This window comes from Anabas testudineus, chromosome 4 (assembly GCF_900324465.2).
Source record: "Anabas testudineus chromosome 4, fAnaTes1.2, whole genome shotgun sequence".
Lineage (NCBI taxonomy): Eukaryota > Metazoa > Chordata > Actinopteri > Anabantiformes > Anabantidae > Anabas > Anabas testudineus.
The window spans coordinates 1,893,915-2,018,895 of record NC_046613.1 but is presented as its reverse complement, the minus strand read 5'-3'; the positions used below and the strand labels follow the sequence as shown (position 1 = coordinate 2,018,895).

The window sequence follows — 124,981 nt, the reverse complement described above, 5'->3', positions numbered from 1 at the left end:
TACTACTACTTTACATTATACAAACTAAGAAGACACATCATCAGACATCACATTCGTGGTTACCGATGCCACTGTTGAATGAATACGGACAGGATTTGAGTCTCTTTTCTCTTTTCCATCAGAACACACTACATCCTGCGAACCTGCACAGGATTAGAGTATAGTATAGAAGTGGGTCGCAGCTAATGGTGCAGTGACCCAGGCCAGCAGCAATTATTAATCCAGCTCGTGTGACTGTGAATATGGGGGCGAGGGCGGCCTGGGTCTGTTTGTGTTTGGTTTTTCTTTGTATTCAGTATTTTAAAGCAGACAGAAAATATTTTTAAAAAGATCGGGATGTTATTTACTATTACAACAAATGCTTTAAAAAGCTCATGACTTCATTTACACCTTTTACAGATGTGCCAAGTGGATTGCAGGTGATAATTGCTTCATAAGGAGTGCAACATACAGTATTTTAATGGGAGGTTGTGAATAAAGTACTATTACTGTAATGTGATTTAACTGGTGTTAACACTAAGAAGTTGTTCAGTTCTGCTGTGACAAGGAGCAACAGCAAAACAACAGTCCCTTTGTACAATGAGCTTCCAGTGACGGAGGAGACAGCTCCTCTCAGACAGTGTAGTGCAGCGAGTCAGTGAGTCATAGTCCAACAAACCCCACACTCACCAACACACTGATTCCAAAGTCCAGAGTCGTGCAAATGGAGGAAACGTGTTAAAGTTCTATGTTGGATTCATGTGGACCTCAGTATTCAAAGAATGATGACGTGAAAACTTCGACCAAAGTCAGTGACTCTCATGTAATGATGATGATCTACAGTATATCCATACCACAAGTGAGGACACGCAGCTCAACTGATGACGAGATATTTCTGTCTGGACTAACGTGGTGGACGCAGCAGCCAGAACTCAGCTCTTGTCTGTTTGAAATAATGTTATCTAGAAACATGCAGAATGCTAATTTCCTTTTGTGTAATTCAATCCCGTGTTTTCAGTATTAATTGACTTGTACTAACCAAACAAAGAATTCTTTGAAATGAGTTTATTTGATATTATTTTAAGACGTCTGAACATCTTGACCTATTTTAAGATATTGTATTAGATGAAAATCACAGCGCTGAAAAACAAATTATCTAAAATGTTTTCACTTCAGGATCGCAGGGGGTGGTGAGAGGCTGGTGAGGGACTCCGCACAAATTGTCAGTCTCTCACAGGGCGGACACAGAGACAGACAGCCATTAACAATTCATTTTCATTTCTTTGACTGGGGGGATACAGAGAAGACATGTCCCATTTGGACGACCTGTCTGCAGGTTCAAACCCAAATCCTTCTTGCTATGAGGCGACCAAGCTAACCTCTGCCCCACAATGCCAAACAATTTAGAGCTGTTTCTAAAACAAATAAAAGGTCAGTCACATGATTGCACGTATCTCCATCTGCACCGCGCACTGCTGCCACACTTACTGTGGTCGTTCCTTAAGACTCTCACATTAGGCAGTGGAAACGGTTGAATCCACTGCAGACGCTGATGTTATTTTTACCTTCTTCGGGAGTGTCAGAGTCTTATGTAACGTCTCTACAGCGCTGTGTGGAATACATTTATGATAACCCCACCATCTCCAGCCTAATTAAGCATTGCGCACCGAATCTTAGCGAGCTTTTAGAATGTGGGAAGAAGGAAACCAGACGTGCGCTTCATTACAGTCCATGACCTTCTCACGTTAAAGAGATGACATTTTCCATCTAGCTTGTTGGGCAGCAGCTTTTTCTGTGGTGCTTGTGTGACATCTTCCAATCTCTGACTCTGACACAGTAACATTTACAGCTGCAGAGCTGCAGAGATCCAGTTTGTGACAACATCTAAGCTGAACAAAAGAAATCAAATTCATAGTTGATCATGAATCGTTTTAGTAATGTGTCAAAAGTTAAAGTTAAAAATGAGCTTGGATAGTCATAGGATGTTACCAACCAGGAGACGTGGTCCCCACTGCCTCTGTCCTCTTCTCATAACAGCATCAAGGTTAAACTCTGAATCTCTTCCTCTCTGTCTCCGGTTAAGTGTAACATCTTCAATCAGCCTCTCCAGGATTACATCATCAATAACATTAGCGTCCTCATGTTTCATCTCTCTCTCTCTCTCTTTGTCACATACACACACAGGCACCTGGATACCTTTTGATTAGACACAATTAGTAAATGAGTGGAAATCATCTGTATTAACATTCTACCTGAACACGAGGTGGAGGGCAAACTGCTACAGCAGTAAAGGACAGATGAGAACAGGTATGGAGAAGGGTTTCTTGTTCCCTGCTCCAGCACAAACGCTGGAGGGTTTGACTGTAAAGACCTACAGTACCTACAAGAATCCTTTAGGTTTTGATTTTTAAAAGTGTTTGAAATTTAGCATTGAACTGGACAATAAGACGATTATTCAGTAGCGTCCTAAAGTTCGACTTTTAGTCTGAGGAAAGCTGGTTGAGGACCTCAAATCATTTTTTAAATGTAGACCTTGTAAGGTTAGGTGAACAATCGAAGGGGAGGGTGTGAATAGATGTACTGGTCACACCTCCTTTAATCTATCCCCAGATTAATCAAGACCACTTTACACATCCACCAGGAAGGCCACAGTTAAGAACCAACCAACCTCATCTCTGATGAGCTTTGAAATGTTTCGACCTAGCATGAAGGAAGTCCAGCTTCCATGACATCAGATTGAGGAGCAGGCTTTGTTCAGGTATTCCATCTAAATTCTTTTGTTTATGTTTGCAAATCAATTCATTCATTTCATGTTAAATTCAATGTGTTGCAAATATTTGGAGTTCAGACATAAACTGGTTTTAGTGACATAGAAAAATCCCTTATAATGCATGTTCACTGCTGGAATCAAACCACTTTTGAGACAAAAAGATGAAGCTGTTTTTTTTTTAGCTTTTAGCTTTACATTTAACCCCTTTATTAATAATATCTTAGTTACTGTATTAGTATTAGTATTAGTATTAGTATTAGTATTAGTATTAGTATTAGTATTAGTATTAGTATTAGTATTAGTATTAGTATTGGTATTGGTATTAGTATTAGTATTAGTATTGGTATTAGTATTAGTATTAGTATTAGTATTAGTATTAGTATTAGTATTAGTATTTGGTATTGGTATTAGTATTAGTATTGGTATTAGTATTAGTATTAGTATTGGTATTAGTATTAGTATTAGTATTAGTATTAGTATTAGTATTGGTATTAGTATTAGTATTAGTATTAGTATTAGTATTAGTATTAGTATTAGTATTAGTATTAGTATTAGTATTGGTATTAGTATTAGTATTGGTATTAGTATTAGTATTAGTATTAGTATTAGTATTAGTATTAGTATTGGTATTAGTATTAGTATTGGTATTAGTATTAGTATTAGTATTAGTATTTGTATTTGTATTGGTATTAGTATTAGTATTAGTATTGTATTGGTCTTCTAGTCTTCGTATGGTCTTTTCGTCTTGGTCTTCGTCTTAGTCTTCGTCTTCGTCTTCGTCGTAGTCTAGTCTTGGTCTTCGCACACTGTCTCAGCGTAGCTTGGTTTTTGACCCTCAGTCCTTCTTCAAATGCTACTTTTAAATATCCAGTTTCAATAGAGATTCACATTTACATTCAGGGCTTTACAGCATGAAAGAGAACAGAATAAAACTGGCAAAACTCCCCCAGGAAACATGTATCTTTATAGCAAACAGTGAAATTAGAAGCCCATAACCCATCCGTTAGAGCTCATCAGGAGCTGAAGCACTGAGCCAAAGAGAGGTCAATTCTTCTGCTGCCTCTTCACTTTCATCAACAGCAGCACCACTTCCTGAGAGCGCTGACCTTTACGCACTTCACCACTAGAGCTGCAAAAAGAATGTATGTATGTGCGTGTGCCGAAGAGAGGCGCGTGCTGAGCAAGTGGGAAAAAAAAAAATAAAAAAAAAAAAAGTTGTTGGTGTGTGTTGAAAGAAAATGTGCAGAAAAACAGATGGAGAGTTGAGTTCACAGACTCAAAACAGTAATAGCACTTTTCCCCTCGTCGAAGCCGTTCATAACAGGGATGTCACGAGGTTTCTCAATGTCAGCACGCACTCTCGTCTGCAGCGATGTTTGAATTTCACCACTGATAAGTCTGACAATAACACAGAATAATTTACCAGGCAATAGTTGGGTTTCAGTTTTCACCCATCTATTGATTTCCCTGCACCATGCGTTTGCACATTTACAACATGGTTCAGACTCAAACAAAGTTGAGTGGGTCAAGTACGACATGATCATACACGATTGTAATCACACGTGGTTTCCTGCGAGTACCATGTTCACCTGTTACTTGAGACTTGAGGGCCGCTCCAATGTGTAGCTGAGGGACTGGGCAACTGGTTGAGGTAGGAGAAAAAATGCTTACACCTTATAGCAGTTTCTCCTCCAGCGTCATGTTATGTGTGATCACTCAAACACTGCTCGAATCAATAAGAACCCCTAGTAAATAGCAAGAAATCAAAAGTACTCAAAACGTCACATGACTACTGTCACTGAAGTGGAACTCAATGTTACTACATCTCATGGTGGAATGATAGAAGGGCCCAGACACTCCCTCATAAGACCACCAAATGAAATAACCCCCCTGTGTGAGCTTCCCAAACAAACACAGACAGGAAATAAGCCGATCCCCCACTGAAACTACATCACCTTACCTGCTGTGACATGAAATTACAACACACACAAGCCATGGCAGAGGCTTTATGGCCACCAGGCTTCTTTCTTTCAGGGGCCTATTAAATGACATTCAATATCCACATCATTCCTTCTCTGTTCCTGGTAGCAATGTCAGTCTACCACTGCAGGTGCACCAAAGGCAACGTCCAACCCATGTTTCAACCCAGGTGGAGAGGAGTGCCAGCTGAAGCAGGCTGACCCATACAGAAAGACCTCCAACATGGACTTGACCCGCATCACTGTGTCGGTCTGGAGGGAGCGTGAAGCACTTAATGTGTGTAGAGAGGGAGAAAAAAATGAAACCTTGCACTGAATTCTAATGAGTGACTCATCTTGAACGCAAACACGCAGAGATTCTACCAGTCCAGGGTTGACAGCACAAAGCATCCCACATGCACACATTAAACACACACACACACACACACACACACGCTCACTCTGTGTCGCTCTAGTCTTCTTTTAACCTTGTCTGGAGTCTCGGTGCACTTGATCAGGTTGACGGTCCTGTCTTCAGATGCTGCAGCCCGCACCTCTTGCATCAGCTTGGTACTTCTAACAAGAACAAGAGAAGAGCTGCGCGCTGGGATGGATGTCAAAGGGTGTAACCTTGGAAAAGCTGCATTTGATGACTGTTTTGGGCTAGCAGCAAGTCGAATTCAAAAAATGGTTACAGTTACAAATATCAGTTAGGGAACATTGACTGCAGGACGCTGTGAATGGCGGACAAAGAGCCAACTTCCCAAGACACACAAGCTGAAGTTCAAGGTCAAAGGAAATCAGTGATTGATAACCTCTTCTGGAGAAGGTGTCGAAGCTCCTCCCAATCACAAGATCCTACTGTGCTACTTCTTACCTCTGTTGCATTTGCACCAGCAACCCAATACAAAACCCCATTCAGCATTTCTTAGCACGTTGCTTGAAATTGTTTTCCATATTCCAAGACAACGCACCAACAAAGTTTGTAGCATCTGAAAAACTACAGTTGCCATGAAATAAAAACTACAGTTGCCATGAAATAAAAACTACAGTTCAACAGGATTTTGAATGCGTTTTTTTTTTTAGCTTCATTCCAGTGTTAGAGGAGTGATCATGCTGATTATGTCTCCGGATAGTATGTCTTCCTATCTGCTCCACCCAAAGCAATCTGAGCGGAGAAATGTTTCATTATGTTTGTCAGTTTCAGGTCATTTCAGACAAGAGCTCACGGTTTTGTCTGAACTGAGCCAACAAATGTGTGCATATGTGGGGATGAATTCCATTTATTCTTCTAGTTAACCCTAGCTAAGCTGTTTGTCTCCTTCAAGCAGAGATATTCAGTGAATTGAAATCACACAATGAGCAGCTTGAAGTCCTACAACTTGCAGTAAACACCCAGACACCTGCTGCATTTACCTGGCACAGTCAGCTTATGTAAATAGACATCTGGTTGCCACTACGTTCTCAGTGTCATCTCAAGGGGAAAGCGTCCATTTCTTCATCCCGTCCTGCCAATTTATCGCACTTGACAACTATGTTTGTGCCAAAATATGCACCCCATAAATACAAATGATGACTGCTCAGCACCCTCTCAAAACAGAGCTGCAACATGCCGACATTTGTTGGTAATTTGTTTTGGCCTGTTTGCAGCCAGCTTGTAAGTGGTATTCTTTCTTTCCATTGATGGACAGACAGGGATGGGCTGTGTTTTCCAAGCTCCTTGTAGCGTCAAGCTTATCATGAAAAACATACCTAGAATACAGTATGTACCTGCACAATCACAGTATAAAAACCAAATGTAAAGAGAACTGGAGGGAGAACTGAAAACCTCCATCGTACGATTACTATGGTAAAACATGTAAATACCCTTAGCATCTCTTTGTCTTTGTCCTCTGCAGAACTACAGTCTTGATGAGATGTCAACTGCTTGTCACCTGTTTAAAGCCTCGTAAGTGGATAAGTGACCTTTAGCCACTTTTCTTCATTTGTGACATCCACCCACATCTCTCCATCTCCAGCCAGTACCCAGGTCCTGTTTCATCTTTGTCAACCTGTCACTTCAGCCAGAGGATTAATGTAAAGCAATGATGAAACTGCAAAAGAACGAGAAGCCTGGCAAGGGAGACGAGAAGTAGAATTAAGTACCACTAGAAAGAATGGCAGCGGCAGGGAAAAATAGGAGTGTGTCCTAATTAAGTTCTTATCCACGTTAATTCATCTGGGCCTCATTAGAGGGACCCATGCAGACAATACCCCCCTTAGTCCTGGGAGAAACCTGGCAGCTGCTACCACAGGAAATCCATTAATTGATTTAGAAGCCACAGCTTTGTTGTGACAATGCATCACCATTTCAGGAGAATTTACTGTGCAGTTGCCGCACAACCCGACTGACAGGTGTGCTGATGGGTTATTGTTGGTATCCCCCTAATGAAGCACCAATTAAACCCAAAAGAAGGATCAACACAAGCTGGAAATTAAATCTGCTCCAGTATAAGCAGGTGTGTAGGGCTTGCCTGCATTTGGTGGATTCAAATTGGACTGAGGATAAACTGGATAAAGAAAATAACAACTCAGGTTTGAAAATGAGGGTATTCAGGGTGTACCTGCAGGCTAACAGGCTATATCCAGTAACAGGTCAGTCTGACAAAATAAGAGGTAATCCTCACATTCCTGCTTTTATCAAATCCCTTCCACTTTCTTTAGCACTGACAGTGGACTGTGTACCGTTTTTATTCAGCCACCGTGAATGAGGGTAAAATGGCAGATGAGATTGACGGGATGATTGGTGCACTGTACCAGAGCATTGTGGTGAACAGGGTGCAGAGTCAGGAAGGCACGACGTTTGATTTACCCTGTCAGTCTACACTATGTTCCAACGCTCCCATGGTCTTCAGCTCTCGATAGTTCCTGAAAGGACAATGTCACACACAGAAGTGAGCAAAAAGATTTTCTTTCACACAGTGATTGGCTCAGCCTTATCACGGAATTACTGTGCTGGTTGTGCAGTATTTACCCTTCCAAAAAAGAAACATGTCATCATGTCCCCTATCTATTCTTCCTCAGTCATCTTCGAAAAAGAGATGAGACAAGTGATGAACACAGCTATGAGCACGTCTAGATCAGGTCAAACTATGAGGTAAGGCTTTTCTAGAAGGGGTTAATACCCTAAATCACACATATATCTTCATCCATTCAAGCAATGGTCAATGGTCACAGAGATCTGCGTAGTGAACACAATATCACAGGCGGGCGCAAAACATTCTGTGATAAAGTTAACAAGCCGTTAGAGATAGTGTGGCATCCCTCCATCACACTGCCACCACATGCTTGGTGGTAGGTATGATGCCCTTTCTTGGGTATCTTAGCAGGATGCATGACGTGCCGGGCTAGACCCAGAAAACATCGGAAGGGTTATACACAGTATCTCATCTGGGCTGAGACTCTGCTTGGTGCCCCCAGAAGGTGCTAAACATGTTGCTTGGGAGTCTTGACTGTCCTGATTAGTCTGCTACCACTGCGATGTGACTGTAGGTCAACAACAGATAATAGACAGATGGATTCAACCTCAATCAGAATGAACCTGTTAGAGTCCTGCATGGCTGGTAGAGGGAGGAAGAAGACAGCGACTGGCCTGTCAGTCCCAGCTTTGACAGTAAAGAGTCTTACTCTGTGTAAGTTGATGTTCTTATGTACTGATTGTCATTATAGAGTGAGTATTCAGCTTGTGTTACTGTTGGAACAGTCTAGTGACCTACTCAGACAGAACTTAGAGTCATGTCCTAACCATACATACCATGTTGATGCTCCTAAACCAAAGTACTGCTATTTAGATCGTGATTCTTATTTGTAATTGTAACAACACCATTATGAACTGTTTCTGTTTGACTGATGCAGCAGAACCACAGATATGGTTGTTTTTAGTCTGGATATATTTCCAGCCTCTACCTGGGAACTGCATTGCCTACATTTATTGTCTGGTTACACAAAGCATATCAAATAACCCTTTTCATATACAATCTAAATTGACTAGTAGCGTATGTATATAATATGTGAAGTAATTTGTGCAGTAATGTCTTTTTTCTGTGGCATTGACCTTTTAAGGTTTTACTTATTTTAACTAATTCACTGTAGATAATGTGGGCCGGTTTAATCTGCAGCAATGTTTCATATTCTGTAAGATCTGATTGTTTGCAGTGTCGCTGTCCTGCAGGAAACATGTCCTCTCTAAAACCTTTTCATGGCGTCTGACAAACCGATGCACTGCAGTGTACTGTACAAGGGGTGGACTTTAGTTTAAAAGTTTGATAAAAGGTGAAGCAGCGTTCAAAAACTAAGTTATATTCCACCATTGGCAAGTGACCTGTGCTGCATGTCATGCCACTTTTTCTCAAAATGAAAGATAAAATGACGTGAATAATTTGTACACACCACAGCTTTAAAATGACCAGAACATCTAAAAGCATAGTTTTTAAGATCTCTTCTGGGTGAAAACACCTCCACACGTTACAAACTCTAAAAATCCATTTTTACCTCCAGATCGTAAAGTTTCCTGATAATGAAAACTCCACTGCAGAGAACTCATTTGCACAAGACAGGTCCAATCTTCACATTCTCACTTTCTGCTGAGGGATTTCAATGTCAAACCGCTCTTTCTCGCCATGTCGGACTCCTCTGTGTAATCCGTCGAGCATTTCCCTCGTATTCTCACACATGGAGACATCTTCTCTAAATGACGGCATTTAGTGAGGCGCATGCCGTATAATAATGGTAATTATTACCTCGCTTGAATATTTGGCGGTTTTGTGTCCCAGCAGACCCCTACCACTCAAGCTGCAGCCCCCCTACTTCCTCCTTTTTAGCCTCCCTATTCGTTTCACACCCACAGTCAGTCAAAGGCACTTTGAAGTAAAGGCAAAGGCAAATATAAAAAGAGCGAGTGTCCTCCGTGAAGAGCTGCCTTTTCATTGTGGCTATTCCCCAGTTTTGCCTTGCCTCAGGCCTGCATGGCACTGTACCTCCAGCTGGCAGCCTGGTATGTCCCATGCTTTATCCAGGAGACACAGATTATGTTATAATGCTTTGAAGAGGTGGCGTGTCAAAAGGACAAAACAGGAGCACTTCTCTTCCCAGCCTGCCGCCATGACATAAATACTAATGTGCTTAAAATGAAAGGACAAAACACACCTTCCCTTGGTGTAGGAAGTCAGCAGTTTGTCTGTCTGTGCACTGCTGAATATCAATCTTACAGATTTCTTTAACTCAAAGTAGTTCCAATCCAAACCTTTGGCCTGTTCACCTAGAGGACCCTCACACCTTCTGGGAGAATGTTATATGGATTTGTGCTTGAGCTTCAGCTCACAGACTGATGACCTGACACTCTTGAGGAGCAGGATATGTTTCCCTCAGTTATGACGAGTTGTCTTAGTCATGAAGCAGCAGAACATCCCTGCAACATCACACGCTTAAAAGTCCATCTTGTTTGGAGGGCGAGCTAAGTATTATATTCTGCAGTGATTATTAAGAGATCACAGCACTAAAGAAAACGGTGCGGTACCTTTGTGCGACACCCTGGACCGTTTGTTACAAGACTATACAAATGTTTTTTCATCTTACAAACACGAACATTAACGAGAAAACCTGCTGGTTACCCTGTTTTGCTCATTTGCCAGTATTTCGGGACTGGGTTTACTTTTTTCAAAGACCCAACTAACGGTTAGTTTGAAAATGAATTTAAAAAACAGCATCTCTGATTTATGAAGGGAAGGAAAACTTTTCCTTTTTTTTTTGTCTAGGGGGACCCAGAAACTTCTAAAGTAACTCTGACATCAAATCAGTAAGAAGTACTGAGGAGCATTCATGAGCTCCCTTCAAAGTACAGTATAAATCACTAACAGACCTTCAAAGATCTTAAACTCCAAGAATATGTTGCAAATACAACATTTGAAGGCGTTCTGAGGCAGTTTATTGGTTAATGATAGATATCCAAGAGATCAAATGAGAGCATTGAATTCTGATCAGCTTGTACAAGATGGAAATTAACATTTCCTTATGACAAAATTAACCTTTTTAGACTTTCGGTTTAACTTTGCAGTTCCCCACAACAACACACAATAGAAGATCTGACTCCATAAAAAGGGAATAAAATAATTTATTTTCACACAAAAGACTTGATATATTTAGTCAGCTCCCCCTACAAGTAAAACTATGGAACAGAATTACTTTTTTAAACGTTCAGATGAAAGATACACACACACACAAGTGAAAAAGCTTACATCTTTAGGTACATGTTTAAGTGCATTTAATACAGACATGAATCAACCAAAGACGATTGAAGCTCAATGAAAACAGGATTAAAGAAACAACAGATACACAAGTAGGGAAAAAAAACAAACAGCTTAAGGAGGGAAAAATACTGGTATAAAACCTATTTATCAAGAATAAATATATACACTGATGCAGCATCCCTTCTTGAATACAGACACAGACGCAACGAAGTCACACTATAAACACAGCTATTAAAACATGAATGGGTGAGACAGGGAAAAAGACGATATGTGCTTTTATTCTTCTCAAATAAATCTCTTGAATGTTCAGATAGAAGCTTTATAAAAGCTGGACGCTATCGTACGTTCATATTAAGAAGGTGGGTTAGTCACAATAAGGAATATTATATCAGGTGAAATTAAGTCTATCACACTACAATAACATATTGAATGTCAGTTTATATCATTAAAAAAGGCATGACACAGTTAAGGGCAAGAGTTGTTACCTTGTAACTTTAGTGCACAAAACCCACAACGAGCTCAGCAACCTGCATTTGTTGCCCTGTTATTACTTTTAACCTGTATGGGACTACCTCAACTAGTTGAATGAAACTAGCATCCAGGGACATCATGAAGTTTGACTGGAGGATGAGATGAGTTTGGTCTTTAGATCATATTAAGATTTCTGGACAATAGTGAAAAAATTAAAAATCGAACACAAAACCTGTTTATAGAAGATGTAACAAAGTATATGAAGAAAAACAATCAAGACCATGAGGCCAGATAATCAATAATCAATTGCAGCAAAAAGCAGTTTCCTTCATTTTTTAAGGTGAACCTTAGCAGAACCAGTGGTAATTGCACACCTGTAGCTTCTGAGCATGCTGTAGTACCATTCCAGTTAGCTCCTTAACTCAAGTTTTAGAAGATGCAACAAACTGCACAACTGTCAGACCAGGGGTGATGAGATCTTTTTTCTTCCTAGTTCTCAGTAACGGAGACCAAATGCTGCTGAATGCATGCTGAAGACATGCAAGACAGTTGGTGTAACCCCACTTGGCCCACGTTTCAGCTCCGGGAAGCAAAATGCCATTTTCCTGTGTTTGGAAAGTCTGTAACGAGCTCCAGTATGGACAAATACTAGTTTGCCATACTTTACTTGCAGCTTAGACCGTGTACACAGACCTTTCCAGTCACATCTCGCTGTTTGCATCAGTCATAGAGGTGAAGACTATGGAGGTGAAAAGACAGGTCAGCCCAGTATCTCAGAAGAGGTGGGTGGTCGAACGACTGAATGTGTGGTACTTCCTCTCAAACATGGAAGGCAGATTGACCATGGAGGGGGAATGGCGTGCCTGCCAATAGAAAAGAGAGGAATGAATGAAAAGAGACAACAAATATGGAAGAAGTGAAGTGAGAAAAAGTCAGCATATACCTTTATGATCCCACTTTATTGTTAAAGGATCATTTTAGTTTATTACAACTCTTGTTTCTTCTTATTGGTGGTAAGAGCATTGTACTACATCACTAACAGGTTAGCCTGTCCACAGACCTAATCACAGCCAACATTCCTAATTCCTTTGGCATGTTTAAGTAAAACTAAATCACAGTCTAGTTATCATCAGGCTACAATAAGGTTATTTCAGAATAACTGCGGCAATGTAACTGCACAAGCCTTAGATAATCTGCCTAAAGCAGATTGTCTGGCCAAAAAAAGACATTGTAATAAACTAAAAATATCCTTTAAACTTTCCACCACACCCAATTAGTTAGAAGGAGAAGATGTTATTATTTGGGACAAGATAGCCTGAGTCCATATGTGAATGTACAGTATGACGACATTTATAGTCACTGACCAGCTAATGCAAGTTATCAGGAAGAAGTAAATCCATGAACACATGCAGCAGATGAGTACTGTGATTTTTCCTCTACCCCCCCCACTTATTTTGTAAGCGTGACTCACTGATTTTACCTGTGAGTCATGCTTTTTTGTTTCCTGTTTTGATGTTTATAATGACAATGGGGAAAAAAATGCAGACACAATGGAGCTCCTCACCGCGTGACAACAAAACAAAAGAGTGGTGGAACGTGACAACTTCTTGTAATGATCACGTGTGATCTGTGATCATGCTGAGGCTGCTTTTTGATCCTATAATACCATCACTGTGAAGCACAATTCACCAACCAAGCATTGGTTAAATGTTGTGTGGTCACTCGCTTTAGAACTCGTCAAGACTGTAGGCTATTTCTTAGCAGAACATGTGAATGAAGCTGTCTGACGATACTGCTCTAGTCAGACACAACACACTGTGACAGTGACTTGGGGAAAACCAATTTTGCCCTAATCATCTGTTCACATTTCCAAACTCACAGGTGCTGTCAGTCAACTATTATTAGATGTTATAAAATTGCATTAGCTTTATTAAAATAAAAAAAAAAATTATTTGAATGTTTTTTTTCTGTTTTCCTTTTCGTGCTTCACAAGATCCCCATCCCTGTGGAATACTGATATAATTTCCATCACAGAATAAACATGTTGTTAAAATTATACATAACAATACAACTCCTCCATGAAATGCTGATGGTAATTACCTTGCGTTGTGTTCTCTCTTTGACCCTTGCTATTTTCTCTCTTCTCAATAGCATGTTAAGTTTTTTGCATCAAGGATTTTTGGTTCTAGCTCGATCAGTGATGCGGTGTAGTTGAGAACTCAGCTAAAAAGAGAACATTGACTGTATCCAGATTACGTAAGTGTAGTGTATGTTAAGTAGGTATTGACTGAGCCATTCAACTTAATACCAGCATCCCAAAACAACGTGCACTTTTAAAAGCTTGTCCAACAAGACAGGCTGTGATGTGAGCCATGTAGTTTGCAATCGAAATGAGTGTGTGCGTGAAGAACAAGCTTGATTTATGAGCTCCAGCCTCATCTTAATTACTGAATGCAAAAGACAAATGTTACTAAAGCCTCTCTGCATTCCAAGCCAAACCTTGGCACTGAACTAATTGAGACGGGCAACCTTTGCCAACATCACATTTCAGTAGATTTCCACCTGGCAGAAAGTCATGCAGAAACAGTCTTTCTCCTTTCTTTCTATTTGTGTCAGCAGGCAACAGTAGCTGGTGAATGGCAACCTTGATTACATGTTAGTAAGTGGTGCTAGAGGATTTCAGAAACACAAAGCATGATTAGGGCTGAATGAAGAGATTAACAGGCTGCTTTCACTGGAGAGGAAGGCCAGGTCAAGGACACCACTGGTCACAAAGCACACATATCCGGCCCTCATTATACACCTGCTACCCTGCTAATTTACATTTATTTTTATGCACAGTTTCACAAAACATCTCCATTTGAGATTCTGTCAGACATCAAAAGACTGTCCCTATTTCCAGAATATATTGACAGTGTCATGCAGAGGTATTCTCACGATTAACATCAAAGTTTGTTTGAATGTGGCCTTTCACTGGATTGCACTGCACTTTAGTACAGAATTCTGACTGCAAGCAAGAAGTACAGCAACCACTAGGTTTAGAATAAATGCCAAGAAACACAGATGAATGTCCAGTAAAAACTTTGTCTTTCAACTGATGTATTATGAGTAATGAAGAATTTACAAAAAAATAAACAAAAAACTAATAATTAATGCTTTGTGTTAGTTAATTAAAATGTATTCTCCAATATAAATATATGGAAACAACTTCAATCATTTTTTCTGACAATGATATGCATTTCAGCATATCATGTCGAGGCATTTGGAGATAATACATCGTGTAGGTCATTTGTGTTTTGGACATTTCCCATCAAAGGCACAAATGGTCTTAAAATGTCAAAAAGATCTGTCTATTGCAATTATATTATCCACCAAAAGTAAGTATCATGACAGGCCTATTCAGAGGTGTTTGCAGGTAACGCTATCATTCTGTTACATCAAACCCCATTTGTTAAGCATGACTTCTGCTCAGACAGGTAGAGCAGTACTCAAACAAGTGAGAAGTGGACACAATGTGCTCAGTTACTCAGCCGTCACAAACTTAAATATACGACAGTTGACCTGCCACCAATCATTAATGCTCAGATAAGAAGTCAGCCTCAGCTCCCATGAATACATTGACATTTTAATTTTAGCAAGCAATTTTTTTCTAACCTAGCCAAAACACATCCACCCAGTAAAGCATCCAAAACTAAAGACATGCCTTAGTATTTTTTACACTTCAAATATTTCTCAACCGGTACTTTTATTAGTCAAATTAGTTCCATGAGAACTGCTTGAAACAAAGCCGACTAAAAGTTAACCTCAGCCTAGGAACACATGTTAATTTGGGTGATTGTTCATTCAAGCTACTTTGTAATGACCATATTCAACAGTAATATGGTAAAAACCGGAAAAACCGGCATGTCTTTAAATGAGCCTTTCATCCTGAGAGATTGCAGGCTTCCAACTGGATGAAAAACCTATGTCCCAGCCTTTGAACGTGGCCTACTATTAATAACAGACACCTAGTGCATATTCCCAGCCACCACCAATTAGTAACCCGGGTGATTCATAGTAACAAAGGTTTTCCAAATCAACCCTTAGAATCTCTGCCCAAGCCAATAACGTCAATCTAAACTGGGGAGAAGAATTACACTCATGCTATTCCAATGTTTCTAACCCCCTCATATCTACTCACTATAGTTTAGAGGTCAGCTGTGAAGCAGACCCTTATTACACTCCTACATTGTTGTTCCAGGATCTCAGCTTCTAAGAAGTTGATTTGGCAACTATAAAAGCACCAGTGGTGTATGGATGTTAAAAGCAAGAATTCATTTCAAATTAAAAAGGGCACTTGTGCACCACCACTTCAGACTACACAACAATGATTGCTCACATGAGTCTCCAGAAGTGATCTTAGCAGTGGATTACAGCAGTGTCTCCCTGCGAGGACTGGTCAAGACAGCTTTGCATGGGTCCAAGGGGATCTGGGGATCTCTACATGATTCAGAGAAGGTCCTCTCTTTGGTATTACAATGCAGAGGAGTCACTAACTTTGGCTGGAATCCTGCAGAGGGTAGGTGTCTGGACATATGCTGGCTAGATTTTGGCTGGGGGTCTTTGGAGTTGAGCTGAGTGGACTTTTGGATAGCTGGAATGGAAATGGAGGTGGACTGTTGGGGGGTGCTGAGGCCTAAATTAGATTGTGCTGGTTGGGTCAGCAATGAATCATTATGAGTGGACTTGGATTCTCTAGGGCTAGGATAATAGTTGGGTCCAAGTCTGTGGCTGGATTCAGGGGCAGCACAGGGACTAGGGCTACAGACAGGCTTTTGGGCTGGGCTGCAAGGAGTACGCATACAGACAGGGACTCTTGCTCTGACAGGAGGGTGGTCCAGAGAGTTAGAGCGCTGCACCACGGCACTGCTCTTGCCAGAATCACTCAGACTGAACGTGGAGGCAGAGCGCGACATCTAGAGTACATAATACAGGAGAGACACATAATAAAAGGATTTACATATCTAAAAAAAGAAGGCTGAGAGAGAAAGAACATAAACGCTAAAACAAAATACAAGGAGAGAGGAACTCCTCAGAAGAGGGAACAAAATACTAACATTTGTTCTCAAATGAAAGAGTACAGAAGGAAAGGCAGAAAGTTAGACAGAAAGGTCAGTAGGTTTTCAAGCACAGTGAGGGAGAGCCATCTGCAGGGACACATATGGACAGATCAATATTGGAGTTTTAAAAAGACAATGTACAAATAATAACCTATAACCTTAAAGGGACACTAAACACCAACATATCTTTAAAAATGCATTGACGGGGGCATAGCGAAAGCTGTGTGCGTCCCTCTGAGGGTTTGGTATGGTGAAGAGCCACTGTTGTTTTGTGACAGCCAGACACAAACACATCAACAGCATGCAAAATATCAGGAAACATTAGAAAGCTAGTGAGGTTTTTAACATCATGACGTCGGGTCACAGCACATCAAAGTATCCTCCTGGGTATTCAGAGATTAAGATATACAAATTGTATGAAATCGTATGACCTCTTAATATTCATATACCTTTACTTTAAAGAAAAATGGTTATCAGGGCATGAAATTCTGTTTTCATAATGGGGAGGTAATTTCTATACAATTTACTTTTGGCTTCATCTACAGATCTTATCTAGTAAGTAAATTACACTTATGTTTTAGTCAGTGGTCGAAGTTTGCATCCTGTCACGTTTGTATCACTGAGACCGAACTTTACCTTTCTAACAACAGACTAACAAAAGATGATTCTCCGAGCCTTGTGGAGAGAGGGCAAGTCAAGTGTGTCCCGTACTGAAATTCAGGCCCTGATTTGACAATTCGGGTTTATCTGTCACATTACATTTCAGAATGTTTTTACACATGTCAGGAGAGAAAATATAGGTCATCTATACAAATTGTGTGAGCTTGTTCACACATGTTGACCCTGCTTTCATCATTTAGCTGAGTGATAAGATGAGTGAGGGTGAAAAAACATCTATTACTAGTACTGCTAGCAATCAGGAGCAGTGGTCCCCAACCCAGGTCCTCATGGCCCGCTGTCCTTTTATATTTATAATGTAATGCCCCTTTAAACAAAGGTGTATAAGACTCTTTATCAACTGTAACAATTAAAGGGTGTTTTAAATCAGCAAGATACAGCTGACTAAACCTCTTAACCAAATAGTAATTTTCGAGTCCCTTCCAGGGGAAGTACGGACTACATTATTTTTCATGTAACATTTATTACTGCTTTATTATAACATAACATTTACTTTTTTGTGAGGTCACAGGTCAGAGAGAAAAAAACTACTCGTTTACAAATAACATTAACCAAGTCTGGGAGTTTACTTTTTTTTTTTTCGGTTTTCATTAGCCAAGTTTGTTTTAGCAGTTCCACTGAAGTGCCTTTTCTTCAGATGCAATGTGACTCACCTGCTCTACTGTTATTAAAAGCAGCGCCAGAGGCAAAAAAGAAAAAAAAAAAAAAAGGATGAATTCCTTTGAAACAAAGCACACATTGCTTCCACTGTTGAGTGTTGTGAGAATTACCTTAAGCCTTTAATGTACAGCCTTTAACATTAAAGGGACATTAATTTGAGAAAAATAAATTGGCCTGGGATGATGATGTTTATAGTTCTGGTTTCTGTGCTTGGCCAGTTTATTGTGTCTTTGCTGTTCTGAAAGTTGTAAAAGTAGACTTTTCCCCTTGTCTTCTTCACCCCAAATTATTTAGTGAAAGTTAACCACTGAAAAATTGGCTATAGAACAGAGTATGAAAATATGGTAAGTAAACCAACTGCTAAACTAACAGTACTACAAAAGGGAAGAAAAAAGTCTCAGCACAATGTCAGTCTTAAACAATGATTTCTTTAGACAGGCAAATAAACAATGACTTACAGCCAGTGTGGAGCTGCTGCCGATGTGGTTTTCACAACTCTGGCCTTTCTCATCTGGAGTGTTGTTAGCCAAGAACGCCCTCTGGATCACACGCTTCGGGGTCTTTGTGAAAGAAAAAGCCCTTGTCACCTAGCAAATGCACATACACACAGAGAGAATTTAAGTTATTGTTATGCTATAATGATCTTATGTGTTAGCAGAGTTTAGTTTGAGGTTAGAGCTGATGATGTGGATATTCTACTTCATAGAAACTGCATGAAAAAAAATTAAGAAAAAAAGAAAAAAAGAGGTTGGTGTGGAGTTTCATGTTTTCTGCATTCATTTGTCTTAAAATGTGATCTGATCCTTATCCAAGTCAAGAGTATTAACAAATATAATGTGCCTAAAATAATAGTAACACAAAAGAAATTCTGATTTTTCTTGTCTTTATTGAGAACAACTATAAAAACCTCACTGTGCAAATAGAAAAAGTACTCAGGTTTTAGCACACCTTATTTTGAGGGTGTTGACTAGAGCTACTTTGACAAAAAACACTGAAACTTTTTGAGTTTGCTCTGTACATGAAAGAATACGCTTATATGAGCTATGCCTCGACAAAAGGAGTTTCAGAGAATGTATAATAAAGAATTGTTAATTTACATGAAGCTGAAAAGCATTACAAAGTGATGTCAAGGACTTTAGAAACTGATCAGTATAAAGTTAGGCAAACAATCTACAAATGGAGACACTTTGGGACTGTGACCAAGAAGTGGCCAGTCAAAATGAACCAAAGAGAACAATAAACACATAATCAGGTTTAAAAAAACAAAAAAAAACAAAACTAAAAACAACCCCTGTGTTCATGAGTCTACAGTAGGCAAAACATTGAACTAAGTATCTATGCCAGCACACTACAAAGAAAGCTGCTGCTTACTAAAAAGAACATTGATGCACACTTGAAATTTGCAAAAGAGCAAACTGACACTCCACAGTGGTATTGGGAGTACCATAAGTATTTTATGAACTGACAAATCAAAACTGAACTATTTGGAAAGAACACACAGTACTACATTAGACGTGAAAGGAGCACTGCATATAACCATGAAAACAACATCCCACAAGTGCTTCAGGATAATGTCAGAAAGTCTGAAACGAAATTGGGTGATGCAACAGGACAATGACCCAAAAATGCACAACCGAATGGCTTCAGAAAAACAAAATCCGGAGCCCAGGCCTCAACCAATTAATTCTAAAGGTTCACATACTTTTTCCACTATCATTATGGATGTTGTTATGAATGTTTTTTTGTGCTATTATTTTAGGTATCTTATATTGGTCAATACTCTTGACTCAGATAAAAATTAGATCAGATTTTGTGACAAAACATGCTAACAAATCCAGCCTACTTATTATTTTTAGTAAAATACTTCAAATGTTTTCACAAATTGAATTAACTAATATTACCTAAGGTAGATAATGATATAGCTAGTTTAGTATAACAGTTTTAAATTATGTCTACAAACACAGCACATAAACTGGAGATAAAAACTTAGAATACAACATACAATTTACTAAATATCAAGGTCACTGCTCAGTCCTAATTAAAGTGATATAAACAGGAGTAAAATAGCAGTATTTTACGCATATTTCCATAGTTACATATATTCCGAAGCACAGTATAAAAAACTTAAAATGATATATTTAAAAAAGAACTCTGATCAAAGTGAGAGAACTCTTTGAGATACCTCCTAGTTATTGGTTTTAATTTAGCACTTGCTAAACTGGTGCTAATTTCATCAATTATCAAAAAACCCTATTTAACTGGCAGCCAACCTTTCCAGTTTCCACTGACTTTGTTAAATTGGGAGTTATTCTTAAGTGACTGAAACCCTCTGGCAGTACTTGTAGTTGGACTGAAAGCCTACTCTGCAGTCACCAAACCTCTCATTAGCAGAAAGAATCAAAAGGCTTGATTAACCTTTGCTGAGGACCATGTTGTGTGGACAGGGGAGAATTATATCAAGTAAAGTTCACTTTAGTAAAAATTAATTTAAATTAATACTATTTTTTTAAATGTGTGGATGGTATTGATTATACTGCATGTTTTAGAAAGTTTCATTAGGAGGCTAGTGTTACGTTTTGGGTATGTAAATATGTCTTGAAAGGTAACAGCTGTTGACCTCAGGTTGTCTTTTTTTTAAGTATTTAATCTTTGAATGAAGGAAAAGCATCAAGAAAACACAAAGTAGAAGTAATACTGGATCAAAAGGTCTGAACTGACGAAAACACTTAACTGTTCCTCTCAAATGTTTCCTTTTTTTTCAAATGTCATTTGACACTTCAGTATTTTTATCTGCTTGTTTCTAGCATTCTTTCACAAAATAAGTATAAATTTGGCTGGGTAATGAAGTAACATCACTTCCCTCCAAGCGAAAGACCGGAGTTCGAATCCCAGCTATGGACTACCTCCAGTAGTGGTCTTTAGGCAAGACCACATTACGCTTACCCTGCTTTTACATTGTACCTTACTTGAAAGTCGCTTTGGATAAAAGTGTCTAAGTACAGGAAGTCCCTCAATTTAAGTTAAAATGTGCAGTTTTTGAGCAGTTAAATTTGGACCCCAGCTGAAGATTTTATGATGAGAACTAGATACTTCATGTCGCACTTGGTTTCTGTGTAAGTCATCATGAAGTAGTAGTTTAGAAATCTCACAATCTGGACTACAATGTATTAAGTCACTCTGTGTTAAGGTTGGATAGATTTTTTTAAAAAGCAGCTGTGTTTTGTCTTTGCACAGCTGCAAAGTGCTGTTAGCTGAATAGTCAGTCATAAAAGATGACAGTAGTGCAGTTCTAACACTGTCTGGTTTGAAAGTAGGACTGTGGCAGCAGTGAATGAAACAAGAAACTAGTTGCTCTTTGTTTCAATCACCCTCCCTATTCCATCATAGACAGTTTTCTAAGTAGGTAATTTGACAAAAAAAACTGGGAACATCGATCATCAATCTACATTAAGAGTTCGGCCCTATACCCTGGAAAAAGATCCTGTTGGAAAGGTTAATCATGGAACTTATTCTCCTGCCTTTACCTTCTTTGAAGTCTTCTTAATGGCCCTTGAAGCTTTGCTCAGAGTGCTGTCCATATCCTTGGTGGTGACCTGGAGTGAGTCTGGATCTGTACACTGAATCATGTCCTCCTGGTTACAAAACAGACACAGCCTCAAACTCAACATGATAAATCGTGACCTGAAGTGAGCACTTCACGTTTCAGTGCCAACACATACATTATACTTTCCTGTCAAAACAGTTACAAAAGAAGATGTGCAGTGGGATTCACACACGGTCTTTATTTCTCTTCCCCTGCAGTGGGCTGTTTTACAAGCAGGGTTCTATCTCATTGATATTCACACTGCAGCGCTGACCCAGTGAAAACAGCATTAGGAATGCTGAATGTGAGACAGGAGGTAGACCAGAGGCATACAACGCCCTCTGCTGCTTGCTCTGCCAAATACAGTCAGTCTCACCTCCATAACCTGCTATAGGCTTAATCATGAAGGATAATGAGCCCATAACAAGTTGGTTTTCCATAATGTCCCCTAAACTGTTAATAAATAAGATTGATACTAGGTTATTTATGATTTTAAAAAAAAAGCGAGCAGATAGTGGCAAAATGTTGACACACGTGAAAAGTTTGGGTTCTCCTTGTTGCTAAAAGTGACACTTATGTACTCATGTACATAGACATACATATTTATTTAATTAAATTCTCACCGCATCAGCCCGGCAGATGGTGTTAGCCACATGGCGGCAAAGCGTCCGCAGCCAGGCACTTTTAACGGTTTCCTCTCCAGCCAGTTGGAAGCTGAACAACAAGTTCTCATGTTCAGTCGGAGGGCGGACGACCAAAGCAAAGGCATTGACACAATCTGAAGTGAGGAGGTGAAAGAGTTAGAGGAAAATAGTTAGAGGGTGTGGGAGAAGATAAGACAGAGAGAATGAGAGAGAAATGTATGAGGATGATCGAGGGGTGTTGGACAAGGAGAAGTGAAACAGATAGAAAGAACAAAAAACATTGAAGGCAAATCAGCTGTATTGCTTTGAAGTTCCCTGTGTAAAGACCCCATTTGTCTCTGAACAGTGTGTTCTCACATCAAACTGCAGGGAAGCTAAAAATCAAGGGAACGCCAAACTAATAGGCACCGAAAAAGGAAACGAGAATACTGTCAAGCCCTGTAGGTACAAAATGCCTCACAGTTCAGGTTTTCACTTCTCATTGAGTTCAGCTCATTGTGATTCATTATAGTCTTCATTTGGGTGTATAATGCTTAGGAAAAAATCAGGCATCATTTAGGCCACTACCAATTTGGTTGCCATGGCAAACTGGAAGGGGTTTAAATAATAGCTGGTTTAAGGCATTTTAATCTTGTTTGTTTTGTAAGCAACTGACTTCACTTCAACAACAAAAATGAACTTACAAAGACATTTTTTACCAGTGTGAGCTATTTAAACAGAACGTTTCACTGTGACTTAAATCAACAGGTGCCCACTGACCACTAAATATTTTTACCTTCCTACGTAGTACCTTCCTACCTTCTGTGTCTTGCAGGTCGAGCACTCTTCGAATCTGGGACAGCGGCATCAGTGCAATGTGTTTGAGCGGTGGAGGCGGTCTTGTCTGTCCCAGTGGACTCTTAAATGTGTTGATAACCTTGTGTCTCTTCCTTGCGATCTGCCCAGATCCACACAAACACCAAAACATGCAGAAAATAAAGCAGCAACTTTAGAGGTGAAAAAGGCAGCTTCCAAAAAACACCCTGTATGTGTAGAAAGAGATGAAGCTGAAAAAGGTTTTAAGGATGTTCAAAACATACTGTTACACATTCATCTGTGGTGGTTAATTATCATTATTGTAATTTTTTTCTAATAATATTAACTTACATGCACATCTAAAATGTAAATATTGGGTATTACACACCTTTTAAGCAGTGCACGTCATGAATAACATGAGACAGCGTCAAGTGGACATAATTATCCTCCTTAAATTTAAGCTGCCAGCTACACAAAGCTGAAAATGTATGAAATCAATGATTCTCACTAACTTTATTTGACAACTGTGTATTTTTACAGTAAAATATAAAATCAACCAACTTGTATGTATTTTGTGCTGACAGTAACTGAAACAAAGAAGCAATAAAAGTATTTTAATAAAAACACAGAATAAACATTAACTATAACAGTTCCTTAAAATGTGAAACTTTAATGCCAACTGCCGGAAATTATTATTATTACCACGTTTTTCAGCTAAACTGGTAACCGTTTTATCTGTACATTTAGGTTTTTCAATCGTGTATTGATTGTCTGTTCTGTTCTAATGAACAAAAGATTCAACTAATTCACAATGGTTTGCTTTTTGTCAAGAGCAATGTAACCAATGTTTAATTTGCAATGAGATGTCTGTTAGACATTTACTTTATTCCCGTGAGTAGTTCCACTAATCATTTTACTTGATTTGGCTGCAGAATTTAGTGTGAGTAACTCTTAAGAAAAAATAAATATATAGCACTTTAGCATTTTAGCAATAATATAAAAGGTGGCAAAAACTCAGGATGTGCTTAAATATCAAAAGGTGAATTAGATGTAATTGTGTTCTATGTAAGATGGTTATAGGTTTATTAGTGTGATTTCTTACCTCAAGGCAGTCATTGAAGAGAAACAGTGTGACATGTTCTCCACGGTCACATGGCTGATCTCCCAGGGCAATTGTTTCTACTCGGTAAACCAGGCTGCGATGGGAGGACAGCAAATTGGCCTGCAGAGAAGACAAAATGCTAGTAAGTGTGGGGAATGGTGGCCAAAACACAAAATGAGACATTAGATTAGAAAGATGAGACAATAATATGTAAGACAAATGATAAATTATAAAAAGGGTGGGCATGGAATAAAGGCAAAACATGGCTGATGAAGCAGAGTGACAGTTTGTTGTGTTTCTTCCAAAATGAATTCTAGACATTAGACACTTACCTAGCACTTACCTGAGACTACACACCCGATTCTAATCACTAAGTAAGGTTAGGTATGTTTTATATTATAATTTTGTAACATGATGTAAATGAGTAATGCATACAATACAATCAAAAATACTGGAAATAGATTCTGCAGGTACAGTTTGTCATGTGCATTGAATCTTTAATAACTATTCAAAAAAGCAATAATGATATTATTAAATCATGTTCACCTTAGTTAAAAGAGAATCCATCTTCTCATATCAGACTACTGTATTACTATAGTAACAGATGTCTGTAGGAAAACATTGTGTCACTATGTAAGGATGTATAATACACAACACACACTTGTTGTGACTTTACTGATCTGTGCAGTCTGTAATAGGTCTGATATTAGGGGCAACATAAAGAACCATAAAGTTTCAAGTAGTTTTATCAGGTGTGGTCAATTTAAATAATTACACCACTCGGTATACATTCGTTTCTCCCTCAGCCAAAAAAGTCACGTCTCCACCACTTTTCTTAAAAATAGGCCATTGCAGAGTTAAGTTTCTTTGAATAAAAGCATCAACCAAATGACTAAATGTGAACAACAGCAATACTCCAACTTACAGGACAGCCATCAACTTCATACACCACATCAAAAATTTGCTTCTGGCCTTCAGTCTTCCTCTTGTCCTCGTTGATGTGACTGGTGGGGAGCAAAAGAGGGGGGAAGTTACAGAGTTGACGAAAAACTTTCGACATTAATTTGTCATAAAATGTGGTGTACAACAAATACAATGCGCCTAATATGATAACAAAAAAAGAAAATTCAGATCTTTCATGTCTTATTAAGAACAACCATAACAATCTCACAGTGAAAGATATCTGAATCCTTGAAATAATGACCTCAAAAAAGCTAATTGAGTCAGGTGTCAACATAAGTTAAATAACTTAATTTGGAAGTGTGGACTAGAGCTGTTGATTTACATAAAGCTGGAAAGGGTGACAAAGTGATGTTAAAGATTTAAGAAATACACCAGTCCACAGTTAGAAAAACAATCTACAGACACTTTGGGGCTGTGGCTAAACAACCAAGAAGTGGGCGGCCAGTCAAAATGACCCCAGGAGCATACAGAACATTAATGGGATAAAGAAACAACCCTTAATGACAGCCAAAGATTTGAATGCATCATTAGAAATGGCTAACATCTGCGTTAATGAGTCTACAGTAGGTCAAACATCGAACTACCAGGGTGTCTATAGCAGGACACCACAAAGGAAACTGCTGTCGTAAAGTATGGTGGAGGAAACATGATCATTTGGGCCTGCTTTGCTGCATCAGGGTCTGGCCACCTTGCGGTAATTGAGGAGAAGATGAATTACCAAATTTATAAAGAGTGGGGCAGTAATTCCAAGGGTTCAGAAAACCATAAAATTCGAAAAGGTTCACGTTTCTTGTCATTGTAGATCAGCTCTTAAAGTTCTTTTTGTAAGTTGAACCTACGTAATGGTCAAAATGAAGTTTGATGAGAGTGAGTGAGAGAGAGTGTGCTGGTATTATCAACACACTGGCTGCATGATCATCACAAAAGAAAGGTTAAGCTCACGTGTACTCACGTCATGACTTCTTTCAGAGACTCTATTGCTTTCTCCAGTGTTATCTTGTCTGGGTTGTCATCTGATGTATGTTTCTTTATGTCTGCAAAAATAGAAGAAAAAGGTTTAGTAAGACGTAGGCAAGAAGAAATAGATGAAAATCATGTGGAGAAAGCTGAGCAGAAAAGAACGGAGAAATTATAGACAGGCATCAACAGGAGATAATAGAGAAAAAGAAGCGGTACGGAAGGAGAAAGATAAGAAGAAAAAGAAAAGGTGGACGATAATTAGTGCAGGAAACGATTTTTTAAAATATTTTTTAAATAAATGTTTTTAACAAAAGGAGCCTGTATGTGTGCGTTACCGTTAAGAAGAAGGGCCACACTAGGCAGTCTCTGTACAGGCCTGATTAGCAGCTCCACCAGTGTCTGTCTGCCACACTCTGGTTTGGCCTGGTTGATCTGCAGAAGGAAAATTTAAACGTCATGCAAAATAGGCTTGTGTAAACCTATGTTACACACTAAATTGAAAAACAAGAGTTTGCACTGCTTGATAAACACCAGCTTGAGTCAATTTACTCAAGTCTCTTTCCTACAGGCCATGTGTGTACATACCAGACAGGTGTTTCTAAACACTGCTTGACACAAAGTGTCACTACTTTGTTCCCTTTTATGTGAAAAATGCACAGAAAATGAAACTGAAAACAGAATAAAATAACTTAAATGTAACATATGTAGTCCATATTGCTGCAACATATTTTCTACAATGTTTTCCCGTACCCAATAAACAGGGTTACTAATCCAAGTAAACTTTTACATTCAGTGTAATAACCAGGTAAAGAAACACAGTAATCAAATTTCTGCCCTAAAATAACAAAGAAGAAAAAGAAGCCAAGAATGAGTCAAAATGTCATGTGAAAAGGTAGAAATGTCAAGTTAAACTTAGATTGAACTAAGTTAAACTTAAATTTAGAACAAAAATCTAAATAATAAAGTCAAATGCTGAGAATAGACTTGACATTTCAAAATTAAAGTGGAACATTTGAGAATAAACCAACTACCATCTTCTTGCTGGCCCCAACATTCCTTTTGTAACGCAGCAATATGCATTAATATGAACCCCACCAGCCTTGCAAACTCAAACATACAGTAGAAATATAAACATCATACCTTGAGAAACGCATGGAAGCGTGGTTTTTGTTTCTCACACCGAACAATAGTCTCCTTGCTCATTTCAAAAAAGTTGACAAAGGGTGGGTAGGTCTTCACCAGCTCTTTAGACTGCAAAGTGAGACGATGAGGACAGCACCAAGAAGAAGAGCGACAGTTCAATCCATTTAAGAATGTAATGGTTTACTGTAGAGAGGCACTGATACAATCCATCTGTATCGAAACTAAGTCACATCAGTGCATCACTAGTTTACAGGTACATGCACAGGTAGAGCAAGTCATAAAGTACCTGATCAATGGATGTGGTCTTTGCCATGTGTTGTACACAACTTCTGAAATAATTTATACTAATTCGACTACATTTTGACACCACCTGAATTAAAAACTGCACAATGGTGATATTCTTGAGTCTTCTACACTAGTATGCAAAAACAGCATCAGTGGCGTGAGTAATGTACTTTTTATGAAAATGAAAGTATGCATAAGTTAAAAACAGATAAAACAAAACAACATCTGCATACTAGCAGAGACTTGTTTCAACTCACATATTTAAGAATGATGTCTCCTACACTCCTCTCCTCTAACCAGTCAGTCAGGAGTTCCTCCAGGTCATTCTAATAAATTAATCATCACACATAGAAAACTTCAGGTCAACAACAGCTCAAAACTGACACCATCACAACAATCTGGTCATTTAGAAACACTACCTTAATTCTGGTGTGAACTTCATAGATGTCTGGAATACTGCCAAATATCGTCTTGATCTCTTCTTGGGCCAGGATGGGTCCGCCTACCTGCTCCTCTTTTTCCAGTGGAAATTTGAAAAGCTACAAATAAAAACAGATATCAGAGAACACGCTTAAAGAAATGGACAATAACGTCAACGTTTTTAAACCATCAGCAGAAGTAAAGCAATGTTCAGTCAGTTCAGAGAGTAAGAAATAAGCATCTAACTACAAACTGTCTTTTCTCACATACATAACCCTGAAAGATACTGAAAGGGCTAGCAGTGAAAAGGATTGACAGTCTCATCGTTTTATGTTGGCTTAATCTGGGCCAAAAAGTTGAACATGCTGCAAAGACCACAGCTAACTTTCCACTTCTACACCTAAATGAGAAACAATGGCTGTCCATACATCAGGTGGGGGTAGTCTGTATACATCATTCGACAAGAAAAGTGAAAATCCTTGATTATTATATTATAGATTAAAACTGTCTCAGCTAATAATATCCTCGTTATCTCCTCTCAAACCTGGAACAGGGCATTAGACAGCTTCTGGATGTCTGTGGTGGTCCTAGGTAGCATTGGATCTACCCATACATAATGTCCCCTGAGGGCAAGGAATTATCCAGGAACTGCCTACACACTCTGGCCACATGAGGAGAAACCAGCAGGAACACAGGATCCACTACACAAGTGTAAGGTTTGACTGTCACTCAGGGGATTTTGTCGCAGTACCTCATGTAGTCAGGGTACTGTTGTATATGACCATCACTGACCCACCACCAAACCAGTCGCACTTAATGATGTTACAGTCAGCATAATGTTCACCACAATGTATCCATACTCCTTCACGTGGGCTGTGAGAACCTGCTCTCATCTGGCGCTAATAGCAAACCAGCCAATTCTGGTGTTGATTACCAATGTCTATCAAGCTGCACAGAGCTGGACTGCAAGCACAGCTAATAATGAAGCATTTTCATTGGCATGGCTGATATCTTTAACTAAAAAGTTAAAGTTTGAAAGTGATGATTAAACGTTCCCTTTTTTTTTAATTAGCGTTTTAGCATTTAATATTGGCTATACGTGTTTGGAGTATATGAAAGTAAACGCATAACTATATCATCAAGTAAAACTCAAGGAGTAAACCCTAAGGGAATGATCTTATTTATGTAATTTATTGGACAATTTTGGTGACTATTCCCTCCAATCTAATCAAATTCAATATACTAACAGCACGTCAGGCAGTTTTTTATTATTTTATTGCTCCTGAAGAAATAACTGATTGTTGAAGTTAAAACTGCAACAATAGTTCACATCAAAACTAGACTAATTGGCTTTTCCTGAAGGAAGTGTGAGAGTGAACTCCTGTGCATCACAGTTCATGTGTTATTTCTACATTTGATCCATGTTCTGTCCCAACATTTACTTAAAGTACTGAAAATGGGTAAGAACAGAAACTTGTGTTTTACTGTAATTATTACATAGAGAAGAAACTGGGACCCTTTGCTGCTTCACTAAGTGGTTGTGATGAAGATGAAAAGGAAAAGGGCTGCTTTCAGAGAAAGGACATATGTCCATTCTGTCTAATTGTGAAGTAAAAACAGGAAGAAGGAGTTTGGATTGTCAGTGAAGGAAGTATAATCATCTGCACTATGACTCATAGCTAAGATACAGTCATTTCTGAATATTTACACAAACACAGCTGAGGCTGTGTTTTTGTTTTGATAAAATTAACAGTAGTAAACTTATCAACATTATGGAATTGATTACGGAATTTAAACAGCTTTTGATTAACTAGTTTTTATGTACAGAGTAATGAAGTTCACAACACCAAGGAGCTGACCTTATATTCTTAGATGTGGTCAAGGATCAGTTCAACCCAGAAGATACAACCCACAGCACAGAGTACAAGAGAGGCAGATTGCAAAAGGAATCAAGAAAAGATGCCGAGTGAAAAGAGAAGAAAAGTAAGAGTGAATGAAAGAGAAACAACAAAATAGTCAAAGAAAATCCAGACAAGAAAAGAAGCAAAATGTGTGAAAGATTTTGAAGGGGAGGACAGAAAGAAATGGTCAGGCAGGTCATTTTCTCCCTCACTGGTCAGCTGCCTGACTCTGCTGGGACACACTGATAAGACAGGCCAAGTGAGAACAACACAGTCACATGCACACGCACACACACACACACACACACACACTTAGAGATTGTAGCTTTGGCTGAAACTGTTGTCAGGGGCAACTGACTGTCTGACCTGTGAGGGAGTGCTAGACCTCTGCACACTGTGCCAACACACAGACAACAGCAGCTACCTGTAGGATGGTGTTTAAGATGTCTACATAGTTGCTCTCAGTCTGGTAGAGTTCCTTGGAGACCTGCCACCTGGCTGACTGCTTGGAGAGAACTGGAGTCGAACTCTTGGATGGCTTTGAACTCTCTGGAGGAACAAGAGCAGTAAAGAGGAAGACAAAGGCATTAATACAGTGTTGACTGTAATGCCTGCATCCATTATCTTTTAGCAATCACAATGGCATTAAGGCTGAATGAAAACAGTAAAAAGGCACTCAATTTTCTATCAATTTTAGCTTCTTAAGAGATCTGTTAGCATCTGTAGTACACTTTTTCAGAAGCTAGTAAAAGCGCATACTAGCACACCCTGTCTACTGGATCAAAAATTGAGGTTGTCCCATGATTGTTAAACAAAGCTAAGGTTTGATCAGTTATCTGCCATTTACTTTCAAAACCCCACTTAGACTTTCCTCATTTTGTCATCAGACTTATGCAGGCTCCATTATTTCCTTTGCTTTTGCTGTTACTCTTGTGTTAAGCATCACAAACTAAATCATGCCAGCAGCAATGTTAATTCTGCTGTCTTATTGACATCCTGAAAAAGACAATGCAAAATGTACAGCCTAACTTAATGTAGGGCAAAAGTATTTTGTATTTACAGTAGATGAGGATTTATCTCTTACTGGAGGGAGAATGATCACACTTGCAGTACACTGGTGTTATCATGACAGGTGATATTCAACCTTTGCTCGGCAAACAACCTTTTCAGTTCCACTTGCAACATTAGGCTTGAACTACCTGATGTCTGAATCTCCGAATAATCTTACTCCTGTGAAGCAAAGCCTGACCTGCAGAAGTTCTTGGCTGAGGCCACTCATCTGGTTGTTGACGGGTATTCAGGTTAGACCTTTTCCTCCACTCTTCTCTCTCTGTCCTAACCCTCCTTTCCCTGCTTTTCCTCCTCCTTGTCCTATTCCTGGTCACAGTATGGTCTCCATTGCTCACTGTATTCTTTCCTACTCTGTTTTCTGTAATGGAGAAGGGCTTTTCTTGTAATAATTTGCCACTGAAGGCGAGAACCAAATATCTGAAATGATAATACTCAAACCCAACAATAAAATGGAAGTTTAGGGTTGGATAAAGCAGGTGTTCTTCAGTCTCCCATCATACTCTTCTTACCAGTCAAGGCCTTGCATGTCTCAGGCGTGTTGGAGATGTCCAGCAGAGAACCTATGGACAGGCAGTGCTCTGCTGACTGTCTTTTGCGTGGTGGAGGGAAGGGGGAGATCTCGGTCTCCTTGGTAAGCTGAGCCAGTGTGTCCCTCAGACGCCGACGCTTACGGTTACTGTTAGGAGTGGTGAGGGACAAGAGAGACACTGCCTTCTTCATGGCCGGGCTGTCATTCTGAAGTACAGTGGAACAAAAAGAAAAAATTAATAAGCAAAAGGAAAAAAATACTATTACATTATTACAAATGAAAATACATGAGCAGAGTGGGGGCCTGGTGGCTCAGTGGTAGAGCACTGGATTGGGATACAGAAGGCCGGGTTTTACAGCTCTTCGCCTAGCCACCAAGGGCGACCATGGTGCCAGTCCCAGAAAAAAATGGGAGGGTTACGTAAAAAACATATCAAATCAATGTGTGGAACAGGTTCCGCTGTGGAGACCCCTGAAGGGGCAAGCCCAAAGCTGTTGACTTTGACAAGGGCAAAGTGAAATTGAAAGAGGGGAGTCAGTCATAGTGAAGCATCAGCAGCATGTTATGTTCTGGTTGCATTAGGAGAAACTTAACAACACACAAGTGAGTAATAAGTAATATATGAAAATAACAATAATGTAAAAAGGAACTGTATGATTTTCTATGTGACACTCGAGAGGTGAACAAAGGGGCAACAGTGCTTTCTCTCAAGTCATCAATACAACCATGCTAATCATTTTAGCAGAAGAGTTTTGAGCAAGGAGACGTGACAGGTTAAGGCGTCACTATGCTTCAAATGAAGTGGTGAGCATAATACCAGACATCCACTCCACACCTCTTCAACTTTGGGACTGGGGAGGACCAACAGTTTTTGAAACTGAAAATCCTACAAGAACGCTTCAAACAGACTGGCCAGGTGTGAAGAGGTCAGAAACTAGGGAGGGTGTGAACCTTTCTCTCAAATGGAACACTGATAATGCCTTCAAGGAAAGACTGTCCAAAAGTGTGCCCCTTTACCCCCATTTGTATGATTGTTCATGTCTCTTCTCTCTGATGGCAACCTTTTCACCCCGCCTTTGAAAGTGGCCACTTGCAAAAGCTAAAAGCACTTTTAACTTTAAACACAATTGGACGACACTCCATAAAAAGTAGTTTGTTGCAGGCACAGCTTGGCCTTTAACACGAGTTACCAAGTAGGAACACAGGAGTTCAGGTCATCACAGTTATTCTTGCTGGGAGGCTGCAGTTGAAAAGTGAGTGACCATGGCTGAGGAAAAAGGCCACAAGTGAAGCAGTAGAAAATGCTTAGAAAGTCCACAGAGGAAGCACTTCCAGCTTTCCTGAGAATCTCAGGCTTATAAATCAGAGGGTTGCAGCACAGTTTTTTGGTTTCCATGTGTTGCTAGGATGTTAAACATCTAGAAAGTAAAATTTTTAAGCTACAATATACAACTTAGCTAGTGGTAGCATTGGACCTTCATGCTTGAAGGCAAAGGTTATTAGCGTTTCCTCACCTTCTCGTAGAGGTACATAGACTCTCCGGCCCGAGCATCCATCTGAATGCTTCCCCAGAACCACTGGAGAGAGAGGAAAAAAAAGAAAGAAAGAGGAAAGGGTTTTTAGTGACCTCTGAGTTTGGACAAAAGTAGGTAGGAAACCAAGATCTCTGATACAGTACATCTCCCAGTGAAAACTTTTAAAGACTAAAGAAAAAGCTGTGTTAATTGTGGGATTATCCAGTGACAAGAAAAATTATGTAAACCTTTTGTAGTTTCATGGTTTTCTGTATCAATTTCCCATAAAATGTCATATGCCTAAAATAATAGCAAAAGATTCAGATTTTGTTTTTCTGAAGCCATTCTATTGTGGGTACTGGTCATTGGTCATGGTCCTGTAGCATCACCCAACCAAGTACTGACATACAGACATTTTCACATTATTCAGAAGAACTTTATTTTTCACTTGGGAATTCATCTTCCCCTCAATCACTGTAAGCTGACCAGGCCCTGATGCAGCACAACAGGCCCAAATCATGATGTTTTCTCTACAATACTTTACGGATGGGATGATGTTTTAATGGTGATATGCAGTGACTTTTTATGCCAGATGTAGTGTTGTGTGTTCTTTCCAAATAGTTCAATCTAAATTTCATCTGTCCACAAACATTTTGCCAATACCACTGTGAAAAATATGCTTGTTTGCAAACTTTAGGCGTGCAACCTAAAGCTTGCACCCTGCTAGTTCAATGTTTTACCTACTGTGAAGTTGTACTGGTTTTCTGTATTAATTTCTCATAAAATGCGATCTGATCTTTATCCAAGTCAAAAGTAGCAACTAAAAAATGCTCACCTGTGTGACTCTCTTAAAGCAGTTCCAAAGCATTTCTTTTGGACTGAGGTGTACTTTTTCTTGCCACTGTAACTACTGCTAGACCACCGCTCTACCTCAGTAGAATTCAAATTATTTATCTGCTGGAAGAGGAAATCTATTATTGATCCCTTAGCAGCACAACCAGAGGGAGAGCAGAGACTTTATAAAACTAAAAGAAATCCTGATCAGATGATTGTTTGCTATTCTGCTAAAAAGGATTTATTATTTCCCTCTCATGCCCGCTGTATTGTCCTGTAGTAAAACCTCAGAGAGCCACAGTTATTTAGTTATGTCGAGCACAAGTACTTAACCACTGTTGAAAAGGTCTCAAACATGTCTTTTGTAGCAGCAGCAGAACGACTCTTACTCTCTGCATTTTACATGAGATTTTGTCTTCTCAGCCTTTTGCAGTGCATCTTTAAAATGTTCATTCTTAATTTAGAAGGCATTAACTTCAATAAAAACTGTATGAATATCTAAAGGTTTCACCATAAGATGTCATGTCAGTGTTGATGTGAAAAACTAAAGGCCTACCTCCTGTTTGACCACAAAAAGTTTCTTGGAGGGAGAAAATGGCAGCTCCTTCACAGAATTCTCCTCCACCACCATGTGTGTACACCTGTCATGTCCAACCTCAAGATAACTGCCACCTTAGACAAAGAGAAACAAAGGTAAGTTTTCAAAAAGGTTTTAAATATATGTGCACAAATAGACCAACCTACAGCAAAGTATGTTTCAATTTGAAACAGCATAACGAATACACCTCTAAATTCATCCTGTTGTTTCTGTCAAGAGTAAAATCATCAGCACCACTACGGACCCAGTGCTATGTGCTGTTCCTTTGTTGTTTTAAATTATTTTTTAACCTCCTCCACACTTTCCTTGTTTTTCTAATATTGAATAAGGTTGATTTTAGTTTTATCAGCCCATACATGTTTGTTGCACCTCCACCAGTGCCATCTAGCAGTAAGCAGTGCCATAAATCTTTACAAAGAAATTCATTAAAATTCGATAGTGTTTTTCTAAATAGATACAGTATCCTTCAACACAATATTGTGATATTCAACTGTACTGTATGTATTCCTACACCCATATCCAGAAGTCAAAAAAGCTACTCTGTTGCAAACAAGTTTCTAGCATTCCACAAGACTTGTGCTCTTTAGTCTAGCAGGTCATTTCTTATTTTACAAATTTTCTGTGCAGCTGCTACAAAAGATATTTGACAGTTATTTTTCCTCGCCTAATTACTATAGTTATTGTTTTACTTGCCCATTTTCTTATCATATTTATTACTAACTCCATCTATTTCTAATTGGCAATTTTGGAATCCTAACCAACTATGAGCCATGTGTGAGCTCCTTGCATGGAACATGGAATTAACACTGAAATGACACATAGCTGTCCGTCATTTTAATAAGCTGTTAATGTTAGCATGTGTGGCTAACTAGGCGCATAGAACCACAATCAAAAAAGGCAGCAGGGCTACTACGACAGATCTCTGTGAAGTGCAGCACTGACCATGTTTAAGTGTCCGCTCCTCCATGTTGGCCTTCTCCTCTGCAGAGAACCCCAAAAAACTGAGGATGCAGTCCTGGAAGGGGGGCACTTTGAACTCTGTTCTAAACTCCTCCTCTCCTGCATGAAACAAGCTTAAGACAAGTGGAAGAAATAATGTTAACAAAACCCAATTTTGTTTTTATAACTACTAGACTGAGACTATTTAGCAACTTACAAAAATGTAATAATGTGCTATTTATTAACTAATTTAGACGCACCATACAGTGGCAAGAAGAAGTATGTGAACCCTTTGGGATTACATGGAGTTTTGCATGAATTGGTCATAAAATGTGCTCCGATCTTCATCTAACTCACAACAATACAAAAACACAGTCTGCTGAAATAATAGTACACAAACATTACATGTTTTCATGTTTTTATTGAACATAACATGTAAACATTCACAGTGCAGGGTGGAAAAAGTATGTGAACCTTTGGACTTAATAACTGGTTGACCCGTCTTTGGCAGCAATAACCTAATAGCCTGATGATTTCTCCAAGAGCTAATTGGAGCCAGGAGTGAGCCAACCTTGAGTCCAATCAGTGTCATGATATTGGATGTGTTGCTGAAAGCTGTCCTGCCCTTTAAAAACTCACACCAGTTTTGGGTTTACTGTTGCAGCACTGTTGCTACTCTCCCTAGGCGTGGTCGTCCTGTAAAGATGACTGCAAGAGCACAGCACAGAATGCTGAATGAGGTAAAGAAGAATCCTTGAGTGTCAGCTAAAGACTTACAGAAATCTCTGGCACATGCTAACATTTTTCTTGACACATGTACAACAAGGAAAACATCAAACAAGAATGGAATACATGGGAGGACACCATGGAGGAAGCCATTGCTGTGCAAAAAAAAATTAAATTGCAGCACGTTTGAAGTTTGCAAAAGAGCACCTGGACGTTCCACAGCACTACTCGCAAAATATTCTGTGGACAGATGAAACCAAAATTGAGTTGTTTGGAAAAAACAAACAACACTATGTGTGGAGAAAAAAAGGCACAGCACACCAACATCAAAACCTCATCCCAACTGTAAAACATGGCGGAGGGAGCATCATGGTTTTGGGCTGCTTTGCTGTCTCAGGGCCTGGACGGATTGTTGTCATTGATGGAAAAATGAATTCCAGAGTTTATCAAGACAATTTGCAGGAAAACGTAAGACAGTCTGTGCGCCAACTGAAGCTCCAAAGAGGATGGGTGATGCAACAGGATAATGAGCCAAAGCATACAAGTAATTCAACAAAAGAATAGCTTCAACAGAACAAACTACACCTTCTGGAGTGGCCCAGTCAGAGTCCTGACCTCAACCCGATTGAAATGCTGTGGAATGAGCTTAAGAGAGCGATTCACACCAGACATCCCAAGAATATGGCTACACTGAAACAGTTTTGTGAAGAGGAGTGGTCTAAAATTACTCCAGATCGTTGTGCAGGTCTGATCTGCAACTACAGGAAACGTTTGGTTGAGGTTATTGCTGCCAAAGACGAGTCAACCAGTTATTAAGTCCAAAGGTTCACATACTTTTTCCACCCTGCACTGTGAATGTTCACGTTGTGTTCAATAAAAACATGAAAACATATAATGTTTGTGTACTATTATTTTCAGCAGACGGTGTTTTTGTATTGTTGTGAATTAGATGAAGATCGGAGCACATTTTATGACCAATTCATGCAAAACTCCACGTGATCCCAAAGGGTTCCCATACTTTTTCTTGCCATTGTAGAGACAAATTCTAACCACTTAATAATCATCTCCGCACATATAATACAAAAAGGGGCAGAGGTCTCACTCTGCTGGGATCACAGTTGTTTTCACACCTTAGTGTGTTTGCTTTGGTCCAAATCGGTGGATACGTTTTTAAACTTGGAGCGTGTTCCTCTTAGTTCGGTTTCTTTTCACACTGACAGTCTGTGTCTGCTCTACCAAACTTTCTACTTATGACAGGAGGTACAAGCTCTTTTTTTTAGCTCTTTTTTTTTTGTCTTGACGTGTTGTGTATTAAAAAAAAAAAAAAATACTGCTGTAAACAGTGATAATAAATAGAATAAAATAATATTAAATGATAGACATATTTCTGTTCTCACACAACACACATATGTATATATATTGTTCAAATGCACGAACCTACTTTGAGGTCTGTGCATTGAAACATCAAGGTCTGAGATTTTCAACTTACGCCTCATCTCTTCTCTCCCAGGCCTTGTGAATCCATGACGGAGTAAGGATGGGCGTCCCCATGCACACTGCCAGCTGAGAGATGAAGGAAGAGTGAGACACGATAAAGAGAGAAAAAGAAGACATGATGACACAAAGAGTATTTTTTGCAACATTTTATAACAATAAGATCTTAAAGAAGTTTAACTGTCAATGCTCACAATATCTTCCTAGTTTCTATCTTACTCCAAATCTTCATGTCATTCAGAATCATCATCTAATAACAACACTGTATTCACTGTTTCTACTCATACATCTATACATAGGTCAGATTGATTCAATTGAGCAATTTGACAAAACCCCTCAAATTGAAGCTGATATCCTTTTGACTTCACTCACTTTTTGAGTGTTTCATTTTAAATTTAGTGCGGTTGTGTAAAACGTCAAAAAGAAATCATCATTCCAATTATTTATGTATCCTTATACTTTTAACTTAAAATGTATAATTTTGTCAGACATACAATAGCTCAAAACTTATTTTATTTCAATGTTACACTGTACATTTGATTATGCATTTTTACATTTATAGTATTGCTTAATTTTTAGGGTTTTTAACATTTCAAAAATACATATCTACTGATATTCTTTAAAAAACTACACTACTACAGCTCAGTTATAATCATGTCAGAAAAAAGACAAACGCCAGTCCTGCAAGATCAGTGCAAACCAGCAACAACAGAAGTAAACACAGTAAACATACCCTATATTTCTCCCCATGTGTAGAGTGGGCGATGAGATGAGTAACCTTGGTGCTGAAATCCTTACGGATGGTTCCACCCATATGATGAACCAGATTCACCAAGTTCTTCTACATGAAAAAAAGTTATACGTTACACTATAACTGATCATATAAGCCTGCCAACGTTTAACGTTTCACCTTTCACTAAGTGAAGTTACTTATCATCCTCTGTGCAAAAACATCCAAATGTTATGAGACCTGGACATTTCCTTGTCCTGGCTCTCCTACTCAGAACATTCGCCATGTGTCCCAACTTGAAAACTAACACGAGGAATAATTCACAACTATAATAATATACAAACATAATAATTTACACCTCACTAGCTCACTAGGTGTGCACTCATGTGATCCTTTTCAGTTCATTATAAATATTATAATCTTGATATAGGTATAATTTATTGCAAGCTGTTGTATAAGACTGGATCCGTTTTAACTGATGAACCAAAGCTTTTGTTGCGGATAAATATTGGAAAGCACATCTTTAACAGGAAATTATCTGATGGCAGCAGTTCCAGAAATTAAAAAGAGATATATTTGGCAACAACTCGGTCAGCAAATTAGTTTTCTAAATTGCAGGAAGCAATAGTACAAAAGGAAACAGCTACATTGAGATGTTGAATGAAGAGCTGCAGGCAACCAACTTTTACTGCTTTTTTACCCTAAATAACACACTAACAACCTGTCATCACAGTAAACGGCTCTGGTCTAGAAAACACATGCACCTATTGGTAAGTGTTCTACTAAAATAAGCACTAAACTAGAATGTTGTTCTCCAAAAAACTAGTCTGTTGTTTAGAAAAGCAGTCTTTTTGAAAGGAAGGTTTAAGAACAAATACCTGTATAATCACCACTCTGTAAAAAAGTTCACTTTTTATAAACTTACCATTTCCTCTTTGTTTCTGAAGCCAGTGAAACACAGCGAAAGGTTAAGCATAGTGGTGGAGTAGAGAGGACGACATGAAAATTGTAGAGGCTGTGAGAAAGGAAAAGCAAAAATTTGAGCTATGAAGATGTTGAAGGAGGTACAGAATTACTTTACAGTAACACTTTTGCATTTTCAAGTATCATTTCCTCATCATTATAGTGACACAAATGAAAAACGCAACTGCTATATAGCCCATACCATGTTATCAAAAGGCATTAGTGTGTACTTTTGCTTAGAAAAAATATGTGGTGAATACATGACTTACCTCTTCCTTTGCAGCACAGTACAGCACAACAGGAGGCCCAACGATGCGGTTGTCATGTTTGTAGAGGTAGTTGTAGTCTGAAGAATCAAAGTCTGCAAGGACGAACACCGTCTCAAAATCAGTGTTCTCCCCATCTGCAAACTCCTGGACATTGTCGGTCGTTATGAAAGGCGTGTTGATGTCCTGGTGAAGAATTGTAAAATTAGGAGGGACATAGTTAGCATATTGCATGTCAATATGTCGACAGGACTATTAATGAGACTTGGAGGACATTAATTTATTGATTAATTGAATGATGAATTCATAATTAAGTAGACTAACTAGCAACAAATGCTATGACAAAACCAAAATCAACAATGTACTAAATATTTTGGCCTTACTGAGCTTCTAGGAATTGGTGAATGCAAAACTAAGATTGTCCTTTTAGATCAGTTTTAAACATAAACAAAACATTTGCTTTAGCTGCGAAACACTTGACTATGTCTACCAGTTGGTGAGCTAAAAGACATTCAAATGTTCAACCAATGACCTAAAAGACATTCAAATGTTTAATACACAGTTGTTTAATAAACAGTTATTTGAAACACTATTCAAATGTGGAGACGTGAAGTAACTATTCTATGAACAAATATTTGGTTTGTTGTAACTATCTGGATCCACACTGAAATTTAAGCAAAAAACATTTATAAAACTGTGAATCATTCATATAAGAACTTTCAGTGTCAGTAAGCGGTTTTTAAAGCATTCCTTAGGAGGGTTTCCATTGTCATTTTCGTGAAATATTTACCAACGTTGGGATGCTTTTTAATATCACTGCAGATCAATGCATCAAGAAGAAAAAAGGGGTACAAAAGGCACTTGTACACACAGTAGACAATCATGCTGCATAAAAACTATTTGTTCTACTCTATCAGATGAAAATGTATTTTACTTTCAATCAGCACAGCAGTCTGAAATCAATGGTTTTGATACCAGAGAACAAAAGCTGATCACAGACTAATTAACAACTGCTTATGGGCTATGCTGGCAGTAATGGAGCAGTTAAATTACTCATGTGTAAACAAGTCCATCAAAATCTATTACATCGAAGGACAAAGTCAGAAGAAGTGAAGAGGGGTCAGCAGAATGGCATAAACACAGTCAGAATCACATTTGTTATTACACTATTAAGATCTACGTTGTGTATTTTAAAGGAAAAGTCTTACATTATGAGAAAAAAGTTCTTTCAAAAAAAGAATAGGTTCATATAACACTGTGATTCAGAAATGAAGTCAGGAAGTATAAATGTTACCTCAGTGTGGAAACCTGAGAAAAAACTTAAAACTGCTAATTTTGTTCTTGAACAATGTGCATACCAACATTTCAACAGACTACTGAAAATTGTGTAACAGTTAAAAAAATATATATACATTTGTGCTAATTCATGAGTGCTAGCCTTGACTGATTACCTCAGAGCAGTGATCAGGAAAGACACTGACTTCATCAATACAATCTGGCTGAGTTTTACAGTGAGTGCTCTTTATGGTCAGCATTTTAGTATAACATACTGCTAAATGCTAACATTAGCCAATTAGCACTAAACAAGGTGCAACAAAAGTTCTTTCTTTTTTTTTTTATTAGCATAAATCTAAATATTTTGTTTGTAAGAACAAGAGAATGTTAACCTTTTTCTACCTTTCTTAGAAAAAAAGCTAATTTACATTTAACATTTTCTTTAGGAGGAAATGACACTCAAATATCAAAGTTTGTTAGGTGAAATACTATTGATTAGACTTCAGGGCCTGTCTACTGATTTGTGTGCAAATAGGTTTTCTTAAAAGTGCATGCAACTCTAATCTACATGTTAATTAGCTGGAAACTGACCATTTTAAGTCATTAAGATGAATAGAGGTTTATTTAGCTTATAGCACTCATCAAACTAGAAATTAGTTTTGACATTTGATTTCAAATCTCCTAAAAAAAATTGATGCAGATACCAAGAAGCACATTGATTATATTAAAGTATTCACCCACATTAATTCACCATCAGTGAGTTAGCCATGCACTGTAATTCAATCAGTACCCCGTGTGAATTAAAACTCATGCAGTACTTTCAAGTTCCCATCAGTTTGTCAGATAGTCATACAAAGAGGTAGACGCTGTACTGTACCATATTGACTATAGATTTTATCATTGTTTTCTCCTCTGCACCCGCCTCGCCGTCTCTTATCTTTACCACCGGTACCTCCATTACACTGATGGCCTGTAAAAACCAACCAGCAGGAAGTGGATGTCAAACACTGGTATTTGAAAGAATGAGGAAAAAATAATGGAGGACAGACAGAAAGAAAACAAAGAAAGAGTGAAGGAGAACACCAGAGACAAATGCATACAAATGATTCTATATGAGGATGGGTGGGTTTAGGGATGAAGGAAGGAGAAGAAATGGAAGAGAAGGGGTGGTGACTGTGTCCTTGGAAAGTATACATACAGTGGCTTCAAACATATCAGGCATCGCAGGGGGTAGGCTGGGGAGAAAAATTTCTGTTAAAAATTAATATAAAAGTTCAAAGCTCTCAAGTAGGAGGAGGGAAGGAGGAAAAGGACAGAAAAGGAGGGAGACATAAAAAAAAATGGTGGGAAGGCCTCTTTTTCTGTCAATTGACTGAGTGATGGCGGCAGGTGGTCAGGCAGGCAATCGGGAGCGCATTGATGGGAGTTGTAGGCAGATATCTTTGAACGTGGCTGCACTGCAGGTTGGCAGGGAGAAATAGATGATTTAAGCAGGAAACCTTCAGAAGTGAAAGGGCTCAAGAGACCTGAGAAGGAAGTCTCCTGCTACGCCTCCAAATCACCTTCACATGGCGCTTCTCAAAGACAACACTACACTTAATGGAATGGGAAAACAGAGATGTACATTAATATATATAAAATGGTGCATCTAGATCTAACTAATGGAAACCATCAAAAAGATCTGATAGTATCAGATATTTATGATTAAAACCATACAATGATACCCATAGCCTAACTAGTGCTTCTCGGTCACATGGTACCAGCTCAAGACTTCTTTGCCTTTTTAATTTTCCATTAGGTAAAGATTGTGAATAGTGCCTGGTACTTTATTTGGTATTATTTACATCATGGCTTCAAGCAAACGGAGGCAATACCAACAGGTAATATGCTAACACTGCAGATTACTGATTGGTCAGTCAAGATTTTTAGACTTTAGACTTTTTTTTTTTTTCTTCTAGACTATCTGAAAGCAATCTCAGTAATCTTTCTTTTTGAAGTTGTGACAACCACAATTATTGTAGTAAAATTACTTAAAAAAAAAAAAAATATATATATATATATATATATAAAAAAAAAATTAAAAACACACCCACAAGAAAATGTCTGGAAACACCAGAAAACAAGTTCCTTATTAATCTGTAAGTAACAAGCAGGTATATCATCAAGATGAGATTACTTTTTACAAAGCAACTAGTATTTGCTAATTAATCAGTGTTAAACGTAAAGACTTTACAATTTTCTGTTTCCATAAATTCAAGTGTGGGTGGTCTTAAATTTATTTTTGCATGGCATAGGTGTTCAAACATCTTAAAATGATCAGAAATTATTTTGGGCTTTTCCTCCATACAAAGACTGACCTGTCATTTTGAGTGTAAATTAAGAATAAAAATCAATCTTAATTACATGGTCCATAAGGTTGGTACATTAGAGGAAAATGTTTCAGTGAGCAAAGATGCACAAACAGTGGACTTTAGTGTTTAGATCTACCAAGACCAGCAGTACAGAGTTCAGAAGCAAAGCACATGACAAGATTGCAGATTCCTGCCTAAAAACATCAGTGAGGCATGGAGGTGGAAAAGTAAGAATATTCTCTTCCACACCAAAGTGGTGTGGAAGAAGCTAGACTGAAAAGTGGAAACACTGCCTAACCAGCATACATTTGCAAAATGCTGCAGAAAGCCTGTAAGAAATCACACATGATAATCTGCAAAAAAATGATCAGAAGAAAGTAAATTATTTTCCAGGCAGTTATGGCTGCAAAGGGTGTTGTTTTTTTTAATAAGGTAAAGTTTAACGTTTTATTTGACCATTATTCTGGCTCAAAAATGCCTAAAATAACATTTTTTGTGTGTTTTGTGATCCATTCACAATCATTTGACTGAATGAAAACGAAACATTATAAAAATATGTATAAGTATAAGTGTAGGTGTTTCCAAACTTTTTTCCTGATTAAAAGTCTATAATCACAGAATAGAGATCAGCCTGAAAAAATGGTTTAAAAAAAGAAGAAAAAAAAAAAAAAAAAAGTCACCATGGGTGACACCCATGGGTCATGGGTCATGATTTTCTTGTGGTAAAAAAGTGTCCATGTGTTCAATCACAACATTGTGAGAAGTGCAAATCAGTTTCTTCCCACATTCACAGAGGTTTGACTTGCATGGTAGTTAGCAGCATGTATGACTGCTACACTTGGTGAAACTTAGGTGGCACTATTATCACTTGTCAAATTTGAAGAAAAGTTGCAGTGTTTAGACAAAATTGCAACATCACGTGGAACTCACAGGGATTGGTAGAGTATGAACTGTTGCGACCAGAACATTAAGAATCCTGAAGGAACTGAAAATACTAATGATGCATTCAGGCAGTCCTCAACTTATTTTTATTCCTTATGTTTTGTGTAATGAGCAAATATTTACTATTTAGTTGTTATAATTGTCAGTTGGGGGAAAAGACGTGAGATGTAAAACATACCAGCCACAGCCAGCAGCCATTTAAAATCTCAAGTCACTCATCTTGACATGAAAGCTCTGTAAATTGCCAATAAAACACCTAGACCGCTGTCTTAGCAGCACATATTACACAGAGCAGTGTTGGCTAAATGCTACCATAATCAGGCAGTGTAAAAACAAACAAACAAACAAACAAACAAACAAACAAAAGATACCTGCAGTGCCTTGACCAGCGCCTCATTTCTGCCCGCTTCTCCTACCAGAACAACCCTTGTCTCCACTTTTGGCAGCATGTCTGAGAGAGAAGACCAAATGGAGTTAACAATGGGGATATACACTCATAAAGCCACTTCAAATGTAGGTCAGAACAGCATTTAAAACAGCAAACTTGCTTAATTAAGAAAATTACAATGGAATCACAGTGATTAGTAGATTCACACGAGAAAATTAAATCCATATAAATTGCCTGCATGTTGATTGACACTGACTTGCAAACTTACTCCACTGAGCAAACACAAAACTTGATAACAATGCTGAATTTTGATCTAACTGGTAGAGTATCTGGAGAACATACAAATTGACTGAGTTGCACCATTCACTGCTATTTAACCTCACCATAAATAAAAGATTCCTGGAGAAGTGACCTGAATGTAACTCCAGTTACACAAGCTGTACATGGGCAGCATGGTTAACTTTGTACCTACTACATGGGTAGTAAATACAAAGACAAAAAAGTATATACGCTACAGCACTACATCCATGTAAGATTGTGGTGGTCATATAAATATGAATCAAACATGTTAACTCGAGGTATCAAGTACAGTTCTAGTTTATACAGTACCTGACAGATCCATTACATTTACATTTACTCATCTGGCAGATGCTTTTATCCAAAGTGACTTACAAGTGAGGTACAAGGCAAAGGCAGGGTAAGCGTAAGGTGGATGAGAGGTGAAGCAAACTTCAGAAACTGGTTAAAACTACTGTTTTGTGCAGTGGACTGGTTTATTTGTGAACCTAGATTGAAAGGCCTACAAAGATGCAGGAAATACATTCAGAAATCAGGTCAGTGTTGTCAGGCTGACCGGGCTTGTAAAAGGTCATCAGCATTTGTGTTAAAGGGCCATGCACAAGATACCCCTACAGCTCAAAAGTGAATAATACACTATATTAGCAGATGGGCATATGTCTCCACTACCAGACTAATATCAAAGAGTGTAATTACGGCCACCTAACCAAAAATAATGCAGTCTCAAAGCTCTTTTGTGTTCTCTACTTGTTGTTTTGGGTATTCAGATATAGTTAGAGACAGGTGGAGGAAGGTGAGAGCAAAACTGGTGATCACTGGACACTAACCTTCCCCATCTTCACCAGCCATGCCAAGAAAAACATGATCCTTGGTGGTCTCAGCAATCCTTGAATCGTAGACGGAAGAATCCACCAACAGACTCCGAGCTGTCCCTAAAGTCACTATGCTGCTGTCAGCCATGGCAGGAACCTAAAAAGGCACCAAAGTGTCCAAAACTGTCAGAAGTTACAGGGATTGAACAAAGAGAGACACCGAGGGAGAACACGGTAAGGCAGGGAGGAGCGAGAAAGAATAGGACAAAAATGACATGTGTCATAATAAAGGCAAGAGACGGCAAAGTGGGACAATTCAGCTGGAGAAACAGAAGCCCACCTCTGAGCTATAATAACTTTAGTAAAACTAGGTAAGATGGATTAAAAGTTTGTACTGAAACTTTCAGTTAGCTTGGCTGTTTACTTACCAGCCTCTGGTTGCTTTTACGATAAAGATGTACTAATCCAGATTAGTTGCGTTAGTACAATAAAGCCTAATGTAATGCTACGGTTAAATGCAAAGAACAAATCATTATAGTTAATGTTAACAGCGACTAACACGCAATGACCTCCTTATTGATTTATTCTGACGCCCTTGATATTTCTTGTTAGTTAACGCTAAACGTTCTTTGTATAAATGTAAAAGACTAAACAATGTCAACTACTAATAGATCAACAGAGTTCATATCAAGGGGTTAACGTTAGCGTAGCTTTCCAACTTTTATCGCAAGCTGCATCAAATCGCTACTGCTCCACGTCAATACAGGTTAGCTAACATCAGGTGCTCAGGGTGGTGCATTCCCAACTGCACCATAAAAACGAACTTCATGTTGATCAAACTTACCGACTCGCTAGCTGGCTGGTAGCCTGGATAAACGAATAACAGAAAAGGGAGCTACGGGAGATAAACTGGCTGTTGAACCAGTTCAATTCGATTAGCTCTTTGGCTAACTTAGCTAGCTTCTCAGCTAGTAAGCCAACAGTTCAATGAAGAACTCCCTCTTTGGTTAAAAAAAAAAAAAACAGTCTTCAAAAAGTACGTAACATCTCGCCGTTGAACCTCAAGTCTGGTATCTATCCATGTTATTAGTTATGCATAAAAGTAGTCCAAATGTGTCGAAATGTGACTTCGTTCGTTTGTTGACAGCAAGTTCCTTCGACAAGGTGTCTGCCTGCTGTGTGAGCTCAATTCAAAAAGCAAGGCAAACAACGGAGCCGCGCGCTGATTGGCCAACGTTGACGGGGAACCGGCGGCGTCCGTCATCGGAGCGCGCTGATTGGTCCGTTCGTTCAAATCTCGACGCAGGCGAGACCTGTGACTTTCAGGCGCTGTCGGAAATATTTAATGACTTGCCGAGACAGAACAACACACAGTCAGTCTGAAAATATACAGCTCACACAAATGATTGATTTTTCAGCTCAATCACTTCGTTTTGAAGACAACTTAGGGGGTTTTTGTTATTCTGTTTCTAAATATGTATGTGTAGGCCTTTAGAGTTTCCTAAATCTAAAAAAAACAAATTAATTACAATGTTTGCAATTAATTACAAAATTGTGACAACGACGATCTGAGCAACAGTTACTACAATGATTCTGTTTATGGATCTATCTTTAAAAAAAAAACAAAAAAAGCCTTGCCAAGTGGTGTTAATGAATATTAAAGTCAGATGGTGTGGTTCACAAGGTGTACTTGAAGACAACACAATGTATGAGGCGTGGGAATTGACTTGTTGAACTTTTTATATTAGTTCAAAAAGTAAATTTCAACTTTAATTTTTATTGAAACACCTGTATAACTCACTGCATGAAAGCTTGCATCTCACCATGACTAAATAGATGCTAGAAATAATTAAGTTTTATAAAGACACTGTCAAAGAAATTTCATTTAATGTGGTGAAGTCATGTTATGTCAGGTACCCATACTAACACACCCACGCACCCAAAACAGTATTTGGACTGTATGCACACATAAAGTAGATGCAGGTATGCATGCATGCATGCCATATTTTGTTTCTCATGGATGAAAGTGCAATGTAGAAACAGCACGGCATGCTGTTTCCTGTCCACTTCAACATTTGGTTCCACTGTGACACCACCGTGTCAGACAGCATTTCTCTTGCAGTTTCTTCAACTGCATTGTAGAAGTGTAAGAAAAACAGTGCATTACTTTGAAAAACCCTAAATGGACCATTGCATAGTACATGACAGGGTCACGTGACTGATAAGGCTTCCATGCAAGTATTCCACCTAACAAGTTTCTCCACTGACTCTAATGATCTTTAGTGGTAAAAGTCACTTTAACCTAGTTAGCAAGGCTTCCAAAAATATAGCTTACATCTGTCTTTGTGTGCTACATGACCAGTGGACTTCGATCGACTCAATAGAGTCTAATCTGAATCTTAAATCAGACATGTGATGATGCAACACATAGCGGGAGTTTGCAGAATGTACCTTCTCTTTCTGACGTTGTGAAGGCATTTGCTTCAATAAAACACTACACCATGCACTGTATCACAACACACACATAATGCATGTAGTTACTGTACATACATAATGATGACAACTACATACATACACAACAGCCCTCTGGGTAGCAGGAGGACAGTGAAGACATTCACTTCTAGCAATTCTTTTTCCTTTTCTACTGTGGGTTTTGTGAGATCTTTAGTATGCTTGTCACATTCTTCGGGCTGTTGGACGACTCCTCTAGTCTTCTTACTGACACACGCACACACAATCTCTGTCTGTCTTTCTGTATTCAGCCCTCAGGAGGTTCACTGTGCAGAACAAAGCTTTGTCAAGACCTTATCTTCCTTCTATCCAGCTTTGTCCTCTACACTTCCACAAACCTTTTCATTCCTAGCTCAGTCAGTTGCTCTTTGACGCCAAGCCTCCAAACAAACATAGAAAAACAAGTATGTAAATATGTGAAAGGGTCTAGGGAGACCAGCTATTTTTGAGAAGTCACCATGCAGATATACAACTTTATATTATACACAAAAATAAGAAACCTAATGTAACATAAATTAAAAGAAATCTACCAATAACGTCTGAAATAGTAATCTCTCCTAATGTCAGCTTCACGAGAAGCTAGAATCTGAGGCTGAATCAGACAGTGAAGCTGGAGTTTACGTGCATTTCTGTCCTGTCTGACTCTTATTCCAATCAGTTCATCTATGAGTACAAGTAGATGTTAGGATCCTTGACCTTTGGCTACCAAATCCCATCAGTTGATCCTCAAGTTCAATTGGATTTCTGTAATTTTTGAATAAATTCTTTCAAGGGGCTCCTGAGAGAGACTGGAATGGACACAGTAGTGGTTTCATGTATACAAGGTCAGAGCTGTCGCACTGACTGGTTTGTGATATACTTGCTTTAAATACCGAGGTTGGTAATTTCCTGCTTTAACAGAGCGTCAGATGTAATCATAAGCTCCACCTCTTTCAGGAGGTTGACATGGTTGGCTTAAGCAAGCCTGCAGACCGATTTTGGGCCATATTCTTTTCTCAGCTGGGAACTGGATTAGTGTCACTAGTCCTTTCAGTAGATCATGCCACCTCTATCCAGAGCCATGTCCTGACTGTCTGTTTTTTGGCATGTTTCAAGGTGAACCTCCAGCTCAGCTGATGTTTTGGGCTGCTTTCATCTGATCTCAAAATTCAACTAAATTGGAGGTAGCTGTGAGGTCCAGTAGCTATGACTCATCTTCCAGATTTGTTTCTCATAGCGTTTTCCTTGCATCTCTCTGTGCACTTTTAGTGGGAGGGACTAACGAGAAAAAGTGAGGGAAACACGGATCCAGTTAAGAGAACAGAGGGCTGGGACATGACGAGAAAGCCAGACCAGCCACAGTGTGTTCAAGTGTGTGAATGTGTATGTGTATGTGTGTGTAGCAGTTAAACGAGAGCAAAACATGAGGGGAGTGGCCGGGTGATGTGTGTGTGTGTGTGTGTGTGTGTGTGTGTGTGCGCGCGCACAGAGGGGCAGAGGCAAGAGGAAACTAAAGACATGGATTTTGAGATGGGACTGCAATGTTTCATCTAATGTAGCCAGCCTGGACACTTCAGATCAACCTGCAGTGATAAAAGACGTTAGATAAAGGTGTCCTGGTGAGCTCAATCAATTCCATTTATTCCTCTTCCAAAAGCACCTCTTTATCTTTCAATTTAAGCAGGAAGAATCGGCTGCAGTCTCTGCATGCTCTCATTATCTCTGTTCAGATGAATGCCTTGTACATTAATCCCAGGTGTGAGGTCTTAGGATCTCTGATCCTCCCCTCTAGACACCACTTGTGGGGCGTGCTGCGAATGGACAGCTTACACACACTTAGACCATGCATAGACACGGCAGGGCTGAAGCAGATCGCGGTTGTAAACTGCTATCCTCTGCCACCAGCGTTTTCCATGACAGACATGCACAAGGCTTATCTAATGTGGTATGAATTCAGCAGGGTCTCTCCAATGCTCCTGCAGTCTTTCGGGCCATTGTTAATGATGTGCTAGGAAACATGCTGACACACACATCTCTTGTTGACATTCTCATTTTCTCCAAGTCTCCAAGGAGCATATCCTTCATGCCTGACAAGTGCTTAAGCAAAAAAATAAAAAATAAAAAAAAAAATAGAATAAAATAAAAAATAAACCTTTACCAATCTCCACTTTTTTCTTTCCTCTAGTGCTCTTATGTCTTCACCAGCGATGTGAAGGACTAGCAGGCCTAGGACGAGAGGGACTCATTGTTCTTTGTAATAATTTAGCAGCAGACCTCTAGAAGAGCAGACACCATATGTAGGAGATTTATTCACAACAAGGTGAATGATGGAATGAAGACCTGGGGGGGTTGAGCATTCCGGTGGACTGCAACATGTGAAAGTATTGTTCCTTCACAACGAAGCCTAGTGCTTGCACAAGTGGGGTTGTTGGGTTTTCAATATAATTCTGTATAGTATATTTAAACCTTAAACACTGGAAAGTGCCTTTAGATGACTTCTGTTGTGATGAACACAACATTAGTACTCAGTCACCAGATGAGCAGGTAAGGTGGGACTTTACGTGAGCGGAGACACGATGGCAGAGTCACAGCCTGGTGTCAGCTTCACTGAAAGAAACACACTCAGACAGAGACACAAGAAGTGACAAATATGCACAAGCACTGAGACTGTACCAACACAAACTAGGTGCTAGTTCTGGTTCAAAGTCGGCTCAACTTGGGAACCATCTGAGAATCGACTCATGAACACAGATACTTCTTAAAAAGTATATGCTTATAAAACTCTAAATGTTTAAGTGTTTACATACTTTTACCACTAGCACTGTGAGGTTTTCATGGTTGTTCTCAATAAACATCTTGCCACTACATCTGCATGTGCATGTTTCCATGTATACCGCACTACACTCAGATTATTACGTCTGTCTTGTACATCTATCAAAAACTGTGCCAGTTAATACAAAATAAAGTAAATCCTTCCTCGATAAAATGATAATGCTCAGTTTCCATTTGAATTGATTCACCTTCTTGTTTGTAAGTGACAAACTAGAACATATTTGAATTAGAATGTAAGGACGTATCTGTATATGTATCCAGTGTCAGCACAGCTGACATCATTAACTCCCACGTGTACATGAAATCTAAGCTATATATGTACAACAACAACAAAAGCTCACACAGCCATACACAATTAAATAATCTTGTACTGACCAAACTCCAGTTGTAACTTCAATGTTAATTTGTCTGATAGATTATATTTAATTTGCAGTCTGTGCTGCACTTGTCCAGTTAATTACAAACAACATGATCTTTTCTGGTAGCCTACCCTCATTACTGTCATAACAAATTGAAAGTATGTCTCTCTCTGATCTAAAAAGTAATAAGTTCTTACAGTATGCTGCTCAACTGTAATTTTGGTCTCTTTAATAGATTGGCCCTATGCTTACGTGCACATGTGTGAGATACTAAAAAGAAAAAAAGAAAAAGACCAGGCATGCCCATGTGGTTATTCTGACTATTCTGAGTAGGTGCAGGTGCATAGCCAGAGACTGGATATAAATTGGTTTAAGGAACATGCAGAATATAAAAAGCCCAGATCTGAAATGAAAAAGTTATCAAAACAAAATCAGATCTGAGTCACCTGGGAAGGGGGGGGGGGAGCTAAACAGCTCTAACAATACCCACATTTTACTGACTTTTATTGTTTAACTTAGGGTTTCAGTTTTTTAGTTTTGATCAACTAAAAATCTAAAAAGTTTTTCCATTATTCCTTCATTTACTTAGGTTGTTTTTGTACTAGCGCCAAAGTCAAGTCCAAAAATAAGAGCAGCGGAAGGAAAACAGCTCATTTACAAAACAGGCAGAGATAAGGCTCAGCAAAGTCACCAACAGAGTCACTAGAGAGTCAAGCAGGGGTAAGCTGGGGAGTTTCTGTAGAGAAGCAGACAAACATCCTGGCACTGAATGTGGACAGGTCAAATAGGGTAGTTTCTAATAAGGAAGTGATCGGCAGAGCTACTGTTTGTTGGAATGCATAAAAACAGTGTGTGCAAAAACAAACTTTATACATAAAATAACAACAACACTGATTTGTAGCAATGAATATTGTGTTTCAGGGTTGTGATGGGGAATCACAATACCTTTCTGTGAAAATGTACTACCACCAGGCAGAAATGTAGTTCTGTTCTGTAAAGTAGTTAATACGCCACTGAGTAGCACAGGATGTATTGTCAAATCATTTTAATCATTTTCAAAAAGACTGGGTTCTAAGTCAGGATCAACAAAGAATGTGACTAAAGAAGTAACACTGGCTACAGACCCCAGTTTCACCAACAAGTTACTCTTGGAATAAATAGTTCATTAACGACAGCTACCTGCAAATAGCAATGTTTGGACAAACCACATTCTGCACCTCTTACACAACACCACTCAGTAGTGAGGGTGCAGGAGCTAAAGGGACCGGCCTTCAGTCAACACCTGACAACTGAAAAGATTTGACGCAGTCACTCGACACGATCTCTCTCTAATTCTAACTTAACTGAAGTTCTTTTCCTACCTCAACCTAACCTGGAGCCAAACTTGGTTTGTCAGTCCTGCACCTTATACTCCGTCTGGTTGGAAATGTGACACTTCATTCATTCAAAAATATGTTGCTACAGAAACTTAATTTAGAACACAAGTTTTAAAAAGACTGTGTTGAATCCTACTGTATCCTTCTCCTCACTTAACATTTGGTCTCCTCGGTTTCCGAGTGCCAACACGGTGTTGTTGAATCGAGAGATGATGCAACCCGGTGGTAAACATGCCCCTGTGCCAGCCTTATTGAAAGTGGCTGGGAAACAGCACCCTTGACCCATTTCTGCATCAATCTGGAGCATTTAAGACTTTAATAATAAATTATGATTTCATCTGGAGACTGCGGAAAGTAAAAGTTAACACATAGAGAATACATTATGCTTTAACATTAATAGCTTGTTCTTTTCACTTTGACAGGGAGTAGAGGCCTGGTGGGAATGTCAGATGACCCTAATGACAGTAATTAATCACATACTGCAACGTATGGAAAAGTCAGTGACACTTTTCACCGTTCTTCCGCTGCCTTTTAGATTTCTTTTCCTCTCGCTGCCTGACTTCTCACAATTACATTTCATTTTAATGGTCTTAAATCAAAATAAAACAAGCCGCGATGGCACGCAGGGAGGAATCCTCTCGGATAGTGTGTGAATCCACCGCCTGCTGGCACAGACTTCAAAAGCGTGCTTGCGCACACCCATCTTTTCTTGACACAAGCCTTGTCTGGGAGATAGAGAACACAGAGAGGTGTTGGAAAGCATCACATCTCCTCCATTCTCACTGTGCTTTTTTCTTTTTCTCTCTCTCTCTCTCTCTCTGTCTCGGGGCTTGTGCTCGCCGAGTGTAAAGCATGTTTACGCCTCAATCTTCTGTTCAGCAGACAGAAAAGAGAATGTTTTCCCACTGTCTCACAGGTGGGCCAAATTCACTGCTACAACACAAGTGAAACACTTTCCTCTTGTGAATGGGCCTACGACGACAATTCATGCACAAAGATGGACTAAAATTGTTTTAGAAGTTATGAGTGGATGCTTGATGACTGGAGGAGGTTTGCATCAAAACCGCATTGCTGAAAATTAGGTCAACTGCTTTGGTCCAGCCTGAAATTAAAGTGACTACCATCTTATAGAAGGCACATTTCTCAATGTAACAAAACCATATCCATATCCGATGTAAATGCACAAGTGTATGTCAAGGACGACTGTGAACCAGTTGGTAGGGCAGTCGTCCATGGACACCAGGGTTGGTGGTTAGACTCCCTCTTTCCCCGATTCCTGTTCAAGTGTCCCTGGACAAAAAACTGAACCCCAAATCTTGGAGCTTACAATCCAGCTGTAGCAGTTTTAAAAAAGCTTCATGTATCTCTATGTATTTTAAGAGTGGTGTGGTTATGCTCAACAACCAAGGCTGTTTTATGATATCATCATCCATCCCCTCAGTAACTGGTGCATCCACGAGCCTCAGTTCATGGATGTTGTCCTGTTCCAGAGGCAGCAAAGCCTGATGGGGGTTATCCCACAGAGGGGGAATAAGGTTAAGAATAATTCTGAAATGCAGAGTTTGATCGTTGATAAACAAAACGGCTCTCATTCAAGCTAAAAAGGTCCACTTTGGTCTCAGTCCATGAGAATCATATTGTGTTTTAGGTACATTGTTGCAGTAAAACAAAAAATTTACTATTACTATTATTTAGAGATGCTGAAAGCGAGAAACCAACAAGCGGTTACTTCTGAAAGTGTATTTTGTGTGCAGAAACCTTGTTTTACTTGTATACAATAATACTTTTTATAGTCTGGCTCAGGGTGTTATTTCATAGTGGCTGCTATCAAAGATGTTGTCTGATGAAAGCAACATAGTTTATAGATCTGGAAGTTGAGTCATGGCAACTAGACTTTCTTCTTGTTACACAAAGGAAGTCCAGTTGCCATGACTCAACTTCCAGATAACGTCACCTGGACGACTGAGAATCTTCACCGACATATTGCTGCACATTTTGGGGCAGAAACCCTCAAGTTGGTGCGGGAATATGAAAAGACAGCGAGAATAGTTTATAGATAATATGATCTTAATTTTATTTTCTACTTTTAGCTGCACTGTCTAGCCATTCTGAGGGTGATTGTTATTTTTATCCCAGGAATATGTTTAAATACAAAAAACAGTGACAAAACTCATGTTGTAAATGCATATTATCACAATGAAGCAATATGTACATTACAATGACAGATACAATATACAGACTTCATACATTCTATAATATAGTAAAATGGCAATTCAATTGCAGCAAGATGCAGTACAATAGAAATATTTTCCTTCAAAAGATACAATATCTTTCATGTAACATAGGATAAACAAAATATACAGCATGTTCAAGAGGAGTGTTCTTCTATACAGTAAGATTGATATCAATGTTTATGACTTTTCACTCACTCAAGGGAACCCAGCTTGTGACAGAATTGGCATCTTTCTATCTATTTCATTTTTATTTTATCTAATCCATCCATCCATCCACCCACCCATCCATCCATCCATCCATCCATCCATCCATCCATCCCTTTTCTAATTGCAGTACTTTCTACATCTTGGTGCTCCAACTCTGACTTGTCAAAGAGTGATCTGTTATGTGCTGACGTTACTGAGACTGAAGTTTCCTAAAGAGAAACAAAGTTGATATTTCTTATGTCATCAGGTGAAATTCCATTTTTAATAATTTACAAGGAGAGGTCATCTAAACTGCCAGCTCAGGTATTATTTGGGTTCCCTCCTGTGGCATGATGTGCCTTCTATGTGTAAATACAGCAGTGCTGGTTCAGATCCCTCAGCGAATAGTCTGCAGAATTCCATGACGTTATTCCAAATTGCTCAAAGTCCTCTGAGACAGAATGATGTACAACCATACAGCAGTCATACATAAAGTGGATCTTTACTTCAAAAATATACAAAATTACACTAACACTGATGTTTATTTACATTTACCAAAATTTCATCCTGGCCCTCTTAGTGAATTTTTGGTGTACAGTGCTATTTTTCTCTCAGAAAAGGTGAAACCTATACAGTTGTTACGCGGGTGCTGCTTGCTTAAAAAGCATTTCCCTGAAAAATCACTTGCAGCACTTGCAAGCAGGCAGTTCCCTGACTTTTCTTGCAAGATACTGTAGTTTACATTAAAAAAAGGACATGAGTGTGACCTGTCACAGAAATGCTTTTCAGCCTACATGAACTATGGTGACAATACAAATGGCTAAAAAAAAAACAAACAAACCTTGGTGTAAACGCTTCTGATGTGGACTTCAAAAGACTCTCATGAATGTGATAAGGCTATTGCAAAGCTGAACTATTGCTTAGATTCAGCAAAACGACCCAGTGCTCGAATCCTTTAAGGGATTCCCAGGTTACAATACAATCAATCTGGTGTCTGATCAGGTTTGTGTCTGAACGCTAGCCATGAGCCAATGCTAGGATAAGAAGACATATGTGTGAATTAAGACAATATTCTGAACATTGCAAATGGGAAATAGCTGACGCAGAATGTTTTAAAGTCTACACATCCTTCCACATCCTTACAAACACACATTTTGGTCTCTGATTGCCTGGATTGCATCTGAACTGAGTTACTGTACATGAAGTGTTTATATCCACACAAATCACAAACACATTGCTCGAATATGTCGTGCCTATAGACAGCAGCTGGCATGCAGCAAATCAAAGTGTGAAATGCTCTTGCTACTGAAAATCCCATTATGTCGAGATGAGTCCAAGTAGCATAACATGTCACAAGAGATAAATCTCTTTCCTTAAACGTGACTGCCCCATTCATCTAAGGATGTGCTGCAGCAATGCTTAATTTGCATCAAAAGCCATTTGACTTCTTCCTTCTGCTATCCACTGTCCATGCAGAAAGAATAAACTACAACACATGATTGAATTATTTCATTTCCACATAGTTAATGTTGGAAAATAATGTGGGTGCCCTTGACTGACAAAGATAAATAGAATAAAAACTGTTGCCCACAGGACAAAAACTTAGCTTTTGATCACTTTGTATACTTTATGAGTCGAAGTGACAAATCCACATTGAAATATCACTCAACTCTGCAGTTTCCCCTTTTAGCTCTTCGTCTTCTTGCCATTCTCGTCAACCTTGTTTTTTGATGAAACATAAAGTGCCTTTACGCAAACAACTTCCATTCTTCAGGTTACAAGAAAAAACTGATTTCCAGTGTAATGCACTGTCCAAGTCTAAATAGGAAAGTATTTGCTAACATGTTAACCACATGCAAAAACAACCATTGTTAGTGGTCTATTGCCATTTTCCCATGACATGTTTGCCCAAATGATTTTTCACATTTCATTCTCATAGACAGTGGAATACTGCACTATATGGTAGAGCAATTTATCTAGAAGACTTGCATGTCTACATGAGAGATTGGCACGTTGAGATATTATATCTAATGGAACATAATGACATTATGTTGGTGCTCTACCGTGATGAAGACAGGGCAAGCAAGACAACATATAGGTCTCTGTGGAGACAGCAGCTACTGCTAAGTGTCTATAGTTTCAATCTAAAAGGCTTAAGAAGCTGAAGCATGGCAGCAGAGTCTTTAAGGTTTTCGCTTAGCGCAGTATAGCAGCACAACAGGGCACCTTGCTAAGGCCCGCTCACAACCAGCACATGGAATTTATTTTGTAACGCAAGGTTGTTCAGGTCAGAAATGGAATGGCAACCACTCTGCACCTGCATGCACTACAGTACGTAGTCAGGATTGATCCAACTTTGAATGTGAAGTTTAGTGTCCAGATCCTTGCAGTGTTCAGTCCAACAGAGGTGACAGCTGGTACTTCCATGAATTTACAGTCAAGCATTTAAGGTTCAAGATTCTTTCAGAGGCTGAATCAGACAGGCATCATTTGAAGTCCAGTAGGAAGAACTATAAGTAAAAAAACTAATAGCTGTTGATATTTAAACCAGCTTAAGAAATTACAGTTGAAAAACTATAGAGTTATCAGCCATGTTTGTCATCCAACAAAAATCTTTGTAGTCCAACAGTATGAGCATATATAGTCAGCCATGTTCATCTGCTGTCCTGAGACGCATCTCCCCACGTCCTGGCTTCAGTTCCGTCCAAGTTGGAGAGAGCTGCTGTACACAGATCACTGGAGATATCTGGAAATGCAAGAAAGAGTCAAGTCAGCTTCAACCTGGCATCACATTACATACTAGTAATATACCAAACAAGTACTGGGAAATATGAATAATGTGGCATTCAAACAGTGTTTATGAAGGAAAATGCACAGCCTGGACTAACATGCCATTAAAACATAACAAACCAAATAATTAGGCAATAATCAAGGCAGACATGAGCAAATCAACACGCAGGAGGGCTTAACAAAAATATTAGTACTGTCAGAGTTCTGTCGTCTCCAAGTGTTAGATCTTCGTACCATTACTTATGGACCTAACGTTCCATCCCACAAGTGACTGTTCTGTACACTGACTCAAAAACATGTAAGGTCCAGAGTGTGAGGATCGGAAGAAGAGATTTGACAAGAGGTTTCCCATAGGAAATGTGCATGTGTTTTCTGTACTATTGTGAATTCCTATATTAAAAGTATCTTCTAATGAGAACTACTTCAGTAACTTGTATCAATACATTTAAGTACAAAGAAACATCATGTTCTCCTTTTGTAGTACTACTAGCCAGTCCCTCTAAGATGTCAGCTTAAATTCAACCATTCCCTTTGAGTTCTGCATTACCTTCCCATTTTGTCCAATCAATTTAATCCAATTGGATCAAATCTGATCCACACTCTGTACTGTCCCTGAACCTGTCACACGGGATGCAGCACAGCTGCTGATGAGAGGCTGCGACTACTACACTGTGTGACTGTCTTAACATCAAGCTACTCACAATTTTCACTTCCTCCTGTTTCATTTTAATGCAAAAAAACAAAACTTTTTTTAAGAAAAGCAGCTGCAATATCAAGTGTGTTTGGATGGACTAGTAACAGTAGTAGCATGATGGTAGTTTAGAGAGTTGAAACTACCACTCTATGCTTCTGAGTTGAACGAATAGAAGGGAGAGGACACAGAAGCAATGATGCCACTGGTTTCAATTTGCTTGTTTTCTCGAGAACAGTTTTTTTCAGTATGCTATAGTTGATAGTAGACTCTGAATGCTGTGTGAGTCCAAGCTCCTTATTCTATTAAGAAGAGGAGTGAAGTCCAAATCAAAGCTTTATTGTGGGAATTGGTGACAAATAAATAAGTGCTTTAACAATACTGAGTTATTTAACCCAAACTAGTCCAAAACTGATCTAAACTAAGTTGAGTTTCTGAATTTTAACTTCAGCTCTCTTTAAGAGACCAATGCAGTGTTTGCTGTTTGGATGTTTTTCATTTCTCTTACAATTACAGTTGATTTTGCCTCTCCTTTCATCTTCTGTCTTGTACCTTTGATGTTTTATAAAATAACTCAATATTGTTGAAGCAGTTATTTATTTATTGTATTCATGATTAAACTAGAAGATCAAACCCTTCAGTGTGAGTAACAGTCATATAAAATTGTCAGTTCAGTTATTTCTGGATCCTTATAATACATGGACCTTCCTTCCACCTTTAATCCTCTATACCAGGGGTGTCAAACTCAATTGCACAGGGGGCCAAAATCCAAAACACACTTTAGGTCGCTGGCCGAACAGGATAAACATTTATTGAACACACTAAAACTTTTAAAACTTAAATTTTTTTAACATAAACCTTAAATAACTTATAATATTTTGCTCTCTATAAAAATATATCCTGTCTAAATTATACAAGTTAGAAATAAAGTAAACATTAAAAGAACAAACCTTCAAATTTCTTTAATCTTATGTCATTTTATATAAAAAATAAACTTAAATTTTAAATATCCCAAAAGATTTTGCTCTCCATAAAAATATATCCTGTCAAAATTATACAAATTCAAAATGTGAACATGCTGCATAACAAAACCTGGAAATATAATTAAAATTAGTGCTTTTCAGCAACAACAAATCAAATCATTCAGTCTTTGTCATTTTATCAGAGCTGCATCTTTTTTTGTCAACAGGTTCGTTTATATTCGGTGTGAGGTTCTGTGTTGTGGAGATTCTCAGGATGGACTGTAGGTTCTCACCAGTGAGACGACTCCTGTGTGCTGTTTTGTTAGTCTTCATCACTGAGAACAGCTTCTCACTAAGATTTGTGCTACCAAACATAAACAAGGTTCGAGCCTCATGTGGACAGAGCTGGGACATTTCTGCGGACAGGAGTGAATAAACTGTGCGTATCCTGCAGTGTCCTACTTTACCTTCAGTCATTACACTGCAGCTCAATCAGCTCCATCTGAATCTGCACAGGTGAAGTTTACACATAGACGGTAAATGGGTTGTGAAGCAACTCAAAATAATTTTCTTGCTCGTCAAAGTCACCAAAGCTCCGTGAGAACTCGGTTTATCAGTAAAGTGCGTATTTCTGAACACCGTTGTAACGATATGGTTCAACATTACTTGGCATCGTGAGGACCAGCTTCATAATAACTTGCAGCATCATAAACTAGACTTGATTAACGTGGAATGTGTTCGGCAAGGCAGCTGAACCGCTGCATTATGGGATCTGTAGTTTATTGTGTTACAATAAAGTGTAGACACTTCAAAATGAAGAAACAGGATATATCATGTACAAGCTGATGCCACTGAAATAATAAACCATAGCCTTAACATATAGTTTGTATTCCTACATTTCCAGTACTCCAATCAACTATAAAAGAAAGAAGGGTGTAATAAAGGGAATGTGCTACAGTTAATGACATCATGCCCTGATTATTCAACTCAACAAGCCAAATCTCTCTTATCCCCATCCATTATATCCTTCCATCCAACTGGATCCCTATCCAACTGTCCCTCCCTCTCCCAGAGCAGTGGCCCACCCAATCCCTCGGTTCCTGTGTTATGTTACAGTCTTATTCCAAAATGCATTACATTCATATTTTTTTGTTAAAATACAAAACATGGCATGACAAAGTGAAAGACATTTGTTTCAAATCTTGGAAAATAATTATATGTACATAAGTATTCACAGTCTTTGCTCAATACTTAAAGGTGTTAAAGCACCTTTGGCACAACTACAGCCTCTTTTAGAGCCTCTTTTTGAGTATGATGCTACAAGCTTGGCACCTATTTTGGCATATTCTTCTTTTATCAGGTTGGATTGGGAGTGTCGGTGAACAGTCATTTTTAGATATCTCCAGAAAAAGTCTGGGCTCTAGCTGGAACACTCAAGAACATTCACAGAGCTGTAGCCACTGCTTTGTTATCTTGGCTGTGTACTTAGGGTTGTTGTTCTGTTGAAAGATAAACTGTTGCCCCAGTCTGAGGTCCAGAGCGCTCTGGAACAGGTTTTCATTAAGGATGTCTCTGTTCATTGCTGCATTCATCTTTCCTTCAGTCCTGACTAGTCTCTAAGTTCCTGCTGCTGAAAAACATCCCCACAGCATGATGCTGCCACCACCATGCTTCACTGTAGGGATTATACTGGCCAGGTGCTGAGTGGTGCCTGGTTTCTTCCAGACATGACATTTGACATTCAGAAAAAAGAATTTAATCTTCGTTTTATCTGATCAGAGAATCTTATTTCTTATGGTCTGAGAGGCGTTCAGGTGCCTTTTGACAAATCTTTACTGAGGAGTGGTTTTTGTCTGGCCACTCTAACGTACAGGCCTGATTGGTGGAGTGCTTCAGAGATAGTTGTTCTTCTGAAATGTTCTCCTCTCTCCACAGAGAAACGCTGGAGCTCTTTCAGAGAGGACTAGAGTTCTTTGTCCCCTCCCTTCCATTTACAGATGATTGAGGCCACAGTGCTCTTTGGGACGTTCAATCCTGCAGAGTTACAAGCGTCAGCAACTGAGATAGGAGAGACTGTACATACAACAACTGTAGACCAGGTTCTTCACCAGTCAAAGCTTTATGGAAGAGTGACAAGGAGAAAGCCACTGTTGAAGAAATTCATGTTAAATCACGACTGGAGTTCACCAATAGGCATGTGAAAGACTCTATGGTCCAGTGGAAGAGGGTTATTTGGTCTGATGAGACCAAAATGGTGCTTTTTGTTCATCCGACAAGACGCTATGTTTGATGCACACCAGAAACTGCACATCACCACAAACAAACCATCACCACTGTGAAACGAGTTGGTGGCAGCATCATGCTTAAGGTTGAGGGTAAGAAAATTCAGCAAAATATAGGACAATCCTGGAGGACAATCCTATTTGGTCGGCAAGACAACTACGGTTTGTTGTTTTCCAACAAGACAATGACCCAAAACATACAGCATTAGCTACACAGAAATGGTTTACTGACAACAAGGTGATTGTTCTTGAGTGGTTTAGTCAAAGTCCAGACCTCAATCTAATAGAGAATTTGTAGATGGACTTAAAAAGGACTGTTCACACCTGAGCCCCATGCAATCTGACAGAGCTTGAGCAGTTTTGCGAAGAAGAATGTTATAAAATTCCAGTGTCTAGATGTGCAAGCCTAATTGAGACCTATCCACACAGACTCCATGCTTTGATTGAAGCTAAAGGTGGATCTACTAAATACTGACCTGAAAGGGGTGGATATTAATGCAAACACTGGTTTCACCTTACATATTTTTATTTGATTGACATTACTTTGTAGAAACCAGAAATCTTTTTGTCATAATTGCCAACTTTTATTGACCATGACCATGATTTATAATGTCAAGAAAAGGATTAAACATCCAGGAATAACTTTTAGAGGCACGGTATAGACAGGTCTATATCTTTCCAAATCTTTCAAACTTCTTTCACTTTGTCATTATGGGGTATTGTTTGTAGAATTTTCATGTATAATTTTAATCCATTATGGAATGAGGCTGTACCATAACAAAATGTGGAACAAGTTAAGCACTGTAAACACTTTCTGCATACACTGTAATTCATTGTAACACTCCACCTTAATGAGCTAATTGTTTTTTGATTATACCGGACTTGGCAGTAACAGTCACACTTTGCAGTTTTTCAAACACTGAAAATCTTCTTTATATTACTGATTAGAGAAGTCTGTCAGAATGATGTGCACAACAATGTCACTGCTGTTAATATGAGAACAAACAAACTGACTTTCCACAGCAAAAGGACTGAGTTGAACCCAGACTGAAACTCAGTCTGCTGGTGTGAAAGTCATATATTCTGCTCGTTCACAACATGCCTGTGATGGTCACCATTTCTCTGTGTGGATGAAGGGCAGCGCTTTGTTCATTCACAAAACAGAGCTTAGTTAGGTCCTAATAAAATCCAGCAGTCATATAAAATATGAATTTAATTGCGACTCATAGACGCAGACACGTCCACCATGTCCTCTGTTAAAGCTAAAGTTAAATACAGCAGCTGTGTGATAAAGTGGGTGTGTTTTTTGTAGGAGACAAGGCTGGATGATTTGAGCTGAAATGAAAATCTATTAAATGTTAAACCAACAGTTGATCATAATTCTTTTTTTAAATACTTACTTTATAGCATCTAGTAGGAAAATAATGTAAATAAAAAATAGTACGTCTGACACCCACAGTAATAATCACAGTTTACAGGAGCTTAAATCCTTGTTGTGTTTCTCAGTGATCATGCATAGTCACATGGGCTACAGTTAGAGTATGCACAGAGTGCTGTGAGTGGAAGCATAGCGCCACCTACAGACAATATACTGTAACAGAGGCCATGTTGCAGCACAGATAACGAGCAGATGCAATGTAGGTGGCCCAGTCACGTGTCAGAGACTGTCGTTACATCTGGGCTCCAGTTAAACTGGACACTGATCAGTAGGTACCTTTGGGATTTCTATAAACCATAAGGCTTTGCAGCTTATTACTATTTTACTTAGTCCCAGTTACATAGTTGTCTCATGTAACCAGCATAGAACATGATTTTATAATGAATACTGCATGTGACTATAGGACCAAAAGCACTTGCATTCAGGGTACATGCAGCAGCTTGACAGGTGTGCCCTGAATAAAGTCTAATGTATTTTGAGACAGATTATTTTTGCCGTCAATGTGAAATGACTGGTACTAAGAACAAACTAGTACGTTTGTGCAACGCATTGGCAGAAACAAGATGTGACTTCCCACTGCTCTACACTGGAGCCAAAGTAAACTCACCAGTGTCCATTCTCCGCTTCCTCCACGAACCGGACCAGGTCACTTCTCTCCACAGAGATGTCCTGTACTTTACGAGACTCGTAGGTCAGCTGCACCCGAAAGCGACTGCTGTCACCCTGCAGAAAGAAATCACTGAGTCACACTCTGAGTTTAGCTGATTCCATTTTGGCTGTGGCTCCAGGTCAGTAAGATGTGTCCATTTACTAAAACCCAATGCTAAAAAAAGTTCTTCAGCTTTAGCTGCCCGTCACTATTAATGAAAATTAAATTAAGCGACTTGCGAGTGAAATCTAACTATTATACTGTGCTATTACCCAACCACATTCAGTAGACATACCACCAGTCTCTGAGTCCAATTATGAGTGTTCTCTAGTTAAACAATCTACTGTGGTTGGTCTGGGCAGATTGGTATTACTGGAATCTCTCTGTTAAATAACAGTTCATCCATACATACAAAGTACATACATTATAATATCTATATTGCAGGCTGTAATAATTTAATAGTTCAGAACCAGGTCCCCAAGAAACAACAACATGTGTTAAGCATTGAAATGTGTTAATCCAGTGGGTGAGATACATATCCAATCACAATATGTAGCTACAGCTTATCATCACTGAGCAGACCACCATTCAAAATCACACAGTTTTTACATCTTTGAGTACATTTAAATATTTCACATATAACATTAATTACTTTAACGACGCTGGTGTGCCCGTGTGACTTTCTTCTGTAGATCACACAGATTATAATGAACCTGGAACGGCTGGAGATCTGTGCAGCTTTAATGCTGCCTGTGTTTCGCCTCTCCTCCCTCGTTTCTTTAATGTCAAGTTGTCAGTGCACACCGCTAACGAGACACAACCGTGGAAATGATTAAGCAATGGAAGGGTCCTCCTTCTTAGGAATCAGAAGGGTATTTCGAAGAAAAGGAAGCAAAATGAAGAATTAGTGGTGAGGAAACGAGGGATGAGCGAAGAATTCTTGAGGATCTGTAAGTTATCATAGAATGTGCTGATGTGAAAGCTGGGTCAAGCCGATTTTGTTCACTTTGACCCTGTTGAGAGGAACATAGCTTCTCAATGAAATGCATTTTTGGAGTAGAAAGTCCAGCAAAGCTCCAGCTTAAACTTTCCTAGGATATGTAGCCAAAGTTAGCGGTAGGCTTGAGTGTTACCTACATTTTTATTGTTGCCTTCCTCTTCTGAAGAGTTGGAGGATTCCTCTACACTGGACGGGATCGTCTCAAAGTCCTCTGTGTCCATTGAAGGCAGCCGCCGCTGGGTCCAGCCTGAGGGAAATCAATAAGCTGCACATTATTTACCACTTGTACTCAGAAACAGGGCAGATATTACCGTTGGCAGGTGATGGCACTTCACTAACAGAAAAGCAATGTCACTGTACATTTCTATAATTTGTCCAATGCCATGATGAAAGCTCGTCGAGCCTGTTTACAAGAAACATCTAGCCAGGCTTCTTGCAAACAGAATGATTATGAAAGCATGTGCGACAATCTGTAATTGTGCCAGCTGATCCTGGCACGCTTTTCAGAATGCTTAAAGATATATTATGTGTTTGAACATAGAGTTCATGCCAAAATGCTTAAAACAACCAATTTTCTTTCCTTATAATCCACCTCTTGTGGTCATCGTTATCATAGGAGGACATTTGTTTGAAACAAGCAATTAAATACCTTTTTATTAGAATCTAACTTTGTGCAAAAATGAATCTATTTTGTCAGTGTGTCATGTCAGGAAAGCTACTGTGCAATTCGCACTAACAGCTTCCTCCTGATCCAACCTGTATTCAGTAAAAGATATAGAAAGGGCCCATAAAAGAAGGGCCCTACAATAATCAATCAATAGTAATCTCGAGTTGCATATAAAGTGCCCTTATAAAAGAGTGTTAGTACAAGTGGAGTTCCAAAAGTCGATCCACTATCAGTGGCAGTGAGCTGTAAGAAACAAAAGTCATTTGCCTGGTTTCAAACTGGTCATTTGATAACTAAAGATGAGAGATGGACGCCAGAAGGCATCGGGAACTCCTCAAATCCAAGTTGAGATTCCCCGTGCTTCTAGCCTGATCTGGGCCCTTTCTAACTGATCTCCAAAATCAGGGACAACATGTTTGCAGGAAGTGAATGAAGACCAACGACTGCCCAGCTGAAAAGAGCTCGATTTTCAAGGGTGTTTTGAAAAATGTATCCAGAGAAAAAAAGCATTGAAGTTGGTAAGAACTATGTGGTGAAGCAGAGAATTAATCAGGAAAGTAATTGGGCTTTCTTTGATTAGATTTTGGTGCTTAAAGGTCAAGGTGAATGTGAACCTCATAACACAGGAACTGAAAGAAGGAATGTCTTCAAGTGTCCACTTGAAACTCATCAAAGATGAACAGATTTGATTTTGGTGGTCAAAGGTCAAGTTCACTGTGATCTCATGTTTGTCCTGGATTGCAATTTTATCACATCTGGCAGAAACATCCACGTGCACTCGAGAACAAACTTGGACTGACATTCATATAAAAGACAGCTTCACTGTTTGGCGGAGGCGTAAAACCACATTACAGTAATTCTAGTTTCTATTAAAGCAAATGGCCTTTGGAACTCGCCTCATATTTCTTCTTCTTATGCTTATTGTTAGAGAATAGCCACACTGTTTCACTCTATAAAGAAATAAAGTACTGAATCTAATAACTGTATTCCCAATAAAACTGATTCACATGGAGGTAGTTTGATTTCAAGCTGTATTTAAATTCAGCTGGTTAACTTCTTCACGTTGTCGCAGCGATCCAGGGGAATTGTTTTCTAGAAGATAATTCTGCTTGATGAGGGAAGAGGTAAAGCCAAGATGCTGGCTAGAGTTTGTTTGTTTTTCTGAATAGTCTGGAGCTGGAGTCAAAGCTGAGTGCAGCTAGACGACGTCATTACTGGAGGCTGTAACCCACCAAGGTAAATAATCACCATCTTACTGATCATCTCTTATCAACAGTCAACAGTTTTTTTATTACCACTATGGCCACAGTCTTTTCCTAACCTTAGCCAATTAACTTTAGCAGCCTAAACCACATGGTTAAGTTTACCCATGTATGGAAGGTACTGACAAATGACCTACAGAGTATATTAAGTTCAGGTCTAAGGAGATTTGGAAACTATGCAGAAACTGTACACACAATGAAAAATCACAAATCAAATAATCAAAAAGATCTCACCAACTTATCAAAACATACAACTGAAGTCAGCTCCGCCTAAAGACAACCACACAAATCACTGTAGGAGACGGGAGATAACTCCTCTGCAGTTACCTGGTTGCGAGGTGGATCTAGGGACAGCTGAGGTGCCGCCAGCAGCTTTAGCAGTGCTGCTAGTCATGCTCTGACGTTTCCCGACTGCAGCGATTGCGCCACGCAAAGTATCTGGAGGGAAGCCACGTGCATCCTTTTCATCATGATCACTCGATAACTTACGCAGAATCATCAGTCACAACCAACAATTTCAATGTGAGGGTTTTGATAGAGAAACCAACCACATGGTCAGCAGGTCTAAACACCAACAAGCCCCCCCCCCCAAACACACTAAATCTACACACATGAAATATTTGATCTAATACTATTCTATTGATGCTCATGCATTTTTACATATCACATCACAAATCACAACACAAGTCATCACAGCGGGCTTCACTACTGCGTGCACACGTACCACACATCATCTACAAACAAAGGAATTAAAAAAAAAAACACAAAATCACACACACATAACCTAGTTCAGCTAATTAACCAAAGAAGAGGTTCACAGGCACGGCATGCTCACAGCCCGTACATTACACACATGCTGCAGCTTTCATAATCATGTACCTTCATAACCAAAGGGAGTGGGATCACTTTTTATCTCATGTCTCTTGCTCTTTATGCTAACAGAGAGGGGACCTGGTCAGAGGAAATGACATGTAACAAGACGCTCAATCAGACACAAAGGTTTTTCTCACGGCAGCAGACTTTAAGGATATAAAGAAACACTGAGAAATTCAGAGTTAATGTGCTTTGTGAGGACAGTTACGTTTAAAGATGCTTAATAACATCAAAATCAAAAATATATATATGTTCAACTACACCTACAGTAGCTTTTGTATTAGCTCCACCACTTATTCTCGACAGGGTCATTGGAGGCTGGAGCCTCATCAATCAACACAAGTTGCTTATAACACCACAGATGCTGGAGGCCAGTGAATCTTCGCAGACATAAGATAAAATCAAGGCAAATTAAGAAGGATGATCTGTTCTGGCAATATTGTGGCACAAGTATTGTATAATCTGTGAAATGCCTGAACTATATGATATAATGTCAAAAACCCTGTAACTTAAATGACCAGCTGCGATGTGTCAAAATATGATGGGACATTTACATGAATATAATGTATTTTATTAGTGTTAGGAGTTAGAAAAAAATGACCTGTAGAAAAAGAAAACATTAAATTGCTGTTTGGGGAATCAGTTAAATAAATCTCACTGCGCCACCTTAAATAAATATAGCAGATACCATATAGTCCAGTATTATGTTTGTTTTTTGATAGAAACTAGTAAAATGGTTGATGAGAATTACAATCAAAGGCCAGACAGTTGCAGCAATGTTCCCACCTCCACTGAGCACTCTGCAGGCCTCTCATTGGGCAAAAAAAGAGAAGTAGAGAACATACTGAGAGGGAAAAGGTGTTTTTTGGTCCTCCGCAGCCTCAATCAGGTTTTAAATGCACCTCTCATTTGTATTCCTATGATGAATTGCACTTCTGCTGCCACTTTTAATGTCACCCTACCTTCCAAATGTCAGCATCAAAATTCTTATTTCCTAACCATTGTTTTTTTTTATTTTGTATAAAAAAGAATATGTATCCGCTGTGTGAATGCTCATTTGCAGCTCTATTCCCTTAACAATGTTTCTGTTCTCAGCAAACACTTGACTTTAGCGTCTCATACATTTCAAGAGAGCAGTAAATAGAGAGAAGGTAATAACAAAATGACTTTTTCTGCCCCCCACCTCTCTATACATGCGCATGCATACACGATTTTCTCACTAAAGATTCAGTCTGAGTGGGATTATCAGACCTGAGAATGTATGAGGTGTTTGTTTGAAGTGCACATCCCAATAACCTGGCATGTACTGCAGGGTGAACCCATCTAAACACTGTTGTCTTATAATTCAATCATGAGCATCAGCGTATAGGAAAACTTGGCATTCATCAGACTGAGATGTACTATACAGCTCAGGCGGGGAAAACCCCTGCTCCTTCAGGGCTGAACCCTGCTTGTTTTTAAACTACCCCTGCCCTCACCACTGCTGATTACCTGGATCATGTGTGTTCAATCAGCAGCTGGACACGCGTGATACTGACAGAGATGCTGTCAACACCTCCCCCTGCAGTTAGACTCATTGAACAGCATTGGTAGTGTTAAAGAGATCTTCACTTTTAAAGGGTTTGGAGTAAGTGACTAATAGCTGAAGGGCTGGGTGCAGGGCGCAGCAGAGGGTAGAAGAGCATTGCATAGCAGGGAGAGGGATGGCTGGGCGCATTAGAGTCTACTGATTTATTCAGAACTACATTAAAATAATTACACTTTGACCTGTTAAGCTGCACATCTCTGCGTATATGTAAGAGTAATTAGTTTGACTGGTGCAACGTAATTGGAAGAATAGTGAATGAAAAAAAAAAAAAAGATCTGGAACATGGAACGCTGCTCAGGTACCTTTTGTTCGTCGAGTAGCGAAGGAGGAGGTAGAAGAAGAGGCAAGAGAGGAGGTGAGAGAGAAGCGGCGGGGGACCTCTGCCTCCTTAGCAGCGGGCTCTAGAGCCGGAGAGAAGCCAGGAAAGAGGAGGAAACGTGGAAACAGACCGACAAGAAGAGAGAGAGTGAAAAAAGGGGAAGGCAGGGACGCATAACACATAAAAACATAAAAAAAATGTAGGAGCAGAGGAGGATGGACATGAGGCATTCCATGGAATGAACATTAAAGACGAATCAGTGTAACAAAGAACACATAATAATAATTTAAAACAGTAACAGTCAATCCCCACTGTCCACGTTTCCCAGAGCCTTCCACTGCAATTAGGTGTGAAGCTTAACACGAGGTCGAGACAGCGAGGACAAAGGGACAACACAGATGCCGGTAATGAAGGCGGCATGAGCGATGCGTCGACATCATACTGTTACCTGCTGGGAGAGACCTCCTGTTGGAAAGTCCCTGTAATGTGAAGCGTTTTCTAGCATTAGCAGCCGAGTGGCCTGACTGGCTGGTGGAAGCATCAGCTGAGTAGGAAAGCAAGAGAGTTAGAGGGGTTAGTAGAGCAGGGAAAGATGAAGACGACGAGGCCCTGAGAATTCTTTGAAAGCTCTGGTACATGTCAGTAGCTACATACTGGTGCCCGTTTCAAGACAGGCAAGACCAACCATAGTTTGGTAGCGTGTTATTTAATTAACCAAATATGCCAATTGAATCAATAGCTGAGTCAGGCTACAGTCAATATTGATTTTACACACCCAACAAACCCACAGCACTGCTGTCACACTTTGATCTGTGAGATGACTCATTTAATAAAAGGAGGATTTACCCTCATTAACGTGTATATAACTATATACACCCTATTACCTTTGATCTTAACCATTTCTTAAAACTTAAAATACAACATGCTGTTCAAATAACATTACGTTCAAAACACTAAGTAAAAAAGCAGAAGTACTGCAGGTATCTCATGGTCAGTATAGCTCACGAGTTCAAATCTTATCCACATCTTGCATGTGTAATGTGCTTTTAACGCTGAAATAACATTTACTAATGTGACAGTTTGTTGCAACAATTCTCCTCGCTGCTGGCTCTAGTGGATCAGTGTGACTGCGTTTGCATGCACTCTGCAGGCTTAGTTGGGTCATCACCAAACCAGTGTTTTTGCAGCCAAACAGAACTTCGACCAGCCAAAACTGCCACAGCGCCAACATTGTGTTACCTTGTTCAGCTCCTTATGTTTCAGGCTGCTGTGGCAGTGGCGCTGATATTCTCTTTCCAACAGCGAAGCTGCTTTCCTCTGAAGGAACACTTGTCCCTTCAATCTATGCATTGACTTAGCATGTGGTTCATTTGTTTAGCCAGTGAGGACAACCCTGTTGTAAATACTTAGTGTTCTGAAATATAGTATGTATCGTGGGGTTAGAAGAGGCAGAGAGAAAGCCAAAACAGGAAGAGGCGTGAATGGAGTTCATTTTATAACAGTAGTCAGACACTTGTTTGAGGAGTGAGATCATAAAAAAAAACCAGCAGCCACTGTTAAGCGTCCCTTCACCTTTAACCAAGCAGTGAGAGGGAGCGACAAAGTAAAATGCTAGACACATTAAGTGTTAAAGTGTGTTTTTGACAGGCGTCTGTAACACTCTGGATCTAACTTGTGGTTCAGAACAGATTTGCATCTCCTCTGACTAATATATCACCGCAGCACAGCAGCTTGGTCGCGTCTCCTGGTTATGAGGTAGAATGTGGCCCCAGCCCCTCAAACTGCAGCTACCTCCTGATATCTGTCTGGTCGTAGAATTATCCTTTGTATCTGGTTACCTGCTCTTTGACTGGTCTCTTGCCCAATTCTTCTTTGTGTTTGTAGACAGTATGTTGCCACGGCAAACTCGACAACGGGTGCAATGAGCGAGCCTAAAGGCTTCACGCTTCATTTCCAGTCCACAGTTTATCTCACTCCAGATGGGAAGGAGAGTTGTTGACTTTAGCAGGGTAAAGATAATTCATCATCGGGTCAAATTCAGCACTAACAAGTGTTCTCTCACCTCTCTTTTGCCTCATGTTAGGGCTGGGATTGGTCCTCCTGAAGCTGGACTCTGGACTCGATGAATCAGACTGTCTCAGCACCATCTTACGGACGTTCCTGTTGGAGTAGAGAGTCAGGGCAAAACAGGAGGTCAAAGGTAAGGCTGAAGCCTTAATATGTTCTAATATGTACACACAGCACAGTCCACAGTGTCAGAACCTGTGCAGAGTCTGCATTGTTGTAGGTCTGTTTATATCTTATTGGAACTTTTTTTGTGTGTGTGCTGAGAGTGGGATGTTACGCTGATTACTCACCTCATGGGGGCCCCGTAGATGTTAAGCTGGCTGGCTTCTGTGAACACAAGAGAGACATCCCAGTCTGTTACATACTGTTCATCACACAACACTCTTGCTTATTCTGCTTCCAGAGATCCAGATGTTACAGGAAGTATTGATATGTCTGCTGAGGGTTAAGCTATTAACGCTCCTTGGGTAAGAATCAGTCAGTTGTCAGCTTGTACACTACGATGTGTTGGAGGCTTGAAACTTACAGTTTACATTTTTTAACTATTTGTTAACAGACAGAAATAACCATGACAGAACTGTGTCATGGTTATATGAACTAAAAGACTCATCAAAAATGAATCATCATGTTTCTAATAGCTGTGTCAGGAGATAGCTCAGCTCTGTTGTATGTAGAATATTTAGTCATGTTTCTGTTTTAAGTTAAATGATTGAGTCTGTAGGAATTTTGCTTGTGTGTATTTCAGTCAAAATAAAAATAATATTAACGGTAAGCCAAAATTATTAAAGATAAATTCTGACTTCTAGACTTGGCTTGTATTTTACCATGAGCCGCCCCAGCTGAAACCTCTCATTTACAAACTTTATTCAGTGTTGTGTGGATGCCCCTTTGGCAGCAGTTACAGCTCTGAATCTTGTTCTTCTCACACCTGGATTTGGGCAGTTTAACCCATCCTTCCTGACACATCCTCTCAAGCTCCATCACACTGGATGGGAAGCATCTGTGAACTGCCATCATCGAGTCTCTCCACAGATGTTCCAGACGCATCTCTAGAAAAATGAAGGGATGCGCCGGACCACAATTTGGAGCTGCGGCAAAATGCACTTTAACACATTTGCAATATGTAATAATGGATGATTACACTTTGTCAATTTCATACTAAATTGCCAATGCTGTGAAATGTATGATGAATAGGAACATCTAAAAATCTACAGTGTGGCAAACACAAACCCCCTCACAGGAGGGGCACAATGACCAGAAACAACAAATACAAAGGTGAGAGCTGACATATAAAATAGGCCACACTGTCCATCCGTCCACTCATATATTTGGATTACGTAAACAATGATATTCATTCATCCATAGTAACTATAATAATCAGATCAAACATTTCACATCTCTAGAACTGAGAAAAAAGAAAAGAAGAAGCACACACTGAGTGATAAATATCATTTGCCCGTGCCTTCCTATCAAATACACACAGTGAATGTGTTCCTTTCCCCATAAAGCATTTCTACTGCCTCCGCTGCCGCTGCTGCCGCTGCTGCTGCTGCTGCTGCTGCTGGAGGTCAGTCACTCCACAGCCTGCGCTCCAGTGTCTCTGTGTTGTTATATTAGTGTCTGGTCCTAGGCCAACATATTAAATTATAGAGGAGAACAAATTGTATAGAACAGGACAGAAAAAGATCTGAGCCCTACTGTTTTTCTGCTCAGCAATGAAAAGGAAGGTGAGGGGTTTCAGGCTGTATTTTAATGTCTGATCTCTGGAGCAGTGTAAAAAGGATGATTTCCTTTATTTATTTATATATATATATATATATATATATATATAACACACACACACACACAACACACACAAAGGAGACTGTCTGATCCTTATTTTAACATTTCTAAGTTACATATGCGTTTAAAATCTTCCCAGCTGCTGTGCTAACGCTGTTAAAGCTCTTTCTTCAGCCTGACAAAAGTCAGTTTTGTGACTGTAAAGGAAAAAAAGACGCTTCCTGAACGCAAACGGATCTGACCTGCAACAGCGTGCCAGAAAGAATCTAGTAAGATAACAGGCAGGCAGACGGTGCGGTGCAGCCTCGGCCAAATGCACACTGTAGCTTGCAAAAGTGAAATACCAAGCTGTGTGAATGATCTGGCTTGCCATCTCCTGTTCGGAGCAACTGATGAGCCTGTCGCAGAAACGCAGAGTCAGCATGGAACCATTCCACACGCTCCCAATATTGTATTCAGCAAAACGGATATATATTTTTTCATCATGGAACCGGGGGATGTTTTATTCATAGAGGCCGGCCACGTTGAGGTATGTGCATGCAACAACAGTCCGATGGCAGAGAGAGCAGCAGCATCAAACACGGCTGACTGAATCCCGGCTGTGTCGCTTTGTTCAAGTGAATGTGACAAACATCCTGCATGGAGCTGCGTTCATTTTTATCTCCTAGCATTAAGACGCCTCCCAAGCTCCCTCCATCCATATACTGTGCATGATATCTTATACAGTACATTAAAGGTTATGTAACGTTTATGTAATCTCTCGTCTGAAAACCAGATTTTAAACCACAAAGAAGCATTTGAAACATGCTTATACAAATAATAACTGGTATCACTGTGACCTGCTCCCGCTCTGCACACGTAAGACTTCTCCATGTTGATCTGTTTGTCCTGACAAATTTAGGATAATGCACATTTCAACTCATTCCACCACTAGAGTAAACTCTCACAGAAAAGCTCTTTTCATTCCCTCTGCTTCCATTGAGCAGTTCTTCTCTCGCTGTTCAGCTGCTGTCAGTGACTCAAATCAACACTTCCTCCACAAATGTTTCACAATAAAAACCTTCGAGTGGTTTAAATGGTGTAATCCTTATTGTGGCTGTTAGCGATGTTTAGTTTAACAAAGGTTAATTTCTTCTGCGAATGAAGTAGCAAAAAAAACCTCCTCTGGATTTAGATTTTGTTGTGTGTGTGCGTCGTACTAAACTGTTTCGGAGTTTCAGCTCTGATTAGACTCATTTCAGCAGGTCTGCATGCAATACTCAAAAGAGAATGGAGGGAAATAGATACCTAATACAAAAGGTATAAATGAATAAAGTTAAGTTTGATAAAGACCCACCCTGAGCCTTCCTACATCATGCTCTCTGTCACCTCGTCTCTACCCTGCGTTCTCCTCACACTCCTCAGGCCTCCCTTCTCTGCCTCTGCGCTGCCTCTCAGCCTCCAGCTCTGCCCTGAAAATCTCCTCTGTCTCCTTCTCTAGCTACGCATCATTCCACCGCGCTCTTCTCTTCTCTCCCCATTACTTTCAATCTCCCCTCTCTCCTTTTCCCAGTCCAATTTCAGTCTCTCGCTCTGTCTTCTCCTCTGCTCTCCTCGCTCACATGGAGTGTAAATAACACGCACAGACGCACACACACACACACACACACACACACTCTTGCACATGCCCTTCCTGCACCGGAGCCTCGTACAGCCTCTGCTCTCTAGGCTTCATGACAGGGCTGCTGTTATTAGTCAGTCTGCTCACACACGTTCACTCCCACACACACAGACGGGGTTGTCAGTCGGGTAGAGTGTGTGACACACAGAGAGCGGTTTTCCTGTCAGTCAGGACCACAGGGTGGAACTGTGGGTGAGAGCTTACTGCTCTCTAGCTGAGAGCGGTAAGAAACACACGGCAAGAGAGAGGGTTAGAGAGGAGTGGACTCAGATGTGCTGAGAGAAAGGTCTGTGTTGTGTGTTGTGTGTTGTCTCAGCATCTCTACATGCTGCAGTTAATTAGCATCGAAATAGTCGGAAGTCTCAGAATCATCTTCTTGTTGAGTCTGAAAGGTCCCTACAGCAAAAATTACAGGAACCTTTATAGACCAGCTGATAGACGGAACAACTCTACTGGAGACACCTGTTTCAGTACATGCACAAACACGTACGTTGTTGTTTCCTAGGTAGGCTGCAGTGGCCAGCCTTCCGAAATCCCCCGGATTCGATGTGTTTGATGGACAGATGAGTGAAAAGTTGAACATCAGGGACTAGATCTCAACACTAAAGACACACACTTCTCCAACCAGGTCATATTGAACCAAGCGCATTTCTAATCAGCTGTGCGGTCATTAAATGTGTGTCCGGTGATATAAGGCCCTGCAACAGTGACCACTGTTGTTTCTATTATGTTTAGGGGTCTAATATATTTTTTACATAGGTGATACAGGCACTGGATGACTAATTAGTAGTTTTACAAATATAAAAAAATGAAATGTCATTTACAAATTGTATTTTCTATTTATTCCGGCTATCTTTGTTTTATATAATCAGAACAAAATGAGTTAAGCTACACTATATGCAGAAATAATTATTGAATAAAATTCAGAGGGTTGTGATGATTGAAATTATTATTTTTTTTGATTAGTGACTGAGTCAGAATCACTAAAAGAAGACGACACTTCCTTGACTTGGCAGATGGTGGAAGAGAATGACAAGCCTATCTCCCGATTGCAGCGAAAGATGATGCTGATAGATAATGGTGTTGACAAGAAAATGTTGTTGATAAGAGAATTAAATAGATTTGTTGCAGCAGGGAATATTTGATAGAGTCGCAACACGCGGAGTAGAATGGACAAATATAACAGCATCTGAATAGGAATTTGAAAAAGTTTGATAAATGTGGAACTTTGCAATTAGTGGGGCGTTTGTGTGGGAAATGTCACAACAACTGGTTACACATATGATATTGTTTGTATGTATAGCTGTACTGCACTGTTATAGCTGTGCCTGAAAAGCAGATATTTTCATGTGTACTGGTGTGTGTGTGTGTGTGTGTGTGTATGTGTGTGTGTGTGTGTGTGTGTGTGTGTGTGTGTGTGTGTGTGTGTGTGTACCTCTGCATGCCTCTAGCTGGCCTGTGAGAACTTTACGAATCTCTGACACCCACATATTTTTCACATCCATAGAAGAAGCCTGAGGAAGAGAACAGACACACACATACACATATTATATATATTATACATATGTATATACAGCACACATATACTCACACACACACACACACAGAACAAAAGCCTGTTAGCACTCTGCGTGCTGTTTTTCTGACTGAGACGGTGCTTAGTGGTTGTGCAGTGTGGTGCAAGACTGTCCCCAAGAGGTGGACTGTGGAACAGAGTACTGGATGCCCCCCAGAAGTCATCAATGACTAAATCAAATATTAATTGGATCTTTTCAACACTAAGAAAATTCCACTTACAACACATAATATTTACATTATCAAGTTAATATTTTCTCTCAGTTTTATTTGCACATGTTAAATAAATCTATTCTGGCACGTTTAGAGGATGAAATTACAAATCCAATTACAGACACAGCATAAGACATGTATTGATCCAGTTAAGTGGAATGACAGCATCTACGTTATAGTTATAGTCTAAAGTACAACGCTGTATGTATATATATATATATATAAAAAAAGAAAAATATCGAATAAATGAAACAACTACACTGCCCCCTGTTCTCATGTGAAGGAACTGGTAAATCCTCAAAAATACTTGAAACATAAAGATGACGTGTACCTGTATGATGTAAACTTCCTCTCTGCCGTTGTACCACACCTCGAACTTCTTGTTGTCACCTTTGACGTTCTCTGTGATTCCCACAGCGCTCATCTGGACAAACACACAGTGTGGCAGAGAGAATGTGAGATACCATTATTATTAACGATGTCATCAGCAGTTACCAAGAGTGAAAGAAACAAGGAATCGTACAAAACGAGGGTAAATGTAGGTACAGACACAGACATTATCCTTTAGACCTTAGAGCTCACTGTCGTGACTGTGGACTCCAAAAATACATTTCTTAAAAAATCATCAGGTAGCATCAGGTTGCAGGATGTCTGCATTCCAGAGTCAACACTCTGGAATGCAGACATCTTAACAACCAGTAACAGCCACTAACAACCAGTTAGTGTAGTAATTAGCTGAGACACATATTCTACTTACAGACCTTCAGATTACATTTCGAATGGCAAGAAAAAGAAGCACGTTTCTCTGTATCACACCTTCAGCATGTGTTTGAAACTGTAGGACGGGGTCTTCTCTTGTCCGTCTGTGGTCTCCTCTCGCTTCTTACAAAACAGCAGTATCTTGTTGTACAGGAAGAGGTGCCGCTGCATGGGCTTAAACCTGGCCAGGTCCTTCACCTGAAATCAAAAATGCAGAAGCAGCGGTTCTTTCAATCAGTTTTCTGTTCAATAAAGGGCATGGCTTCTGAAATAGCAGTAATGCTAGATTGCTGTGCTCCCACAGTGGGGGCTGTACCTTGCTGTGGCCTTTCTTGTGGTCGGTCCACACGTTAAAGGAACCCTGCATCAGCAGCTTCCCCAGTTCGCTCAGGTTTCCCTGTGTACATCCGCAAACAGACAGTCAGAAAGCATTTTGTTTGTCATGAAGTTTGATGTTCTTTTAAATTTCAGTGTCGTCAATCGAATCTGTCGTCTTAGCTGAGGGTCAACAGAGCGATTCTCAGTCCAACAGTTAACCAAGGATGCAGAACTCAAATGCAGAGCCATGACCAGACTATCCTTACAGACTTGACAACAGATACGTATTTGCTTGAGCAAGTGAACTAAGTAAGTGCTGCATAAGAAATGAAGCAGCTGTTAAGGAAAAAAGGAGCAAACAGCAAAACTAACAGCCAGACGGGCAGAGACAGCAGTGAGGTGCTGAGACGGGGGGGGAACGACCAGAGAGCTGGTGAATAATGAGAGGATGAGGCAAGAGCCTGGGAACATAACTCAATGAGTTCTGATAAGCAGATAAACCAGATATAAACCAGATATTATGTTCGTTTTACCAGTAAGAACCACGCAACCATCCCAAACTTCCCCCAAACCTTGTATGAGGTGTTGCACTGGTTTTGAAAATCAGTTATACTCGACAAGGTGCTTGTTCAGATTCTACGAGAGATTAAGTTTCATAATTACCAGCTTTATCAAGTAATTTATCTATCTAGCAAATGTAATATTATTTGTTTTGGCTAGTAGATGTCACCATGTTTGACTACATTACAGCATTTTTCTCCAGCTGCTTCATATTGCTTCAGGGCTTCAGAAAGCTTCAGTTTCTGAAGAGAAGCAGGAACAGGGAAGCAGCACATGCATAAAGCAATAAAAGGTGAACTCATAAGTAATAAATGCAATTGTCTAGCAAAGTGTGTGTGGGAGGCTTAAAGACTGGCCTGGCTGATTGCCAGTGAGATGCAAGTGAGTGTGGGTGGAGCTACAGTAGGCAAGAAAATGAATAGAACAAAGGATTAGGGACAAAATGAGGGAGACCAGGAAGTAGGAGTCAAACACTGTGATGCCCCTAATCAACTTTAACTTAAATTATGATCTTATCCTGAACTTAACCCACTGCTGTAGGATTTGTAACAGTGTCAGGAAGCATGGAGAAATGACTACTTGACACACTAAAGAAAATACATGTGGACACCAGCATGTGGACTGCTAGAGGGCAAGGAGCATTGTCTCCCGAGCAAAGACAAGTACAAGGCCCTCGCTCCTCTAACATGGACACATTTCCCCAACTGGTCCTCCCCTTTCAATGATTTACTAAACAACATCCAGTTTTATGACCTCTTAAAAAAATACCAGCTCACAAGGAGTAGCTGGGTAATCGCTGAACTGGAGATGATGTGTTTGAGCTATGCAAACACCCTGTTTTCTGTATTTTAAAGGGCTGCAGTTGTGCTTTTAATGCAGCATCAGACGAAACTGCAGTTTTATCTGACACACCAGCACATTATTTCCCACTTCCCATTTTCCCATCTGAAAAACAGCAGGTATGTTGCCAAAGTCATGCAGTCATAAAAAGCACATAGTACAAAAGAACTCCTCACCCTGTATTACACTCAGTTATATAAGTCATCCATGATGTCTACGTACTGACCTCAAAGCCAGTGATGGCTATCTGGTGCATGGAGTCATTGACGGACTTGATGATGTCGAGCACCGTAGCTAAAGCCTCCTCTAACTCAGCTGTGCCCTCACCCTTGCTGCATTTTAACATCTCCTGGAAGACAGGAAAGAGAAACAACATTAGAAGGATTGGTTAGGAAAAAAGGAAATTAACACAACAATTTCTTCTGATAGTAGACTGTTAACAAAGTATAGTGTGTTAACAGTCACCACCTGGCTTACCAGGGTACCTACAGTCCCCTAGTCTCCTGGTAGGCTCCACCACGTGCCCTCTCACCATGCAGAGTTCTTGTCTGTCCCCAGATGTGAAAGGAAGCCTGCAGGCTGCAGGGCCTTTTCCTCAGACGGCCTCACTCTGCAGCATTCTTTAAATCTAAGCTCAGGAAATCACTGCATTCTTCTCACCCTCTGCTTTTCTTTCACATGCTCATACAGCCTGTGTGCCTCTCTCCGTCTCTCTCTCTTGTGCCTTCTATCCTTCTTCCAAGTCCCCATCCTGGGAGGTGCCTGTGTGGTCCAGGTCTCACTGGCATTCTCCCTGATCATGTTCATGGTTGTTATTGTCTACTCTCCCCTTCTCTCTGCAGTTTCCACTCACAGTAACCAGCCGAGGCAGATGGCTGCGCACCGTGAGCCTGGTCCTGCTGGAGGTTTCTCCTGTTAAAGGGAGACTTCTTGTCCACTGTTGCCTAGTGCCTGCTAAGTTTCTCTGTATATAGCCTTTATTCAGCCTTATTATGTGAAGTGCAATTCTGTTGTCATCTGGCTCTATTTACATAAAAATAGTAAAGTTTAATAGAACTGAACAGATGACATTACTAAATAAAACCTGCCTGCTACTTCTTGATCACAGAAAACTTCCACAAACACCCTCTCTTTACGTTCTCGTTGCCATTCACTGCTATGTTCCCAACACATTAATGCAAAAAGAAACTAAATGTAAATACATAGAGTGGTTTTCAGTAGGAAAGAATGAATGTATGACTGGAAAACTAGGTTGCGTGTGCAGGTACCTTGAGCATGAGCTGGTATTTGGTGATCCTCTGGACAGGTTTCAGGAGGTAGGCATCCAGAGACAGCTTGTGGTCCAGTTTCTTCTGACATTCCTGTTGTCAGAAACAACAAATGATCTCCATTAGAAAGGGACGCGTGACAGAAATGATTAATTTAGTTAAAGCTGCAGTTGGTAAAACCCTCATGTCAAGGCACCCCTGTCCTGTTAGATTAGAACTTCACAAACTGCACCATACTGTAGGTGCTTAATAGCAGGACTTGGCCTCCATGAATTCCATCCTGACTACTCACTCAGGAAATGTTGTTTCAGCAAGCTGCCAGTTGCCATGGTTTGTGGGCCCTGGAGTAAAGAAAGTCTGCTAGAAGGGATTGTTGTGTCCTGAAATGTGTGTGTGTTACCTGAAAGAAGAGGCTGTCTCCACACTGTCTCCACAGAACCTCTGAGCGCGGCTTATTCTGACAGTACTTCTCATAGACCTGAAGCTCTTCTTTCTGACAACAAAAAGACACGTCTGAGTGAAAGAAATCATCTCGTCACTTTGGGTTCAATGCTGAAATATGAATTTGGGCAATATATTATCTTAAAAAATCATTCTTAGTCCTGTGTAGAAGCTTTGCTCTGCTTTCCTTTTTACCCTGATGTACAGTGTGAACTGTGGGACCTGATCAACATCTGGGGCCACATCAGACAGTATAAATACTTTTGTAAATGAGAGACTGCAGTTTTTAATTGTTAATACATTTATACAAAATTCTAAAAATATGTTTTCACCTTGTCATTATGGGGTTCTACATTTAGATTGATATGCAAAAATGTTAAAATACCCATTTTTAAATATGCAACACAGTAAAATGCACAAATATTAATGTTTCATATCCATGTCAACAAGTAACTTCTTGTTTTTTCAATATGAAATACGGGTTATTAAATGGTCTTCACTAGAAAAGAAACTATGTTATCATGTCACCATGACTGCAAATAGTTACTCCTGATCTGAAAGACCCAAGAATAAGGTTTGTGCTTTAAGTCGGTTTAACCTTTTTCCATATTCAACCAGTTAAATAGGTAGTTTGTCATATGTTTGAGTCAGGAGTAGGGAACTCATCAGTACACATTAGTCCTATATTAGTTCTATATGAGTGCAGTCTTGGATCCTGACATTGACACTACCAGGTCCAGTAAAGCAACTCATAACTTCTGCTTCACAAAGGCCATATGTGTAAATGGACTGGGTAAAACAACCAAAACGCCTCAGAATATAAAGTATTGCCATCTTTTATTTAAAAAAAAATCTGTAATATCACAGAGTAGTCAAAAGTATCAGTGAATAAGATAAAAAATTCTTCCATATTATCAGTATCATCTTGTTTGAACCAGCAAAATGTAAATAATATATACTGTAGTAAGTAACCCCTGAAAAACGGTGTGTATTTTTGACCCTTAATTGAGTAAATGTACTCAGTTACTTTACACCACTGCCTCCTAACTACTCACCCTTTTCAGAAAGCAGGTTCCCACCAGCTCTGGTTTTTCTGCGCAGTTCTCCAGCTCCCTCAGAAACGTCCTGAACACAGAGTGAGAACACAACACCTAAATGTTTTTATACTGGAAGTGTAAAGTGTTCAGATTGGAGGAGTTTAAAAACTATGTGTGTGTTTGTGACTTGGTCTGCATAAATGTTCTGCGTCTTTAAAGCATGTAACAGCGTACAGTTACCAGTACTGTGCTAGAAACCTTGATGTTCTGTGAAGTTTATTTACTTGACTCTTAACCTATGTTCACTGTGATCCGTGTCCTTAGATCGCCTTCACTCTCTAATGTTCTGCTGCTCTCTTTCAGAGTCACAGCCTCCTCTTGTACGAGGGGTATAAACATGTTTGTTGCTCACTCACTATCTTGCGCTTCACTCTCCAGACTGCTCCGACTCTGCATGACTGTTTCTTTGCAAAGGAAATTACACTCGTAAAAACAGTTCAGTCCATGGATTATGGTTCCACCTCTGGACGATCTCCCTGTGCCAGAGATAACCCAAGATTCTGGTTTTGTACTTTGAAACTGCTGATTCACAGACAGGCACCACACCATCAACACATGGACAATCTAATTCAAGCTAATTCTGAGAGCTGGATGCTTTTCCCCAAGGAAATCAATAAAGTATGTCATTTCTAACAATCATTTAATCATACATTGATTACTTACACAGCAGGCGGCCTCTTGACCTGCGCATAGTACAAGAACCACTGCAACTGCTGCTGAGGAAGACACCGTTAACTCACGTCATAAAACGCACCCTGTGTAGATATTGTATGTCCAACGCCTTTGCTGCTGCTGCTCAAAATATTTTGTGAAACAACCTGTTTCCTGTGGGCTTTGACATTTCTGCTTGTAACTGACAACAAACATTCCTCATACCAGCACCGAGCCGGGGAAGGCGGGTTTCCGGACTGTGTACCTTGCTGTTGAAATGAGCTTAAACTGACTACTCTGAATAACTTGAACACTTTATAAGCTGCTCTAATCAACAGTGGATCAGCTGACCCACACCCAAAATGTCTTAGTATCTTTTAGCTGTTGCAGACATGAGTCTCTTACTGCTCTCACTGAGCCTTTCTCCAGGTAAAATGTTCAAACAGTCAAACACTGAGTCATACAACAGCTGGTGAACAATTTAGCACTAAGACAACCAGAATTTTTTGTGCTATTTACGATGTGTCTGTGTAACTAGACAACCTCACTTTACAAGCTCCTGTGTCAGCTTTGTGTTTCCAGCTTGTTACATTTTTCCCAAGTGGCAATAAAATAAAATTGAATTTGTCATGTTTTTGTTACTTGTATAGAAAAAAACTATCTGAATCAGAATTTTTCCACATTGTCCATAATATGTGTGAGGGCCCTCTGTCAGTAATACACTTTGGCCAGCTGTGTTTGTCATAGATAGCATGAGTATATAGCAGGGTAACATACAAAAAGTACATTCTACCTACTTGTTGTGAAATTCATAAATCTCTGGCAGGTTTCCAAACAGCACGTCCCTTTTGTTCTCTAGAGAAGGAGGGATGAGGTGGCTGAGCTCTGAGTTAACCAGCTCTGCAAAGTAACCCTGAAGAGAAAGGCAGAAGGAAGAGACAGCGGCAAATAACAAGCAAAAATTAGGCAGGAAAACATAAAGTCTGATTAATTCAATTATAGAACCAGTACACTATAACTACATTATATAATCTGTACACTGTATAGTTAGAATCAATGGTTACAACCTGAATCATATCATATGACACTCTTGAATCGTCCATAAAATGCACTGAAGTTAAATTCAGTGCATCTGATTACTTCAGATTAATGGGTTACATCTAATAATCACTAATTTAAGGAACAGATCCAACGGTCCATTGTTGGGTGAAATCTAAGGATTGGCTCTGTACATGCGACAGCACTGTGATTCTCTAGCTTGCAGCTGTTTTCATTGTACGTAAGCAACACACAATGCAGAAAGGCTGTGGGGAAGTCCCATACCTCCATGATGCTTTGTAGCTCCTCCACATATAGCCTCTCTGTTTCAATCAGTTCAGTCATGATGTGTCTGCAGAGAAGGAGCAAAGAGAAGCGTCATTCTAATGTAGATCAATTCATAATGAAATGCTTACAGTGGAATTTCCCCAATAACCATTACATTATTTATTACAAGCTAAAAACCAGTAAATCATAACCAGAAATAAATCTGCCATGAAATGCTTTATCAAAGCCTTTGTCTCCACCAACGTTCCTGAATTCTTCACCCATCACAGCATCTAGTTCAATTAGTACAAAGGTAAACGGTTCAGGGTCTTCCAAATGCCTTTTGGCAAACTTAAAGGTGTCTTGGTGATCCTCTCAGTCACTCAATTTGTGAGGACAGAACTCTAGGCACATTTATGTATGTTTCATATTCCTTCTACTGACGGACTCAAGTCTAAGGGATAGTTTTTGTTTTTAGTTCCCTGATTCACTGGTAACTAACCTTTCAGATATAACTAACCTTTCATATACAAGTGAATTTATCTCACTTTGAATTGAAACACATTCACTGCACTCAGGTGTGAGTGACATCTGAGTGTTTAACGCAGATGTTCTAATACCACCATTTGGCCACTGCCCAGCGTCGACCATGGGAGCTTGGTTAGGACAGATTGAGAATGTGTCAATTGTGCCAGCACATTATAACAACCAGCAGTAACGTCTGATAGTTAGGGGACCTCTAGTTGCCATAGTAATTGGGACAAAACCTTAGGAGGAAGTTAGAATGGATGGATGGGTCGGAAAACACAAGACTTTCCCACAGGAGACCAAGGTCCCCATTTTTCTGGGCCAACCTTTCCTGCATGGCAATTATGTGAGGTGTTTCTTTGGAATTCGTGTGTGTAAAGAAGCAGTTACCTAACACCATTTATCCCTCATAGGGAAATAAATTCTTTGCCTTAGGCTTCTGCACATTCTGAGAGGAAGAAAGATTTACAGGAAAGTGGCATAAGGTAAAGGGGAGGTTCCTCCCCGTGCGCCAACCCACACACTCAGAAAATAGTGAGTGTGTGTCTCTCTCTCTCCTAGAAACGCACACGCCGAGCCCTATCAGAGAAGACATTTAAAGTGTTAGCACAACTACTGCATCCGACAGAGGGGAAAGGTGAGAGAAAAAACATGCAGTTGGCGAGAATCAAGCAAAAGTGAATGTCACAGGTATATGACAAGAGGCAGAGTCCACCAGAAGAGAGGAACGTATCTTCTGTGAGTCAGATGTGCACTGCACTCAAAAACAGCAGGTAACAGGTAAGTCAGGAGCACAGTGTGTATTTAGAGTGTGTACTTTTCATTTACATTTACATTTACTTATGCTGCAGACACTTTTATCTAAAGCAACTTACAAGTGAGGTACAAAGCGAGCAAAAGATCTAAGCCAAGGAAACGAACTTTAAAGTTAAGTGCTCCTTTTTTTTTTTTTTTGCAGTGCAGAGAAGGATTTAAGTGCCGTAGTTGTGTGTCTGTTCCTCTGAATGATATCTATGATAAAATTGCTGTGGTCAAGGACTAGAGGTATCAGCTTGCAGGAGCAGATTGAGGAAGTTAGAGAGGTAAGACGAGGTAAGAAGGGAAAAAATAAGTCAGACAAGAAAATACAGAGAACTGAAACAAGTTTTTTTTTTTTTTTATTGGGATGATGCTGAGTCAGATCCTGAGTTTAGAGGAGTTTTCCACTGTGGCTGAGAATGGCAGACTGAGCCAGATGATGGTGAAAGCAGCATGTAAAAACTAAAAAACCCTTAAGAAACAACAGGATAGAATGATTTATGAATGATTCATTCTTTCCAACCCATGAAGCAAGATTTGTGTTCCTTTTACTAATGCTTCCTACATTGTTGAGGTAGTTTTGAGCGATGTACTGTCAAGGAGGTTTTCAATGTTGGTGGACGATCAGCATGGATACTGTGACTGGTCTGAGACTGTGCAGCTCTATAAACAGGTCTTAGTATACAGTATACGAATTTAACATTCAAGTAAAAGTACAAGTACAAGAACTCCACTAGGAAAACAACGTATTTTAAACATATTTGACAAACTCTCAAAGATCAAATAAATGTCTTACTCTGGACACTAACCTGACCTGACCTATATTATATATACATGTTAATAAGAATCTGGATCTGCAAAAAATAGCTAATAATAAGTACAATATTTTCTTCTGAATTAAAAAAATCACAAAATGAAAAAACATATAAAGTACAAGGAACTGAAAACTTTATTTAGGTATAGAACCTGAGTACATTTAAATTTAGTCATTAGTTATTTTGTTTTTATCCAAAGCCATTGTTACTCAGCGATGTTAATTTATTATAGTTTTCTTTTTTTAATTTACAACATTTACTAAAATGTGGTCATTGCTACAACAAAGCATGATGGGCCAAGAAACATGAGCAGAGAATTTGATGTCAATATTGTCCAAACATTCATCAGTTCACAGAGCTGCTTTTTGGGTTGACTGGGTTGAGATGATGTCCTTTCTATTTAATGAATTTGGATGAGGTTTTGTGGCTAGAGTTCTCAGTCTAGTTTCCCCAATTTGCATGTACTCATCTGCATTGTCTGCTGCATTGTAGCACAAATTTAAGTTGGCCTGATAATCAAGCCATAAGAGCCATCTGTACCTGTACCTGAGCATTGTTCAGTAATGGGTGCTACTCAGAAATGCTATTGTTCTCTTTTAGGCCAGCAGTAAATAAAAAAAAGAAACTCAAATTCAAACTTCATAAACAGTGAATAATACTTTACTTGATGCCTGCAGTCAGGTTTGCAGGAGGTTACTGTGTGCTCATTCAAATGACACGGGCTTATCTACAGAGCCACATCTCATTGTTACTTGCACGTCATCCTCTATGATGTCTTGTCAGAGTGGTGGAGTCAAGTAGTCAAGTAGCAGGACTTCGAGAGATACATGTAAATCAAGTAAGTACCACGTAGACATTAACATTGCATATAAATACTCAAGGAAAGCACAAGCATGTTTAAAAATGTAAAACTAACTCAGTTAAATCAAATGTTTAAAACACTTTGAGTCAACTTAAGATGCTGTGTTGTCTCAACTCTTATAATCCAGTCACATGAACAGTTGTTACAAATAGATGTTCTTGAATTTACATTTTTTGTTTTGTTTAAAACATCAGCTCTTCATCTGATATTAAGAACTTGTAGCTGCAGCTACGGAGCCATGTTGCACTGAAATCAGCACAGAGATAACACCTGAGGCCGGTTCTAGAAACTTTAAATTCGAAGTATACGGAGAAGGGACTGAATTCAACACTAACCATCATCATGATTATTATAAAGAGAGACTCCAACAATGTATGCTGGGAAGTCTGCTGGTACTGTTTCTTCACTAAGCTGAATTCATTCATTCAGCAGCTCATGATTCTTGGTTGGATTGAATATTATAACTAGAAATGCAATCTGGCTTTCAAAAAGCTTAGGACACTTTGTGAGGAGTAAACCAAATGACTGAAAATCTATATTCGATTGACAATAGAGCATAAAAAGATAACATATGAAACTGAGAAATAAAAAAAAGAAAAGCTAATTTCAAAAGATATGCCACAAACATGTTTCAAATAATTTGGGATAAGTATAGCAAATTGACTGTAATCCTCTGTAATTCAAAAAATGTAAACATCTGGTGCAAAGTTTCAGAAGATTCTGAACATGGTTTGTTCTTATATCCACAAAAACAAGTTAGAAATGTCCCATGCAAGAACCAACCATATACAAACAAGATCCAGAAATGGCTGAGCTAATTTAGGATTTACTGAGGTAAAGTGAAAAACTGTCCTGTAGTCTGAGAAACTGATTTTTAACATGATTCATATTTATTTCTATTCTTATCACTCTTAATACAAACTGAAGTAAATGATCTTCTTATATCCCAAACATTTACACTCTTTATGTACATTTTACATAGTGTGGAAGCTGGGTTGTGCTGCAGTGCAATGCTACTAGAGAACGTACACAGTCCAACTTGAAGGGTCAAAGTCTAGACAGTGGATCGTCTGATTGCACGTTCAGTCACAAGACCTCTGGATGTCAAGAATCTGCCACGTGTGGTCATAGCTCTCTATTGTTGCTCAACCACAATGTTCAGTCTAACTGTGTTGCTATGAAAATATGCGTTCAGTTTATTGTGTGTTCAACATTGTCCAGACGTCAGCAACTGGGCTAAAGCCCCTCCATTATAGTTATTTGTGCTGGGTCAGCAGCCCCTGTGAAAGTAAGGCAGTTGATCAGTAGGGGCTGTTTGGGGCGTGGGGGTGGGTGCGGTAAACTGGACTTAACACTGTGTTTATGAATGGCTCTTTCCACCAGTGTGTGTGTGTTTGTGTATGTGTGTGTGTGCACATGCAAATTGATCTTATCAATTCAATTTAATTTTATTTGGCCTTTAACAGCATCATCGTCATTGTCATCATCAATTGTGCAATCAGATTGGTTCAGGTCAGGTATCCACCCTCTGGTATAAAGTCCATCATTGAGTAGACAGTCTATATTAAATTCCTATGAACCAATTACTCTATCTCCTGATATGAATATTAGATGTCAAGCATACAAAGTAGAATATTAGAAATGGATCCTTATTGGAGATAAGAAAAAGACCCAGATGCACAAAGAATCCCTGAATAGAGAAAAATGACCAACCACCTCACCTGTCTATGTATGTAGTGATGGAGCGGGTGACTTAATACAACAATATCTCTTTCAGACTTCTACTCACAGTACTTTCTAATATGCCAACTCGCTCTCCATCTCTTCTTTCCCTAGCTCTTTTGTCATTTGCTTACATGTTAGGACGGTGGAACCAAATGTTAAGGCCCTATTTTTCTTGAAGTGTGTGTCTCATTTGCACTTTGTGTGTGCCCAGGAAAACACATGTAAATGTGACTCGTATGTAAAAAATGTATGACAGTCCCAGTGTCTTCTCAAAGGAACAGAAGCAAATCTCCTGTTTAAAGTACACAAGCTCAATACTCAAATAAAAGGTATTTGCCTAGAAAAATGCTCTAGTACAAGTACTCTTTAATTTTTTTCTTAGGTTAAAGGTACTACAGTAAAAGCTCCACTAAGAAAAATGTATTTTAACAATGTTCAATTTGATACATTACATACACAATTTGTTGTTGAAAGCATAAATGTAGAAGTCTAGACCAGATTAGTTTGACAAATTGTTTGAGAAACTAAAATGTGTTGTTACCTGCAGACCAAGGAACAAAAATAAGTGGAGTAAAAGTAACATAGAAAGGAAATACTCCAGTAGTACTGCTAAATTGTACTTGAGTACACTCTATACTGTACCTATGTTTTCTATTACTCTAGTATTTATGGCAGCTGAAATTAATACCAAATCAACACACATCAGTGCGCAACAACGCGTGCCACGTGGTAATGACGCATCCCGCACCCTCATCGAATCCAAAAGACGCACGGATAGTGGTGACTGCTGTCAGCTGTCGTTCCACCGTAGCTCAGTTTTGGAAGGATCAGCCCTCCAGCCCTCCAGCCCTCGTCTGCAGGTTTCTACTCCTGCGGTGAGTAGCTCTGTCCTAAGAAGCGTCGATTCTACCCGTGGGTGCGCGCGATGTTTGTGTGTGTTCCTCTTTTCTGGACCGACTCCATGCGCAGTGTCAGGCGTCAGAGGAGACGACACGATTAGCCGACTCACCTGTTTGCCCGCTTTTAAATTTACTCACATGAATTAATTATGTACTGGTGGCGACTAAATGGATCATTAACTAAAGCCCAGGCCGATCTTTCCTTTCTCTGTGTGACCAGACCCTTCCCATTCTCATGGCTTTGTGATCATTTGTGTTAGTTGCCAGGTATAATAGTTAATTGAAGACCTTTGGATTGTGGACTTTCAGTGAGGAAGAGGGTCATAAAGATATGGCACCAATGCAAATCTTCTCAACAGTGAGTCTCACGGTCACTGAATTTGTGAGGGAACAGCCTAAACTTGATATTTATTTCTCACTCTCTGCTTTAATTAACATTAACATTCACCAAGTGTCAGTCCATAAAACATCTGAATACCTTTTCTATGGGTTTATGTCTAACCATGATGAAAGTGACTTTTAGTTGCTGCTCTAAATCTGTTGTTATTTTGTTGGATTCATTGTCAACCGACTCTTTTTCCAGCACCCACAACCTAAAAGAAAACATATATATATATTTGTCATTTTAGTTTTATTGTGCATTGAGTAGAGACAAGATTAAAAATTAGGAGAGCGAGAAGGTGAAGCAGCAATAATATAGTTTTTGTAGTCTGCATCTTGGTACCTTCACTTACTGTCAGTTATGTCTTAGAAAGGTATATTCTATTGTTTTGTAGATCACAACTGATGAATAAACCATTTTCAAATTATTATAGTTTTTTAGTATTTCCCTAAAAAGCATTTTACCAGATCTTAAGGTCTTCAGACATGTTGAACCAAGAAGCTAAAACAAAACCAGACCAAAGCAGCAATTCATCGCATTTGAAAAACTTAAACTAGAACTTGTCAAAATGTATGATGAATGATGGGAGCAACTGCTTTAGTAATTCTTAAATGTGTTGTCCAAGCATGCTAGATTTGTAGGGCACATATCTTAATTGCTTTTCTCTGTTTCAGGTGCCATGTGTTCCTGTGCTGTGTTGATACTACAGTAGCCAGAGAGTATAAGAGATAAAGAAGTCAAGAAGAGGGGGGAAATTAACCAGGAGTTCTTGGGGGAGAAGGAAAATGGGGCATGTTGAATTCTTTTGATCTGAAGGAGGGATGGTAAGCTTTACCCAGAGCGAGCTGCAGTCTGATCATTATGACGGAGCAGAGCTTGTGCTCAACACGGTGAATGAAGATCAGTAGGGGAACACCCAAACTGCTCAAGAGTCTGATAAAGGCCTGCTGGTAAAGACTTCTTTTTTTTTGACAGTTTCACAGGACCCAAGGGAAATGTGTGCTGCAAAAGATATGATAAAGGTAGAGTAAAAGATAAGGAAGACAATTGGATAGAAGAAAGATGAAAAGAGCCATAGATGACATAACACACTACATCAGAAGCAGAACGTAAGACAGAAGAATAAACAGATTCAGGAGAGTCCAAACACATCCAGAGGAGACGGGCTATTTTTGTTCACTTAGAAATAAGCAGTTGTTGCGATGTTCATAAACTTCCGTCGGATCCACAAGTGCCAGTGCGTGCAGCTGCTGACTGCAATCCTGGTTCTGGGCATGGTGGTGGTCTGTTGGGAAGACCTGGACCACCACGTGGTCAGCCACATGAGATCTTACACGTACCGCTACCTGATCAACAGCTATGACTTTCTCAATTCTTCCTTCACCCTCACCTCCAACCGTGGCCTGAGAAAGGATAGTTCTAACAGTGGGATCTGGGAATATTCGTACCTCATTAACCACCCGGATAAATGTCAAGAAGGTGGTGCAGATGAGAAAACCGGGGAGGATGTCCTCCTGCTTCTGTTTGTGAAATCATCACCAGAGAACTTTGAGCAACGCCAGGCTATCAGGGACACATGGGGAAATGAGAGCTTTGTTTGGTCAGAACTTCGGGAAAATGTGAAAGTGGTGTTTGCCCTTGGTATGCACCCAGATGTCAGGCAGCAATCCAGGGTGCAAGCTGCACTGCTGCAGGAGGACCAGGCCTACAGAGACCTGATCCAGCAGGACTTTGTGGACACCTTCCATAACTTGACTGCCAAACTAATCATGCAGTTCCACTGGGGCCACAAGTACTGCCCTAATGCACACTTCCTCATGTCTGCAGATGATGACATCTTTGTGCATGTGCCCAATTTGATGAAGTACCTAAGGCAGCTCATGAGCACCCAGTCAGGGTCTAAAGACCTGTGGGTGGGGCATGTACACAGGGGATCCCCTCCTAATCGCCGCAAGTACAGCAAGTACCACGTTCCTTACGAGCTATACCCATGGCCTTCCTACCCGGACTACACTGCTGGGGCTGGGTACGTGGTTTCGGGTGATGTAGCCGATAAGATCTACCGGGCAACTCTGGTACTGAACTCCTCCATTTACATTGATGATGTCTTTATGGGGATTTGTGCCAAAGCTATGGGAGTCTCTCCCCAGGAGCATGTGTATTTTTCGGGTGAGGGCAAGGCTCCGTACCACCCCTGCATCTATGATCGCATGATTACATCACACGGTCATGCAATTGATATGCGTCCACTATGGCAGGCAGCAACAGACCCTACAGTGTACAGCTCCAGAGGATCTATTGGGGATCTGTACTGCACAGCAGTGAGAGTGCTGCAGCTGTGTCTACCATATTTTCAGCAAACGTATTCCTGTAAGGCTGCTTTTGCATAACTGAAATTCTGACTGACGGTAGCCTGCCTTACACAAAGTCTTCCATATATCTATGTTATCTTTCACTATCTACTGGCTGCACTGTGAATTAGCTATCTGGAAATAAAGAGATCACCTGTTCTCTTCAGCAAACATTCAGTTGTTCTTCAGTCATCAGCATGGTGAGGTTTCACTTTGTATAAGCTCAAACCGAACGAGTTTTGTTTACACAAGGGCTTTTTGTCTCTATATATGCACATCCACAGTGCTTTACCAGTATGTGTAACTCAGTCTGGGCCGTTGAAAGTAGCTGTTATATTGTGGTGTCACTAGGGTTTGTGAAGTCAGCACATTTCATGCTCATTACTGTTATTTCTTTTTTTTATTATTATTTATTTATTTGATCAGATATGATAAAATTCCTGCTCTAATGTTGCTACATGGAAGGCAGCTAGGAAGCTTTGATGGAAGATCTAGTTTTATTATCAGCCTCAAACTGCAAAACCTAGTGCCCAACTTAGGAAAACACTTCTTATTGAAACATTAGCCAGCCAGTAGGGGAAAAAATATCCAGCTATATTCGCTACCAAGACACAGACAGAATGAACAGAAAATGTTTTGGGAAGCAGAGTTGCAGAGTAGTTAACACTCAGCAACCTTATCATGCATTTTTGATAGATGAGCAGAGGTGAGGTATATTTTATGACATTATGTTTGGTCACAGCGATAAACACATAATAAAAGACACCATTTTGCTGTGGCACCAATAGGCAGGTAGGTAATGGGTTGTACACAGAGTTGAAGGGACATGCACTGAGAGAACAGACTGGACTCAGACCAGACACTTCCAGGCAAAACTGAATAATGTCCAAGTCAAAACACAGCCAAGACTTTAAAAACCAGACTCAAGTTTGCCTCTAATCTATAATGATTCATACGAATGTCACCTCCTGACCGTCCGTAGGACAATCAGGAAGTTGGAATTAGAATTAGTTTGGAATTAGATATGAAATCATTAAATTTGCTTGGAAATTCTTTTTTTTTTTTTTTTCTGAAATCACAGTTAACTTGATAAACAATGATTTTCCTAAATGATACAGGGCCTTCATCATTATGTTTACAATAAAATAAAAAAAAACATGGTTACCAATGTGGAACACACATGGTAAAACAACTCCTGGTGAACTAGAGGTCACCTTAGAGCTGAATGTTTGTGTTTTCTGACCCCTCCCTCTATCCATCCACCATGATGTCCTCCTAACGATGAACTGTTTCAGTGAACCACAGCTGTGTGTTCTGTCCTTACCTGCGTCTGTTGGACAGACTCTCCTCTGTCTCATTGGTCACAACAACATGGGTGGAGCCTCCTTGGCTTTCTTCATGCATCACCTCAATCTGTGGCACACAAACACATAAACTCTACATACATTTTACATATTATACACATTTTCTACAATTATTGGAGCTTGGGATTTCACATATCACAGCATATTAAGACTAAGCCAGTTTAAAATGCTAATCCAAATATTGTCTCTTAACGATAAATATATATGAAACAACACAAAACCAAGAATTGTATAGAAAACCAAATAATTTGCTACAATGGAGAAGAAACGAAAGAAACCTACAGCAGTAGGGTATTTGTATGTGAATTTAAAATATGTTGAAGATGAACTGTAATAAAATGATTTTATTTAATGTGTTAACCTCTTGAAAGCTTCCCTTCTTTTGTTCACCTCTAACAAATTCAGGGGCTGTGAAGCACCAAGCCAACACGTTTTGGAATTTCATGTTTTTCTGCATTAATTTGTCATAAAATGTGCTCTGATCTTCATCTAACTCACAACAATAGAAAAACACAGTCTGCTGAAAATAATAGTACACAAACATTATATGTTTTCATGTTTTTATTGAAACGTATGATGTTTCAATAAACATTCACAGTGCAGGGTGGAAAAGTATGTGATGTTTTTGTATTGTGAGTTAGATTAAGATTGGAGCACATTTTATGACCAATTCATGCAGAAAACCATGAAATTCCAAAAGATTCACAAAGTTTTCTCTTGCCACTGTAGCTACTGTCATTATGATCAACTCTCATTGGTCGTAGTTGCTTCTAGTTGTTTAATGTCGACTGAACTAAGCAGACAGTCCACAAACTGTTTACAACAGCCAAGGACCATTTATAAAAATAGATTAATTAATCAAAAAACAATGTTTTTTTGCTTGTTAAACCTTTGTTTCTGACGGTGAAATTCAAAAATGAGGGTGGGACCAGGGTACCTTGATGCCTCCTTTGGCTTTGTGTATATTCTTCTTCTTGTTGGGGTCAGCTTCAGCCAGCTGCTTGCCGCTATTTGAGTTATCCGAAGCTCTGCGAGCCAGAGCTGAAATTAATGACAAAATGAGAGGACATTATAAAGAGCTTCAGTAAAGCTATACTGTAATAGTGTACATGCATTCATTCTTGAGATGAGCTCAGGTTATGACTCAAACAACAGCTTGAGATTTGCACCTCAGGCCGACATTTGAGTCAAAAACAGAAAGAGTTTAAAAACCTGTTATGCCAGGCTACACATCATGTGCTGCATAATTAAATAACAACATCTGAGTCACACTGGTGGCTCCACGTACCTGTAGTCGTAGACCCTTTGGTTTTTGCTGGGGGGCGTTTTGGGGAGGACTCTGGCCGTGGGGCGACAGGCTGGACGGGCCTTGTCTGTTTAGCTGACAGTCTCTTCAGACTGACATGTCGCTTCTCAAACATCTCCTGGACGTCCTCCATTCGCTTTAGTGCCTTCAGGACACTGGTCTGTAGGTAAAGAGCTGTAAGTCCTCATCCTCATTTTTACAACAGAGTATCACCCTGGATACTTGCGTTTTTTTATACACAGTACCTTGATATTTTCAGACAGCACCACCTCATACTGGTTGTGGAGGTTCCTCAGTTCAGTCAGTTGGTTCTTTTCTGCTGACTCCAGAAAGCGTTCGATGTCTGTCAGCGCGGACTCCGCCCCTTCCTGTGACTGACACTTATCCACAGCCTGAGATGCTAGCAGGTAGATGCCAGACTCACACCACTGGTTCACCTGTAGAGCAGAAATTTAAACAGATCAAAACTGGGCAAGATTTCAATGTAACTTAACACCATCCCTTTGCATGTGGAGGCTCGGTGTGAAAGTCCTGTGTTTAGGTGCCACTGGATTCAGCTGGGACCATCAGAGACATAGATGCACCATCACTGTTCTTCAGTCTTTCTGGAGTATTACAATCAGGGTCTTATTTTAGTAGCCCCTTGGAACACTGCTTCCGTCATTATGATGACATTATGATGCTCACGGTCATAACAATTGAACGATTACTGCAGATGATCTAAACCACTTTGTTTGGAGGTTAAACTGCAGGTGGATGTCTGAAATCTCTGTTATAATCCTCTTCACTATTTCCATTATTCATCCTAGTTTCTTTCCTGATTGTTGTGTTTACATGTCTACATACAGATCCAGATTCTTTAATTGTATGAACTAAGCTCTGATAAACCCACAAACCCATGTTCAAAGGAATTTCACTGTGTGGATGTGTACAAGTTGATATACAACCTCACCTTATCGATGCCCATGTGTATCTGCAGGGATTTGGACAGGATATCTGTCTTTTTCTTGGCCTCGTTGCTGAAGTCATCACAGACCCGCCGGAGTTCCACACATTTTGGTCGAATAGAGTCCACAGCGTAGTGGTTGCTCTGGATCAGCTGGTCACCGTGCAGTGCATGGAGCTGGGCCTTTTCTAATGTGGGCTGGAACAATAACACTTAGACTGAATACATTTTGTTAGCCTCAACTGTGCAAACCAAATCTTTGAAGTGTTCACAGCCAATTGTATCTACTGAGGTAAATCCATAAATGATGCTGACATAACCAGAAAACTGTTTACAAGCTTGCAAACTTGTCAGTGACCTATAAAGAATTATATACATAATAGATTCACTTATATCTTTATAAAGGATGACTTAGACAATGTGCTGGTTTGGTACATGAGGATGCTGTAGATGTTTGGTTTAGGAACTTTTAAAGGTGTGTTTGTGTGTGTGTGTGTGTTAACTGACCTGAGCCTTCTCCTGCAGTGTTTTCAGCTCCTTTAGCAAGAGTTCAACTCCAGCCACACAATCCCCAATAATTGATAGACTGGTTAGACTGTCCATTAAACTGTCTAGAGACACTTTGACCTAGATAAACAAAGAGTAGAGACAGAAGGTGAGAAAGGACAGAGAAAATCATTGTGCTATCCAATTGTCCCTACTCAAATAACTAATTTTCAAATACTAAGTCCAAGAATGTCAACAAAGATTAGCTCAGATAATTTCATTGGCGCAAAGTGAAGCTTGAAACAAGACGTCAGGACAAGGCAGTAATATTTGTTTTTATTCTGAACCCTGAATCCCAATATGAATTCATTTCTTATGGATATCATTATGCATTAAAACCACACCTGAGACAGCCAGACAGACAGACCTACACATATACTTTACCTCTCTGAAGTCCTGTTCAAAGTGACGTAGCTGCAGGCACTGCTCCAGTTTCAGATGGTGTTTACACCAGAACTGTTCAAAGGCGTTCTCTGTCTCATCCAGCTGGGCTAGGAGTCTGAAAGACACAGTACAAACCTAATTGTACACTGAGAGATACAACATGCGTAAATAGACTGTGAGACATTATATAACATATAAGAAAAGCTTTGCAGACAGTTACCTTTCCACAGTGGTCAGGTTCTCCATCTCATCTGGGTTGAGTTTGTGGTTCTCTGACTTGGCTGCCTGCTCCTTGATACAACCTAGCAACGTGGTTCCCTGCTTCAAAGCAAGCTTCAGTTCATCCTGGTAGAGACAAATGCAAATTACATCAATATGTAAAACAGCAGACCAGTGTGTGTTGAAGGTCACGTTTACACCTACAGTATCATTGGAATATGCATGTATGTTATAAAATAATAAATTGATGTCTGTTAACCGGTCTGCATTTCACCTGTGTTCACACAGAGCTTAACCCACCTCACTCATTCTTCTCAGTTTAAACATTATCATACATTATTTGGCCATAATCTGTTGTTATTAGCACAGAATTGTAGATAGGGGCTAACAGGTGTCTACTCAGTAGGTTGTTATCGTGGGATAAGATCTTCGTAGCTGTGGTTCTAATGAGTGTTGCAGAAACATACTGTAGCTTCACTCTGGAAGACACCTTTGTTCTGCTGTTTTCATCAGGACTAAAGACAAAACCATCAATTTTCACAGTTTTTCAATATTGTAATACTTGTAACTCTTAATTTCTTGTGGTGTCTGCTCTGTGTTAGTATGTGTTGTTGTATTAAATGTGCTAAATCACCTTGAGGTTGTTGTGTTTGTCGGTGTGAGCCGTGAGCAGGTCTTTGGTGCACTGGACATCATTGGGTAGCTCTGTCTCTGACAGGTCTGTGCCAAACTTCTGTAACATCTGGGCTGTAGTTTTCACTGTCACAGCGAAGTTCTCTATGGCCTAAGGAGGAGAAGAACAGAATAGACCTGACCATACAGTCACTAAAAATTCTAATCTGTGATCAAGTTCAATTTTTCAATTGGAAGAAACCTCCAGCAGAACCAGGCTTAGAGTGGGTGGCCATCTGCCTCGGTTGGGGTGAGTAAAAAGAGGAGAGAGAAAGTGGAAAGAGGCGAGAGAAGTTAAGGTACAATGTATTTAGTACTGGTTACTTACAGTTCGGTGGTGTATCCACTGACTGTGACAGTACTCCAGGCTTCCTCCTAACTCCCGGGTCAACTGGCCTTTATCCACATAGCCATGCAGGTCTGACAGAGAGTTCAGCATCACAATCTGCAAAGACATTCAAAATAGTACATTACTGTATAATATCAGAACAGGGAACGGCACAAAACAACGATGAACGCTGCTGTGGCTGAAGTACAATTTAGCAAGTGGCCTAAATGCAACTAAGGCCGACTTTGATAGCTTTAGGATAGCTGTAGGATAGCGGCGGGCATAGTTTACAAGACAGGTAACCTTTTCTTCACGTCCAAGAAATGCTACAAATGCCATATTGTTAACTTAAGTAGAATGTAACTTGACATATACGCCACAAAAGAAAACCCATAAGAGCTGCTTATTGAGACTGACCCACAGCTGATGAAAATTGTTGGCAATAAAGTGCAATGTCACATCAGCTACCACACAACCGTCACACTTTTCAGTCCTGTACAAAATATGGAGTGGAAGACTTTTTGTCAGGCAGAGAGGACTTAAAAAAAGATATTGAGTTGCATCATGGGAAGCATAGTGGTTTTTAGAGTCTGTGTGACCTAAAAGTCAGAACATGCTGCAACAATTATTAGCATATTTGTTATGACAGTGATCCATCGATTAATCAGCTGCTGTTGAGTCAAAGTAGAATTAAACTTGCAGTCTAGGTTTTGCATCCTGAATTTTTTTATATTGATTCATTCAGTATTGTGTTTTTTTAATGCCAAACTATTTAATGACAATCTGGGAAGTTGTCCTGCTTAATCTACAAGTTGCAGCACATGATTCTAGTAAATGATCAGCACAGACAGCAGGACAGTAACTAAACACTTAACACTCAGCAGAATAACTTCAGTGACACGAAATCAGAGCCCAGAACTCACACACTCACACAGCAGATATTCCATCTGCGGCCTTCCCACATTCTATTCTGTCTTCTTTTACTAGATTTTTAAAAGGTAATTCACTTTTTTAATACCACACATCGCTAGATCTGTGCTACAATATAAGCCTATGACGCCTTGACTTCTCCTGTGACATATGTGTATGTGCAAAAAACTAGTAGAAGGCAAAAGAGGTTTTGCAACTTCAGCTACTCAACATAACACAGGGAAAGTCTTTGTATGCTCAAAACCTCTTATGTCCATTTGTTTTTACTCCTGTGAAACTGGATGTTTTGCCAACATAGACTAAGCCTGACAGCACAGATCTAGTGTCAGAGAGGGGGGTGTGGAAAGGGGTGGGGGGAGGGGTGTATCAGCTTAAAGAGATTGAGTTTCATGCATTATTTATTCATCACACTTTTTTTTTTCTTTTTTCTGGTATATGGTTGCTACTTAAGCATGCTTACCGGTACCTTCATTTTAAAGTCATCCTTGTGCATCTTGATCCCAATGTCAGCCATAGCCCTGTGGAGGAGCCTGGATGGCCGGAGCACCAACACCAGCTGCAGGTTTCCTGGAAATGCCCCCTTAATCACACAACATTAACACGTGGAGCTGTGACCGTGCTGCTTAATAATAACTTCTATTTTAAAAACACAAACATCACCACGCTGACCCACTTTTAAAGGCCCGAGTCAGCTGTTTGATGACATCACTGTAACATTTAATGATTTGAAGTGCTTTGTTTGTGGTTTGGAAGCCCCGTCTTAAAAACTTACAGCGATCCTTGACAGCGAGGCCTTCACTGAGCTCCATTTGTCCTTCCGTCGGTCAATGATGATAACGAAGCCGATACTGGCGGCATCCAGACTGGAAACAAGAGGCAGAGGTGATGTAAACCACACCAGTCGCACTCACTCAAACTAGAGATTCACTGCTCCTGAAGACGCTGAGCTCAGCTGATCTGTAACAGCATCTTGGTCACTTTAGGAACACACCGATGAGTTCACCACTCTGCAGACACTAACTGACACAGTGACACCTCAGCTGCAATTAGCTAATTAGTATCATAAGTAATACTACAGTGGTGAGCCTGAAAAAATGCTAAACCACTCTACACAAAAATACATTTAGCATAAACGTAACAGACATTATGTGTGCCTAATACTCCACTCTTTGTGCGTGTACCTGGGGATACTGGTCAGGTAAGTCACCACATTCAGGAAGTCCTCCTCTGGCACTTCGCTGAAGCCCGAGTACTCTGGGAAGGTGATGATGGGGGCACCATCTTTCCCTCTGCCTCCTGTCGCACAGAAACACCACACATAAGATTTGACAAACTTTACATTCTGACAATATATATTCTGTTTTGCTGGCCTTGTACCTCATTTGTAAGTCAATCTGGATAAAAGCATCTGCCGAATGACTAATCGTTATGAATAAAGTCATCTCTAAAACAGAATTTTAGGCCAGGGAAATAAAACCGTTTCAGACATAGTCATCTAACATCCTGGATGTGTCACAAAATAAAAAACTCTCATCACTCCCATCTAACCCGCCCACTTCTGTAAAACAGCCACAAGATGGCGACCATGAGCTAGAAATCAGCAGGTCATCTCTGAAGCTGACTGGAGGTTCTGTCATATAGAGTGTGTTGCAGGCAGTGTTTGATGTTGACTTAGTCAACAGTCTTAGTCAACAGTTTTAAGCTATCCAAATACAGCAATTAGTGTGGGAATGGCTGGGAATACTTCAGTCACATACACATTTATACCATCATGTACTCGATGCTTATTTAATCTGTGCAGACAGCTGCAGGTTGATATAGGGCACACAACGTGTTTAAAAGTCCACTGAGCCACTGCGCTGGCTTTAGTAGTGCCACTGATCATGCTCTAAACATTTCCTAAAGTGACGTGCTTATGTTTAGTGCCAGCTCCTAAATGTATCTGTCATATAACAGTGTCTTCCAAACAGAGCTACAACGGGAATTCATGTGTTCCAAAAAAATATGATTGCACTTGAATGATAACTTTGCTCTGTTTCTGTTGGATGCGTCTATACACACTTGCAACTCTGCGAGCTGAGTTCTGTGCTTTTAGCTTCCTGCACTGCCCTCGAGTGGCTAAAAACAACCAGTACAAGGACAGTACTAACGCCCTATTGTTAATCTGAAAGTTGAAATGCACCACGCTTGAAGATGTAAAGACAAAAGTACTGCAGCCTGCTGACGTTCAAAGTTCACACACAGACACAAAAGCTAGACAAAAAATAAAATAAAAAATCCAAGAAATAGAGAAACCACAATGCGACTGGCTGGGGTAAAATTCACTTTACAACTGTAAATGCAGAGCGGTTCCACATGTTGACTAAGTTGCATACACAGAAAAAGTCCAAAATAACAAGCCTGAGCGCCCACATCCTACTGAGAAGGCACACATACGCAACAACAACAGACACACACGTACGGTGCAGGACATAAATCAGCTTATGTAACTCTGGAGGCAAGTAGTGCTGAGAGAGAGAGAGAGAGAAACAGTTGTTATTTGGGCTGTTGTGAGAAAACTGAGAGAAGGAATGAAGAGCACGTCTGGAAAACCGCACGGGCGGCCGTGCCACCAGTAACAGCACATCTGGAAAATCTGAAGGCTGCGGTGGCAAAACACAGTTTCTGTCTGAAATAAAATCAAATGATGTGACTTTCCACCAGCTGGGCCGGTGGAACAACAGACTCTCTCAGAAGAGCTCCACTCAGCTGTTAACTGCTAATCATGCCGTGCTGATTTTAATAATCCAGTCAACAAATGTTAGGCCACAGTTTAATTCATTGTTTTCACTATAATGTGACAGTATCTTGTAAAAATAAGCAAATTAGATTAGTTTAATAGTTTACTTAAGATGATTCCAGAAACATCCAAAGACTGAGTCTTTGCAAGCAAAAATGGATGATGACTCATCACTTTGTGCCAAACTTTGGGAATCAATGAAAGGTTGCAAAGAATGTAGGTCTTTCACCATCTACTTTACATAATATTGTGAAAATCAAAGGTGGACATTTGAAAGGGTGGAAAGCACTGTGTGTGCCCCTCACACAGCACTGAACGAGAAACCATTATGTTAGCATGATGAATACACCCACATGAGGTCAGGAGCACTACTAGCATCATATAAGCATTACTTAAAAAGCCAAACATCGATTCTGTGCAGAAACGCTGTTGAGTTCTCTGAAAGATGGACGGAAAGATAGTGGAAACGCATTCCGTGGTCAAACAAGTCAGACATGGGGTACCAAAATTAAAAGCATCTGTGATGGTATGGGGTAGTTTTTGAGAGACATATGCTGCCATCAAGTCAACATCTTTTCCCAGAAAGTCAGTAGATATTTCAGCTGGACAATGTCAGGACCCATTCTGTAAAAGCTACAACAACTGTACATCAAGAAATGCCAGATCTGTGTCTTTTTGTAAATGTATGGCCCATCATGGCATTTTAAATGTATATTCCAGCTTGTACAGCTTTTATATAACACACAATAGAGACCTCTTCAATTTGACCTTTATTTTTTGGGGAATTTGACGTGATTTCATCCAACCTAGCCAATTTGCATGTAAAAGTGTTACCTTGTTACTACAGAAGGCTTATTAATGTTACATACCTGAGAGCAAGGCAAACTGGCGATGCAGCTGCTCTATGATGTCGACAGCCAGCAGGGGCCTTATCTCTTGCTGCATGATCTCATCTGCAAGGAGAAACACACAAGTACATTGTCAGCTGAAGAATCTAGTTTGAAAAACAGATATTGGTACAGTATCAGTTATTTACTCAACAATATAATACAGATAGTAATGCAGATAACAACAAAACATTCTTCTTACTTTCACATTATTTCAGTAAAAAAGGAGAAAATCCATCTATCTATCTATCTATCTATCTATCTATCTATCTATCTATCTATCTATCTATCTATCCATCTATCCATCTATCACTTCCAGTGTCGTTACCACAGGCCAGAAATTAGTGGACAACTGCTCTACCCCTTGATCCACAGCTGTGTTAATCACCTGACAGTACATAAAATATATTAATGAAGAGTTTCTAGGAACCATAGTGTAGCTGTTCAGTAATACACAGAGCAGCAGGGTTATGCAACCAGAGCTCTGGCACTTAAGCAGGGAGGATGTTCAGTATTGTCGGAACACCAAAGCAAGAGCGGAGTGGTGCAGACAGACATGATGTATGAGCACGTCAAGGCACAACAGAAACACTTTTTTAGAAGCTGACGGAGGACTGAGGAGGCAGAAGGGAAGTGCAGGAAGTATGTATGTAAGCAGATGTGAGGCTGTGCTTGCACAGTAAACACCCCAATGAAACCAACAGGATTCCTGATTTGTGACGTTTAGAGTCTAGCTATGAGGACTAGTGTGTCGAGGTTTTCACTTTGTTGCAAACTTGTTAGTTGTCAATTGAGTGTGTGTGTGTGTGTGTGTGTGTGTGTGTGTGTGTGTGTGTGTGTGTGTGTGTGTGCGGTTCCATGAGGAAAGCTGCAAACCCTGAAGGGCCTCTTTAAAGACATTCCTCAGTTTTGACAGAGTTCCTTCTCAGCAGGACACTCAAACAAAGCTTCAGAAAAACACAGTCAATTCTATTATAGATGCTGAAAATGAATAGTGCAGTTTTGTCTTCATCATCAGTTTATAGCATAAATAACCAGACCAGTGTTCCCAGGAACTGAAGAACTGGCTACACAATAAACACCCAGTGAGTAATAAGTGGTCACAGATTGTAAAAGGTGCATGAAGGCAGTGCTGCAGCTGTAAGCCTGGTAGTATAACGTGAGCTAAATATAGTGAGAAAATCCAACTGAGCTAGACGGAGAAAACAGGAACCACATGCTCAAATTTTTCCGTGATGTAGTAGCCAGGATATTCAAGTGCTGTGTTTCCTCAGTACACCTGGATTCAGACGTGTCCCGCATCTCCAGACCGTGGGTGTAGCTCTGCTTTCAGACCACTAGAGTGCAGAGCACACTAACGAGTCAAAGCTGGGGACCCTTGTTTTTGTTGATGGTCCGTTCGCGTTACGCGATCACTCAAAAGCTGGGGTCACTAATGTTTTCCATGAGCACATACACATTTTCATATACATACAACATAGCTGCAAATGCTAAACTTGCATTAGCAAACACAACATGCCATTGGAACTGAGTGTTTGTAGATGATACACATATGTTCAACTAGGCAGATATTCTATTAAGAAACAGCTGTCTCTAACAGTCTACACTGTATTTCAGATCAGTGTGATGTTACTAAACCAGTTTTTCTTACAAAAACGTCCAAAAAGTGGCCCAAAACTTTTCCCAAAGAATTTGTGAGCTTGTTCCAGCATCTCAGTAGCAGAACTGAGAAAAGACTTGCAGACAATAATCTTCCGAGATTAGGAAGTGCTAATCATGGGGCTCACTCAAAAGACTCATTTGAAGTAAGAGTTGAAGTAGCACTTGAAGAATGATATGTGTGGATATCTCTCACTCCCTTGCTGCCCAAGCAAAAACCTCCCGACCACATTTTAATGACAAATATACTGTGGCTGCAGACATCGGATTGTCATACTTGTCGTTCCACATTCCTAGAACCAGAATCAGAAACCAAGTAGCTTTTCATATACAAAGAACGAGTGAGTGAGTTGAAACATATAGAGATAAACACACAAGAAGCCATAGAGAGTGCAAGGGTAAACCCTGAAACTTGCAGAAGGGAGTACTACTACTGCAAAATGTGCAGTACTGTAGTCGGCACAAACCACATGACCACACATAACTTCTCCAAAGTCACTAAATACGCTATATGTGTGTGTATGTGAAGTATGTTGCCCTTAGCCTCTTTTACATTCTCTCACTAAGCTGTAATACATTCAGCTGATAAGTCTTTCCACTAATACAGAAACTCTCATTCACAGTAGTATTTGCTAAAGTGCTACAATAAAGAGACCATATGTGTCACTGAAGGCTGTCCAGTGTGTGTCAGCGTTACCTATGACATGTTTGATACTCTTCATGTCAGCACCTTTCTTGCTCAAACACAGGCCAAGTCAGAAATGTCCAGGAGAAGCAGTATTCCCATTAAACGGCAGTAATCACGGTATCCACAACCAGTGAGGACAATGAAACAACCCTTGCCCATCAACAGTAGCTGCTTCCTCATCATCATCAATTCCAGACGTCCAACCCTGAGTGTGCAGCTGCAGCAGAGCCCCTGGACTGTTAGTGTGTGTGTGTTGCTGTAGCTGTTACATGTTCCTGAGGTTAGATTTTCCAGCTCCGGCTGTAATAAAAGAGCTCAGCTTCGAGCAGTGAGCAGCCAATGAAGAGTGAGGGAGGGCAGAGTGTGTGTCTATGTGTGTAGGAGTGAAACAGAAAGTGATGAGGGAAGGATAGAGAGAGGGAAATACGCATGTACTGTGTGCCAATGCCGCCTCACTTTAGTCCCTAATGTTTTTTGAACAGTGTCCTTGCTTGATATCAATTGTAAAACCAGAGTTAAATATTACTGTTGCATGAACTCTGCCTTCAGATGTTTTGTAGTGTAGAAATTAAAACAGCCATATTGCTTCTATTTGGACGGGGATAGAGGAACACTGGAGAAATAGTCCCTCAGATGTGGGGGAGAGGGAGCGGTTGCGGAGTCTGGGAGGTGAGGGTGCAGTGATGTGTTGCCACCTGTCAGCTGGTGTTTAAATCGTGTACAGATCAGACAGTATGCACTTCAACTTCACTTTGACCCTTCCCAAGAAGAATCGTACCTCAAGAATACGTTGGACTGACTTTGAACATCAGGAAGACATGAGCTCTCCGTCATCTGCCACTACTGGGCCTCCCACACCAGTAATACACAGTGGCAGCACTGGTACAAACACTAGTGTGTCAGAAAATACGTGTTACAAAATACATGTTTTTTCTTGTAATAATGTATATTTGTATACTACAGTAAATAAAGTTTCATCTGTAACTTCAGGATACATTTGGTATGGTTTTATGTTATTCTTTATTATCAGCACATCCTTGACTCTCTTACCGTGTCTATAACTGTCAGTTTTAAATACATTATATTACATTAACTGTTTTCAGTTGTGAGTTACCCCACATTTAGTGCTGCAGTGACTGTTTCAAGCAGCAGGATGGTGTACAGTATGTCAAAAAGAAAATAATACAGTGTGTGTAAATATAACTTGTTGTTTCAACTTACTCAAATATGGGTCAAAGGGCTGCCTTAGAATTTTCTGTCAAATCAATACGGGAACTATTGCTACTAATATGCTACTTTTTGTTAAATCAGCTTAATTTAACAAATCGAATGAACTCTCAGAAATGTATTTATTCAACTCACCATTAAACGTTAAATGACTTAACTATGCTTATTTTAGGGATATGTACATATTGTTGTATGTTCAAATAAACCTAATAAGACAAGCCTTGCATTATGTCAATGTGGAGATTGTTTATACGTCGCTGTGTGTGTCTGTGTATCAGCTTATTGTTCTGAAAAATACACATTCAACCTCCTCATCTATCACTGTTCTACTGTTGTCAGAGCTTTGACAAGAACAGCACACAGTGATAGAACGATATGTAAACACACACCCATAATATGAACGCACACATGTTCAAACACACATGGAGTGGAGATACTGACAAACACTTATAGCATATAGAAACACCCACACCCACACACACACACACACACACACACACACACACACACACACACACACACACACACACACACACACACACACACACACACACACACACATACATTGTTTTCAGCACAATGCCTCTCTCACTCTGAGATGTTTAGGGAAGCATTTACAACGAGGGCATAAACATTACTGTATTTCTGGGCAAGTGTGTGTGGTGGTGGTGGTGGTGGAGGTGGTGGTGGGGGAGTGTTATCATCGCTCTCAGCAATTGTACAAAAGTGTTCAAAAAGAAGAAGTTTGAGCAAAGGAAGTGAGTTCCACTTCCACTTATTGTATGATGACGTGTTGTTCAGACAATAAGATTTAATTCCTTCATCTAACATATCTCTTATAAGTCCACATGAGACTCTGGTTTATCTGGGGCCATCAGATTCTCACAATGGCAGACCAGCATTACTGTTTCCTACACGGTGATAGTTGTGTCTGTGTTGGTCCAAAACTAATAGATTTTGAAGGAACTATAACTTCTGTCTGGACCACTTCCTGTGACATCATCATTCTGCATGGATGTTGTGGGAAGGTGACGACAGTGGATGGTTTTCAATGTAACCTGCTGAATTTTGACTTGGCATCACTTGCTGCATCCTGCAGGTTGTTGGATTTTAGTAAAAACCTGGCTAAAGTTTGGGTATAATGTCTAATGAAAGTCAGCATTAAAGCTGCAACATGTAACTTTTTGTCTGATAAACCTTAGGAGAATAGATATGATCTGAAACATACATGACTAAGTAGATACTCACAGGTCAAGAATTTCTGAAAATACTAGTAACAACATACAGTACATAGGTGGGACAATTAGATAAAGAATCTTAGATTTGTCTTGATCACACAGCAGACTGCACATATAGTAGATAGTAGTGTTAATAGCACAGCCACAAAACTAAGCTTTTACCTAATGCAAGACGCTGTTCTCTATTAACTAGTCTATTATATCTTGTTTTGTCTGTCTTTCTGTCAGAGGGCCGTGCTGCACCAAGCTGATGTCAGCCCCCCTGTTGGACACGTGTAATGAAGCTTCTTGGATGACTAGTTACAGACTGCTGCTATACAGTCTAACAGTAATGGTTAAATGTAATGTAATGTCTCACTTGGACTCAAATACTGGTGTGCTTTGGGGACGTACTGTGTTTTGTGACCCAACAACCAAGAGGGTGGTTCAGGTTAACCAACAACTCCTTTGTCTTCCCAAGGACACTGTCCTTTGCTACTACAATTACTATAAACTATCTATTTCGATTTTACAGGAGGACAGTCCCTTAACCAGCCCAAATGTCTCCAACTTAAATTATAGGAGTCCTTGTAATTCATGCAGTAAAGTTGTTATTATATAGTTGTTTTATTGCTTAAACCTAATTAAACTTTAATTTTTAAGTTGTTCTAAAAAAAACTGTATCATGTAATTTGGGAAAATTGGCTCCAAACTATGAGAAAAGGTGTAGACTTTGCAATGTGTGATATAAGTCCAGTGTTTTACTCTCAATAACACAACTTCCACTTAAGTGGAGTACATGACCGGCAGGCTTTGTATATTAGTTTGCATATTTTGTGAGTCAGCTGGTTATTGACTATTCAACTGTGGTGTCTTAGCTCAGTCTACTTTACTTTGTCCACATAACAGCAGACCTCCCTCTCACTTTCAGCAGAGTCTGTGATAAAGCGCTTACATAACACAGCAGATTACAGTGATTGCTGGGGGCACTAAGTCTCTATAGCCCCTTTCAGACATACACTCCTTTCCTGAATGTATCAGCGGGGGTGGTGGGGGACTTGTTACCTTCAATTCAACGATATCCCAATTTATCATTTATTAAGTTATCATTATATAGATGTACAGTATAATGTAACATAATGTATCTTGAACATGTTCATAAACATTGAATAACTACAATAAAGATTGGTTTTGCATTGTGGCATGACCCATGCTCTGTTTTAATTTGTGTTTCTGTGTGAATCTCTAACATCCTCTCTCTAAAGAGGAAAACCACATCTGATAACACTCACAGACCTCTCTCTGGATGATAACTCTTCGCAATGGATAATTAAAAGTCCAGCTTCAAAAGCATTCTTTAGTTTCAGGCTTCTGCCGTAAAACCAGTAACAGAGATTTAAAGACCGTTTCCTCCAAAATCTGCACAAAGTAGGCCTACAAACTGCAGAACCTTTCCTAAATGCTTATTCTACAAAGGTTTGTGGTTTAAATGCTGTCTCACTATTGTCTATAGCAGATTGTCTGCTTGTTTGATGTAGTTTAATAGTCATTTATTAAAGGACACCTCTGGTCCACACTTTTCCACTTTCCACTTCAGCCCTGCTTGTTTCTGCTTTTCTGCTGAATTGAAGAATTTGAGATGAGGTAGTAAAACAAAAATTTGCTCTTATTACTCAAGCTGTAGCTGTAACCCTAGATTTGTCAAGCCACAATAAAAACAGGCCTGCTTATGCTGGATCAGAGGATTGCAGGGACCTGTGTGAGCCTGACCCCTTCAGCTTGTCTCTCAGTGTCCTGTCACTTTCCTGGCAACCAACACACACACACACCACAATCTGATCACTGTGGGTTCATCCACCACCAAATGCTAACGAGTTCCTTACATTCATGCCCACTGCCAAATAATATGTTTATGACTTCTGCCTGATGAACCCATGATGTCTTAGCAACATAGTAACACAACAAGCATTGAGTTGGTCTGATTATATTTATTTATTTGCCGATTTATTCTTGAGGTTTTTTTCTTTTTAGAGAAAAATGGCTCCTGAGATTTGGTATAACACATGACACATGCAAAGAAAACTTTATCAAAGAAGTTTAGTACTGATAATAGCATGAAAACATCTCTGTGTGATGTTTTATATTCCAACCACTTCTAGAGTTAGGATGCTATGTTGCTATTAGTGAACAGGGCAGGCTCTATCAGTGGACAGGTCACCAGTCCATCACAGGGCTGACATCCAGTCTGTGGCTGTTTGGTCACCAGTTAAGCCTAACTGCATGTCTGACTGTGAGGGGAAGCCAGAGCTCCTGGAGAGAACCCATGCAGACAGTGGGAGAACATGCAAACTCCACACAGAAAGGCACCTGGCTGATTGGTGGATTTGAACCCATGTCCTTTTTTCTTTGAGGCAACAGAGCTAACCGCTACACCACCATGCAACCAAAGCTGAAGTCATCTTCCAGTCTTCCAAAATGTAGGGGTTAGCACATTCTTTGTTTAGGAGTCATGTGCATTATGTGTTTCTACGTGTTTTTCCAGCAGACAGGTTTCACAGTGTGTTATTTTTGAGGATGTCTGTAAAAGTAAAACCATATTTCATAAGCTGTCCTACAACTGGAGGCAGAGAACAGCAGGTGTGAGAATATCACTTCTCTCACCAATTTGCAATCCACAGTATAAATAGAAATAATTAGCAGCCTGTGTAGAACAGAGGCTGCAGTGATAGTCAGCAGCAGAAGGGGCAGCTGGAGTCTATTGTACCAGAGAGATACAGGTAAATAAAGTGCTTTAGTCGAAAGCGTTTGATGTTGCTTCTACATCAGAAGCCGTGGGAGATTAGAGGAAACCACTTGGTACAAGTTGTTGGTGTTAAGTTGATTGACTTTCATAGGTGGTGACGATAAAAGCACCCTCTACACGTCTCTTTAAGAGCAATTTATACAAGCCTGTGAATTAGAACAGGGTCTTATCCTTCTTCTCAGCAGGCCTACAGTACCGTCTACTGTTGGAGTCATCATGTGACCAATGAACCTCGAGCCTGCAGGACATGAACGTCTCATGACCTGCCATAGCTGGGACAACAGAAGCCCACGCTGCAAGAGACTGCACTTTCGGCATGTGAATACACACAGCTAGACACAGAGAGACAGATATTACACGGAACTAGCAGGTCCAGTCATGCCTGTAAAAACTAATACTTGCTGTAAAAAGCACTACAAAATGCACTGTGCAAAATGCATTGCATCTGAATTAACACATACCATTAATTCAGGTAATGTCATGCTAAATGTCATGGAGGTCATGCAGTAACTTCATTCCCACAGCACACAAAATGTCAACACCTGAAACATATTCTGTAATATTATCAATTAACCAACAACTGCTGTGATGGACAGGGCTCAGCATGAACACAGTGCGATCCTGGTCATTACTGTCAGGTGTCAGGACACACAGTGCATCACAGCTGGCTGTGCATGGGGCTGAGTCACAGACCAGTCGGAGTGGCCGAGCTGTATCTGTCCTGGTTATACAGAGGACAGAGCTGCTGAGGACCACTGTGGCTGTGGATTACAGCTGCTGTGAGGACCAAGCTAAATCCTCATAACAATGGTGCTGACATTCGTCCAATTTTTTTTTAAGATGTGTACACACACACACACACACAAACAGAGCTTGTAAAGAGCATATGTTATTTTTGGAGGGTCGTTCCTCAAGGTCCAGGGAAAAGAGGGCGGAGAGTTTCCTATGACTTCTCAGGAAGAGCGCAAGAAGACAATCAGAGGATGTCTAATGACAGGATAAGCTGATAACAAGTCTCTCTGTGTCTCTCTCTCTCTCTCTCTGTCTCTCTCTCCCTCTCTACACACACAATGCCAATGAATATCATTATCACCTCATGAAAGACACTACTGACAAACAGTCGGTCTGATGATGTGTTAACACACTAGACACATGGGTTGACTCACTATCTCATTATCCTTTGTAAGAATGAATGCAATTAGGGGTGTGTGCACACATACGTGCATGTGCCGTTCTCTCTGCTGTATCTTTGCTGGACAAACAAAATGGGTCTGGGCACCGCCATAGGTGTATATTGTTATTTTGTATCTGTATTTGGTGCAGATTTACACACACGCCACACTCAATATTATCAATATTTGTGTTCACAGCTAGTGCTGGAGTATTATGGTTGATTCTAACCATATTTAACCTATATGAAAAATAAATACATTCATTAACTAGGGCATCACTGCTGCCAGAGTGACATGTTGGATTATTAGCTTCTAGCTGAAAAATTGTCCAGAATTACTTCATAATTATAATATCATTTGAACTGAAGTTTTGCGATGGAGCAGATCGATATTTTAATATACAGGAAACAGAGGGAAATATAACCGCATGTATTGAAAAGACAGAAGCAGAAGCACAGACCTTATTTCCCAACAGCTTTTTGATCCAAATACTGGAGATCTTGATTTGGAAATATTAACTTTATGATCTTGATATGAACCAAACAATAAGAAGAGGAATCCCCATTTGATTTTCTGGAGCTACAGTATCACTCGTTTCTCAAGGTTGTACGACAGTGTAACAGGGTGGAGCATCTGCTCCCACAAACAATCTTTGGCAGCCTCTCTGCTGATGTGCCCAAATTATTTTTCACCTTCACACACTCTCACTCTCACTCTCCTATGCAGCACCATGCTGCACTGTAGAGGGAGAACCGGCCTGCAACACCAGCGGGTGGAGACGCATACGGTAAAGAAGGAATCACACTTTGATTGGCTTTATTTGAACCCATACCACTTCGAAATGTGCCCAGAAGCGCATTGGTATCAATCCTCTAAATTGGACTGGGATACATCTAGTTTCTAGTTTTAGGTTAAATGCTGATTTAGTAAAAAGACGTCCATGCTACATGTATTTGTTGTATGTTATAGTTTTGTCCAGGTATGTTTGTCTTTTTAAAGTTGTAATTTCTGTACTTGTATTTTGTCGTGATATCATAATCTTGTAATCTGTTATACTGTAATCTGTATGCTAATGTAACACCTGAGTTTCCCTCAGGTAATTAATAAAGTGTTACCCCGCCTCCCCCCAGATGATTTAAAATGCAGCAGCATGTCTCATTTGTAATCAGCCAAAAAAGGTACGTTAAACCACTTTTCAGATCTCTGCACTGGCTTCCTGTAGTTGTCCACATCAGGGTCAAAGCCCTCACTCCCAGTTCTCAAAAACCTGCTAAAAACAAAACTCTTCCATAACTTGCACTTTCACTTCATGAAACAAAGACAGTTCTTAGTTACTACTAAGTAAAGTAGGTCAAAGCAGGCTGATAGTATTGGGGAAAATTAGTTATTTACCGTTCGTTATCTACCTCGAACAACAGGAGGCTGCAGAAACTCAACTCTACACAAGTTGACAGGAGGCACAGGGTAAAGAATGGAGGGATGGGTAGATGCACTTCTTAGTAAAGCTTACTCAGTCTCCTGGCACACATGAAGGGGTAGAATGGCTCCATTTCAGTTCTAGACATCCATACATTGGGATAGGTCGGCCCATATGTGCCACAGTTTGGTACAGTACTGCAGTGTGTCTAGAAAGTCCAACCTAATCTCACCTGAAATAAGTGTGCATGTGTTCAAACAGTATCTTCTTTCTTCTTCCTCTTACATACCCATCAAAGCCTGCTGACGGGTTCTGCAGTAAAGACAGTGGAATAGTCCATGTTTCCTCTGTGCTTCTGCCTCACACCCACTCACCCAAAGCAGTTCTTAACCTTACAGAAGTGCTACTGCGGCAGTTGTTGCTCATGCACCTGTAGAGACAGCAAGGCGTCTCTGTCCTCACTGCCTCACTCTGTTCGTCTCTGTCATAATCTCTGCATTAGAAATTAAAGCCTATTACAGGCAAGTGCATGTGTCCCCCCCGTGACTACCTTAAACACAACTACAGTACAAGTATCTTCAATGTATGTGCAAGTAAGACTGAAACTGTGTAGAGCATGAGTGTTAAAGGAACTGAGGAATGGATTCACTTTATTTTCAGAAAGTTGTAGCTAAAAAAGTTTTCTAACTTCTGGGTTTTGCTTCCGTGTTGAATGGCCCAATGCATAATCTCTGCATTAGAAAGGGAAGCCTATTACAGGCATGTGCATGTGCCCCCTCCCTCCTACTACTTCAAACACAACTACAGTTCCATCTGCAGTGAGGGAGCAGTGAGGGTGGCTCTGTCCCAGTGGTGAGGTGTTATTTGAAGTGATGGTGCAGTTGGATTACAGTTATGCAGTCGATGCAGACGCAAAGTTAAGAGTTTGCAGTTTTTTCAGCATTCCTCATAGAAAACAGCAGATGAGAAAACACACTTTTGTGAGGCAAAATCTCATTTCACAAACCAGCAAAGTCTCTCACTGTAGGTTTATATCGCTGCCTAAAAGCTCAAGGTTTGCTGTACGGGACTTTTGTGGCAATCATATTTACTAGAAATGTGATCGGGAAGGAAGATAAAGCACAGTCTCAATGAACAAGGGAACCTCGGTTGTCAGTCTTCAGTAGAGTTCCCAGATCATACTGCAATCACGCATCCACCAAAAGTTGATTTAGACCAAAGATCTTAAACATACACACACTACTGTATATACTGTTTATCTATGATGTGAGCTATGATGTGTATATCCACACACACACACACACACACACACACATATATATATATGTGTGTGTGTGTGTGTGTGTGTGCTGCAGCTGCACTAGTGTGTGTGTGTTTCTATACCAAAACCATTTTGCTCAAAACTGTCAAGCACAAACACAACATATGTTATATGTTTAAACCAAGGTGGAACTGAACAGTATCACGTGAACACCTGCAAGGTTACACACACAGTCCTATTGTATCCAATAGGGAGTGTGTCCTAACGAACAACCTTCACTTATCTATGAACTTGTCAACACTGCTGCAGAGTTTTCAACAATTCTTATGAGTAGATGGTTAAAGGTCCTATTATTATTATTATCACACACTGTTCCAAGTAGTAATCCTTCACCAGACTTCTGGTTACACAGTATGTTACAGAGTATTTCAGACACACACACAGTACACACCACGCACTTTACCAACACTGTGAAGCACTCAATATGTTCATCACTTACATATTACTGATCCCATGCTGCTGCTGCTGTTGCTCTGTCATAAACAATCCACATAAAAGGGGCCGAAGCACGACTAAACCAGCAACAAGTCTGATGTCCACATCAACATAACAAACACCATACACACACACACGTACATGCAGAGGTCTGGTGACAATACGGTCCAGTCCTAGGGGCTGGGAGGTCTTCCACAGTACTGTGGGACAAGCCCTCCTCTTTTGAGTGTAAGAGAGCAGGAGAGCGCGAGAGAGAGAGAGAGCAAGACATGGTGTGTGTGTGTGTGTGTGTGTGTGTGTGTGTGTGTGTGTGTCTGTCTGTCTGTATGGAATTAGAATTATTACAAAATTATTAAAGAATCTCTCAATGATCAAACTAAATAATGAAACAGATTTTTGGCTCAGTTTTAATTCAAGACTTTCATGCGGGTGGGTTTTACAGGACAGTGTTCCCATTGGTCAGCTGCTCTATGTGTAAGAGCCAGTGGCCAGGAAGTGGTTGTGCCACTAGTTTCCATCTGCATTCTGAAGTCGAATAATAGAAGATATGTGGAAGAGACTAAACATTTATATGTGTTTGTAATATACCGCTACACAAATGCACAGTTCGATGTATTGACACTTTTTGACCAAGTCAGTTCCAGGTTTGGTTTGTAGCTAGTGCTGAATTTAGTTTCAACTGGAAAAAGCAAATATTTGCAGGTCTAGAAACAGGACTACATACATCGGAGTTGGTGGATGGATGATCGTGATCAACAAAACCAATTAAAGCTTTGTTGTAAAGACAAATCATTTATTAGATCTGATGTAATGACGTGGCTCTATGGTGTCTCTGTAGTTTGTGTGAACGCAGAGCAGTTACTAGAAGGTTTGCGAGTTGAACCAAGTCTGAACGAGCACTAGCTCCAGTCCAGAACTAGTAACTAGTTACTAACCAGCTACATTACCAGCAAATATAAAGTTAGGTTGTCAAGCTTTGTATGTATCAGAAGTAAAAGCTCATTTGTCTCTGCCACAAAGTAAAAGGCAACGGAACTGAAACTAACTGGACAATCAGAGTATGGGTGTGTTGTGGGAACTAGGTATTAGATTAAAGCGTGGTGCCCCCTCACTTTCAGAAACCAAAAAAAAGGTTTTAACTAGGTTTTGCCTCCATATTGTGTTGCTAAGTGCACATGCCACTGGTTTTCTCCTGTAGCACGACTTTACTTTGCGTGATTCACAAGTTTTCTAGCAAGTTTTACACAACTCCGTGAGACATCTCGTTATAATGGTGTGCTGAAAATGTTTCGGACACTGGGGATTTGTGCTTGGCAAGACTTGACAACGGGCAACTGAGGAAGGTGGAACGAGGGCATACAGCACTCTTTTTTTCCATGTCGTCATTTTAAAAAGCTTAGTTTTCTCGAACTCATGCAGTCCACATTTCATGGTAAGTCTTATTGCAAACCTTTGCAAAGTAATTGTGTCATAAATGGCCAGGCCCAACATGAAGAGTTGTTTATTACATTGAGCCACCAACATACACCGCATATCACCTATGGCAATAGCTTACATTAACATGTATGTCTTTTGGGCAGCATACTTTACATGAAACCTGAAAGTTCTTCCTGCGGGTTGGTTGCCGATATTTTTCGTCAAATCCTCAGAGTTTTCATGTGAGCACAGAGGAATATTTTTCAGCAGGCTCAATTCACCGTGTTATGTCCTCAATGTAATCTTCAGGGGCATTCAACAGAGACATCTGATCCTGTTGGACAGCATACTGTAGCTATGTATGGCTGACAGATTTTACTATTTGAATGGATCATTCTGCAAACATGATGTTTAAAAAAATGAATACTGATTGTAAGCTATGAAGAGTTTGACAGTTTTGTTGAGAATAAACTCCTCATCAAGTGATTTTTGTGCAGATTTGAAGAGAATTGTACTTATTCTTGCACACATGGAACAAAACCATGCAATTTGCTTGAATGAATGAGAAATCTTACTCTGTTGTGAGTGACAAGCTAATTCTTCTGACAGTAGCTCTGTTTTGAAAAATCATTTTCTCATTTGGGAATTGAGCCAAAGTGAATGACAAGAACTGTCCTAGAGTCTCCATCCCTGCCAGTAACATCTGTACTGTATGTAACTGTACCCCCACTTCCTTCCACTTCTTCCAAATCCCCCAGACGCCAGTCTGAAAAGCGTTCATGCTCCCGAACTGAACATGCGTCAGAGACCTGCCTCTTGTAAATAGACCCTTTTCTTCAATAAATCACCTGTCTACCTAGCTTTGTTGTTTCATGTGTCTTGTTTATGCAGCCTTGTGGGACAAAGATTTTCATACACATAAACACACGCAACAATCTGATGTTTGTGCAAGTCACTTCTCCTTGTTAGTTCCTTGTAGACAGAGGCAAGTCGAAGTGTAACTGAAAGTTAATCATCCAGCAGCAGAAAAGCAGAAGATGTGGGAGCCAGATAAGAGGTTATTAATCAAGTCATCATTCTTATGAACCGTGTTTCATTCTTTATGAGTGTTAGATAAGAGGGTTCATATATCATATGTCTGCTGTTTGAGGTAACTACAGTAGTAGTAGTCTAGCTTGACATAAAGCAAGACTAAGACCATAAACCAAAAATTTAAACACAAAATAATACTGAAATAATGCTACAACATTTAACAAAATTAAATGAGGCAAGAAATACTGGCACATTACTTAGAGATAAAACTAAAAGAAAGACGCCAAGAATGTTTGTAATAATCTTTTGGTAAACATACGGTAAATTGCTACAGTATTGTTACAGCATACAGGATTACCCAAAGACTAAATAAAGACATCCCAGGACATTAGACCTGCTCAAAACAGACCCCCGGGATAATCAACGATAACGATAAGATATAATACGAAGTCTAGAGAGCACACATGTGCTGGCAGAAGCATGATCCATCAATTAAAACTAGTGCTACAGTCCAAAACAGAACCTTTACAGAGGAAAGCAGTAGGTGACACAGCACTCAAAGTATTCATATTCCTTCTTGACAAAAAATGTTTGCTGGTAGACCAGTAACCAGCCTGTCCAGATTAGAAGCACTCTCTTCATTCATCAACAACTGTCCTAACTGTGTACAGTAAAAATCAGCTGCAGGGAGGAGGCCTCATTACATCATGGATGACATCACTGGCAGTGTTTGCTACCTCACTGGGAATTACCTTGTCTGGTTGGAACATATACTTAAAATAATGAACTGAGGCAAGTCACATGGGCTTTTATGACTGACACACTGTGTTTTCCTTCCACAGTTACTCATGTGTACTGTATGTTATCTCATGTATGATATCTGAATCTGCAGAAGTGCAGTACAATTCAGAAACTATATCTGAACTACATGTATATCTCCATGTCCCTTTTGGAGCTCTTTTTGTGCCAAAGAGTAACTTTCTACCTTCGGTCTGCCACTTTTAATCAGCATTAACCTGATGACCAGCTGACATGACCTTGGCTCATACAATCTGCTCAGGACTGACCGGCTTAGTAAAGCTGTGCAGTGAGAAAATTAGGCCAGACTGTGAAATCAAAGTTCTCTTGTGGCCTATCGGATCAGTTCTATTGTTCAGCACTGTTATTGTGAGCAGAGCTGGTCAGCTGGCCTCAGTCCAGAAGACAAGCTATTTTCAAAATATATTGTGACCCACCACTCTCCACCACCACCCTATCGGAGGCAGGAAGGGGAAACAGAAAGAATGCAGCTTTGACGTCATGACAACAAAGCTTGGGGATTGGTAGGTAATACCACGAACCCAAAACCGCTTTCAGAAGTTAGCATTGGAGGTAACAGCAGCTGTTGATGGAGAGGAAACAGTTTCAAAACTTGCATAACTGGACATAAAGAAATCATGATGGCCACTCTGGACAGTAACCAACAGTGAGAAGAAGGGATAATGTGAAAGCAAAGCACGGAAACATCAAAAGGATGTCAAGTAATGGTAGAAGGTTACTGTTCTTATTCTCTAGTTAACATATATACTCCACCAACCTATTCACATTCACATTATCCCTACTCTTTACACATGACACCTGATTATAACATTTTCTAACTATGTTTATAGCTTGAAGTCACTAAGTCACTTCATTGGAATGACCTCAGTGACCTTTTGTCATATCAACCCCCAGGAATATTAACATATTAACAAGTCTCTGGAAACAGAAACATCGTTATGTTTTTAGTCTTGTTAATAGTGAGCATTGTGTATGTCCAGTGTTAGTGTTTATCATTTATGAACGTTTTGTGGTTGTGCATCTGTGGCCTGTGTTAAAGGCCAAATTTTCCTACATTGTGATGTCACCAGTGGATCAGGAAGTATGCAGGAAGGAAACTGTATGAATTAAAAGGAAACCGTCTGTCCCAGCTGTGACCTCTGATCTGCCTATTCTTCACCTCACTTTGTGCATGGATCCAAGTTGTTGACCTTTCTTTGTTCCAGGCCACAACAGCTTCACTTCTGTGTGAGTGAGACTGACCATGTACAGTAGTCAACTTTTAGAACTTCAGTACTAACACCACATAATGGTGTTAATGTTGTGGCTTTTAGATGTAAAACTGAAGACATACATACTGTGTGTTCCTTGATAATAGAAAGGAGTACTGTAAACCAAACACTGAATTACACAAAAAGAACATCCAAGCATGGACGTGGCAGTGTAATGTTGTGGGGATGTTTTGCTGCTGACTCGCCATAATTAAAGAAAACGTGAATTCTACTTTCGACCAAAGAATCCCAAAGGCGAATGTCAGGCCATCAGGTTATCCAACAAGACAATTACCCAAGCCTAAGAGTAAGTCGACTCGTAAATAGCTGTAATAGAAAAAAATTAAACTGGACGAGAACTCGCAATTAGCTTTAGTGTTTGAGTACTTTATCACAATGGTGTTTTAGGTTTGGGTAAAAACTTAAAAAATACAATTATTATAAAAAAAAGTGAAGAAACATAAAAAAGCCTGGCTACTAATCACCACAAAGGAGAATGACTCTAAAATGTACTGACAATACTTTTTTTAAAGTAATACTCATAAATACAATGTGCACACAGCGATCGTCTAATGGTTTTATAATGTGTTGTGCTGTACTCTTTTGAGCTTGTAAAGCAATAGACATGCACAACTGGTGATTTATTGTACCACTGAGCTTCTGTGTCACCACAGGCCTCAAGATTTCTTAAAATGCAGCCAACAGTAAGTCAAACAGGATAACTCCCATTATCCAAACAGGGACCAGCACTGCTGCTCTATCCTGTCAACAACAACAACCTCCAAACACGTGAAAAATATGTTTAGTATGTGAAGTCATAGTGTAGCGATTACCCAGACATGTTAATGTTTTATCCAGCTAATTTATACTCCTTCAGCTTTGTACCCCTTTCTAGCTGTCCCCCTATTTGGATTTTGTTCCAATGATTCAATTCACACTCAGTCACTTGTGGCTGTCATGCTAATCCTCTTAGCCTCATTAAGATGCCTGAAGCACTCCATAGCTGCCATTTGGCTGGTACAGTATTTCATTCAGTCCAACAGTCTGTAAACAGTACACCAAAACTAAAACAGAAATTGGGCTATTCCCTATGTACTGACATGCTAGAAGGCAGGTGTAGTTTAAAGTTCCTAAAACATGAGATCTGTGGTTCAGTAGAATGTAGGTATAGATTTCTGATTGTAAAAACTATAAACACTTTATGTTAACTTAAGTCAATTTTACCATGAAGACACACATTGTAAATATTGGGCTGTCTAAAATAGATAATCCACTAAAATCTAATTAGGAAATTAGTAAACTAAATTAGTTATTAATTAATTTTTTACCTTGTTATGAATCTTTGTTAACTGTACAAATCAAAGTACAAATCTGGGGAAACATATGTAAATGTAATTAGAGGTTTGTGATGTTTTCATATGCAATTTAAGCACACATTAATTAAAGACACTATGACACAATTGGCTTCTCGAAGTGTAATTTCTCATAGCCTCTGCCTACTCTGAGTTCTGCACTCTGACAAGTACATTTATGTAAGATTATTTTCTGCTCATACCTGTCAGCAAAGAACTTGTCAGAAAGTGTTTTTTGAATGTGAAAACACTTATTCGGCTATAATATTAGCAACAAAGCACAGCAACATTCAGTATCATCCTTCCTTCCAGCCTGACCTTTTCACTGGAAAATCTGAATGTCACTCATGAGGTTCCTGCAGCAGGATAAAGCGGCACTTTAGGAGGAGCTCACAGACTGAGCAGGGCTGGAGGGGGACGGGGGCTTCACTTCAACTGAGCTTCAGTGTGAACAAGAATATCATTGTCTGTCTTAGTAGCAGGCTCTGATCGGCAGACCTCAGCACTTCAGTGGAACACAGTAGCCATTTTAGATCAGGCATCCATAAAGCAGCATGTGCATCATCAAGTATGAATGAGGGGAACACAGGAGTTACGGTGAATTACATATGCTGGGGCTGCAGTGACCTCATTGGCTACCAATATGAGTCATCAGTGGCTCTATGTATACAGCATATACATCCATGATACACACTGAATCATTTGTGAGTCAAGATGTGAACACAGAGGTGAAGTAGCCTATAGTAATTTTTTACTCAAATCATCCATAACTATTAATTACAGATATGTATTATTAATGGTTATTGACTGATTTCCAGTACACTGATTAATCTGCAATACTGTTTAAGTTTGCTGATGAATCCTGCTGTACCCCATAGAAATGAACTAGTCTCAATGACCCACTCCGAACTGCACAAAGCATGAGTCATGTGACCTGCAACCATATTTGGCACCTCTTCTATCTTTAGGGTTCTGAGCAGGACCAGCAGGATGTACAGTACTGAAAGAAAGGCATCTTTGAATCTGATATCTGGTTTCTAAAAAAACGGAACCATGTTGATAAATCTTTAACCCAAAAGACAGTTTCTAGGAATTCTTTGTTATTGCCCTAAGTCCCTTTAGAGTGACATTCCTTCAGAAATACACTGCCTCAACATCAACATTTCACTTTGCACCACTTCATCTGAATAAACCTTCCCCCTCTTTGGTTCCCTCTCACCTATGCACCATCCATGCTGCGCTTGGAACCAATGAGCAGATGAGCAGAGCGAGTATGAAGGTCAGGAAACAGTGGGAGATCTGCTATCACTCATCCTAATGCTCAGGAACTACAGCTGCTCATAATCGGGAAGCAAGGTATTTCCAAATAGGTTTCAACATAGTATGTACACCGGTTTTTTGTAACCATTTAGTCTCCCCTAGATTCTTACAGTGTTCTTATTCTTATACAGTTCCAAACAAAAGTTTATTTACATATCAATGTTAAAACCTTACATAGTTTTTTGGAAAACCCATAAAGCCCCCTAGAGCAGGAGTATTTGACCGTGAAGAAGAAAAAGTAATTTTAATGGAAGAAACATCCAGCAGAACCAAGCTTAGGGTAGGCGGCCATCTGCCTTGACCGGTTGGCGTGTGTGGAAAGAGAAGAATGGAAAGAAGAGCAACAACAAGCAGCAGACAAATCACTAAGCAGGTTAGCAGGGCTAGAAACAGCACACCGGAAGTGGCACTAACCTTTCCTAGAAGAGAACTATAAAGATGTTTGACTCTCATATGTATGCACTGTTAAGACAAAGATATACCTAAATATTAAACCAACAAAAACTAAATGAATGCCATCATATGCTGGGATTCCAGGCTTCATTACACCACTACAGTTTATGAACTCACACTGTGCCACCAAATAGACCTATCCTATATCAGACTAAAATCTAATCTGAAATGATGTATTTAGTGGAGTAGGAAAAAAACAAGGATTTGTTGAAGTTATTTAACAAATTGTCACACAGACACGTAATGTGTGGTAAAATCCAGTGTTTCATGCTGCATTAAAATAAGCACTACAAAGCCAAGAAATCGTCTGGTAACAGCATTTTGTGTGAGCCTGGCTCCCAATAAATCAATTTCGGGTCCCTTGTTTTACAGATCAAGCTCTGTTTCCATAGTAATGTTCTGCAGAAGCAAGCTTCCTCCCTCCCCCTACCCCTGAGTCCCCTGCGCGCTACGCAATGGAAGAATTGCAGTGATGGAGGATGCTATGCGATAGTCTCCAGCGTGGCACATTAACCTACTTCCGCAGCAGGCAGGAAATAACCGGATGCAGAGGAGGAAGAGGACGATGAAAAGGGGGATAGAAGGACAAGAGGACGAGGGAAGGAAGGTGATGAGGATGCTGAACGAGGGACCAGAAGAAGGGATGAAAAGGGTTGTGTGGGAAGGACAGAGGCAGAGTGGAGATGCAGGGTAGGGGGGAGTGGCAAGGAATAAAAAAATAAGCAAGGATGAAGTGGAAGATAGTGAAAGTGATACTGAAGTGGCTGATAGAATCCAGCACCAACATAAGCACCTCTCCTTAACTATTAATGTCTGCAGCTAAATACAGAATCCCCTGATAGAAAGAACAGTCAACAGTCAGTTTGTATGGCTTTGTATATGCAGGTAACCACCACTCAGCTTTACTTCTTTCCAGAGATGATGACATGCTAGCCTCTCTGCCCATGTGCAGAGCATCCCCCCTCTTACTGAGCGGTGCTGATGAGAGGAAGCAATCCCCTGCCCCTGGTTCTCTCTCTCTCTCTCTCCCATCTGCTTCTCTCCACACTTCTCATCAGTTTTCCAAAAAAAGAGACACAACCTGGTAGCACATGTCCCACCATACACTCCTGACCCAAATGACGACGGGAGGATAGTCCTAGAGAAGGGATAGGGTCTGTTCCCAGGATGTCTTACATATTCCCCAAAGAACAGATAAACACAGCAGCTTTTCTTACTCTAATTATCTGTAGGAGTGGAGCATTAACAGGAAGGCAGAAGGTGAAAATGTTAGGTCTTACCGACGTGTGTGATGACACACTGCACCCTCTGTAGCAGCTCCTGCACCGACATCTCGTCTTCTCTCAGCCAGCACAGCATCTCAGGGTGTGGGGCGCATTCACTTTCCTCTCTCCTCTCTCTCGCTCTCTCTCCCCGATGCCACGCCTCCTCTCGTCACCCTTCCTTTCCCGACAGTCTCCCCTGATTTTGCTCCCTAATCCAATTTGTTGTTTTTTCCTCCCAGGTTTTCTCCACTGCTCTCCTGCTCCTTGCTTGTAGTTTTTCTTTTTGTTACATCAAACCTCTCCTCTACTTCATCACAGCTCCACCCACATCCAAGCACTCACACAGGGGTGATAATGAGGATGATGATGTCACTTCCAGACATAATAGGAAATTAACAGTATGTAAGTCTGTCATAGGTGCAATAACTGAGACACAGCCAGTCAGCAAATGCAAGTAGATCAGTAGGTCAGCTTGTGAAAAAGATAAGCAGTCAGCTAGGCAACCAAAAAATAAACTCCATAGCCAGTCAGTTACTGAACAAAAGGGACAATTAGACAGTCTTGATTGTGATCAGAAAATCAGAAAACAAAGCAGTAAGTCAGAAATTAGGTTGAGAAAATGAACAAATCAACAAAACATCAGGCATCCAGTCCTTTTTATGATGCTGCTTCTAAAGTCAAAAACAATAATCCTTCAGATGCTGGGTAAGAAAACACTCCTGCTGCTGCTGCTGCTCTGGTGATGCCCTGTTTGTCGTAATAAAGAAGCTGAGTCACAATGAGGGAAAAGCGAATCAGAGGGCTGCTGTACCTGCCTGCAGGGCGGAGGGAGACGCACACACATACACAGAGGGGAGGATGGATGGAGAGGGGGTGGAGGAGTTGATGAGAAGGAAATCCTGGTGCCTGGAGCTGGCCCATGCGTGGATTGGAGCTGGTAATTGATGCTCATAGTGAATTTTTGCCTAGTTAGATTTTAGCTGCAGGACCTAACACAGGAAATCTTTTCAAAATTAACACTGCATTTATTTTCAAGTAGCTTAAAAACATATAGTTTTATCCAGAAATGGCAGTACTAAGCATCATCACTGTTGACTCATGAGGGCTCAAACAAAACAAATCAATAACCCCCCACCCACCTTTCACCATTCACGTTTTTTTTTTTTTGGCTGTGTCAGTCTTTTCTGTGTGACCAGAGGCCACTCCACTCGTCCCATTCCACATTTTGATTACAAGCTGGGGCATTAGCATCTCTCTATGAGTCTGTGGCCTCCTGGGAATATGGAGATTGCCTGGGAGACAAACATTAGCCAGAGACATATGTGCGCTCAGCTGAACGCTGCCACTCACTGATCATCCCTCTGCCAGCTAATTACAGGCCCTGCTGAGGGCTTCACACAATAGAATATAGAAACACGCTGCATCAAAGGCACAGCAGCTGGCAAACAGAGTAGA

General features: G+C 39.9%; 3 protein-coding genes across 12 annotated transcripts; 1 reads left to right on the top strand and 2 right to left on the bottom strand.

Annotated features, from left to right (window-relative positions):
- Positions 1-10,966: 10,966 nt before the first annotated feature.
- ect2 (epithelial cell transforming 2) lies at positions 10,967-46,602 on the bottom strand. 6 transcript variants are annotated; one of them, XM_026346220.1, is made up of 27 exons: positions 46,269-46,602; positions 45,440-45,607; positions 44,299-44,378; positions 41,512-41,604; positions 39,363-39,545; positions 39,056-39,145; positions 38,134-38,241; positions 37,396-37,469; positions 35,184-35,314; positions 34,200-34,315; positions 32,810-32,872; positions 31,276-31,501; positions 30,945-31,124; positions 30,120-30,244; positions 27,794-27,913; positions 27,632-27,700; positions 27,087-27,197; positions 26,282-26,378; positions 25,939-26,020; positions 24,949-25,027; positions 24,024-24,143; positions 22,925-23,063; positions 22,106-22,260; positions 21,424-21,531; positions 18,358-18,486; positions 15,841-16,417; positions 12,227-12,325 (listed from the first exon to the last, which is right to left on the bottom strand). In XM_026346220.1, exons 2-26 carry the CDS (start codon positions 45,570-45,572, stop codon positions 15,872-15,874), a joined length of 3,357 nt encoding a protein of 1,118 aa, XP_026202005.1. In that variant the 5' UTR covers positions 45,573-45,607; positions 46,269-46,602; the 3' UTR covers positions 12,227-12,325; positions 15,841-15,871. The 6 variants fall into 6 exon arrangements, with proteins under 6 accessions (XP_026202008.1, XP_026202010.1, XP_026202005.1 ...); XM_026346219.1 differs by having other exon boundaries at positions 45,440-45,581; XM_026346223.1 differs by lacking the exon at positions 15,841-16,417 and having other exon boundaries at positions 10,967-12,325; positions 45,440-45,581.
- A 10,173-nt stretch (positions 46,603-56,775) lies between these two features.
- mcf2l2 (MCF.2 cell line derived transforming sequence-like 2) lies at positions 56,776-123,620 on the bottom strand. Of its 4 annotated transcripts, none has more exons than XM_026345534.1 (30): positions 123,542-123,620; positions 102,663-102,746; positions 100,196-100,310; positions 99,787-99,877; positions 99,475-99,594; positions 98,085-98,201; positions 97,719-97,868; positions 97,086-97,210; positions 96,866-96,980; positions 96,443-96,562; positions 95,942-96,133; positions 95,235-95,426; positions 94,972-95,149; positions 94,621-94,724; positions 93,644-93,732; positions 83,978-84,044; positions 83,452-83,567; positions 81,962-82,031; positions 80,866-80,958; positions 80,466-80,558; positions 79,424-79,546; positions 77,795-77,875; positions 77,536-77,676; positions 77,051-77,143; positions 76,367-76,445; positions 71,780-71,816; positions 71,485-71,582; positions 64,851-64,960; positions 63,672-63,787; positions 56,776-57,647 (listed from the first exon to the last, which is right to left on the bottom strand). In XM_026345534.1, coding segments are annotated over exons 1-30 (3,189 nt in total). In that variant the 3' UTR covers positions 56,776-57,646. The 4 variants fall into 4 exon arrangements, with proteins under 4 accessions (XP_026201319.1, XP_026201320.1, XP_026201322.1 ...); XM_026345535.1 differs by having other exon boundaries at positions 99,481-99,594; XM_026345537.1 differs by lacking the exon at positions 123,542-123,620 and adding an exon at positions 114,624-114,800.
- On the top strand, positions 85,063-94,043 carry b3gnt5a (UDP-GlcNAc:betaGal beta-1,3-N-acetylglucosaminyltransferase 5a). 2 transcript variants are annotated; one of them, XM_026345540.1, is made up of 3 exons: positions 85,063-85,267; positions 89,351-89,562; positions 90,643-94,043. In XM_026345540.1, exon 3 carries the CDS (start codon positions 91,171-91,173, stop codon positions 92,356-92,358), a length of 1,188 nt encoding a protein of 395 aa, XP_026201325.1. In that variant the 5' UTR covers positions 85,063-85,267; positions 89,351-89,562; positions 90,643-91,170; the 3' UTR covers positions 92,359-94,043. The 2 variants fall into 2 exon arrangements, with proteins under 2 accessions (XP_026201325.1, XP_026201324.1); XM_026345539.1 differs by lacking the exon at positions 89,351-89,562.
- Positions 123,621-124,981: the final 1,361 nt, after the last annotated feature.

Bases quoted from the DNA above. Each gene is read 5' to 3' on its own strand.
- b3gnt5a (XM_026345539.1), top strand. From the start codon at position 91,171: ATGTTCATAAACTTCCGTCGGATCCACAAGTGCCAGTGCGTGCAGCTG.
- mcf2l2 (XM_026345534.1), bottom strand. From the start codon at position 123,620: ATGCTGTGCTGGCTGAGAGAAGACGAGATGTCGGTGCAGGAGCTGCTA. The intron at 77,876-79,423 runs GTCAGTACGTAG...GGATGTACACAG, and splicing joins TAGCCATCACTGGCTTTGAG to GGAAACCTGAGCGAACTGGG. The intron at 63,788-64,850 runs GTAGGTAACACT...TTCTTTCTGCAG, and splicing joins AGGAAGGCAACAATAAAAAT to GGTGACAGCAGTCGCTTTCG.
- ect2 (XM_026346220.1), bottom strand. From the start codon at position 45,572: ATGGCTGACAGCAGCATAGTGACTTTAGGGACAGCTCGGAGTCTGTTG. The intron at 31,502-32,809 runs GTGAGGAAACGC...ACTGTACTTCAG, and splicing joins CTATGTACCTCTACGAGAAG to AATGACAGCCCGGCCATGAA. The intron at 26,379-27,086 runs GTATGATGTTTA...TTCCTTCTGCAG, and splicing joins GCTTCCATGCGTTTCTCAAG to ATCAACCAGGCCAAACCAGA.